The sequence below is a fragment of the Elgaria multicarinata genome, chromosome 2 (genome assembly GCF_023053635.1).
Source record: "Elgaria multicarinata webbii isolate HBS135686 ecotype San Diego chromosome 2, rElgMul1.1.pri, whole genome shotgun sequence".
Lineage (NCBI taxonomy): Eukaryota > Metazoa > Chordata > Lepidosauria > Squamata > Anguidae > Elgaria > Elgaria multicarinata.
The window spans coordinates 118,913,287-119,057,465 of record NC_086172.1 but is presented as its reverse complement, the minus strand read 5'-3'; the positions used below and the strand labels follow the sequence as shown (position 1 = coordinate 119,057,465).

Below are 144,179 nucleotides of genomic sequence, written 5' to 3'. Positions count from 1 at the left end.
CAGATCCTCACCTATAATTTTGTAGAGTGTTGGGAGGCATGTTATAGGTCTATAGTTAGCTGGGTTTGGGTGTCTGGAGTTTTTGGTTTAATGTAGGTTTTGTCTTTGGTAAGAAACATGGGGAATAGGTGTGGGTGTTCTGTGATGGCATTCATATGTTGAGCGAAGTATTCATGCATAGATGTAAACTGTTTGTACCAGAAATTTTGTATTTGGACCAGGACAGGTGCTTTCCAGCTGTGTGTCCTTCATATTGTTTCCCTCAATACCTCCAGGTTTATAGTATACTATGTTTGCTATGGAAATTGTCTCTTTCTTCTTGTTGTCTTATCCAGTTTGTGGTTTCTTCGTGTTGTACCTGTTCTGACCAAATATTTTCCCAAAATGTGGTTATTTCTTCTTTAATGGTGGTGGGGGGTGTAATGTTGATTTCTTTATTCTTGCTTATTCTTTGGTATAGTAATTACTCATTACTTTTAAAGAAAGCAATTTAGGCTTTTCTTTCATTTGATTCTTTGTAATTTGGGAGCCTGGTGGTCTAAACTGCAAATTTTTGTTTCAGTTTGTTGAGAGCTGCTATTGGTGTTTCTTCATGATGTTCCTTTATTTTTGAGGATATTTTTCAAATGATTTCCATTCATGTATTGTGTCATTCTTTCTATCTTCCGTAGCTTTTCAATTTTGTTTTCAATTCTGATTTGCCATTTTGTTTTGGTCATTATTATTATTATTATTATTATTATTATTATTATTATTATTATTACTATTATTATTATTTCATTTCTATATTGCCCAAAAGCTGAGGCTCTCTGTGTGGTTCACAACTCACAAAAAATAGAAACCATAACATTGTAAACAATACACAACATCACATAATGCAATATTATAATAAAAGATAGTCCAAAAATGGTTAACATACCATTTTTAAAACCCTTTAAATGGCTCAAATCAGTTTCAGGACACCATGGTTTCTGTTTATTTCCTATATGGAACCCCTTCAAGCTTCTGATTAAATTCAAAACAAGTACAGATGCCCATTTTTTCTGACTATGACGTATGTGTCATATATTTTATGTATGCTAAAATTACATTAGACATTGAGTTTTTCCTTAAGTTGTTTTACTTTAGTTGCCCAAGCATATCCGTGAAATACTAAGGCTGCTAATCAGGAAGTTTCTTTATGTCTTTAGTGATCTTGTATTGTCATGTGTGGCTGTGGTGGGGTTGTTGTTTTTTTGTTGTTTTTAATGTAGGGCAGGATCTTATAACTTCATTTCAAAACAAAAATCCACAGGAAGCACAACAGCAACTGGATGTCATATTCCTAAACCAATGTGTGGTGTCACTCGACTGTATATCAGCTAATCCAGGGAGACAGTTGGTGTAGAGTAGATTATATGAAGCACCTAGAGACTGAAGTAGCAATTTACAGTGTTTATTTTCATAACCTTCATCCGATAAAGTGATCGCCCAGGGGAAGGCATATTTGTAGAGGGAGGACTGCCAACTGCACAAGGAGCCGTTGGCGTTCTTCTGATAGAGGAAACTTATACGTTCAGGTTTATAAGACAGTGAAGAGTATCAATCTCAGCCAGAAGCCCACCCTCCTCCACCGCTCTGCCCCCTCCCAAAACAATGCATCCCTTGTGAATCTCTGTTTTAGGAAACATTCTCTGGCCAATCTGGCTGCTTTTCCTTAATCCTGACATGGAGAGGGGAAGAGAGTTGGAAGCAGAACTCTTTTGCACAGGAAACAGACCAACAGCTGCTGAGCCTGCAGGAAATGAAATCATATGACCGCACCAAGAAGCTTTGTGGGATCCTGCTGTCCATAAACAGGAGGCAGAGACCACCCAAAACCTGGCCATCAGTGACATTTTGGTGGGTCCTCTTCAAGTGACTTATGACTTAAAGGACGGGAGTTGTTTTGTATACCCTCCAAGCCCTACTCAACCAGCCAGGGGTGCTTGTTTATGTATTCAATTTATGAGTCGTCCTACAGCCAAAGTTCTCAGGGAGACATACATGATAAAAGCAAAACCAAGTAAACCAATGGTAAAACCCAATAATAAAACCCAATAAAAAGGATTATTTTAAAAGCAGCAACAAAAACTCAGCTTTTAAAAGATACCAGAGATGGCTCTCAATACTATTCTCCCACCCAAGCTCAGAAAACCAGCACCAGATGAGTTATGAATGGTTGTGGCTGCATAAGGGCGATGCTGATACTAAAATTCCAAGTTTGCATTATTTCGACCACCCGACCCAGCTTAGAAACTATTGTGGAAATTAACAATTGCTACAAGGGCTATGCACAGCCCCCACTTCAGAGGCCAATTCGGAGCTTCTGAATCAGCCCTGATCCACCTCAACCCAGATCCAACCAACTCCAGATCTGGATTGAGAATCGAATGTCCAAATTATTTGGACATCCACTTTCCTGGGCGCTTGCAGAACCCCCTGCCCTGCCATGTAAGCCCCCTACTCCTTACCTGGACCTGCCGTGAGCGCCTGCAACCATACAGGTCTCTTCGAGGGAGCAGGGGGCTCATGCAGCAGGGGATCTGAATCGGCCTGCTTCGGCTTGGAATTCAGATCTGAAGCCAAAGTGGTGCACAGCTCTAGCTGCGATTCTTCAATGTCGCAGGTCTCCAATTTTCTCCTTCCTCACCAGCAGCACTCAACAGTTGAATGACCTTTACTGTGTTAGACTGCAAGCACAGGACCAGTGTGATGATGCACCTTCGCTAGGGGTGACAGAGAAATCTGCAACAGAGCAAAATGAGTTCGGATTTTTATAAATCTTATCTGTGGATTCCACAGCAGACTGGTTTCCCTCCCTGTCAGGCAGAGTCTGCAGACTTGAGGACTGTTTTTCTAACCTTTGGGAATTTTGCACAAATTTCATCATAAAAAAATGTACAATATATATATAAAAAGCCAGAAATTTGCATTTCCTCATAGGCTAAAACATGAAAATACACATTTTGTAGGAATTTGCACATCCAAGGGTGGGTGTTTGCACAAATTCAGAAACTGAAAACAATCCATCGATGTATGTATGATGGAATCCACAAAACACAGAAAGAATGGATTTTGCACAATCCATACATCCCTAACTTTTGCCACTCTATTGCCCCTACGAAGACTTTGAGTGTGACCTTTGCAAACCAATGCACTGTCAGTATATTACTGGACATGTGTGCTCATTTTGCACCTGGTTCATCCCCCCCCCGTTTTATTTAATTTATTTATTTAAAACATTTGCATCCCACCCTATATCACAAAGATCCCTGTTGCTCCTCCAAACTCTAGTTCAGGGGCAGTATTCTAAGTCTAGAAGTGGGTAGGGCCCCACAGATTGTATGAGCCTGCAGCAAGCACATAACAAGAACTAGAAACATGGGAAGAGGCAATACATCCAGCTCATGATCTCATCCACAGACGATGGAAGTCACAAAACATTTAATGTACATTTGATGGCCTGTTACCCATTTGAAAAAGATGAGCTATACCATTGCATCCATTTTACCATTGGAATCCGCTAGTGAAATTTAATTTTCTAAATATTCCTACTGTCTTCTGTTAACCTAACTCAAGTTAAAGGTTAAATACTAAGAGCCCAAAATACTAATAACTATATAGGCTGGACTTACCTGTTAAAATGGCTGCAGAACCTCTTTCAGTCCAGTGGCCAAATCCCAATTTGGAGAAGCTTTCAGGTGCTGCATTCACATGGTGGGTGGAGCCAAAGGTAAAGAGGTGGGGCCAAAATACACAAAAAAACTATCTGCATAGTTTGGCTTAAAGCTCTTAATGCCAGTAATTAAGAGCTTTAATTTTGACCATTTTAACTAGTGCTGTGCTGAATCCTGCCCCCTGTTTTCAGGAAACTTTTTGCTCCCTGTGAAAGAGGCATTGTTTTTTCTGCCTCTTTCTCAGGGAGAAGAAGAATTTTGGAGAATTTTCTCCTTGCAGAGGACAGCATTTCCACATACCTTTTAAATGTGTAGCCGATTTTTGAGGGGTCTTCTTTCTATATATTTTTTAAACACCCCCAACACTTTTAAACACTTGGAGGAGTCTGGCAGTTCTTCCTGAATGCCTATTGGAGACCATGTGACCTCCCCCTCTCCAATAGGCATTCAGGAAGAACTCCTGAGCTCCTGCAAGTACCAGCAGTGTTTTTAAAAAATAAAAAAGAGAAAGACCACTCAAAATATCCTACACTTAAAAAGGTATGTAAAAAAGGAGAAGATTCTCCGAAATCTTCACATCTCCAAGCCTCTTTTACCAGAGTTTTCATTTTTTTTAACATCCTCCATGAAATGCCAAAAATGGAATAATTTGAATTTTTGGCACAGTACTAATTTTAACCCTTTAGAATGTGGGGAAACTGCGTAAAAGCCAGCTGACTATCAATCAGTGGTCAAGGGAAAGGGGCTGGCCACATAGAGAACCACAGAGGGCCAAATTAAGAAAAGGGGGAGCAGATTTGACCCCCATGCCTGAGGTTCTACAGCCTTGCTTTAAAATAACTCCTGAATCCCACCCCTGCTGGGCATTTTCAGTCACCAGAAAGAGAAGACACAAAGTAGCTCATATTACAATAATTGGGATACTGGATTGGAGAACATTCAGATATGATTTTTTTTTAATGAAATGGTGAGAGAAAAGTAAATGTTTCCTCCAGTTAATGTCTCTCTCTCTCTCTTTCCCAAGGGAAGTTCAGACCTTTTCCCACACTTTGTGAAATGGGAAAGAAAATCCTTTTGACTTTTCACTTCAAGTGCAAAAAGGGCTGCTACTAAGGCTGGCGTGCAGCCTTTGACCGGAGATGTGTAGCAGGATGCGTTCGATTCTTCAGGGAACAGCATGCATCTTTTTTTAAAATTAGAAAGGATATGTGATCCTTCGTTTGTTTCCATGATCACACAGGCACTTTGTTTAAATGGCTCGTGTGGACCTCTCTGTCTCAACCAGCACAGACTCCACTTGTGGTTTTGCACATTGGCTTTGAGGAACTCTCGTCAACAAGACCATTTTCCCCCAACCGCAAGTCTGTGGTTTTTGTTTGCTGATAGCACTTCTTCTTATGAACAGCACATCCCCCAGGGCAGAAACAGAGCCTCAAATGGATGCTGAACTAGAAATGTTATCCCCAAGTGGAACTAAGTTTACATTACACTTCAGCAGAATGGAAACCTGATGTCAGCACTGGCTGGGCCAGGGGCTTATTTTGCTGAGTTAATGCAACCCAGGACTACCTTTGGTGAAAGACACAGTTCAGCATACAAGGAAGGGCCTTCCTGCCAGCCCCCATCTGCCCCCCCCCCCCCCGCAATCCAGTTCCCATTATCTGCCGCATTTATTTGCGAGCTTATTTGTGAGGCTTTGCTTTCTTAGACACTTTTCAAACATCAAACATTTCACTTTTTTTGAACCAAGCTGCACAGCCATCTATCCTCATAGGCAACTTTCTGTCTGTTTCCTCTTCCAGTCATCTTTTCCAGTCTGTGAGATGGCCCTTCTTCTAAAACATTTCTTTATATAACAGAGGTGGGAAATCTCAGATCAGGATTCCAAATCTGGTCCTCTTGGTTTCCAAATCTGGTCCATTATTATTATTATTATTATTATTATTATTATTATTTCTTACCTGCCTCTCTCTGGATCGAGGTGGGAAACAATATTAAATACAAAAATACCATAAATGCATAAGACTGATTAAAAACATATAATACTGATATAATATTAAAATAACATTCAGAAATCGTCATCTGGGTAGGCCTGCTGGAAGAGACTAGTCTTTATGGCTGCCTTAAACCCAGAGAGAGTATTAAGTTGATGAATCTCTCCTGCCAGGCCATTCCAGAGTGTGGGAGCGGCAGAAGAGAAGATCCTCTGGGTAACAGTTGTCAGCGTAGTTTTGGCTACGCTAATTCTTCCCAGAGGACCTGAGTGTGCAGGGCAGATTGTACGGGAGAAGGCAATCCTGCAGGTATCCTGGACCCTAACCATGTAGGGCTTTAAAGGTAATAACCAACACTTTATACTTCAACCGGAAACTAATTGGCAGCCAGTGAAGAGATTTTAAAACTGGTGTATTGTGGTCACCTCTAGATGTACCAGTGACCAACCTGGCTGCTATATTTTGAACTAGTTGAAGTTTCCGGACTAGACACAAAGGTAGCCCTATGTAGAGTGCATTGCAGAAGTCAAGCCTCGAAGTTACCAGCATGTGCACTACCATCTTTAGGTCTTCCAACTCTCGGAAGGGGCTCAGCTGGCGTTCAGCCGAAGCTGATAGTAGGGCACTCTTGCCCCCAACCTTTGGAGATCTACTGGCTTTTGTGTATTTTCCTCCTAAAAGGTAGAAATACGTAGCCCAAGGCTTAGTTATTGGCAGCAAGAGCTTTAAGCTAAAATCTGCTGTTACTATTTATTTATTTATTTATTTATTTATTTATTTTTGTATTATGGCCCCATCTCTTTTGCTTTCAACCCCCATTGGAACGTGGCCACTGACAACTTCTCCAAAATTGGATTCAGTGGCTGAAAGAGTTTCCCCACCCCTGTTATATAGGGTGCAATACATCCCACTTTCCTGGCATGGTTCTTACTCCACTGACCTTGGACATTGGGAATCCATTGCCTGTCAAAGAAAACAGTATTGATCTAGGTAGATCAACGGCCTGTTCACTACAAGTCATTTTCATATGTTCATGGACAAGTTAAGGTCTCTTAAGGTGAGCATGTCTATTTACTAAAAGTGAACTCATTCGTCTAATGTGGATCCTTCCATAGACAAAATGGCACCATCCATGCACTAGAGAGAGGCATCAGTAGGCTTGGGTGAACCCCAAGGTTTGCAGGGCCAGATCTACACTACTGCTTTAAAGCACTTTAAAGCGCTTTATAACAGTTTTGTAAATGGTATATGGAGTGTGTCCTGGGCCCCAACAGTTGTCAAAACTGTTATAAAGCGCTTTAAAGCACTTTAAAGCAGTAGTGTAGATCCTGCCCAGAAGTACAAATAAATCTCTAGACATAAAAACAAACAAACGTAGACACAACGATAACAACATTTTCTGAAATGTATTGTCTTCATGCCAATGAATAGATCAGGGAGAAATAAACATAGGGCTAAAATGGAATGTACTAGAAAGGCACCATGTTCTGCTTAAAACAGATTTTAAAATGAGCTGGAATGCTTTTTCATTTAAGTGCTACTGCATGAATTGTTTACATTTTTTAAAAGGTAAAAAGGTTAGCAGATATTTAAAAATAGATTAAAAAGCAGCATGCTGATAAAATGGAAAATGGTGTGCTGGTGTAGTTGTGAGTGGAGAAGGAAGCATGGAATAAAGACACAGACACAAGAGCTTGGGATAAACAAGGGCCTCTTTATTAAACAATAAAGGAGATTCAACCCCTCCCTGGAACTGCATGTGAAAGTGCGGGAATCTATGTCCTTATCTCAGGCAACTTGCCTGTCTTTATGGGCGAGCCACTCTCCTAAGCAGGAGTCAGGTAAACCTGGCCCCTGTCTTATGCAACACTTTGAAAGTGTGGGGAGACCACCCCATGTCACCCCCACTCAGAGCTGTAAAACTCTGAGTAGATGAGGCAGGAGGATCTCCAAAGGCATACCATATCCTGACATGGGAGCTGTAAAACTCACAAGGAGCAGGACCTCCAGATATGCCAATCACCAATGTCCTTATTCTGCTATAGCAAATCCTGCATGTCCCTACAGCAAATCAACCTTTTATCCACTCTCCTCATATAACCTCCAGTATGGAGTAGGCAAAAACCTCTCCACCATTTATTGAGAGGAAAAATTCCCTACTCAGCCTTCCCTCCAAAGGGAGCAACTGGCTGAATCCCATACTAAATGAAGGCAGGGAGGGCGGGAGCCAGAAAGCCAGAGGCCGAGTTAAGGTGGGCCCAGCCTTTAATAGGCTCTGCCCCCCTCCCTTACCTCATGTGGCCCACGTGCATAGGACAGGCAAGGCCTTTATTCACCTCCTCCCCACACACAATGCCTGTTTTTCCCACCCAAGCCATGCCAGCTGCGTGGGAAATGGATATGTGTGGCAATTGTCATGACACATGGCACACATCAAAAGTATGCATCATATAACAGATGGAAGGTAAGTACTAAGGCAATCTACACACATGTAAATTGCATTAATTTTCCAATACTTATTTGCCTTTGTGCCACACATCTCACCCCATTCCAAGGAAGAGCAGATTGGCAGGTACCCCCTCAGATGTCATTCATGACCCTCCTGATTAGATAGCATAAATTAGGCAACCTCCAGATCTATTTACAAGGATATATTTCATATATAATGCCAGCAATAAAAGCTGATAAGAATAGGGTGACCATATGAAAAGGAGGACAGGGCTCCTGTATCTTTAACAGTTGCATAGAAAAGGGGATTTTAGCAGGTATCATTTGTATATATGGAGAACCTGATGAAATTCCCTCTTCATCACAGCAGTTAAAGCTGCAGGAGCTGTACTAGAGTGACCAGATTTAAAAGAGGGCAGGGCACCTGCAGCTTTAACTGTTGTGATGAAGAGGAAATTTCACCAGGTTCCCCATATATACAAATGACATCTGCTGAAATTCCCTTTTCAATACAACTGTTAAAGATACAGGAGCCCTGTCCTCCTTTTCATATGGTCACCCTAGATAAGAAGGGATCTGGGCCATCCCATTAGGCAGAGTGAGGCAGCTGATTTCGAGTGTTAAGAAAAGGCATCAACTTGTTCATTATTTAATTTATTATTGTACTAGTGTAAACCCCTTGTCACCATTGGCACTGGTAGTCCTATTCCTTTCCTGCTTTTTTGCCCCACAGTCCCCTCACCACAGAGGGGCTCATGAATAATGCAACTGTGGCTCATGGATAGTGAATTTCCCCCTCTGAAATTCCCATGTGGCATGGCGCCACCCCTCCGTCATGCCCTCCAATGGGCTGTTTCCACCCCCGTTCCCCTCCCTGCTGGCGGCGACAACATAACCATATGGCTGCACCTGGAGCCTGCCTTTACACCACACTGATTGGCCAAGCAGGGTTATCCGTTATCCTGCTGGGGGAGGGGCTGCCCTGCCTGTTTGGTGAAGAGGAACTTAACTGCTTTCAAATTACAGCTCTGAACTTCATTGAATTTTCAAAAATTTTCTGCATGTCTAGACTGCTCAAGCTTCATTTTAACCAAAAATGAGCAAAATTGGTCCGGTAGGTCTCGAGTAATAAGCCTTACGCTACTGTATTCTTATATAAGATTTGTTTATTAGCAGGGAGGAGAGACGTTGATGGGATTTTCTTCCCCTCAAGTACCAAAATAATTTGGCTGGCCTTGGCTACTATGCACCTTGACTTGGGAAGAGGGGAGCACCAGGTTCTGCTCCGTCTCAGGCAGTAAAATATATTTGGCCAACCCTGCTAGTTAGGAGCAACAACCGAAGGCTTAAAACGTAGTGAAAGTTCTTGTATACTAGCTTTTTTATTGGGGGAAGTATCCATCTTGCATAAACATTTATATACCATTTAGTGGTGCAAAAGAAAGACTATTTATTTAAGGTTTGGGAGAGCCTGGATGAGATAGCCAGTGCTTGACTTGGAGCTTCAGATTAGGAGTGGGTGGTGATAGTACAAAGGAAGTGGAGAACAGGTTGTCAGGGTTGGCGCTGGGACAGATGTTCCCCTTCGTGACAGTGTTATTTTCTGCAGTCTGAAAAAAAGGAAGATGGCAGGAACATGTGAGAAAAGATGGAAGGAGCACGTGGGGAAAGAATGGAAGGACAACAATTTGATGACAGTGTCATGTGGAGGTCTTATAAACAACCCGTACTGCGGAAGCACAGCAGCCACTGTTACTTCATGGACCACATCTGCTGAATTAAAGGCAAAAACAATCCCTACTGCCATGAAAAGTAAATACTGACAGTAAAGTAACAGTTGAACCAGAAGGTTTTATCAACTAAAGGCAGAGTGGCTAGATCAGTTTGAAACCAGATACTCTACTTGAAAAGATCTGTGGATTAGACTGCTAATGACAATTTCCTCCACCTCTTTAGGAATGCATAAATTCCTAAGAGTTGTTTTCTTCTTCTCTGGGTTCTCTAACTGTTGCTCAGAGGATAATAATAGCCAAGACTACTTCTCAGTTGCCTCCCTTTTCCTCCCAGTCCCCAAAGTGCATTTCCCATGCTTTGATTTGCTAATTAGCTACTTCCACCTCATGGTGCTCCCCTTTCTCTTGGCTGCTTATTTATATCCCAGATAAATGTGCCGAGAAGAAATGGCATCCTAGGGCATGTAGATGTCAGTGCTTGAGCTGGAAAAATGAAGAATTTTAACAGTATAGGAAGAGGTAGATAAAGGTCAGGTGATAGAGTTAGTTATCAGGTGACCTTTATTTGAAGACACTTCCTTTATTTTTAAATTCCTATTCTAGACTATCTTTTTTCCACAGAACATAGCTGTATTAAACAGTACTCCTGTCTGTATGTAGAATAATAGAAAGTATCCTTAGGACAGTGAAGCTAAAGCATATTTCCTAATATCAGAGACCACCACTTTTCTTTTTCTTGACAGGACTCTACTTTAAAAACAGCCTGACAGCCATAAATTTAGCTCTTGTACCTTTAATAGCAGCTTGTCAGGCAAAGGTTTAGCTGGTGAAACTTTTCTAGAATGCAAATGAAATGATTGGGAAAGGTTTATCTGCTAGATTGCTCTCTGTCAATTTATTAGGGCTGTGCACTGCCTCGGTCCAAATCCCAGAAACTGAGGCGGGCCTGTTTGCCCTGCCTTGACACTGATCCAAGTTGGTGCTGGGTCCACCCGAGGTACTCCAAGGCCAAAGCAGATTGGTACTGAAGCCTCGGGATGTCCCGGGCCAATTTGGAGCAATGCTGGTCCCTCCCCCCACCTGCCTGGGAAAGCCATGGGACTCACTTCCCTCTGCCCTCCCTCCCTGCTCACCTGCTGCTGTGCCACTGCCACCCTGCCGCGACTTACCTGGAAACACGTCCTAAGAGCCAGGCCATGATTTAAAGATATTGTGGGGGGCTCTCTGTTTTTAGTATATTTATGGCCGTAAACATAAAGCGGAAATGGTCCTTTGTGGCTGCCATAGTTTTGGCCATAGATATACTAAAAACAGAGAGCCCCTGCGATATCTTTAAATCTTGGCCTGGCTCTCAGAAGGATGACCTGTTTCCAGATAAGTCCTGGCAGCAGTTCTGTATGGTGGGGTGAGGGGGCAGAATGAGGGTGGCAAGAGGGAGTGGCGGAGCAGGGATTTGAGAGTCCAATGGACTCCTGGTTAGCCTTGCTCTTGGCTTTCCTGTGCAGCCGGCACCCAGGGACCCGCAAGGCCAATCCACCTCAGGGGAGCCGAATCTCACCTTGGCTTCAGTGCCAAGGTGAGGCAGGCCACCCTCTGAAGCATTCTGAGTCAAATTGGGGTCATTTCAGTGCCTCTGAAACAGCCTTCAAGGCAAATTGGGGGGCCTGTGCACAGCCCTACTGTGCCCTACTGTGCACAACCCTATTTATGTAGGAATCCTGGTAAAGGAATCATGGAAGGAAAACAAAACAAAACATATAGTGTATTAAGCTTTCAGAGATGTAATATTTCTTCAATTATCTATACTCAAATAATTGCCTACCAAAACGTTCCTGACTGTTTGAAGTGTTTTGCTACAGCGCTGTCTTCAATTAAGGCTTTAACCTAGTAAATTATGGAGTATTCAGCCATTTTAGTGGGCAGAACAACCAGAATATCAAGGGGCTTTATGGCATTAAATATAGTCTCAGGAACTGGACACATTGTTTCATTTTAATTATCACATACTGAGTTGGAAACATGTTAATGGCTATTAAAAACCCTTATTATCCTACACAACAATTTCAGTTTTTAGAGCAGGAATGATGAAAGAGACAAAGCACCATGTGTTGCTGTTTTTCAAAAAATAGTAATGCACTTACCCCAAAACATTTTTGAAACCAAGACGATAAGTGTGATGCAAATTTACTTTGTTCAGTTTTAATTTTGTGATACGATACATTTTGATTTAGAAAGGCAGAAGTGATCACTGTTGGTTCAGAAGCACAGTTCCGTCTTCACATAAAATATTGAAAACTCCATAATACTAGAATCTACATATTCAAGACACACAACTCAAAAAGTATGAATATTCTAGAAGACCCCACACTCAATCTTCAAATTTTGGGAAGAGAAGAGAATCATTCATCTATTATCTTGTTTGGTGGATTCATTTATATCCTGCTGCTTCCTCCAAGGAGTCCAAGGCAGTGTACATAGTCCCCTTTCTCTCTATGTTATCCTCTCAACAACATCCCTGTGAAGTAGGTTAGGCTAAGAGTCAGTGACTGGCCCAAAGACACCCAGTTGGTTTCATGGCTGAATCGGGATTAGAATCGAGATAACCCTAATCCCAGTCCAACACACTAACCTCTACATTGACTCTTAGCTGTATTCTCAGCTGTCTTGGTGTCTTTTCCCATTTTCTACTGAAGTGGCTTCTCAAAGCAGTGTCTTTGGCTGCTGTTTCCTCAGGCAGCAGAACAACCCTGGGCCTAGATATATCAGTAACTGGGGACAATTCTTGTGCTTGTTTCTTTTCCTGGAATACAAGTATTCTGCCCTGGGTTTTCCTAGCAAGTTGTAATAATCAATAACTGAGTTTTTTGGAAGACATCTCTGCATATTGTTGTTTTCACGTAAGCAATAGGAGCCCAAGTATTAAATTATTAAATCAGTATCAGAAGAATTTGCTGAGACATGTTCTCTCAAGAATCAGAAGGCTCAGAGTTTCTTAGTTCCTCCTGGCATTATTTGGTTGCTTATTTAGCTGATAACTGGAAAAGTGTGTGTGTGTGTGTGTGTGTGTGTGTGTGTGTGTGTGTGTGTGTGTGTGTGTAATGAAATTAGTATCATCATTTGCTGAGACAAGTGTGCCAAAGAACTACAAGTCCCAGAATTTCTTAGTTGCTACAGGCGTTTCCTGTGTACAGGCAAGAAAAGTCAACAGGATGTGGAATCCGAGTGGCAGCTGAGAAGGAGGACTAGCACCATAACAATTAGCGACACTGAGATCTCAGGGGCAGTGGGTCTAGTCCAAAGCAGATGGAAGAACTGACACTAGATCCCAGGGACAGGGAAGTAAATCCATAGAGTGTTTGTCAACGTGTAACATACATGGTTGTGATACTACCAAGTCTGACTATAAATATAAATCAGGCAGCCAGAAATGAAAGGAGTTAAACCATGGTGACTAAAAGAAGCTAAAGGACCTACATCTATCCTCTCTCTCTCTCTTTTCCCAAACAGACAAGGTCTTCCTATGCTAAAATGGTTAAAATCCCATATTAAAAGCATATACTTTGCCCAGAAAAACAAGTCTTGAGCACTGCAGCCACATAGGCACTCCTGACGCAAGTCGTTCTCCCCCTATGACCAAGGAAAGGATATCATAACATGAGACAGATGAAGAGAAGAGACTGGAATTGTTCATTTCTTTTCCGAGACCAGCCATGAAGCAGATGCTCCATCCAAGTGTGCTGTGACTAAGGCCTTAGCTAGACCTAAAATTTATCCCGGGGTCGTCCCTGCCTGCTCCCGGGATCCCCTGTGTGTCATTTACATGAACAGGGATGACCCCGGGACGGTCCCGGGATAAACCTTAGTTCTAGCTAAGGCCTCAGTCAAAGCTTACACTCCATATATGCGAGCCTGGGAATATTGTTTCTTTGGTTGTACAATTAGTTCTACATCCACAAAAAGCAAAGAGGGGGAGGGGTGATGAAATGCAGAAGGATGAAGACCTTGTTCATAGAGCTCAGGTCCCCAGAGAGATCCCCTTCTTTAACTGCTGTTTCTCACAAGTAAAGAGCAAAATATTGCAACAAAACTGTTCACTGTCATTTTAACATGAGCATCTGGTGTCCTTTGGCTCCCGCATACACAGCTGCGAATTCCCCCTGACCCCTTGATAAGGTCCTATCTCAACTTCCAGCTGTCCACATTCCACCCTCACCTTCCTATCATAACTAGAAACTTCTCCCCCATAGATTTCACACCACACCAAGAGAAATGGATGATGAACAAAGTTCTTCCTGGGTTATTGCTCTCCAAGCGCAAATCAAACTAGTACGTTCAGCTCTTGACAATTCGAGAAGGAGTAACTGTGCTGACATTCTTTTCTGGCCAGCAGGTCCCCCATGCGTCCAATGGTCACAGGAAAAACAGAAGTTCAATGGGCAAGGCTTTTCCCACTGTGGAGACAGGAACGAGAATCTGGCATCGGCCACTAGATTCCTGCTTCCCATGCAGCTGTTAAAGGCACAGGGACCCTTGTCAGAAAAGGAAGCTGGGACAGAGGAATTTCCTGTGACACAAAAGAAAGTTGCTATAAAAGGACAATAAAGTTACAAGCAGGTGAACAATACTTTCTAGCCCAGGAAGCATATTTATTTATTTATTGCATTTCTGTATTGCCCAATAGCCAAAGCTCCCTGGGCAGTTCACAAAAATTAAAACCATGAAGACAAATCAAAGTATAAAACAAACAACAGTATAAAAACACAGTCTAAACGTACAATATAACCAGGGTAAAACCAAGCAGCAATGTAGAAATTAATACAGATTTAAAATACAGATTTAAAACAGCAAAGTTAAAAAACAAAAACAAAGATGATGAACTGTTAAAATACTGGGAAAATAAAAAAGGTCTTCACCTGGCATAAAAAAGAGTATAATGTAGGTGCCAGGCAAACCTCTCTAGGGAGCTCATTCCTCAGCTAGAGTGAAACAGCATTGCAGGGGACAAAATCTCTCCAACCCCTTGTGCTGAAAACATGTAGCAACATATCTTAACCTCTAAACATTTAAGCAGGATGGGAAACCATTTTTAACCCAAGGGCCAGGTTGCCACCCAGGGAAGCTCTGGGGACTGAATGCATTTTCTGTAACAACTCTGGCTGGCATATGGGGAATGCTGGGAGTTGTAGGCCTTATTGTTGTCTAAACATGCATACAATTGCACGCCTATGCAGTGTAAATGAAGGATTCGAACTACCTGGAACACCCTGACCCATCCTCTGATTGGAAGCCTGTCCCAAATTCCAGATGGGTGAGAAAAAGTTACATTCGGTTCTACACACAGACATTATTTTCAGGTAGCATTAACTGGCGCCATATCAAGCCACAACCGGCACTTGGTGGTGGTTGAAGGAATACCATCCACCATCAAGGGCCAGTTAATGTGTCTTATGGGCAAATCAGAGCCAATCCACACAGCCATCAGGCTGTAGCGACCACATCTCTGAGCTCTTGTAGCTCTTGCCACATGTGGCTATTGCCACATCCATGGTCAGCCTTTTGGAGTGCTAGGCAAATGGCAGGATTTTTCTCTGCAGCAGCATTCAGAAAGCCTGGCCCTGCCTTAGCAACAGCTTGATACAACCAGCTGGCTGTGGGCAGCTATCCAACATGTGCAGCAGCAATTCCAGTGATCTCCATAGGCCTAAAGGTTTTCATAAATGAGCCCTCAGATACCAGAAGTCACTGCAGGATGGCTTTCAACCACTTAACAGATGTGTTCTGGTCCCAAAGCCAGACCACCCTGGCTGAAATTAAGAAATAATGCTGGTTTCTCTATTGTCATCTAGTCAGGTTCAGCTTTACTATCAGGCAATTATGTAGCAATTATATCATGCTTTTGACTATTTAAAATGTTTCATATTATCTTGATAATCCTTCCAAACAAACAAAATACCTGTGTGCTTTTTATGCCACCATTAAAATACATACATACATACACACATACACACACACAGAGAGAGAGAGAGAGAGAGAGAGAGAGAGAGAAAGAGAAAGAATCCACCTCTGCCTTTCCAAAGCTTTTAAAGAAAATAGGGTCTTTGCCAGTGTTGTAGTGAATTTGTCAAAGTCCCCATCACCTACCCATCAGGTAGTTTTCTCATCCATCCTCCCGGTTCTTGGAAGAGGATTAGAAAGGGAAAGAAAAATACTCCGGATGAACGACTGGCTTCGAAGGTGGTGCCGTCGTGAGAGTTTTGGATTCTGGGACCACGGGCTACGCTACTTGGAACATGGACTGCTGGCAAGAGATGGGTTGCACCTCACAAGGGCTGGAAAGAATGAGTTCGGCCACAGCATGAAGAACTTCATCAGGAGGGCTTTAAACTGAATCTTACGGGGGTGGGAGACGTAAATTTTGAGGCAACAATGGATGAAGGCCAATGCACCACAGTACAGAGAACAGCTCCAACAGTGTTCCAAAATAGTGTCTGCAACAAGGTAGGAACAAAGCCAGACTATAAAACACATGGTCTTCGATGTCTATATACTAATGCCCAGAGCATGGGAAACAAACAGAATGAACTTGAACTCTTATTACATGAAGGCAAATACGACTTGATAGGTATAACTGAAACTTGGTGGGATGACTCCCATGACTGGAATATAGCAATTGAAGGATATAACTTGTTCAAAAAGAACAGAAGAAATAGAAAGGGAGGTGGAGTTGCACTATATGTTAAAAATACCTATCCCTGCACAGAAATACAGGCGGATGAGATTGGGAGCCCCGTCGAGAGCGTCTGGATTAAAATAAATGGGGCTAGGAATAAAAAGAATATGATAATCGGAGTCTACTACCGACCACCCAATCAAGGAGAAGACGAGGACGAAACTTTTGAGAAACAAATTACCAGTGTTTCAAGGAAGTGTGATGTAGTAGTGATGGGGGACTTCAATTACCCTGATATCTGTTGGGAGACCATTACTGCCAAAAGCGGCCCTTCCAAGAAATTCCTGACATGTATGGGTGATAACTTTCTCCTACAGAAAGTGGTGGAAGGAACTAGAGGATCGGCAATCCTTGACTTGTTATTGACCAATAGGGATGACTTAGTGGATAAAGTGGCAGTTACGGGAACTCTGGGGGAAGTGACCACGTCATACTTGAATTCTTGATTATGAAGGAGACAAAAGTCGAGCGTAGCCATACACGTACTCTGGATTTTAGGAAAGCTGATTTTAATAAACTCAGAACTATAATAAGTAAGGTCCCGTGGCAAGGGAGCCTAAAGAGAAAAGGAGTGCAGGATGGGTGGGAGTATCTAAAAAATGAAATTTTAAAGGCACAGTTACAAACAATTCCAACAAGGAGAAAAGATAGAAGACAACAGAGGAAACCAATGTGGCTCCACAAAAAGCTTATTGATGAACTGAAAACAAAAAGGGATACATATAGGAAGTGGAAGGAAGGCCAGGCTACAAAAGAAGAGTACAGACAAGTGGCGCAGAAGTGCCGAAATGGCGTCAGGAAGGCTAAAGCTCAGAATGAGCTGAGATTAGCGAGGGATGCTAAAAGCAATAAAAAGGCTTTCTTCAGATACGTGAGTAGTAAAAGACAGAGGAAAGAAATGGTGGTTCAACTGCTTAATGAGGATGGCAAATTGATAACAGATGACAAAGAAAAGGCTGAAGTGCTCAATTCCTACTTTGCCTCGGTCTTCTCCCAAAAGCGGGTCTATGACCCCCCTGGAAAAAGTGAAGCAGAAGTTGAGGGGGCAGGATTGCAGTTTGAGATTGATAAACAAATGGTCAAAGAACACCTAATTTCCTTGAATGAGTTCAAATCTCCAGGGCCCGATGAACTGCATCCAAGAGTAATGAAGGAGCTAGCGGAAGAACTCTCAGAACCTTTGTCTATTATCTTTGCAAAATCATGGAAGACGGGTGAGGTGCCGGATGACTGGAGGAGGGCTAACGTTGTCCCTATCTTCAAAAAGGGCAAAAAGGAGGAACCTGGGAACTACAGACCAGTCAGTCTGACATCCATCCCTGGGAAAATTCTGGAGCAGATTATAAAGAAGTCAATCTGTAAACACCTTGAAATCAATGCAGTGATTACTAGAAGCCAACATGGATTTGTCAGGAACAAATCCTGTCAGACTAATTTGATCTCATTTTTTGATAGGATAACCTCCCTTGTGGACTATGGGAATGCTGTGGACGTCATATATCTTGACTTCAGCAAAGCTTTTGACAAAGTACCACATGACATTCTGATTAACAAACTAGCTAAAAGTGGGCTAGATGGAACAACTATTAGGTGGATCCACAGTTGGCTACAGAATCGGACTCAAAGAGTACTTATCAATGGAACCTTCTCAAACTGGGGAGAGGCAACGAGTGGGGTGCCGCAGGGCTCAGTCCTGGGCCCAGTGCTCTTCAACATTTTTATTAATGATTTGGACAAGGAGGTGCAGGGAACGCTGATCAAATTTGCAGATGACACAAAATTGGGTGGGATAGCTAATACCCTGGAAGACAGAAACAAACTTCAAAGTGATCTTGATAGGCTGGAGTGCTGGGCTGAAAACAACAGAATGAAATTGAATAGGGATAAATGCCAAGTTCTACATTTAGGGAATAGAAACCAAATGCACAGTTCCAAGATGGGGGACACTTGGCTCAGCAATACTACAAACGAGAAAGATCTTGGAATTGTTGTAGATCACAAGCTGAATATGAGCCAACAGTGCGATATGGCTGCAAGAAAGGCAAATGCTATTTTGGGCTGCATTAATAGAAGTATAGCTTCCAAATCACGTGAGGTACTGGTTCCTCTCTATTCGGCCCTGGTTAGGCCTCATCTAGAGTATTGCGTCCAGTTCTGGGCTCCACAATTCAAGAAGGACGCAGACAAGCTGGAGCGTGTTCAGAAGAGGGCAACCAGGATGATCAGAGGTCTAGAAACAAAGCCCTATGAAGAGAGACTGAAAGAACTGGGCATGTTTAGCCTGGAGAAGAGAAGATTGAGGGGAGACATGATAGCAGTCTTCAAATACTTAAAAGGTTGTCACACAGAGGAGGGCCAGGATCTCTTCTCGATCCTCCCAGAGTGCAGGACACGGAATAACGGGCTCAAGTTAAAGGAAGCCAGATTCCGGCTGGACATCAGGAAAAACTTCCTGACTGTTAGAGCAGTGCGACAATGGAATCAGCTACCTAGGGAGGTTGTGGGCTCTCCCACACTAGAGGCCTTCAAGAGGCAGCTGGACAACCATCTGTCAGGGATGCTTTAGGTGGATTCCTGCATTGAGCAGGGGGTTGGACTCGATGGCCTTGTAGGCCCCTTCCAACTCTGCTATTCTATGATTCTATGATTCTATGTTGCTCTCTAGATGGTCATTTGGGGCTCCTTGGGCACTGCCAGATCACTCCTGCTCCCACTAAGGAACAAGACTGGAATTTGGTTTTCAAGATGGTAAGCTATCACAAGACCTGTATAGACATGCCACAACTCACAAGACTTGTATAGTCACAGGTAGTTGGAGAAGTAGGATGTTATGACTGTTCTAGCCCAACTCTCTGCTGGCACTCTTAAGGGACATCATCATCATCATCATCATCATTTGTTACCCACCACTCCCTTTGGATCGAGGCGGGGTACAACACAAATAAAAACACCATAAAATAGATACAACTAATTTAACTAATTCAACACAAATATTCATTGCAAAGAAAGAAAGCAATCATGTAGTTATTAACATCTCACCTCAGTTGAGCCTATGAGATTTCACCACATACGGAGGCAAGAGAGCCCTTGGCCAAATTGTCATGCTTTGTGGAAAAAATTGCATTCATCGCACATCTTTGATCTCTGCGCCCGCTACCTGCTACCAATTTCCTAGGCCCTGAGCAACTTCAAATAACCTCTATTTCTTGTCCCAGTAAATTATATCGGCTTTACACCTCAAGAACTAACAGCATTGCTCCCATCCTGTGCTAGAAAGGTGCTTCATCCAAGCTCTAGCTGTGACCTACCATGGGTCAAATAAGAAAGAAAGCTAGGTATCACACTCTTCTCTGTCACATAGAAGTGTCTATTATTACAGGTCATGATATAGTAGAGTTTGATGTTGTGTATGTATCAAAACTGTTCTCATTGGGGTGTTTGCCTGTTCTGGATGGGGCTGCACTCTCGTTGAAGGAGCAAGTCCGTAGTTTGGGGGTGCTCCTGGATCCATATTTGTTACTGGAGACCCAGGTGGCCTTGGTGGCTTGGAGCACCCATTATCAACTTTGGTTGGTATGCCAGCTATGCCCGTTCTTGTATAGGGATAGCCTAGCCATGGTCATCCATGCACTGGTAACCTCACGCTTAGATTACTGTAACACTCTCTATGTGGAGCTACCCATGTGTGTGGTTCAGAAGCTGCAGCTTGTACAGAACGCAACAGCTAGGGTGCTCACGGGGACACCTAGTTCTGCCCACATAAAACCTGCACTAAAAGAACTGCACTGGCTGCCTGTTAGCTACCGAGTCATATACAAGGTTATGTTATTATTCTATAAAGCCCTAAACAACTTGGGACCAGGTTACCTAGCAGACCACCTTCCCTTATACACGCCAGTCGATATTTACAATCATCAGAGGAGGTCCTGCTCATTATTCCAAGATGAACAGGATGCCATCATGAAGAACCTCAATGGCGGGCCTTCTCTGTAATGGCACCTACCCTCTGGAAAACCCTCCCTTGTAGATTTTGGGAGGCAGAAAATATAACATCTTTCAAATGCCTCCTGAAAACACATCTTTTAAAACAAGCCTTCCTTGGATTATAACTTTTCATGGTTTTATGTGGCATTTTTTTTAAAAAAAAAAATTTAAAGGTTGAAATTCTGACTTTGTATATTGTCGTTTTAACTGTTTTAATTGTGAACTGCAGAGAGATCCTTGGCTGTTGGGCAGTATAAATATGTAATAATTAATAATAAATAAACTTTTCTACACAAGGCTGTGAATCCACTGTATCTTGTATTTTGGCACAAAACTGAGATCCGAGCAGCTTTGAGAAGTGCAAAGAGAAAGATGGCAACACCACCAGGAGCAGCTCCCAAATGAAGGTTCTTTAGGGTTGCAGAAAACTGAAATGCTACCTGCCCAAGCTACCCAAGTCTTGAGCTGCACAGTCCGTACAACTGAACTGCATTTTTTAAATTCATTTCACTTTGGTTTTAAAATAATCGGGGAAGCATTGAGAAATTGAGCCAGAAAAACAACCACCACCCTACTGTATTTATGGGCCAAGGTAAAGTTGTAATGATTTTGTCATAACAAGTTGCATCCTTTCTGTAAGAAATCACAGAAACTACAGAGCTCTAAATCAGTGTCCTAGCAGGGTGCCATGTTCCCTCCCAAAGCCTTGGAAATGATGCCCTGTCATCGTGACAAATAATTTCAGGACCATTGTGGAAGAGAAGAAGAAGAAGAAAAAGAAGAAGAAGAAGATGATGATGATTTGGCCCTTCCAGGGGCTGAACTTTTAAATAATTTCTCCAAGACCCAAAGAATTTCGCAAAAAAACAAACAAAAAAACACCTTCAATTCATGATCTGAAAAAATTGAGGTAGCATTGTTGTTGACACAGCTTTATTATAAAATGTGGGTGGGCAAATTCAGGAGGTATTGGGGGTCATTTCCCTCTTGGACACCCCCCCCCTCCACCGATGTGCTGTAAACAGGAAAATAAAGCTAAAATAAAAATGGCATCAAAGCATCAAAAGGCTTTTGGTGCTCTGTAGCAGTTCTAGAAGCCATTCTGTTTTTTTATTTATTTATTGAAAGAAGTTGGCATCTCCCACCATTTCAGTGGGTGGCTGGGGCTGCAAGGTTTACATAGTTCTCAGTGCTGCTCTAAATACATTTTAAACAGAGTCAGTTTGGTGCACTAGATAGAGTGTTGGACGTGGAACAAGGAGATCTGAGCTCAAAATTACAGCACGAGAAAACAAAAGCTGCCCCCAAGTTGCCTTGGGCAATTCACTATTTTCCAGCCTAACCTACTTCACAGGATTGTTGCAAGGATAACATAGGATAACCCTTTCTGTGCCCCCCTAGCCCTGCCCCCAGGACTAATCTCATATCTGCTAAGCCATATTTCCATCCCTTGTCCCTGCCCCCAAGACTTGTGTGTTAAAGTGAGGGTTTTCCACCATCTGTACTGTCTCTGCTTTCAATTGCAGCCTGACAGACATGAAACAGGGCAGGGAGACAAAATGATGGAGGAAATGTTTGTGTTTTTGTGTGTGTGTTCAGCTACTGTTAAAGCAGAAGGGGGCACCCTGTGGTGGTCCAGATGTTTCTGCCTACATCTCCCATCAGCCCTAGTCAGCATAGGCAGTGGTAGGGGATGATGGGAGTTGTAAGCCAAAAATATATATCTGGAGGGCCACAAGATCCTCATCCCTATGGTAAAAGCTAGTTAAAAAGTGTAAACCTCCTTACCCTCAACGTTGGTAAAGTAGAAGAAAGAATATTGATAAGGGATGCCCTTCATCTTAAAGGTCACTCAGACAGGTACGTTCCCCAGATGTGTCTCTGCTCCATTTTTTGTCCATGCCTGAGTGTTGTTCTTTTAGAAGGCTCACCTGCTTCTCCATCAGCACCTTGGTAAGTTGGCTCGCTTGCCAAGTTCCAACAAAGGCATCGTTTCAGACTGCTCGCCTGCAATTGCAATTCCCGCCACAGACCTGGAAAGGGGGAACTTTTGACTTGCAACATTAAGCCAGTGGTAAAGAGACCTCCTCAGAAGAAGGAAACATTGGGAGGATAATGAGCCCATGATTTCCGAAGCCAAGAGCTGCACGTGGAAAAGATGTTGCTCTAGCAAAGCTGTATGGTCTGGGGAGAACAATTGAATGCAGCTCTAGGGAAGGAAAAAACTCCAAAACCAATCAAGGAATGAGCAGAGACAGCCAAGTGCGAATTGCCATTGTCTGCCAGACCCAAGCTGAATTGCACACATCAGCAGAGTACTCCAGTTCAGAGGACAGCTGCCTGCCACTTGCAATTAGTAGTACTTACGTGGCTAGGCGAGCAAGCTGCCCACTAAAGAACTTCTCTTGTGTTCTGAAATCAGGCTTGCCAAGTTCCCTCCCCACTGTTGTCTGTGCCTTTAACACTTCTGTGGCAGGCAGAAGTTCAACATGTAAAGCTTTCTGTGGCATGGAGAGAAAGTATGAAAAGCTTGGCGTCTGGAATTTACATACCAAGTAATCTGGTTGCTAGTACATTTTTCAAAAGTTCTGATTGTTCCTTTTAAACCCTAATGAGCTTGGGACCAGGTTAGTTGAAGGACAGCCGACACCAGGGATGGGGGAACCTCTGCCTCATGGGGCGGATATCAGCAAATAACTGATGGAAGATAACAGGGTAGTTAAAGGCAATTGACCTTTAAAAGCTTTGCAAAGAATTGAGCTGTTGTAAGGATTTTGACCCTTGCATTATACAGGCAGGATAACTGCTGTGCAGAGCTAAGCTATGTGTTTTGCAAAGCCAGAAAAGTAGCTGTAGCAGTAGGCCATACACCTAGGGTGACCATATGAAAAGGAGGGCAGGGCTCCTGTATCTTTAACAGTAATGTAAAAAAGGGAATTTCAGCAGGTGTCAATTGAAGAGGGTGAAATTCCCGCTTCATCACAACAGTTAAAGCTGCAGAAGCCCTGCCCTCTTTTGTATCTGGCCACTCTACTATAGCTAGTGTAGCTTTAACTGTTGTGATGAAGAGGGCATTTCACCCACTTCAACTGACACCTGCTGAAATTCCCTTTTCAATACAACTGTTAAAGATACAGGAGCCCTGTCCTCCTTTTCATATGGTCACCCTACATACACCTACATAGGGTGGCTACTTGTAAATTGCCAAAAGTTGAGTGGGGAGTGGGGAGCTGGCGCTGGTAACGCAAACTGAAATGTATTGAAGTTGCACAATAGCACAGCTACTTCACATCACCTGGATTTTCCATTATAACCCAGTTTTTTAAAAATGACACAAATCTTAGAGAAAGTGGCAGATTTTCATCATTGGGAGCAATAAGTGGCTGGTGCAGAAGCAAGGAAAATGAAAGCCTTTTCATATTCTTTTGTTTGAAATCCAGAATTTAAAAATTTAAAAATGAACACCTGTTTTAAGAAGCACATTTCAAATGCATTAACTTTTGGAATTAAGTAAATACACACACATACACACACCTTGATCCCGTGAACCACAAAAGCAATACATGGAGGCATATCTAGTCATATTGTAAAGTCTACAAAAAGTGTGCCATAATAAAAGTGTTTGTCTCAAAGATGCCATAAGGCTCTTTGTTAGATATAGTCATGTATTTCAGCTCCCAGAAAGGCTGTCCTAAGAGTTAGAAGGCAGGCAGATGCATTCATTTTAAAAGTCGTATCTTAACAAAACAGTTATCTTTATTCCAAACACGATAGAGCCTAGAACAGGGGTACAGAACCACTTTCAGACTGAGGACCAAATTCTGATTTGGAGAAAAACTCAGGGGCCAAATTCCAGTGGTGGGTGGGGCTAAAGGAAAAAAGGGGGCAGGGCCAAAATACAAAGAAATGCCAACCTATGCCAGTTTTAAGATTTTACTGGCAAAAATTAAGCCTCAGGAGAGGCATTTCAACCTTATCAGGGAAAAAATGCAGAAAAGCAAGGAAACGACCAATCAATTTGTGGTTGGGGGAAAGTGGGTGGAGCCAGGGGAAGAGGGTGTGGCCTTCTGGGGAACCCCAAAGGGCCAGATTGGGGCATCTGATGCAGACAAACCTGCTTCCATGTATAGATTTCCCCTCCATAGATTAGGGTCATTGTTGGACAGATTTGCCATGTATGAGATATATCTGGAATGGCTTGAGAAACATCGAAAGGGAAGACATCGTGAGAAGCATGTCAGGAGGTACAAGGAAGGGAGTGTAATAGTGATGGATAAGGGTATTTAACGGGAACCTTGACTAACCATGCAACCAAATTAGGATTCTAGGGCTGCCGACACAGCAGAGTAAAGGCAAAAGGAACTGCATAAGTAGACAGAAAAACAAGTAAACTGTTGACGCTCAGTATCTCCGAATATTACAATAGGTGGAAGGGGGAGAGCAGGGATGGCCAAATCTCCCTGTGATGAGGAGGTCACAGGACAGCTTTGTCGAGGGGAAGCCCCTAAACAAGTGGAAACATTTGTTTCTGGAAAGAGGCGGGTGGGTGGAGCTTAGTCCGTTGACCTGCCTCCTTCTAGAAAGGAGCCTTTCCACTTGTTTTGGGTTGCCCTGAAATCACCATTGCACAAGCAGAGAGAACTGTTTGCACAATGGAATTGGCAGGACACACTGCTTGTGGAAAGGAATTGGCATGGGCATTGGATTCATTGGATTCTGCCAAGCTTTTTAAAAGAAGGAAGGGTGCTTTGGAGAGCAGCATCTGCCCCAACAGGTCCCAATATGCCCACGCCAGCCCGGATGCTGATGCCAGCCTCATTTCCTGCTGCCCTCATCACCTGCAGTGTAGAGACCCCTGGCTCTTATCATTTCAGGCCATGACTGCAGGATTCTGCTATGGATCAGAGCATCAGTATCCGGTATTAGAGGCAGTATGCCTTTCTACATGAGTTACTGTGGAACATGGGCCACAGGGTGCTGTTGCACTCATGTTCCTGTTTGTGAGTTTCCTGTGGATAGCTGGTTGCCCATTGTGTGAACAGATGCTGGACTAGATGGACCCTTGGTCTGATCCAGCACGGCTCTTCTTATGTTCTTATCAGATCTTGGTAGCAAGGGTCAGGTAAGGTATGGTCAGGAAGCAAGACAGAAAGAGATCAGCACCATGGAAAGCTCCAACTGGTGCTCGGGCTGCAAGCTAGATGGGCTCGTCTGTGTGTTGCTCAACAAGGAACTGAGCAAGACAGATTTAAATAGAAATGTCGCCACTTTTTGGCTGGGTGGCCCTGCATCCATACTGATGAAGGCTAGGTATCTTAAAGGGGCCTGGCCTGTTTGAGGCTGTAGCATCTTTGGAGTGGCTAGGATATGCTAGTGTCTTCATGGCCCACATCTTTGGACTCTGGACACAGGGACTCCTGAGATCTTTCTGGTGAACTGTGTCCTGAGGAAGTGGAAACCTCATGATGCCTTTCTATGGCTAAGTCATCTCCCTGAACCATTAACCTCTGGAGCCTCCTTGGAGAGTAAGAAGGGAGTTCAGAGTCCTGGTTTATGACATTGGCCTACAAGGCCATGGATTTTAGCCCCCAGGTCCTGCCCTAACTGCACCACTACATCAATGTGATCTTCTGCCTGTAATCTTGTGCCACAATGTGGTTTGCAGTTGTTTTGCTACCTATGTCAGGCAGGCTATGGTTTTAAAACTGGAATATACTAATACATTGGCTTTTACCAATTTGGACTTCCATGGACTCTTTTTCTTTTTTAAAAAAAAACTTTCTGGAAATTAAGCAAATTTAGTCATAGAAAAATAAGTAAAATTAAAAAAACACTGGCCGAAAAAGCGCATTTACCCCATAGGCTAAAGCGTGAAAATACACACGGTGGATTTGTGCATTGAGGGGGGATTTGGGTACTTTTGAAAAGTACCCAAATTTTGAATTTGTGCAAATTTGGGAGATTGGAAAAATGTGATTCTGCCAATGAGCCGACGATGGAATGAAAGGCACCTGACAATCCAAGAAATGCCAACGGCACAGATTTTATGGAGTTCGTACATCCCTACACAACATGTAGCAGGGCATTACACTGGCCTTCACCAACCTGGTACCCTCCAGATGTTTCGGATGAAACCTCCCAACGTTTTTGCTTCATTGGTCATGCTGGTTGGGGGTTCTGGGAGTTGAATTCCAAAATGTTCGGGGGGCACCAGATTGGGGAAGGCAGCATTACATGGACAAGTGAACGATGCAAAGATGTTAGCACTGGGAGACACTTTAAACATTTCCAGCTGCTACAAACACTACTGTAGGATCTAGGAATGTATGTGTGTATGTGATGGAGGGGGGATTTCTTATCTTTACAATTTAAGGAAAGAAATATGCATCTCCAAACTTACATGGTGGGTCTGTTTAGATGATGTGCTACACCATGGTTATGCCGCTAACCCTTTTGCAGCAAATGGTTAGTATGTTTAAACTGTGGTTATGTAGCCACCATGGTTATGAATGGTCCACATGGCATGCTAAGCCATAATGTTTAGCTCAAAGTGCTTAACCACCGCGGCTTAGTGTATCATCTGAACAGGATCGCTGTGTCTTCCAGCTCTCCCATGAAACCCTTCTGGATTTCCTCTTAAAGAGACAGAACACAACAGTTCCCATGTATGTAGCCACCATGGTTATGAATGGTCCACATGACATGCTAAGCCATAATGTTTAGCTCAAAATGCTTAACCACCGTGGCTTAATGTGTCATTTGAACAGGGTCTGTATTGTGTAAGATAGCAGTTCCTCAGTTCGTGCTGTGAAACCTGCCATTTCACACAGTGCTGGCTCCAGGTTTTGAAAGGCTCTTGGGCAAGAAACCCTAAATGGGCCCCTTTCCTTCACTGAATCTACCTTCTCAGCCCCCATTGTCACCAGCTGCTATTGCTCCTCACTTGCTTCCTCATCATTGCCAGCACTTGCTTGCTTGACAGGCAGAGAGCCCATGAGCTAAGAAGCAGTAGCATCTCCTGCTCCTTCTTTTCACTACCACCATGGTCTGGGCCAGAGCAAGAGGGAGGTTGCAATTCCAGGGGGCTCTTGTCGGGGGGTCCCTGCTGGGGTGTGGGCCCTAGGCAGTTGCTCAACCATGCCTATCCTTGATGTCGGCCCCGAGTTCACATATTACATTTCTTCAGGCTGCCCACAAGAATGGAGAGTGCTGAACGATGAGAGTAGAGCTGTCATGGGAAGAGACTGGGGGCACCTGCTGGTAAAAGCTGAGAAGTGCAATGGACAAACAGGAAGAGGAGAAGTTAAGAAGGAAGGAGCAAGGGCTGGAGAGGGCGTCAAGTAACGAAGCTGATGACTGAAGGCGACCTTCATTTGTTGTGGTCTTCAGCATTTCTCCCTTTCCTGTTTTGTCTGTCCTGTGGGCTTTGTTCAGCTGCTGTTTCCTTCCCCAGGATGCCTGTGGGTTTCTAACAGAGAATATTAGAGAATTGCTCCAGGATATCACCTCACTGTAGAGCTGCTGTTGTTGCCAAGAGCTGGCATATGGCTTGTTAATAATGTCGCCTTTGCTATTTGGGCTCACCCTAAATTGGTTGTCTAACAGGCAGTGGAGGCTGGTGGCCCCGATGACAGTGGGGCGGTGGATCTGCTCCGGGTTTCAGTCAGAACCAGTCAGAACTCTGACTGTTTCACACCTTGGAGAGCTCCTTTAGAGTTCTGACTCATCCTGACTAAAACACTGACATTGGAGCCACCAGCCTCAACCGCTAACAGGGATGACTCAAGGGCAGACTTCTTCAACCTGGTGCCCTCCAGATATGGCAGACTTCAGTTCCCATCAGCCCCAGCCAGTATAGCCAATAGTCAGAAAACTTGGGAGATATCGTCCAAAACAACTGGAGGGTGTCAGGTTGGGGAAAGCTGCTCCAGCGAGTAGCAACTGCTCCTCCAACACGTTTATAACTAACTACCCTGTTGGCTCTCCCTAGCGCTCAGTCACAGTACACTTATATTTGATATTAGCACTGTGGCAAATTTTTGATCTATTTATTTTCAACCATTAATTGGGAGGGGAGTGGGGGGGAGGAAATTGCTTCCAAAAATTGTGGGAAGGGGTGAACATTTTGGAGAAATTTCTCAGGGTGCAGTGCTTCAGAACATAGCCTAATGGAAGGAGGTGGCTGAGAGGCGTGGGGGCTCTTTTCTTTTACTATTTCCCCTCCCATTCTGTCCTTGCAGCTTCTCCAGCTGCTTGAGTTCTCTGAAAAGTCTCCTAGAGGTCTTAGACAGGATTTCCACACACTCCCTGGGGGCTTTCCAGTGCTTCTGCCTGCTGAATGCCTTAGAGCAGAGCAAGGTATTTTTTGGTTTTGCTTTGTAGTTATTAAAAGTCCTTTAAAGAGGACGACATAGAAGAAGAACTCCTCTCTCAGCTTTCAAGTGAAGAACAAGGAATTTGCTATCTATATTAAACAGTGCTGGGCCGAAACCCTACCGGCCCTTTCGCAACATCTTTGCTTTCGTGCAAAATAAGCAGTCGTTTTTCTCTTTCGCAAAGATGTTGAGAATTTCGGAGAAACCCTACTGGTAGGGATGCTGCACAATTTCGAGTCAGACTAAAATGAGTGCGTATTTCTAAGAAATAGAATCCAACCTGCGGAATCGGCTGCAGACTGGCCTCCCCACACCGCATGGAGTCTGTAGATTTCTGGATTTTTAAATTACTGTCATTTTCTTGAAATTTATACAAATTCATTTGTGGGGAAAGGCATATGGGAGGAATTGGGAAGGCAGCATGCCCCTTTAGCACTGGGAGCAAGCATGCCAGATGCTTGTGGGGTTGAACCCCAAAGCCCATCATCTAGTGCATCTCCGAGGCACCAGGAGGGCAGAGAGGCAGGCAGAGATGTACGACTATGCCATAGATCTATGGGGAAGTAAGACTCAGCAGGTACCCCACAACAACAGCATCCAGGTGGAGGCGGGAAGGCAGGCATGCAGCAGACATTTCTGGGGTCACAACAAAGTGAGCCAAGGATTGTTTCAAAGCCAGTAATGCAAACCGTTCCTGTGAGGCAGGAACAGCACAGAGAGATGCCTTTTCTTTTGCATCCCATAACTAGGGGACTAGGAGGATAAGAGTAAAGCTTTGTGATCCTTGCTTCAGAGCTGATTGACTGCACTGTAATTACAGCCATTATTAAACAACAACAACAATAAGAATAATGTTATTAATAGCAGTACTAATATTAATTAAATAACAATAACAACAACAACAACAACAACGTGTTGAACCACAATGAAAGCCTTCACTGAAGAGGGAAAGCCAGGAGAGCTTGGGCTATGGGGTGTATAATGTAATAAATAAATAAATAAACACAGTAGAGGTGGAATTAAAAGCAGCAGTGTTGCTGAATCACAACAAGAAGATTAAAAAAAAAAGAGGCTATGTCTGTCTTTTACCAGTAAGAGGAAAGTGGACGTGCCCAGGGAGAGGGGGAATTGTGCCAATTTCACTGGTCCTGTTTAGGTACCAGTCTTTCAGAAGCTACTGCACACTTCAACTCATGACAGGCATAGGTAGCTTCACTGGCTAACTTTTGGTGACCCTCCAAGGGCAAGAGTGTGCACTGGGCATGTCCACATGCCCTATGGACATCATCCCCTTGCACCACATCTATTCAATTGTTCACCAAGGTTAGGGTGGGTAGCAGTGCTGTGTTTTCTCTCTGTTATTTATTTGCTTAGTATATGATTTAAGGCTGTGTTTGTGCATTTGGTGTGGCTACTGTTTCAAAAAACACTGGGAAAAGTCCGTTCAGAGACTAAAAAAGAAAAGTTTCCCAGTATCCCAAGTTACTAAGTATCCAGTTTTGCTTATCCCCCCCCCTCCAACTTTGGCATTGGAGGATGGTTCATCAGGTGATCACGATTGGGAGTTGAATCTGCTTCTCATTGCTTCAAAAAAAGGTACCCCCTTCCACTTTTTTTACCCTATTTTTTAAAAAAAATTATAGCAAGCAAACTGCAGCACGAAAACTGCTGAAAATAGGCACAAATGACCCCCACCCATGACTCTCTAAGCACATTAAGTTTCAAGGATGTAGCTTGAAAAACAAAAAAGTTATATGCTAATCTTTTCCGCAATGCAATCCTATGTGTAAAATATCCAAAATGGCAGGCGGAGCGCTCCGTGTAAAAGCAAATTATTCGCTGTCACTTTTCTTCACCATGCTTTGCTAGCCACCTGATCCGCTTCTCCTCCGCCTGTAACAGAGGCAAATCAGGCCGCTCTGCTATCACGTCTAAGAACTGAAGAGAAGTGGAGCACAGCCCTAGTTCTCATCCCTACCAAGCAGTATAATTCCTCAAGAAGGCTTCTATGAATTATCTATATATAGGAGGTGCAATGTCTATTTTCTCAGACAGTTCTTCAGGAAGTTGTCTTCTACTAGGATTAATGGATGACTTAACAATGTCTGGCCCAAAGTGAGCTTGTGCAACTTTAATTAAGGAAGGGAAATGACAAGGAAGGGAAATAGATCAGCAGGTCCATTTCTCCTCTGTTTGAAGTCACCCCTATCAAAATTCTCCATGCCATGCATCTATTTGAATTAACCCCTCTTTAGTTTATGACAGGAGCTAGCAATGACATTATCTGACATTTTAGTCATGTGCTGAGGCCTAGACAACCATTTCCAGACCATTTCTTTGATTCTAAAATTCGGCTTTAGGAAGACCAATTTAGTGCGCTCTCACCATGCCTGGTGTGTGGATTTGCAGCACGGTACTCACATGACACCATGCCTGTCCTGCTGACACTCTGCCTCTTCGCCAGCTTTTTCCATCTTTTCCTAGAATGCCAAAAGTCTGGATTATTTACCCTAAGTGTGTTTTCCTTTGTTGGGGACATGTAATGTGACGGGAGCCTTGCTGTTGGCTTGAATGGGTTGCATCAGGTCCTGACAGGGAAAAGTGATCTGTCCCAGCAGCCAGCTCCAAGCCTCAGTATAAAACTCAAACCATGCAACCCAGGCTCAAAAATATTTTTTTTAAATTAGACAATGCCCAAATCTCTGCAGATACAGGATTGTACTCCATTGATGCCCTCAAAGAGCCAGACTAAAGGGTCATTCCATTTTTGCCTGGCAGAAAGGTGGTCTGGTTGAAGTACTCATCTGAGAGGACTTGTCTTGTTAAAGGGGGGGTGAAGGAGCAACCAATGAACTGGAGGGAGAAAGAGAAGGGGCAAGGTGGAGTGGAAGAGCAAATGAGCGAAAGAGCATAGGAGGTAAACAACACAAAGACAAAGCTGGGGGGGGAATTATGTGTGATGGAGCCCCAAGATAAAAGATGCACACCCATTCATCCACATGTCTACATTTGCTACAACTTGCAGAATGGTAGCTGTGCTAGTCGGATGCAGCAAAAGACACAGAGAGCCTTATGGCACCTTAAAGTTGACTGTAGTCCACAAAAGATTATGCTACAATAAATATATTCACCTTTAAGGTGCCACAAAACTCTGTTACCTTTAATTGTCTGACAACATAACAGGGCACTAAGAGGGGCCACTGTGGATACAAAGATACAATACTGGACTTAGAGACCCAAGAGGTCTAGGTTCGAATTCTGTGTCAAATTATCACGTTATTGGTCAAATTACCATTTCTTCGTTCCAACTGTAGGTCCTTCAATGTAAAGGGCTTCTAGTGCTACCAATTAGAAGGCAATGAGCATCATCACATGGTGGAAAATTGTGTTTCCTTATTGTCGCTTCTTCACCCATGCATTTGTCCCTCATTACTTCCTCATTCTCAAGGGAGAGGGAAGAGGAAGTAAGCAATGTGCACGTGGCCCATTCAGGGGGCCATTTTGATCACACTAGAGGCCTTCAAGAGGCAGCTGGACAACCATCTGTCAGGGGTACTTTAAGGTGGATTCCTGCATTGAGCAGGGGGTTGGACTCAATGCCCTTATAGGCCCCTTCCAAGTCTACTATTCTATGATTCTATGATCCTGCACTCAACAGGAGATAGCAGCAAGTTCTGTCTCAAAAAATAAGTCGGACTCACTGGGGTGTTTTTTGTTGTTGTTGTTGTGCAAAGAAGTCTAGAAAGGGCAGGAGGCATGCGGGACACAGACCATGTCGTGAATAGGACCCATGAAAATCTGTGAGTGCCCAGTAATGAGTGTGCAATAAAACGCTCATCTGATGATGCCCAATGTGCAGTTATTCCATCGTTTTTTTCCTTAAGGGGTTTTCTGTAGTAAGAAGGAAAAAAAGAAATGGTGGGAGAACACAGTAGGGTTATGGGTGGGAGATGAGGTTATCTCTCAACCCGTCATAAAATTCCATGAATGAAACACTCTGTAAAATAGGAACAATTATTTTCCTTGCTTACTGAAAAGAATTGTATAGCTTGGTAGAAGGGCTTTGTAACATCAGTGATATTAATCCTAGTCATTGAGAAATGAATAAGAGGGATGTGAACATAAACGTAAATACTTTACTTCATTTTTTTAATTTTATTTTACTTGCAAATGGAATTGTACCTCTGTCAGTTCATGCTATGCATGGGAAAGTCAGAGGAAGAGATGAGAGAGTGGGAGAGGGAGAGGGAGAGGGAGAGGGAGAGGGAGGGAGCAGCCAAGATCCCACTGGGTGCGGACAGCTAGAAAATTCCTATTTTCCTCAGCTTTTAAAAGAGATTGAGAGGGAAAGGTTGTAGCAAAGACAGTACTTGGACTTTTCCCAGCACAGAACTAATAATAATACTCATTGACAACAACAGATTTGGCAGTGGCTGAACTGGAATAATTTACTAATGCTGAGCGCCCTGGGAAACATGTCCTTTATGCCATAGAGTATTAATGTTGAACTGGAGATAGAACTATGTTGGGAAGAGATGGGATTTGGCACACACTCCTACTCCTAAATCAGTACTCATTACCCCGAAGTCCTTATTCTCAGCAAGTTGGAGGAATCTTTCCTAGAGCTCCATTTCTCACTGTAAACCATGTAAGGAATTGTCTTGATTTAAAGCAGCCAAAACATACATAAGCTTATCCGAGTGCTTTTGATGGGATTACACATCCAGAGGAGATTCTCGTGGAGGAGGAAGGGAGCCAAATTGCACGCTAGAGCTAAAACTCGGGGGATAAGTATATGCTACATGCAAATGTGTGTAACTAAGCTCCAATTCCTTTTCTTTTTCCTTTTTTAAAAAAAATAAAACCACTTTGGCAGAATGGGACATAGTTTCAAGCAGAAAACAGATGGGGTGGGGGAGGGGTACTTAACTCTGCAGGAAATGTTTTCCTCTCAATGCTAGGAGGACTGTATGGAAAGAAGGACAGGGCTACTGTATCTTTAACAGTTGTATTGAAAAGAGAATTTCAGCAGGTGTCATTTGTGTACATGCAGCACCTGGTGAAAATCCATTTTCATCACAACAGTTAAAGCTGCAGGAGCCCTGCCCTCTTTTGAATCTGGTCACTCTTGGATAGCTCCTGCAGCTTTAACTGTTGTGATGAAGAGGGAATTTCATCAGGACCTGCATGCATACAAATGACACCTGCTAAAATTCCCTTTTCTGTACAACTGTTAAAGATACAGGAGCCCTGTCCTTCTTTCCATACAGTCACCCTAGCATTGAGAGGAAAACATTTACTGCAGAGATATTGCGTAGAGAATGGGTTAAGTGCTCCTCTTAACCCTCTTGGTTAAGTAGCCAGTAGGAACTTTGGCTTGCAACTAGGAATGGACGGATCTGACTATTTCTCCCTCTTTCAGTTTCTCACTTTTCCAGTCTTAAGTTCGCTTTGTCCCAAACTTTGAGAATTTTCTTTTAAGTTCACTTGAAAATTTTACATATTTTTGTGCTCGGTTCTCCTAATAGATGTGTTTTTATACATATGCATTTTTGCCCAATACACACATCTTTGTAAGCAATTTTCTTAATGTAATGGGTTTTTAATCCTATTTTGTGAATATATGCCTTTTTGTTTGATTGGAGAACTCCATTGCAAAATTTGGAGATGCATGAATTTCGAAGGATAACTGAGTTTCGGTTCATGTACTGGTTCAAAAATGCAAAATCAGGTAAGTTTGCATTAACACAAGAATTCCTCCCCAATCATTACTTATATCCTTGGCGTAGTCATGTAGAAGTAGCTGGCTAGACATTTTCGGGGACAGGCTATGGCTTCTGAATAGCAAGGTTTGCTCATTTACATTGGCATTTATAGTGAAATTGTTGCAGGCACAGAGCAAAACACCTTCAGCCGATTCACATCCAAACCTCACTGTTAATGCATTTCAAAAATATGAAGAAGTAGAAGATGACAGGTTTCTGAAGGAATGATCCCACCCACGTTGAATCTCATCACCCTAGCAGAGGTTTAGCTGCTTCGGAGACTGTGCAGTACACAGCAAGGTCATGGCCAATTTAGTTACACACAGACAGCAGAGCCAAAGCTAGGAACAGCTTTTGTTTTTAAAATGATCATACCTTAAAATATATATTTTAAAAAAAAAAACCGAGGAAAAAGTTCTAGTCTTCGTGCGTGGTTTTTTTTTTAAAACACCCTGAATTTTATTGAGTGCAGAACCCAGCCCTCCCCCCTCTTCTTACTCTGGAGACATAATGGGATATTATGTCATCTCTAGACATGGTGACCAAAGCTGAACCCACTCAATCATCTGGATGCATTTATTCTACACGATTAGGTGCACAGCCTGCTCTGACATAAATCAGGGATTTGAAATCACAGTGCATTTCATAATGACTCAGGCCATTAAAGAACAATTTATCATACAGATCTAGAAATGTGAGGGAATGCAGCCATACTGGAGAATGAGAAGGTTACCATCTGGTTGTGGTTCAAAAACTCCCACACTAGACCACTGCCCTTGATTTGACATGTTTTAGTGCAAAGAAAATTCACCGGACACATACCAGCCAAATAGGAAGCTGTGGAGTGCAATCATGGGCATTATGGAAATCTGGTGGAATGGAGAGAACCAGTATGATACAGTTATCTCTGGATATAAACTCTATCGGAAAGACAGAAGGCATGTCTACACCAGCCATTTATCCTGGGATCATCCCGGGATCAACCCTGTGCATCCGAATGACACACAAGGGATCCCAGGAGCAAGCAGGGACGATCCCTCCATTTGCCTGGGATAATCCTTAGGTGTAGAAAGGGCCAGAGAAGGATATACTGGAAGAAGAGTTGCTCCGTATGTCAAAGAGGCCATAGTGTGGAACAGACTAAAAGGGGAAGACTCTTCTGTGGATGGTAACACCAGGCTCCAAAACTAATTTAATACTGGGGACATGCTATTATCTCCCAGACCAGAATGGTCAGTGACCTTGAAATGGAAAACAAAATCAGGAAGACCTCTAAACTAGGAAGTGTTGTAATAATGGGTGACTTCAATTATGCCCATATTGACTGGATAAAAATGCATATTCCAGTCACCACAAAGAGGTTCAATTTCTCAGTGCCCTAGAACAGTTGGTCATGGAGCCAACCAGAGGGGAGGTGACCCCGAGTTTAATCCTGAAAGGTGTCAATCAGGACCTAGTATGATATGTAAATGTTGTAGAACCAATTGGAAACAGTGACCATAGTGATACCAGATTTAATATATATTTAAATGGGATTTAAATGGGAATTGTCAAGGAAGTCCCACACAGTCACATTTGACTTCAGAAGAGGAAACTTCTCTAAAATGAGGGAACTGGTGAAAAGGAAGTTAAAAAAGGGAATAAAAAAAAGTTAGATCCCTTCAAAGTGTTAGAGGTTACTCAAAACCAAAATAACAGAAGTTCAGCTAGAATAAAGAATTCTTTAAATATATCAGAAGCAGGGAACAACTAGGGAGGTAGTTGGATTGTTGCATAATAATAGATTTAAAGGAATACTAAAGGAGGATAAGAAGATTGCTGCAAAACTGAATGAATTCTTTTCACCCATCTTCACTGCAGAAGATATAAGACAGATAGCTGTTCCACAAGGAAGGAAGTTGAGACAAATGGTGGCAAAAGATGAAGCTCACAATCTTATTGACAAATTGAAAGTGAAGAAATCACCGGGCCCAGATGATATCCATCCTAGAGTTCTTAAAGAACTCAAATATGAGATTGCTGATCTTCTAACAAAAATATGTAACATGTCTCTAAGACCAGTGTCAGTATTGGAAGACAGGAGAAAAAAGGGATCTAGGGGAGATCTGGGAAATTATAGGCTGGTTAGCTTATCAAAAGCCTTTAGTAGTCCAAGTAAACAATGTCCACTGGATCACCCCTTGTTTACATGGTTGACACTCTCAAAGAATTCTAGAAGATTAGTGAGACAGGACTTGCCTTTGCGGAAGCTGTGTTGATTCTTCTTCAGCAGGACAAACCCTGATGAAAAAGAACCAACATGGCTTTTGCAAAGGTAAGTCCTGTCTCACTAAACTTTAAGAGTTCTTTGAGAACATCAATAGACATATATTTTATTTTATTTATTTATTTTATTTATTACATTTTTATACCGCCCAATAGCCGAAGCTCTCTGGGCAGCTGACAAAAATTAAAACCATAATAAAACTACCAACAGGTTAAAAACACAAATACAAAATACAGTTTCAAAAGCACAGCCAGGATAAAACCATGCAGCAAAATTGATATAAGATTAAAATACAGAGTTAGAACAGTAAAATTTAAATTTAAGTTAAAATTAAGTGTTAAAATACTGAGAGAATAAAAAGGTCTTCAGCTGGTGATGAAAAGAGTACAGTGTAGGCGCCAGACGGACCTCTCTGGGGAGCTCATTCCACAGCCGGGGTGCCACAGCGGAGAAAGCCCTCCACCTACTAGCCACCTGCCTCACTTCCTTTGGCAGGGGCTCACGGAGAAGGGCCCCTGTAGATAAACTTAAGGTCTGGGCAGGTACATATGGGAGGAGGCGTTCCTTCAAATAACCTGGCCCCAAACCGTTTAGGGCTTTGAATGTCAATACCAGCACTTTGAATTGGGCCCGGACCTGGACTGGCAGCCAATGAAGTTGTAAAACGACTGGCGTTATGTGATCTCGCCGGCCAGTCTCTGTTAATAAACGGGCTGCCCTGTTTTGTACCAGCTGAAGCTTCCGGACCGTTTTCAAAGGCAGCCCCATGTATAACGCATTGCAGTAATCCAAACAAGAGGTTATCAGAGCATGGATCACTGTAGCTAGGCTATCTCTGTCCAGATAAGGGCGTAGTTGGTATATCAACCTAAGCTGAGAAAAGGTGCTCTTTGCCACTGAGTTCACCTGTGCCTCAAGTGACAGTTCTGGATCCAAGAGCACCCCCAAACTACGGACCTGATCTTTTAGGGAGAGTGCAACCCCATCCAGGACAGGGCAAACATCACCTCGCCAGACAGATGAACCACCCGCTAACAGTACCTTCGTCTTGTCTGGATTGAGTCTTAGTTTATTAGCCCTCATCCAGTCCATTACTGTGCCCAGGCACTGGTTCAGAACAGCCACTGCCTCACCTGGGCAGGGGAGATGCAGTGGACATTGTTTACTTGAACTACCAAAAGGCTTTTGATAAAGTCTCTCACCAAAGACTCATGGGCAAACTTAACAGTCATGAACCGCCCAGGGAGCTTCGGCTATTGGGCAGTATAAAAATGCAATAAATAATAATAATAATAATAATAACAATAGGAGAAGTCCACTTATGGATCAGTAACTGGTTAAAGAACAGAAAGTAGAGAGTAGGAATAAATGGTAAATTCTCCCAATGGAGGGAAGTAAATAGGGAGGTCCCACAGGATCTGTATTGGAAACAATGTTTTCAGCTTCTTCAGAAATGATCTGGAATTAGGAGTAAGCAATGAAGTGGCCATGTTTGCCAACAATACCAAATTATTTAGGGTGGCTAAAATAAAACGGGATTGCAAGGAGCTCCAAAAGGAGCTCCCCAAACAAGGTGAACGGGCCTCAAAATGGCAAATATGATTCAATCTAAGCAAGTGTAAAGAGATGCACCTTGGGGCAAAATATCCCAACTATAAGTATAACCTGATGAGATCTGAACAAGCGGTGACTGACCAAGAAAGAGATCTTGTGGTTGTAGTGGACAGCTCAATGAAAACATCAACCCAGTGTGTGGTGGATGTGAAAAGGCAAATTCCATGTTAGATATAATTAGAAAAGGAATTGGGGGGAAATTGGAAAAAGTATAGAAAAGACTAACTAAAAATATCAAGGAGGTGGAGCAACACCTCTATGAGTGAAGGTAACAGCAACTGGGATAGTTTAGCTTAGAAAAAAGGCACACAAGGGTGGGCATGATAGAAGTGTACAAAATGGTGTGGAGAAAGTGGGCAGGGAGACATTTTTCTCCCTCTCTCATAGAAGTCATCCAATGAAGCTGATTGGTGGGAGATTCAGAACAGATAAAAGGAAGTACTTCTTCACAGAGTGCATAATTAAACTATAGGATTTATTATCCCAAGATGTAGTGATGAACGCCTGCTTGGGTGGCTTTAAAAGGGGATGGCTATACGATACCTCCGGTATCACTAGCAGTATGCCTATGTACACCACTTGCTGGGGAACATGGGTGTGAGGATGCTGTTGCACTCATGTCCTTCTTGTGGCTTTCCTGCAGGCAGCTGATTGGCCATTGTGTGAAAGGAATGCTGGACTAGATGGACCTTGGTCTGATCCAGCACATCTCTTCTTATGTACTTAAGCCAATTGTCCTCCCTCAAGCTTAATGGTCTTCATTAAGGATCGAGGCCACATGTTTGACAACATGCACACAAAAAGATAGTGCTTAGGTCTGAGGTGATGGCATTAGTTGAATGGGCTGCACTGCCTGCTGCTGCCACTCCCCTTTACTGCCAGCTGCTCGATTGGAAAGGTTATAGGTTATTGCAGTCACAAGCAATTTTGTATAACGGATTGGAGAGAATGGCTAAATTGGCTGTGAAACAGCTAGAGAGATACAAAATTGGGAACACCAGGAGTCTGGATTGCACATCATGTTCTGGAAATATAGTGCTTTCACAATAATTAAGAGTTATGTTGATGAGCTTTCACTTTGAGCACTCTTGTACAAGACTTTTTTGGGTGGTGATGGGGAAGACATTCTTGGATTACTCTTTAGGTGACACTGTCATTATAGTATCAACTAAAGACCTGTTTCTGTAGTAAGGGGGAATTGAGGTTCATTTGAGAGTGGCTGACAAGCCACCATAGTGAAGAGACAGATCTTCAAGACCCAAGCAGGAACATGTATATCCCCCCAAATTCCTGTATGCAGCATTTGCTTCTAGAAAAGGGGGTGCATCATAGCAAATCTTTTATAGAATAGCCATAGGCCTAATATTTTTCTTACAATTACCTACCTGTAAATATGCCATTGCTTTAAGTCTGCATTTTCATTACTTCCCTAATTATTTTAGGAAAGAACGCAACAAGAATCCGTGAAACAAACAGGATGGAATTAACAAAAACTGGACATCCTTAGCAATGTCCCTAAGGTGAGTCCAAAAACGAATGCCGCTGTCCTGTTCCATGTCAATAAACCAGTTCTAGCAGTTTCCATCTTCACCAGGAATAGCTCTTTTGCGAAGCGAATGGGTAATTGCCCACTGAACACCAAGCCACCCCACAATGCTTTGCATTACAGAAGGGAATAATATATTATTGTTGGGAAAATCCATTTCCCCCCAGTTACTGTGAGGATTGAAGCTAAACGAAGAGGGAAGAGGGCATTCAGAGAGGGTGGCAGACAATGCCTGTGTCCCTGCCAATAAGAAGGTGCTGGCATTGCATCCCTGTGGGCCCTGGCTTCACTATATCACTGACTGCACCATCCTTGACAGATGGGTGTCCAGAGTCTTCTTAAATACCTGCAGTGAAGGGGAACCCTGCACATCCTTAACAGAACTTCCCAACTTCGTTGCCATAGACCTTTATGCATCATTAGAACTTTTCAAATTTATATACTGTATGCAGTTATAGAATTCCAATGTTACTCCTTGTATTTCTAAACCAGTACTGTTTAGAATCTAAATTTTAGATAATTCATTACCTCTGAAGTCTAGGCCTCTAAAAATTGTTGGGGCATTAAAACAAAAGGTGCACAAACTGGGGTGTGGGGAAGACTCTTATTTCCTGACCTTCGATATCTGGGAGAAGCAACTATAGTGGTTAAGTTAAGCAGACAGTATGTGAACACACCAGCAATTCTTATGGAAATATGTAGAATTCACACAAATGATAATCCAGACCAAGCGCTGTGTACATTGCCCCCAATCAGCATAAGTCTGCAAATGGATGCATTCCACTTGCAGAAACGCCATCCTGCCATGACCGGCATAGCCTGGGCATGGGGGGGGGGGCTGTTGCGGGCGGGGACAAGAGGAGATGCTGGAGCCAGCCATGGACTGGCAACCGGACTGGGTCACGTGGCCGGGAGGGGAGGAGAAACAAAACTGTTCCCCCTCCCGACTGCCTCTTTCGTCACGTGGCTCCCTCCCTCCCTCCCACCCACCCTGTAGACAGTATGAGCTTGCTGGTTGCCATTAGGGGGCCGAGTAGGAATTTTTGCTCTTGCCCTAATTGGGTCATGAGTTTTTCGCCTACTCCATACTGTAGGACAGCTTGGGAGTATTAAATAGGTTAATTGGTTCATGTTCATAATTGGGTCACATTTGATTTTGGCCGGTAGGTAAGGGCATCCTGAGAGGGGTTATGGGGCGGTGAGCATTCGCAGGCACTGTTGAGGTGAGGGGTAACACCTCAGGCTCTTTGTTTTGAGCCTAGTGGCTTGGCAGGAGAGATAAGGGTTACCTCTGAGGCTGACCCTCCTCTTTCACGCAGAGCCTAGGTGGCCTGTACTGGAGCGACACCGGAAGGTCTCCCTACCCCATAAGGGGAAGCCCGTGGGATGGCGAAGTCCCAGGCGCCAACCCACAGGTGGCGAATGGCTCGCCCAAATGAGGAACAGGCCTGTCAAGAGGCCTGATTAACAATGCCCTTAGGGTAGGAATTTCCCACCCCCTGCAGATCACTTAATAAAATGTGGTCCAGTTTAATTCCAATACTTGGTGTCGTCTCTTTATTTCTTGCCTCCACTCACCGCAACAAGATTACTGTCCTTTACTGTAAGGATTTTCATATGACATCAGCACCCTCTAGTGGGCTAGTATCGTAGAAGCAGCTAAAGACTGCTAGAATTTAATTTAATAAGGTGACCAGAAGCCTCTCTTTCCTCTTTATTATCCAAACTTTTTGGTAACAGGTCTTCTCTGACACTCTCATTCTTTTATTGACCGTGAGTCTATATAAACAGCCCAGATCATGTGCTAGTCATTTGAAAAATCAGTGTATTACACACCCCTTGCACGCATACCCTGTTCAGGTGTGTTATGATGCATGAACAGGAATCAGCAAAGCACATACAGGCCATGGGACACTGCACAGTGTGTCTGCCCTGAACATCCACATATGAGCCACCTGTGACCTTCTTACATTGAGTGGGAAGGTATGAAGGGGTGTTTGCCTGAATGCATGTAGGAGCCTCTGTATAATTGGGTACCCTGCTTTATCAGATTTCTTGATTGTGTCGAGGCTTTGATGCGCAATCAACTAAACATGTGTAGAAGCTCCTTCAGATATTCCTGATCAATGTTGGCGGAGATGGTGAAACTTACGTCAATAATTAGGGAAAAAGTTGACATTTAGGTTTACAACCGAATGGAAACCTCTTATAGACTTTTTGCGGGATCTAGGAAAAAATGACCTGTTTGTCTGTGGATTCAAAGAATCAGAAGAAAATTTTAAGAGAACAAAAAGAGGGGAATTCCTCAAAAAAAAAAAATTGTGATTAAAGTATAATAGAACTTATTGTTACTTATTTTTGCTGTGGAGAAAATCGGAAGGCCATTTTAAATGTATATGTATTGTTTTTGTGATGTTTGTTTAATTGTCTGTTTTTTTATGTTTGGAAATAACAATAACAATAATAATGGGGAAAAAAAAGATATTCCTGCTCCATGTGGGAAGGACAGAGGTGGAGAAGGGGCCAACGCGTGCAGGGACAGAGGTAGATTTCTTTTCAGGCATAATGCCTGAACAAGGGTACACACACACACACACAGAGAGAGAGAGAGAGAGAGAGAGAGAGAGAGAGCTGACCCCATTCTTTTCTGTTTGTCAAACAAAAGCTCATCATAATGCTGGCAAATAGCAATTTGACTAGATCTTCTATTACATCCTAAAAACAAACTCACTCCAAGGTCAGACACTGAATGTACAAGAATTTGGTATTTTTTTAAGCAAATATTTTTATTACTGAAATACCCACCCATTATTTGTTTAAATCTGTACATGCATTTCTTCCATTCGGAAGAGGTTTCTAAAAACAAAGGAGAAATCCAGAATGGGCTCAGCCATTATTATTTTTTCTGCTCAGAGCTGAATTCAAGAGAACAAGAGCCATCGCATAAACAGCTTATCAGTGAAGCGGCTTATCAATTGAAGCACAAGAGGTGAATATAAAACCTAGCTTTACAATCAATTCAAAAAGGAAACACCAGGCTGGAGGGGGAAAAAGCAAACTTGAAACAATCACTCCCAGGAAAAATCCCTTTTATGAACTTTGTTGTTTGCCAGAAACTTAACGGGAAAGGATCCTAATGATGACTCAGAGAACATCCTCTAGAAGTTATCTATCCCTGTCTTACTGCACTGAGCTGTAGCCTTATAAACAAAAAATAAGTCATAACAGTCAAGCCTCTTCTTGTATTTATCACCAATAGTCATCACTTAAGAAATAGTAGCATTTGTATTGTGGGTTCCATGGTGATACAAGATGCTCTCCGCAGGTTTGGAAGATGGTCCCTAGACTAAATATCTCAAGCCCATTGAATTCTCCCTGCAGGGCAGAATTTTAAATTTTAAGTCTTCTATTTGTCGATAGTCCTTCCATGCTGTTTGGGAAACACAGCAGCAGTGCAGAGAACTACTGTCCTGTACATTCAAGGAGGTTAGGACTCTCAACGTAGGAAAGGATTCAGAGATCTTATATCGAAACTTCAATGTTTCCATGACTGCCTTATTAGGTTTCGTTGATACAGTTAGCGTCACGTGGCTCAAGAAACTGCTAATCCAAACTAAACCTAAGTCTCTTTTTCAAAGGGCTTATGTAGGACAAGTCTTCACCTCTCCCCAAAATTAGGGATTTTACCCTATGGGTTGGCATTGCCCTTCCATGCAATCACCCCTAGAACCTAGTATGGTTGTTGAGTGCAGAAACTTCTCCCAGTGAAAAACCAATACAGAAGTCCTCATAGTGACTTTCAGCTACATCTGTCCCTGGTTTCTGACGGCAATCGTAGCAATTCCAAGGCCATCCAGAGATGCTGGTTAACAGGAAGGAGTCGCTTTTCTAAATCGATGTCACCTAATGGCCAGAACAAGTGCTCCCCACCACCACGGGTATGAAGAGCCATCAGTTCTACATATTCCATTCAACATAACAAAGACAACACATAATTACAGAAGAATCATACTCAAGGGGGAAAAAATATAATCTCAATCATCACCTCTACAAAAGTTGGCAACCCAAGAACATATTCCAGTGAGTTTGCACACACTCACTCATGCTATACATGCAGTCTCTAAAGTGTCTCCAAGCTAACAGGATCCAGAGAGGACGACGACTGTGGTAGAGTTTAGATCAAAATTTCCCTAGCCACATGCCCCTGTCCAAACAGGAACTGGTGAAATCATAAGCTTGTGCCTGGGCCAATCCTTGATTTGATTGGTGTCAAAGATTGAGCAGTAAGTGAAAAGGGATCTTCTTCTTTTTCTGGAGGGGAGGAAGAAGACAAATATAGCAAACTATGTAAAACAACAGTTTCAAGAGACAATTCAGTAGATTTGAGGAAGTGAAGTCCTAAAAAGACAGAGGTGTCAAATCAGTGGAAGGACACTGCTTTCTACAGTATGAATGTTTAAAAGAGAGACCCAACCACCAACAGCAGCTAAAGCCCCAAAGATTCTTCCTAGTTGAATAGAATAGGGGTTATGTACACCTAGCAGTGGTAGCGGAAAGTTGCAAAAAAGAGGGGAGGAGAGGAGAAGTATTCTAAGCCTAGTCACAATGGGTCAGAAGTGAATAAAAATAAGGAAGAGGCTGTCTAGCGTGGTGCTGGCAGTAAAGGTGCAGGGCATCACACGCGCAGAGGAAGACTTTAAAAATGGCCCGCTTTGTAGAAGAACAGTCAAGAGATAGGAGGGGGCTGCCCAAGCCCCTGATCCCTCAAAGGATTCGTAGCTGCCATGCAGCCTCATTGATCCGCAGCAATGCTGGAGGTCACAGGAGAAGTGGTAAGTGATGAAGACAGTCTGGATAGGAGGGAAGGAAGCTTTCCATTTGCTCTGGGGCAGCTCCCAAAGCCAGCAGTCCCTCAGTACTTGGGCACTTTGGTGTAGTCTTCAGTGTGTATGTTCTTGCAGAGGCAGATGGAGAGCACCATTCCCAGTAGCTGCAAGAGAATGAGAAGGAAGGTGAGAAGGACGGCCTATTTCAAGCATTCAAGGGGTGGGGAATCCCTGTGCAAAACACAGCTTCTCAGTGGATCCTTAGCCTTAATCCCTTAGCCCTCACCCCAAACTGTGATGAAGCCCAAGTCTGAGTTCAAGCGCATTTGCCGTATTTGCCCCTTTGCCTATCAGTCCCCTCTCTCTTTCTCCTAACATTAAGATTACAAGCTTCGCTGGGCAGGGATTTATATTTTGCTGAAGTTGCTGTGAAAAGCACTATGTTCATTGACAATACTATAACTTTTGGATACATTCTGAGCTTCTCTACGTAAAAAATATTCAAGTGGCTCATGAATCCCACCCAACAAGATGTAACAAATACAAAAATAGAAGTGTTAAGACAATCATATTAAAAGTATGTCAGACAAAATGAAACAGCAGCAACAGCAGATCCAAATTCATACTTAACATAATCAGAAACCAGAAGGCTGCTGAAATGATGTAAATCTTGACTGACCATTGAAAGAGACTGTAAATACTTGATCCCGGTGTTCCTACAGAAAAGGCCCTGCCTCTCATGCCTGCATGTCTTACATCTCAACAGTGAAGCGACATACAGCAGGTTTGTTGCTGTTAGACAACAATATAAATAAATATTTCAGTGTCTGAGAGGTTCTGAAGAAGGAGTGGAGAATTGCCTCAATTAAGAGATGAAAATTGAATCCAGGTCCAACATTCATTGGCTTTTATTGCACCCTTGGGAAGATGGTTCTATCTTGGTTCTTCCATCTGAAATTGTTCCCCTTTATTCATAAAAAGTATTTCTAATAGTGTGAAGTTTCTATGAAAATACAGCATTGCAACAAAGTGAAATTGGGCAGAAAGGCCTCTTAGCCAAAATTGCCTTTTTAAAAAGAATACATAGCAGGCTCCTTTTACGTAGCACAGGTAGGTTTTTGCATCCAATTATAGCTGCCATATGTTTTGGCAAAACCCAACAAAGAGCAGAAGGTAAAGCCTGGAAAAGGAAATCCATGCTCTTTAGCAAGTGTTAATAACTTATTAACTTCCACCACATGTTTGCGCAACCATTCATGAGTTCAGAAATACAGTTTTATCCCAGGCCAATTCATGAAATTAGGGAACAGATTTTGGGCACACTTGCATGGATCACTGTTCAAGGGTTGTATCCATCCCTCACTACCTACCACTGCAAGTATGGAGTAACTGTAAGGCAATGTTGGAGTGGGGTGGCTTCACACCTCATTGCCTTTGCTTATAAGTACATGAAGGAGCAGCCTAGGATTCTTTCTATAAAACAGAAGGAAATAGAAAGGTTACCTCAATGACAGCAACCCCTGTGCAGACTCCAAGGATAATGCCAAGGTTCTCCTGTAACCAGTTCTGTACACCTTTCATACACCCCTGAGGGGGAAAATAGATATTAAAAAGTTGACTTATCATGTATTTAAGATTATGGATACAAATCCCCAATGGAGGAAACGGCTAGAGAGCTGAATATTAGAACCAAGAACTGAAATCCTCTTATGAATATTGCTAATTTCAGATAGGACCACCGGAACCTGCCTTCTGCTATTGGTCTGTCTACCCCAAAAGGAGGGGCACATCAAGGTTTCAGGCAGAGTTCTTTCCCCATCCTTTTAAAACAGGAGATGCTGGGGATTGAACCTGAGACCTTCTGCATGGCAAGCATGCACACTAGGCTGTGGAAACTGTACAAGTCAGGACTAGAGCCATTTTCCCACACTAAACTCATTATTCCACATTGGGGACAAGATAATACCCTGTGGCCCCCCAGACTACAAATGCCAGAGGGCCAACATATAGTCACCTAATGCAATTCTGTGACATCAGCCCTGCAGGTAGGAGTGGAACCACTGCAATATAGTGCCCACACAACCCAACCTGCAGAGCAGGTCCAGGAGGATACCATGGTCGATAGTATCAAAAGCCACTGAGAGATCAAGGAGAATCAACAGGGTTGCACTGCCCCATCTCTCTCCCAATTCTCCTCCAGGGAAGCAAAGGCTAACTCTGTTGCCAAACCAGGCCTGAAAACAGACTGGAATGGGTCTAGATTCCTCCAAGAGTGCCTGGAGCTTGATTTTCTTAAAAAGGAAACTCTCTTGATCCAGTGTTAAGTTAAGCTTCCTTATAGAAAAAGAGAAGCTGTATCAAAGTAGAACAAGGGACGTGTGACTTGGGCAGGATCTACACTACTGCTTTAAAACAGTTTATAATGGTCGTGACAATCATTGGGTCCCAGGACACACTCCTCTTTTTGAGGTAAGGAAACCTCCAGCAGCTATTTTTGAATGAGACTTTAGAATGCTGGATACACTCACCTGCTTTCTAACTGGCCAGTCCTCAATTGTTGTGGTGTTGGAAGCAATATCTAAAGGGCAGAAGCCCACCTCTGCCTGGGAGTCAGTTGACTCATTGCTGCAAGAGCAAGGATAGGACGTCTGATTTCTCTCCTGGAGGAAGGTGTTATTTTTCCAAGTTTCTGGTCCAGTCCAGCCACAGCAAGACAGCTACATTTAAAGAAATAAGTCATCTTATGAATTCCTCTTCAATAATATCATAATTTCATTTGCTCCTAGGTTTATCTCATCTGCTCAATACCCTATTTTTCTTATTGTAGGTATTGAGACACCTTCCTTGAAGTTTTAGAATTCAATTTTTAAAAAAATACAATTGAACTAAAAATTCACTATAAAATCTAAGGCAATAAAATTCAAGCAGCAGAAATCAGTAATGAGACACTGATGGAATATGCAAGATTACCCTATCTACTTTGTGTTGCAAACAGGAAGACACGACACCAAAACAATAGTGGCTCTTAGAAACAACATAGGCCTGCTTCTCACTGAGGTGGTAAATTGAGGTAATCTGGGCTATACCACTTCAAACTCGCTGACGAGGGCAGACATGATTTGAGTGCTCCTCCATTATAAGAAGAGCCATACTGGCTCAAGGTCCACACCGTTCATACAGTGGCCAACCAGCTGTTGACTGGAAGTCACAAGCAGGACACAAGTGCAACAGCACCCTCCCACCCATGTTACTCAGCAACTGGTATACATAGGCATGCTACATCTGATACTGAAGTTAGCACATAGCCATCAGGATTATGTATAGCTCTATCATGTCTCCCCTTATTTGCCTTCCCCCCCCCCTTAAACAATCCCAGCTGTTGTATTCTTCCCTCCTAGGGAAGATGCTCCAGCCCCTTAAACATTTTAGTTGCCCTTTTCTGCACTTTTTCCAGCCCTGCAATATATTTTTTTAGGTGTGGTGACCAGAACTGTACACAGTATTCTAAGTGTGGTCACACCATCGATTTGTATAAAGGCCGTACAATAGTGGCAGTTTTATTCTCAATTCCTTTTCTAGCTGTGCCTAAGATGGAGTTGGCCTCGAAATGCCAAGTGTTAATAACAGCAAGTCACCAAAAGATGGAGCTCTTCTACTATACTCTCTGCACGACAACTGGCTAAGACAGACCTAGCTGTGGCGAAAGAAAGGATAGAATAGCTTTTTGTTTGTGAAGAAAGGGGAAAGACCAATAGCCTTGGTTATTTGTCCATAAAGTACCGTATGCAACTAACAGCTAGCTGTCCATTGGCAACAGCATTTAAATACAAACCTTCAGGAAACCACAACAGTAAGCCCTAAACTGTAGGCATCTAGTGGCAAGAAACAAGTACTGCCTGGGCAATCAACGGCAAGCCCACTCCTACAAGCCAATGCATAGTTTGGCTGTTGTAAATGAGCTGCATACATGCTAACTCAGCTGTCTTGCTCTGATTTCCTCTCAGGCTTGCACAAACTACAACGGGCTTCCAATTCCAATTTGGAGGCAGCCTTTGGTTTATGCAGACTAGGGGTAGGACAACTGTTCAAGAAGGCTGGTGGTGGGATGAGCCTGAGATGTGAACCCAGTCATCCTCCCCTTTGAATAAGGCAGCCTCAATTAGAACTGGACAAAGAGCTCTTCAAAGTGAATTGGGGCTGAGATCTGCCCACCATTTGCAACTGGAGACCATGATGCCTGAACGCATGGAGCCCTGTTGTGGCTGAGTTGAGTGTTCCAACATACAGTCAAAACAAAAAAAAACAAAAGAGACCTTGAGATTTTCTGAGGATTTGGTTACAGCATTTGAATCACCCAGCTTTGTTGCAGGTGGGGCAGCAGGAGTGGGAAAGACGCATTTCTGGTGCAACCCATAACCAGGAAACAAATACCAGCATGTGAAGGAAGGGGAAAGTACATGGAGCAAAACACAGTCCCAGTGTCCAAACCATGGTTTGACGCCTATGATTGAGCCCGGATGTAACCCACACAGCTAGATGGGACTACTTTGAAGACCGTTTAGTTGTAGATATTTTTGTGACGTATATGGACATTATAGCAAACTGCCAAGGACATAGTTATACTGCGGAATAACTGTGACTGTGTATCAGCTATCAGAGGAAGAAACTGCATGTATACTACCCACATACCCTAACCTCAAATGATATTGTGAAGATAGACTGAAAGTTTCCAAAAGAGACATCCATCTAAAAAGAGGGTGTTGTGTTTTGTTTTTTAAATAGCACTTTTCCAGGGCTATGGGTTGCTGCCTCGGAGCTAAACCTTTTTGTAAGATTGGTAAGGTATTGGAGAGGTTGAAGGACGGATTTGGGAAGCAGCTACCCCTGACTGTATTGTTGTTTGGGCTGAATCCAAACCACTGCTCTGCCTATCCTTTCTCTCTCCAGCACCCTTCCTGAGAATATCCATCGGGAGAGACAGCAGGCCCAGGGGATATCAATCACTGCAGAAGAACAAGTTATATCCTGCCAAAGCAGTGCTATCAACTTGAAGGTTACCCCAGATGCAGGATGCAACTTCATTCAGGAGAACTATGAATAGAACCTAGATGCAAATTTTCAGTTTGACACACACACACAAAAACTTTCCAAACAAGCTTTACATTGGTTTGGGGGGTTACTGTTCCTCTCTTCGTATTTGATTAGGGGTGTGTGTGTGTGCATGTGCACATTCTCAGCTAAAGTAGTGGGAAAACATTTACCCAGACATAAAAAAATGGAGCCCCAGGTTCTCTGGTAGAAGCTGGAGGCAGTAGGATTAGCAGAAAGAAGGTAACCCCTAGGTGAACCTGGTCTGTAGTTCCAATTCAAGGGTTACATAAATCATTAAGAACTTTAGCCTACTGACTCATCTTCCACAAAGATCTAAGCCAGGCTAACACAATTTGCCACCTACCAGGTCTGCCTATGGATGTCAGCCCATAGGCAGACCTGTTTTTGCTGCCTCCCTGCCAGGGATTGAAAACTCCCACCCACACCCACAGAGGCACTGTTACCACTGTCCTGGGGGCAGATGCCTGGGACCCTGTCATCCTCAGCATAGTGATTTGGGGGGGGGCATGAGCCATTTGATTTGCTCCTCACAATGCTTTCTGCTGTTTTCTCTTGCCTGCTTCCTTCCCTCCTCCCTCAGTGTCAAAGTCTTGCCTGTTCTCTTGATGGCAGTTAAGACACTGACAGGAGAAAGAGGAAAACGGTATCGAGCAAGGAGGGGCCGAGGAAGGCCAGCAGGGGCAATGCCTCCCACCCTGGTGTGTCAGTGTATGTGCATGTGTAAAACATTAGAAAAAGTATGACAGAAAACATGTGTGTGCTTTAACTGCGTTGGGAGAAAAGTGTGTGTCCCAGTTGCCAGTGTGCAGATATTCATACTCAGGTAGTTTGAATCTAGCTGTCCATGAGTCAGCACTTTCCTTCTCCTCTGGGAGAAATGGTTGGCAGTACAGGCCTGAGCACCCCGCCTTCCCTCCACCATCTGGCTAAAATTCTTCTTCTATCTCCTACCCCTGACTTTGTAAGAGGAAAGAAGAGGTGGGCTTCAGAGGGGCTGTAGAGAGCCTTGGCAGAGAAGGAAGCGTAATAGCGGAGGTGCCTCCTGACTGCTGAGTCTGGGGACAGGATGGAAACTGAGTCCCTCAAAGAAAAAAGAGGCATGGATGGGTGGATGGATGGGTGGATGGAGGAGAGGAAATTGGCTGTGCTTCTTCAGCAGCGGTCCTAGATTGGTAAGGTTCAAGACGGGTAAGCATCCAAGGTGAACTCGGAAACAGAGAACAACTTTCATCAATAAAGTCATTTACAGCATCCTGAGATGATTCTCTCTCTTTGTGTTTTCCTAGAGTGGTAAGGCAAACACACACATTTGGTCCCCCCCACCCCGTTCTTCCCTCACTTTATGGGTGAAGCGGCTCTTGCTTGGGCCTGCAGAGGTAATAGCGGTACAAGAGGCTAAGCAAAAGACTGTTCACGGTGGTAGCAGGCTGCTTGATGCGAAGGTCTGGAAGACACTTTACACCAATATTTTGTCTGTCACTTTAAGGAGCTCAGTCTGGCACATTGCGTGAAACAAGCTGGAAGAGCTTGCAGAACAGGCTGAGAGACGAGAAGAGGTAAAACGCAAGCAATTGTACCAAGCGGCCATTAGCATTCAGTCACATACTCAGGACAGAAATTCAGCAATATTATTCAATCATCCGTGCTAGTTGAAGTGTCTCATGATTAGATTAGGCACAGTAATCAGAACTAGGCATGACTACAACCCCCAGGCAAAAAAAAAATGCATAACTCTAAGGTGTTGTATAATTAGTGCTAAGTATAGTGGTTGGGGAGAGGCTCCCCACCCTCCAGCACTGCAACCTCAGAGAAGTACTGTCTCGATTAGATTAGATCTAGCAAAGCTTGGGAAATGGAGTCCACCCTATTGAGACCATTGTTTTCTCTGCCCAACATCAACTTCTCCTCTTTTGTCTGTTTTATCTAAGGTTGGGTCCAAAGTCTTTGTCCCTTTGTATTCTTTGTCAAAAAACTATAAGAACTCAGGGTTCTGACACTCGGTGCCGTTGGCCTACTCCAAGGTCTCGCTTTTGGTGTGCTTAGTACAGATACCCCATTTGTCCAGCTTGGCACTCTTGCCATGGTGACTTTATCCATGGCCCACCGCTCATGGCCTAGTCTTAGAAACGAACTGGATATCTCCATACCCTTGTTGCCTTTCATTCCTTCATCTTTCCCTTAATTCTCTCCCTCTCCAAGAAAGCTCTAGAACCCAGATTTGCCAAGTCATCAACTTCTGCGACTCCCTTGGAACCACACCTAACCCTATTCAAACCAGGAACCATCACATGCCTGTGGCCTAGTCGCCTGTGCGCAGCAGCGGTCTGTTTAAATGCCAAGTAGGCCTTTGATTTGCCTACATTCAAATTCTGTCCGTGGATGATTAAAGTATCACTTTGTTTTCTACTCTGTATGCTTAAAATGTCTAGGCCTGTTAGTCTTATCTGAACTGACTGAATCCATATTAGAATTCATTTAAGTCCCTTATTATTGCAACTTGTTAAATCCCCATGATTGATTGATTGTACACCTTAATTCTTGCATAATTAAAATCCCCTTTTGAATATATGCACATATGTGTGGAGAGGACGTTCAGTAACAATAGGCAAGAGCCTGCTTTACCAACTGAGAAATGTTCTACTTGGTTTCAAGTAGAATTGGGAAGAGGGAATTCTGTGAGGCACATCAAAGGAACATGTTAATAGCCTCCCTCCACCCCCAAAACCTGCTATCATTCTCCAAAGAGCACCATTAATTTATGAATTAATTCATGTCAGGATCACTGGTGGCACGACAACACCACCATGATCATTAAAGCAAAGACTAAAAAATATTTGATTCATTGTTGACAAGCCCGGCCCTCTTCTCTCACTAACTTTTGCATGACAACTTACCTGTGTCTGCACATAGTCCCATGCAGTCTCAAGGGTCCTATTATTGTCATCATATGGGTTGTAATTCTGGATGAGGTCACCGACAATCCCAGACATTTCTGCTTTGAGCTGGTGAAGTGAACACACACACATAAAAAAAAACCCTCTCAATGTTCATCTTTTAGTTTTTGAAAATATAACCCATTATATAAAAATATAATGAACACATACAAGTTATTTATGTTATTTCAGCCATACACCATTACCCAAAACAGATCATAGTATTGTGTTTAAATACACAATAAAAAGTGGTGTATGCAATGCAGAATTTTATAAAAAGCAGGGGTCTAAAATTTTTGCTGAGCCTTGCTGCATTAGCTGCCTTCCAGGCAAGTTCCCATGGGAAGGGTTGATGTGGTGTGCTGCATTAGGCCCAACTTCTTGAAGGAATTTTCAAGCAATGTCTAAACCCCTCACAGATTTTCCCAAGAGAAGGGGGAGAGTGGCCATTTTGCTGCTGCTGCTTGGAAGCATCTTGGCCACATAGCTACCAAACAGCCTTCCAACTCTGGAGCTGGGAAGGTGGCAGAGATCCACACTGCTGGGATGATCTGCGCCCACCTTTGCATTTTGAAAGTCAACATGCTCAACATGGTGCAACACTCACCCTGGCGATCATAATGGTTGAAGCTGGATAGGAAAAAGGACTATAAAACTCACATGGATCCCAACAACAATTGAGCATGTGGGTGTCAAACTTCTGACATTTTAGAGAGAACTAAAAGCAAAGGTTGCAGCCTTACGTGTGACACTGTCTTCACCAGTGTGCATTCCTGTACTGGTCTATGTATTAGTATGTAGATGCTTGGATACGGCATGTAAAGAGTTTACACTTATGCCATCAGACAAATAATAATAATAATAATAATAATAATAATAATAATAATAATAATACCACCACCACTGGCTATGGAAGTTAAAGAAGTATGGCAACAGGGGAAAAAAACCAATTATACCGTTAGTCACATAAGTCACCAATATCACATAAAAAAAACTATACAGAAAACTTTCACAAACTGGGCCTAGCAAAATACATTCACACCAACATCCAGAAAGCAGTCATACTTTTTGTGAACCACCCAGAGAGCTTTGGCTATTGGGCATTATAAAAATGTAATAAATAAATAAAAAATACTTAAAACATGCTCAATAGTCAGGAAATTCTTGAATCAGTAAAAGACAGCATGTCTTAGCAAAGCCCATCACATCTGTCTAGAAAAAATGCCACAAGCGAGAAAAAGTGATGATGATGATGATGATGGTGATGATGATGATAATGATGTTTAAAAGTTTGGCTTTTTCAGCTGTGGTAAACAAGTTCCAAGCTGCCACAGAAGGAAAAACCTACTGTTTGGCAAAGCACTCCCTTTACGCATGGGTATCCTAAGGCTATAAGAGTTCAGCTCAGGTCATGATCTTACAGGTGTTCTCTACATTTTAGGATTGGCCTTTTACTCCAAGACTAGTGTATGAACCTGGCAATGCAACTGGGTCACATGTTTCACAGATGTGCCTATTTATGCCAGTAAACAGATCTCTTTCACCGCAGCTTATGCCAGTTCCTGAGTTCATTAAGTGGGATGGCCTAGTAATTGCTCTTAGCTACCCAGCTGGTCTTGTCCTTTCCAGATTATTTAAAGAAAGCTCATCTTCCAATTCTTACAAAACAAAGCAAAGCAGACCATCAAGCTATCAAAGGCAAGGACACAGAGCTGGAGTTATCAGAACGTCAGGCTGGGAACAGACTGGGCTCCTGAAGCATATGCAGTGGGCTTTCACACAACCAGAACAGATTTCCATAGTTGATGTGAGTCAGTCACACACACCCAGCGTCTAGCATATGGTGCTCTGCTCAGCCCTGATGAGGTTTGCACTTCGCTCAGACATACAACTGAGCAACGCTGTTGTCTGTGGTGGTTGGAGACAGCTTGTCTCAGAGTCAAGTTGCTCTGGGGGAGGCTACATCATCTGCTCATAAATTCCTATTGGCTATGCAGTCAGATGGAAGGAAATCTTGCAATCACTCCCCCTCCTCCAGCTGATGTCTAGCCCTCCATTACTCACTTTACATGGCCAGCCTCCAACCCCTGCCTGCCCAATGGGGGTTGGGGGGGGGGTTGGAGGGATGAGAAGCAAAGCAACTTGACCTGGTTCCTATAGCTAATGTGATTGCTCTTGGCTGCCTTTGCCATAAACCATAGAAGGCCATGCGCCCAAGGGCTTTTGTTCTTCCTCCCATGGGCGGGGGGGGGGGGAGAAAACTGCTTTTACATGTTTGACTCAAACCTGGCAAACTCAAAAGTGACATTTTCAAGACTATCTATGGAGACTGATGCTCCCCACCCAAATTAAACCCTGATGCTCAGTATTGTTGCCTAGGTTTGGACCAGCAAATAATTTGTGCTAGGGCTCCCCAGAATGTAGCCCCACAATCTGCTTTTTAATGTCAAAGCTCTGCCTTAGAACAGTGTACTCAAGTATAAGTAGAGTAACTGTTCCTCACCATGTAACTACAGCCTCTTCTCTTCCCCCCACCACTGCCCACCTCCCTCAGACACAGAAGCCTTTCCTGCTTAGACAAGTGACCTGACTTCTAAATGGGTTGAGCCCTATCACCTCTCATTAAGTACTGCCATAGATAAGACTTACTGCCTTTCTCAAATACATAACAATCCACCAACCACATCCTTTATGGACTAGCTGCTACTGTGCATGGAGGATTAAATGATCTTTAGTTGTTAGTTTTTAAAAAAATCTAACACCATAAGGATCTTTAAAAAAAGCTGGTTAAAATGAAATCTGAATATAAAGTATGTTATACAAACAGTCTTCTTAAAAAAAAGAAGTGTTTCTGCAGCCCTCTATCAAACACAATGAAATGCCACTGTTTAATGTTACATGTATGAGCACTGTGACTGCGTGTTCCCTCCATGCGTTCAGGGCTAATCCCACATATTAACAATTTCCCAACACTTCACGTAGGATCTGAACTGTGTTCTAGTTTTCTGCCAGTGAAACTGGGACAAGAGGTCACAGCAACAAATATACACAGTGCCTGAGGTTTTGGAGATATTATGTAATGGGCAGCTTTGAAGTAGGGAAGTACTGGTAGCATAGGTCTGTAGGAAGTGGAGCAAAGAAATTAGACCTGAGGTAACAAGGAAGCAGAAAATAGCAGAAACTTAATACTAAGAGGGGAGCAGTAACTTCAGACTGTTCTAATGGCATATCAAAGACAAGGAAGAATAGAGGCATGTTAATGTTAGAGCACCTAACCTTAAGGGTACATAATAAAATTGCAGAGACAAGACTGAGCCGGAAGGGTTAGCAACAGCGAGCAAGTCCTTCCTGCAATACAGAGTTTTTGGGCCGGATCTACACTACTGCTTTAAAGCGTTTTATAACAGTTTTGACAACTGTATACGGAGTGTGTTCTGGGCCCCAACAGTTGTCAAAACTGTTAGAAAGCGCTTTAAAGCAGTAGTGTAGATCCTGCCCGGGATACTGCCAACAGCTAAAGGTATCAGAAGAAGTTAGCCAACGTCCCTTTTCCCAGTCCACATTACCGAGTAAAAGGCAGAGGACTGCAAAATGCAAACTCGCTTCCCAAGCTATATACGATACAGGTGTTGGGTTACTGTCTGGCAGCCCGAATTATGAGGTCAGACAAATGTTTCACAATTCCACTTCTTGACGAGGGTTTGTGCACCATGAAAGTCAAAAGTTTCCATTTAAAACTACCTCACTCCAAGTCAAACTTGAGAAAATCCAGTTTCTCCCTTTCTATTTCTGCTTCATTTACTAATGGAAGACAGAGGATCCACAGAGGGCAAAACAGTGAAAAGGGATTATTAGAACAAACACTAAAGAATTTACATGCAAACATAAAAAGAAACAAAGTACACAATGTGTTCCTGCGTTCTCTTACACAGAACATCACATTCAACCCCTAGATGAAAAACAAAAACAAACAAACATAATAGCACGGGTTTGAGGGAGGAGTGGAGCTAAGCATTATCAGGGAATACCAGTACCCAAGGCAGTAAGCCTGTGTGCACCAGTTGCTGGGGAACATGGGTGGGAGGGTGCTGTTGCGCCATGTCCTGCCTTGTTGGTCCCTGGCTGATGGCTGGTTGGCCACTGTGTGAACAGAGTGCTGGACTAGATGGACTCTTGGTCTGATCCAGCATGGCTATTCTTATGTTCTTACATTCTTAGGGTTGGTGGGAATTTAACCCTTCTTTTCCCTTCTGGGGTCCCGAGGAATACCCCTCCTCTGAAGCTGGAATGTGTATTGGGAGGACATGCCGCATCCACCCCTCCAGACCTGCTGTGGTCCTGAAAATGGTTAGCCCCACCTCCCCAAGCTGGTGCCATTTGCTTTAAGAAACATACACACCTGCATATTAAAAGCAAAGACACATTTAGCATCACGTGTAGTTTGGCCTAAAGTATGAGAGAGTTTCAGAAGCATGGCCTCTGAGAAAGCTAAAGATAGGGCGATATAGAGGGATACAGAAGTGGAGGTAGTGTTTCTCCCATAAATGCTGACCCTAAGAAAATGCACCAGGAGAGTTCACAGCATCTTCAAACTATATTTTACAGGGCATGGTGGTACCAAAGGCCTTTCCAACAGGCTACTTCAGCTAATGGAAATATTCAACACAAATTGAACTTAAGTGAGGCGCTATGATAGAAGTGTTGGGCTTTGACTGGAGTGACGTGGGTTCAAATGCCATCTTAACCAAAAGATTAGTTGGTGGAATAATCCCCATGTATGTGGCTTTATCGGAGAGGTGGGCAATTTGTGGCGCTCCAGATGTTTGGGCCTACAACTCCCACCAGCCTAGTCAGCTCAGCTAATGGTGAGGGATGAAGGGAGTTGTATTTATTTACTACATTTCTATACTGCCCAAGAGCCGAAGTTCTCAGGGCAGTTTGCAACAGCTAAAACCACAAAATATAACAACATGATGAAACAGAGTAAAAAACTTTTAAAACTTAAACTCAAGAAGAGTTAAAGGTTTACAGGCAGGGCCGGTGCCAGACTATTTTGCGCCCTAGGCAAGGTGAGCTACTTTCACACACACACACCCAAAAAATGCCAACTTTGATTTTTAAGAACATATGTTTCCTGGAAAAAATAAGAAGCACAAAACTTGAAACTGCTAAATTTATTTTAAAGTGCAAGAAATATGTCATGCCAATTATAGCAAACAAATTGGAAAGGAATATCTATGGGTCTAAAATGCATTATTTAATAGGAATATCACCTCCAAATCATCCCCCCAACTCACACGCACGCATGCACATACACTCAGCATCACTCACTCCAAACAAACACACGCATTCACTCAAAGACCCCATGCACCCCATTCACCCATACATTCTCTCTCTCTCTCTCTCTCTCTCTCTCTCTCTCTCTCTCTCTCTCTTCCGGGCGTGTTCCGGAAGTCCGAACATGGAGCCGCCCCACCCCAGTGTCCCTGGCTTCGCTTCAGCTGGGCGGGCGCAGGGTGCCATCTCGCCAGCCTAGGTCCAGCTGAATCCTCGGGCCGGCCCAGCTCACAGCCAACGCACATGAGTGCTGCGCTGTGCCCGGCGCCCCTCTTACCTTGGCGCTCTAGGCGGCTGCCTGAGTGGCCTCTATGGTAGCACCAGCCCTGTTTACAGGAATCCAGTAGAGGACCCTGAACTATATTAAGTCTGTCTACTGATTCAACATTGTTGGATGGTATGCTGCTTTAGTCTGTAGGTGTTAAACCCCCCCCCCCACAAAACCAAATGCCAGATATGACCCTCAGAAAGAGAGCTTATGTAAGAAAGCTAGAATTTAATTATGACACAAACCAATGGGAAGTTCTATTTCCCCCATACTATAGAATAGTATGATGCACTATAGAATATTGTGAGTCAGACCAGTGGAAAAGAGGAGGAAAGGCTGGGGGTGGGGGCTCTGCTTTCCTTCCCAACAGCCAGATTTTAGCTGGAAGTGGGCCCACCCTCATCATCCAGAAACATGTGGGGAGAACAGATTGGTGTGCCAGACCCTTCCTGCCAAGAGGAGCTCTGTGATATTTCCAAAGATGCTTCCCCACTATATGCAGCAGAAGAAAAACAAGGCTTCATGATTGACCTCTGTTGCTAGAGCAACCCTACAGCAACAGCTCCACACATAAGCTTCCATCTTTACCACATGGAGGAAAATATGACACGGTAAAGACAAAACCTTTACAGAAACAAAGGGAAGGAGAGAAGAGCTATAGGAGTGATTAAAGTGTTCTGTGCCCCAGAAATCCAAAGAGTTTGAAAGGACAGAACATCTCTCTCAAAGATAAATAGCAGTAAAGGAGTTATTTATACTGAGGAAAATTCATTGCTGCTTCAGAGAATAACATGCCTTAAATAGAAAGGAGGCTTACAGAGCTACTCAAGCCCCTTCAGAATTGGGTGGAGGGTTGGATCGGGGAAGAGGTGCCTTTCTTATAGCAGGGAGGGGGGGTTTCATGCTGGAAGTCCCGCATACACCCATGGAAAGGCCCAAGGGCATCATTTGACCACTTGTGGTCAGCCCCAGAATGGAGCATTCTGGGGCCAGAATAGAACCACTTTGTTCATCACAGCCTGGAGGAAGACAAACAAAGTACTGCATGGGGCAAACAAGCAAAGTCCCTCCCCTCTCACACCTCTTGACCTGGCCCAAGGTGAGTTGGTAGAGCTTTGGAAAGGGCATAGTTATCTGCCCTCCCCAATCTCACTCAGTATTGCTTTGTTTATTTCAAAGGCAGGAGTTGCTTCCCCTTAGCATTGAGGAAAAATTTCTGGCAGATTTGCCCTGATTGATAGATGGCTTAGCACAACTGCCTAAGCCGTTCACAATAAAGTGTCTAACCTGGAGAAGAAAACAAATCCAAATATACATACAATATAAAGCAGTCAGTTAAAGCCGCATAATAAGTTCAACCACTGCAAGAGATCAGAAAAAAGTCACAGAAGATTATTATTATTAAACACTCAAGCAAATGAAAGAATTTACTCAACCACCAATCCTTCCCTGACATGACTGCAGGGAGAGGCTCTGGTATGTCAATTTGGCAATTACATAAAGCCAGGATCACTACATAAAAGCCCTCCCATCTTTCACAGATGGAGTGCCCCAGCTCTCACACCAACAACTGCTGCTTGACCCCGCTCTCCTCTGTCCATCCAACCCCCATTATTACATACTAAGCAAAACTCTACTCCATGTGTGGTGTGATGAATCCATTTGCCTTGTGTTGGCCTCTTCTGCATTGATTTGAAAGACAAAAGGATGTTGGCTCTTTTAAACATAAAAGACATATTTATCTCAAAATACGCTAACGTTTTGAAAGATAACTTTGTAGAAGCAGGTGTGAATTAGCAGCCCGTGGTATACACAGCACTCTTACTGTCCATGTGACATGCACAAGCATTTCAGGCAACCCAATCAAGAGACAAAATCAGAAACAAGATATAGATTATCCGAGGGACAGCGGGGACCAGAAAGTAAGGACTTTCCCTGGCAAATACTATGGTGCACATTATGAGATAGGGAAGTGGTTAGAATGCCTTCTTCACAAGTTTCCAACTGCAGCGGTTAACCCAGTGACAAACCACGGTTAACCCTGGCTTGTTTAGTCCCTAAACATTTCAGAGCTTTGGGTTTGGATGACACACTGAGCAGCCTACAAAAAGAGCCACTTGTGGGTTGCTGATTAAAAGTAGAAGTGGCAGGCATGCAGAAGGCAGCACGCCTGCTCTCTCCTGCTCATTGCTGACAGCTCATGGGCTGTTGCATTATGGGAACTGGTCCACTGTGGCCACTTCTGGGGCAGAGGGCCACTAATCACCAAGTCTGTGCAGTGTGACATATCAATTATCAGGAATACACAGCTCATTAAAATATCTGCTGAAAGAGAGAACACCTCAATTTCCATAATTTCTAGACTCTTGGGAGGTTAACAAAAATTGGCTATTGAAAAGAAAATCTAACACACCTGAAATACTTAGAAAATACTCTGTGCTAATTGATGTGCACCATCTACCTTTGTTTCTGTATCTATCACTTTCTGTGTTATTTGTGTTTTAAGACTGGTTGTGAGCAGCTTTAAAAATAGGGGAGGGGGAAAGCTACTAAATAATAAAATAAAATACTCTCTCCACCTTCCCCATTTTTTACCTCTCTCCAATGCTCATGAATTGCTGCTGTTTTTATCTGGTTGAGCTTTTATATTGTATTTTATACTATGGTTTTATACGGTTGTTTTATACTTTGAATGTTTTTAATTTTTATGAACCGCCCAGAGAGCTCCGGCTATTGGGCGGTATAGAAATGTAATAAATAAATAAATAAATAAATAAAAAATGAAGAAATTCTAAATGGTTGAAAAGAAACTCCTTCACTCTTAAGCCACCCTTGCTTAGCTTGTGACTAATATTTGTTTGCAGTTCTGAAATTTCTGCTACTACAACTTAGGAGACACTATCAGTGTATCAGCTAATGGCTTAACTAGAAAGCACTGTTTCCACTCACCATGGGTGGAACTGCAGGCTAAATTGAAGTACTATTTTTTCCTATTTTGTAAAACCAAATAGTAGTCTTTTACATCCCTAACCTAAAGCAGCCTTCTCTAATCTGATGCTTTCCAGGTGTGCTAGACTACATCCCCCAGTAGCTCTGGCTGGGGGATTCTGGGAGTTGTAGTCCAACACAGCTGAACGGCATTAGGTTGGAAAGGGCTGCCTAGAGGCTCCATGGAAGATTTCAGAAATCACAGTTACTACTCCAGCGCCGTTATGAGGAAGTATAGGACAGAATGACTGGGTTTGGACGACACAATAACCAACAGTGGGTTAAATAATCAACGGTGGGTTAAGTAGTCAGCAGTTGGTTATTGTGCCATCTGTCAGGCCTTTTTCATACCACAGTTGGTTATTTGGCTGAAATAACCAACTCAAATAGCCAACACTGTGCAGAGTTGATTATTTGAACAACTGTTGGATATTGTGTCATGTGCTGGGCATCATTTACTATTTCGTTGCACACAGTTGGTTATTTTCTGTGACTACAGAGTCCCCTGGCAAGAAGCAGCTAGACCAGGTGACAGAACGCACAAAGGCTGATGGGATATCACGGGATGTGTCAATCAAACACACTGCTGACTAATAGTCAACTTGATGCTGGCCTTAATCCACACTACAGTTGATTATAATCATGTTGTGTGGGGAGTACCCCCTCGATAATCAACTGTGGAGTTGACTATTAACCCACCATTGACTTTTGTGTTGTCTGAACATAGCCAATGATATAGATTCTGTATGATAGATTTAAGACCACTAAAACACAAGTAGCAGAAAGTGGGCAAAGAAACTTCGGCATGAATAGCATATCAAGGTCTACATGCCACGTTGGAACCAAACTCATGACAAAACGAATGACTTTGAAAAGGTTTACACCATTCCGAGTAAACCATTGTTTATTCATTCTTAAATTTATAACACTGCACGGTGATGTTACATACAATATTTAATTCACCTACTGAAAAACCTAATATTGCATGGCTTGGTGAATATATCTTCAAGTCATGATCCTTGTGATGGAGGTATTATCTCTCTTTTCTCGCTCATGGCGGTTTTTCAAAGTGGACATGATGGGTTTTGCCAAGTCATACTGACTTTTACTGATTCAGGAATTTCCTGCCTATTGAACATGTTTTAAGTATGACTGCTTTCTGGATGTTGAGTGGTAGGCCCAGTTTCTGAAGGTTTTCTGTACAAAAATTTGATGTGATGCCAGTGACTGATGTGACTAACAGAATAACTGTGACCTTTTCCTGTTGCCATAGTTCTTTAACTTCAATAGCCAGTGGTGTATATTTTTCTATCATCATCACCATCACCATCATCATCATCATTTCATTATTGTCATTATCATCATTAACATTTCTTAGATATCTTTCTAAAAAAAGACTCAAAGTATTGTACAACAAAATTTAAAGCATAAAGTGGACCTCACTGTGGAGACTATTCCTCAGTTGGGGGGCCACCACCAAAAATACTCTCGCCCTTGTTGCCATCCTCTGATCCTCCCATATATAAATGGAACTGTGACCTCATAGTGGCATTTACTTAAATACTGCATATATAGAACTTGTTTAAGAATTTGCTCAGAGAAGCATCCAAGTTCTGCATCAGGACACACAGAAAGCCTTTTACAAGTGCCATTTCAACAGAAATAAGGGGCGGAGAGAAAGAGAGAAAGGAGTTACTTACTGCATTCCGTTGGAAGTAGATGAGGAGGCCGGCAGCAATTTGCGCTATGAGAATCAGCAACAGGCAAGTGAAGTACTAAAAAAGAAATAAAGGGCATAACTAACATTTCACACTGTGGATAGCACCTCACAACTAAAGACATTCAAGAAGTGAAGGGTGTTATATGGAATGGAATAAGCAGTAAGCAACAGCTTTGACACTGCTTTGCTTTCTCTTCGGGAGCACAGAACACCTTTGCCAATGTATCAAAACGAGATTGATTTCCAGTTATTGCATGCTCAGCAAGTGCAATGAGATCACAGGGTCTGCTAAACTGGCTTCGATCAGGTGTTTCACAACAGGACCTCAGCACAGATTTACACAGGATAGCTGAATAGGCTGGAAGTAGTGCAAGAGTATCTCTCCTTCCTGACCCATATTAAATTGCAGCACACCTCAAAACAGGGATACCCAACGTAGTGCCCTCAGGTGCAATAGTATATATGTCTTGGTCTGTAGTCCAACTACAGCCAGGAAGAACCCTCAGACTGGACTAGTAAGAAGGTGGTGGTGGGGAGCTGCTTAATACAGCATTGATCTGTATCACTTACCAGGCCCAGGAGACATCGGATCTCGTTGACTGCTCCAACACAGCCCAGGAACCCCATCAGCATTGTGACAGCCCCAACTCCAATGAGAATGTATGCCCCAACTTTTAATGAAGACGACGAGGCCTCTGTGGGAACCAGGAGAGAAATACACAAAGTTAAAAGAGAGACAGCCCTTCTCTTCATTTACACATGCACTAAGGGCACAATCCTATGCATGCTGAGCTTGGCTGGGGAATGCTGGGAATTGTGGGACTTTTTTCCTATCTAATCATGCATAGGGTTGAATCCAAAGACCCAGAAAAGGAAGACAACTGCCCAGGGCTGGAAGTATTCTGTTTTAAGAGAGGAGTGAGAGATTCTGTGCCACAATGATCCCAGTTCAGTGCCAAGGACATCCTGTTACATGTGTAAGGTATGATGGAAGTTGAGGGCATATATATGTATGATATTTCACAGTCAATATCAATATGACTCTTCAGCTGTTTCAGGTTCAAAATAAAGGCCCAGTGAGAGAGCAGGAATGTCGTACTGCAGATGGCCAAGATGGGACGGGCATCCTAGGTATTCAGGGACATGATAGCATCCCACGCACCAGGGAATAGTACACACTCAGAGAGAACTGAGACTAGCCGCTTGCATAGCCTCAGCCAGCCCTTGTTCCACAGAGCTGCCAGGCAAAACGTGTCATTGCTAGGCAGCACTAACCCAAGCTCCGGGGGATGTGGCTGCTACCCGAGTCCTCTTACTCACCAGCTCCATGGAGCTGCTGGGTAAGAGAGAAGAGTCTGCAAGAAGACAGAGGCCTCTGGAACAAGAAGAGGGGGGGGGGAAGGGTTGAGCTGAAGAGAAAGAGCTGCCCGAGACAAGAGGTAAACGAGCAAGGAGAGCGGCCAAATAAAGACTTCTCGCTCAATCTTGCAGCACATCCATCTTCTTCAGAGCCACGTTTCCTATTCCCAACAGGATCCTTTATCTAGCAACATTTTCCTCCTCTCCCATAATACTAGAACCCAGAGTCATCCAATGAAACATATCGCTGGGAGATTCAGGACAGATGAAAGGAAATAATTTCTTCACAAGCAGTGCATAGTTAAGCTATGGAATCCACTACCACAGGATGTAGGTGATGAGTACCAATTTGGGTGGCTTTAAAAGGGGCCGGGGGTGGGGTGGGGTAGACAAATTCCTGGAGAAAGCTATCAATGGCTACTAGTTCTGATGTCTATATGCTACCTCCAGTATCAGAGGCAGTATGCCTATGTACATCAGTTGCTGGGGAACATGGACAGAAGGGTGCTATTGCATTCATGTCCTACGTGTGGGTTTCCTGTGGGCAACTGGTTGGCCATTGTGTGAACAGAATGCTGGACTAGATAGACCCTTGGTCTGATCCAGCAGGGCTCTTCTTACATTCTTAAGGCAGTCTGCCCCCCTCAGAGCTTGAAAGAATGCAAACGGGTGGGTGAGGATTGTATATCTTTGAGGATGTACAGCTTCTGCTTTGCAACCTCTGAGTCCAATTATCCTCCCCCACATATAAGGTGCCACATATGAGAACATAAGAAGATCAGTTCAAAGGCCTGTCTACACCAGCATTGTGCTCCCACAGTGGCCAACCAGATGCCCATGGGAAATCCACAAGGTGGACACGGATGCAACAGCACTCACCCACCCCTGCTTGAGTTCCCCAGCAACTTGAAAGGCATACTGCCTCCAATACTGGAGGCAATACATGGCAATCATGACTAGTAGCCACTGAAAGCCATATCTTCCATGAAAGAGTCTGCCCCTTTACTGCCCCCATGCCCAAGGGAAGCTGCAAGAGCTTAAAATAACCCCAGAGTGTCCAATAAGTATCTACTTTTAAGACAATTACAAGGGCAAAGCTAGGCATTTACATGGGCATCAGGCTTATAGGAATGTCAGCTGCTAAACCGACAATGACAGCAGCTTCAACAACTTTAGCATTATACCCAGTGTTTGCTAGAGCCAGTTCGAAGTTTGGCTGCCTTTCCAACTGCACAAGCAAAGACAGTAGAGGAAAGACAAGTCCTTAACTCGGCCTATGGTCTGCAGCATTTTCTTGGTTTTTCAAGGAAAGCTCTGCAGACCCTATCAACAAAAAGCCTTCCAGTTTCTACTCTCTCTTGCGCCATCTTTTCCTCCCCCCTCTCTAGGAAAAAAGCCAGATAGACACAAGAGAACGAGGGAGGGAGGCCTCTCTGGCAGAAAACTGGAATGCCCTGCTGTGTAAAGTTCCTTCCCAGACTCTGCTGTTAAGGTTACCAATGCAAAAAAAAAAAGGGGGGGGACAGGGAGGAGGAAATAAGATAGTTGAAGAAAGGTTCCATCTGGAAATCTCAAGGAAGGAAGCAGAAACCTTTGCACGCACAGTCAGATTATAAGGGAGAAGAACGGGGCTAAAAGGGAGTCCATAGACGGAAGACTCCAAGTCCTTGGCAGCAGAACAGCTAGCAGAAGCAGTGGTTCTGTGGGTAAAAGGGGCAAAATTGGTGCTTTTGAGTGATTCAGCACATGGAGATATCAAGTTTAGTTCCAGACCACAGGGGGGAAACCAGGTCACAAGTCAAGGCCTCAACTGTTTCTGCAGTCTAAAATTGGCTTCAAGCATTAAAAATGGGGAAATAGCTTGGTTTAACACCCCTTTTAGGAGAGACTTTTCTTGCTACTTTTGTGGGTAACACTGCAGCATTGACCCAGATAAGAAAACAGTTAACTATGCAAAGATGGAAAGTGGAAATTGCACACACTGTGCGACTGGAAAGTTCTTTTCTTTTCTTTTCTTTTAATACATTAGCTCGCCAGCTTCTGTTCCCCAATTCTGTCCTCAGACATTTGCTGAAGTGAACCAAAGTTACCATGCAGCAGAGACTGCTTCAAGGCTAATGCTCACAGTCTGACCTGACATAGCCTCACAAGTAAAAAAGCTGATTAGCTATAGAAGGCTCTTCTAAATCTAGCAGGAAGCCACCTCTGCTTTTGGACTAAGACTTGAAGATGGACTGCTTTTCCACTTCCCGTTGCAAGTTAGTAAAGCATAATATGGCATTTTCTTTTACAGGGAAAGCTACAAAGGGGGGAAATAGAAACTAGTAAGAAAATAAGAAAAGTTGACTTACGCAGAACTGAAATGAAGCTACTTTTGTCAACCAAAATCCATATTCCGAAGCCCAAGATCACAGCACCCAAGATCTAGAAAACATGTTTTGGTTACTTCAAATGTTCATACAAGTGTGCATTCCATTTCATGTATGTTTATGACAATTTTACACTAGAAGAATCTCCAAAGCAGTTCACAATGAAAAACACAATGTTTTAATCTATCTAATTCCCTTTCCCCTTTTTTATTAAATAATGTAGGCAAAAGGTGAAGGCCTAAAGTAAGGGTGATGAATTGCAACATGTCTCCTTTGGTTTTCTTTCATCTGAAGTATTTCTACACCTACCCAGTCCCATGCTGGAGAGAGTTTCCTGGAGTAATAGATATTTGGCGGCACACATGTCTTGTGTTACTTTGCAGTGAGGGAGCAAACCTATCTAGCCCTTCCAATACATGACATACCAGACATAATTGTATCTTGAATACACGAAGAAACACAGTTATAATTTGCAGGTACAAACAAGCTAACTGAAAGGGGAAAAAAGAGGTGGCCAAGTTGCAGATTAGCCCAAAAACATGAAAAGTACAAGTTTCCTTGTCAGATCAGGCCCAAAATTCTCTCTAGAACAGAACTGTTTCTAACAGGGTCAGAAAGATGCTTCTGGAAGATGGAGATAACAACCATCCCTGCTTGTCACCAGCATTTCCTATTCACGGAGTAGGCTGCTTCTGTACACTGCAGTTTGGATTAGTCCTTACAGCTAAGAAATGTTATCTGCTCCCATTTTAAAGGGAAATTTCCTCCCAATCTTGAAATGTTATCTATCTACTAAATGTTATCTATCTATATATATTTTATATATACTAGCACCTTTTATACGTATCAGTTTTATCCTCTGCCTCCCTGACAAGGCCAGCATCCAAAGGTTGAGCCTGCTACTCAAACGTGACACACTTTGGACACTAGCTCAGCAAGCCTTGGACTGTGTGAAACTGTAGATCAAGCTAGAGATTTTGCAAGGCCTCCATTCCTAAACAGTCTAACAGTTTTGACAGCACCCATTCGCTTAGCTCATAGCATAAGAGTTATGCAGGGTCACCTAGAATGGAACTTAATCTACTTAAAACATGGCAGCACCAAGCATCTTAGTTTGCTTAGAACCAGGGTGGATAAAACTCAATGATTTTTTTAAAAAAATATATTTAAAAAATCGGATTTTTTATAATTTAAATTGGATTTTTTTAAAAATAAAATGCTTTTTGAGGAGAAATCTATCTAACGATAGTTTTCTATTTAAGATACATTATAGTCCAAAGGTTATTCATCATGAAATAAGGATTAGTTTTTAATTATGTAGCATGAGGCTGCATATTCATGCAATGTTTAAATTTTTTGATAAATGAATTCCATTAATCCGTTCACAATGTCATGCTCTTCCAGAGATTTCTGTAAGATTATTGGTCATTTTTTCTATCTTGAAGATATTATCACAGATGCTTGGTTTTACAGTTCTCAAAACTGTGAATTTGTGTCTGCAGAGATCACAATCCCATTGTTACTTTGCAAATCTATGTACACAGAATCATCCCCTTACCTCTTAAGTGCTACGTTTCAAAAAAATCAAAGAATAGAGTGCACTTTGGGGGGGGGGAAGTCACATGATTAAATCGAGTCTTTTGGAGTAGTAATTTAAATTGTGATTTAAATCAAATCCACCCTGCTTAGGACATTTGGTTAAGAATGCAGAATAAGATGCAAATATCAGTTTTATGTACCCTGTTTTGGGGTTTTTTTCTGCTTTGTCACCAGGGGTCAAGGAAAGTAGATCTAACACAGCTACCCCTCAGGGGCTTAAATGGAGCATTTTCCCAAATCAGATCACACTGAATTCAGTGAGACAACTAAATATGCGGGGATCAGGCCAGTACTTACCCACTTTTAAGAAGGGAGGCTATAAGAATGGTATTTGTTGTGGAGAAAACCTACCTAAAAAGGATGGTTCAAATGTTAAGACACATGGCTGTAGCTCTTAATGAAGCAGTACACCTGCACAAATCATTCCACTTCAAAGCAAATATGGGGTCCAACATGATGAAATGTTCTTCCATACAAAAATTAAAAGTCTCTCCAAGTAGAAAATGATGGGCCAGTTCAGATGACATGCTAAGTCACGGCTAAGCAGCTAACCCTTTTGCAGCAAATGGTTAGTGAATGTATCAAACCATGGTTATGTAACCACCACGGTTAGAAATAGTTCACATGACATGCTAAGTCATAGCTCACACAACACACTAAGCCATAATGTTTAGCTCAAAATGCTTTACCACTCTAGCTTAGCATGTAACAGGGTCTATATGTCAGAGGGAGGCATCCCACCACAGCATTCTCCCTGCCATCTAGTTTTCTAGGTGGAAGAACAATGAATCATGCAGTGGAGGCTTGTGGCTCCGATGTCAGTGGGGCAGTGAATCAGCTCCGGCTTTTAGTGACAACCATTCTGAACTCTAAATGAACTATCCAAGGTGCAAAGCTCCTTTAGAGTTCTGACTGGTCCTGAGTGAAACCCGGAGCGGATTCACCACCCCACTGACATCAGAGCCACCAGCCTCTACATGCAGTTATGAAGTATTATAGACCAGTCACAGATTTATTGTCTCAGTGGGAACTAGGTCTCAGACTCTCACTTGCCACAGACCTCTGCTTTTAAGTCAGAAGAACAGAAAGGTAGCTTTGGACATGGATCTGCCAGTCCACAGGTTTGCAAGGGAGCATGATGTTCACCACTGTGCATGCATTTTAGGGTGGGGGAGGGATGTGTATTAGACCACCTATTTTTCCTGCCAACATCACCAAAACCCAAACCAATTAGTATGTTTGTAGCAGACAGAACAATGAGACTAGACCCTGTCAGAATAATAAAGAATACTTGGAAACAGCTCAACAGGGGCTTGTATGATCATCACATTCATGTGTGATCACATTCTAGTAAAGAAACAGGAAGTTTCTGCTCTGCAACCTCCTGTGATCAACACGCAGGCTAAACATTTGCCTACAAATAGAATCAAATGAAGCTACGACTCACACAACATTCCTACAGCAGAGAAGCTCTTGGCACTGAGCCATTACTTGGCAAGCCGACTGCAAACACATTGGAGTTCAAGAGTATTCTGCGAACGGGTGCCAGCTGGCAATCTTCATCTGTCATGAGGAGACTGCACAGATGAGAACGGGGCAATTCTTGTGGAACTATAATCCATCTTTGCTCCAGCTCATCCCCAAACTGGTGTCCTCCACATGTTTGGGACTTCAAGTCCCATCAGCCACAACCAGCATGGCCAGAAATGCTGGGGGTTGTAGTCCAAAACTCCTGAAAGGCAACAGGTTGGGGAAGGCTGTCCAGAACGGTCAGGAACCTGGACTACCTGTCTCTCTCCATCCCTGCTGTTCTCAAGGAAAAGACAGTACGAAGTCCCAGGCTTGTAGAAATTCAAGGAAGTGCTAGTCTAGTTCAATCACCCATCTGAAAGTCCAAGCATAAGGCAAGCAGGACCTTGCTGCTATTGACATTTGAGCAATGACCTTGGGGCATCAGCTACATTGGCTGTTGCTGACCAAAGGCAGAACTCCTGAAGAGTTGCATTCCTGCAAGGCTGTTTGTTTGCCAAGCAAGAGAGCCAAAGGCAGTCATTGAAGTGGGAACTGCAACAAAATGTTGGAGCATGGATTGCTCTTGTTCTGGGTTCCAGCCTCTCCTTTCAACAGGCTCCCCTCCCTGTTTTCTTCCTTCCCTTCCAACTGTCAGCCAGCATTCCATGCCCAATGCTCACATGGAGTCCTCATTGGGCTGTTTCTATACATATACACATGCATGCACACCCACACACACCTAATTAATTTTATCCTTCCAGAAACTTTGGGGCACCTACAAGCATGCAAACACCTCTCTCCTGTATGTAAATAGTGCTGCTTGGGCTACATAAAGACCAGCGCGCACAGGCTAAACATCAGAAATAGAGGAAATGATGATTTGCCACAAAGAAAATAAACAGCTAGCTAAATTACAGCAATGGACTAGATTTTGATTGGAGCTGGGTGAGAGAGACTTTCCTTTCTGGCCGGAGCAGCAAGGTTTCTTCTAAGCAGAAATTCAACAGAGGAATCAGCAGCAGCTTTAAGTCAGTCTCCCAAACTGTACAGCTGGTTTGTGCAGTTGCATCTATATATTCAAGTCACTCCAATATATTTGATGCAGTGTACTAAAAGTCCCGGGTGGAAGGCAGAACATCAGCCAGGAGTAGATTACAGTGAACAAATGCAATGGGGGAAAATTAATTACTAAAAGAAAAACAACCAAGCCCCCAATCAATTGGGAGGACAAGTGGAACAATAGCCCCAATTTTGGCATCACCCAAAACTGCAGTGATAGTTACACATTTAATGGAATACAAGCTTGTGCCTGGGAATAACCCAGAAACCTAGAGCACAACAATAGGAGGTTAAATTCTTTTTAAAAAATGACACACACTGTGGTACAGTGCAGAATATACCACCTTGTCATATGCCAAAATTTGCTGATTTATTTGCACCTGAACGGCACTGTCCTTCTCAGGTGGTGCGGCAGCAGGAGGGGGGGAAAGCCATACACATATTCAGTGATCAGTGTTCTTTGGTTTGGCAGACAAGCCAATGTAACATCCATTGTTAAGAGGCAGCGGAGTAGTTTCAAGTAGGCTTTTGTCTCCTTCCAAGCCATGGTGAGAGAATCCAGTTCAGTGCTACCTTAAGATGGATGTTTCAAACCCATGAGGAACGAAGCACTGAATTTTAGAGACTTGCTTTAAAAGCAGCCGTGTGCCAGCAGCACTTTAAAGGCAAGGCCCAGAATCCTTCAGGACTTGGCTCTGAAGCAGCCTTTCACTATTAGTGAAAGAAAATGTAAAAGCCCTGCAAAAGGGGGGGGGAGAGATGGAGGGGGTCCATCAAGTTCAAGTCCAGAAAATATGAAGTGTGCTTGTACAGAATGCTTTATACTTACAACCCAATGGGCCTTGAACCCTTTGTTTTAGAAGTCAAAACACCAAGTGCCATTCATTATAGGGGGCTTTTAAAACAACAACAACCATCTAATAGTTCATAGCTCACAAACGTATTTGTCAGGAAGACGCCAGGGCAAATCAAAACCTTCTCCAGAGCTTTTAATATTTTGAGAATAATCTGGAACAGGGAATGTTCATTTTGCCAGTTTATGTGAAACAGGGCCTCAGAGAGGGCTCTTTATGTTGTCAGTAGAAGTGCAGAGTTTCTTCCTACTGGCGCAGGGTTGGTGGTGCAAAAATCTTTAACACAAAGTACAGAAATCCAGACAAACTTGAAAAGTGATGAGCCATTTAAAAGGATAGTCAATGTAGAGCTTATCACACCTACTTTCCCCCCCCCTGGTATGCACCCATGATTTTGACTTCAGCACCTTAAGCGTGACAAGCGCTGGTCCCTTTCACGATCGTTGCTATACCGGGGGACTCTCTTTTCACTTATTTGCTCTCCCATTATTTCACCCACCCCCACTTCATTGGTCCCATTATTTCACCCACCCCCTTCGCCTTCCCCCTCCACTTCATTGGTTCGTCTTGGGTGACAGGCGTGGGAGCCTCTCTTCCCTGCCCCTCGCTCTGGCTTTGTTGTCTAGCATTTTACTGATTCAACATTTAATTGGCTGGGTGCTGTTTCTGAAGGCAAGGAGGGTGGGGTGGAGCAGCAAAAGCCTGTTCGACCAGCTCAGTTTGTTCAACACAGTGTGCTGGAGCAGGAGAACAGCCCTGTGCTCATCTTTCGTCAGCAAGCACATGTTCAAAGCACACGCCCCCAACAAAAGAAAAAAAACATGAGGACAGCAATACTCGGAAGTGGAAGGGTGCTTTAATCCCGCATGGAGGAAATACACCAGTCTTTCCCCACTCCCAAATAAGACGGAAAAAGGAGAAGAGGTGAGATGAGTGAAGGACAGTGACAACATCATGTGAGTTCCAAAACCACAAACCAGGCATGATGAGAGTGCAATAAAATGCTGGTGTGATAGAGCTAGTAGTTCACCCGTTTCTCAGAGACCTGTAGACCAAGGTGTGGTCACTGCCAAGTTGATACTGGAGCTCAGCAGCAATGAGATGGCCTAGTAAGTGGGCTTTTCTTGCTCTGACACAGACATTGGCCATGCCAGTTGTGGATGATGGGAGATGTAGTCCAACATCTGGAAGGCACTGGGTCAGGGAAGGCTGTTCTAGTAGTTGCAATTGCAAGTCTGAGGATTAAAAGCATTTTTCCTTGTTTATAGATTTATTTTCCTACCTTCAGGACAGCCTTGTCAAATACGGCATTGTGGATATGGAACAATAGCCCTGTATCTTTTTAATACAATATCTAACAGCATCTTAGTAGGATGGCTGCCCTCTATATCTTAGACCTAGTGGATGCGTGACACCTCCCAGGAAGCAGATGTTTACATAGCGAGTAGTTGATGCGGAGCAGCTTGCCACATATCATTTCACGAGAGCACTTATTACATTCATATCCTGCCCTTTTTCTTTCTTAAGGAGCCCAAGGCAACATACATAATCCTCCCCCTTTCCATTTTATGAGGTAGCTTGGGCTGCGAGTCTGTGACTGGCCGAAAGTCACCCAGGAAGCTTCCATGGCCGAGTTGGAACTAGAACCAGAACTCTGGACTCCCAGTCCAACACTCTAGCCACTACACCACACTGGCTCTTATGTCTGAAGAGTTGGGGGGGGGGGGGGTTGTGCCAGCACCAACAAAAGCTGCTTCATATAAACACCACAACAAGAGATAAGTGAACCCTCCCTTGAACATCCTACTATAATAATCACTAAGGCTATCATCCTACACATAATTCCCATTGAGCTCAGTGAGGCTTACTTCAGAGAAGATATGGATAGGATAGCACTGTAAGTTTCATACCAAGGGAAATGAATTAGCCTAGTTTAGCCTGTCTCAGGATTTCGCTCCAGGTTCCCACAGGGTGAGATGCCCTGGAGCAGTTCCCCCCCCCCCCCGAGGCAAGATGGAAGCCAGCTGAAAAAAAGGAGTCTAAAGAACAGCTGCTTCCTGTCACCTGTGGCCTAGCCAGAGGAAGTCCAGCAAAGTCGACTGGGAGAGTGTTCCAACTGTCTTTCCCCCTAAGCTGCCCCTCCTCCCGCGGCCATTTGCTTCCCTCTTCAGCCAACCCTCGAGAGACTTCCCACTTCTTTCTGTGCAATATGTGGGAAAATAGTTTGTCGCTCAGATCTGGATTGATTCAGCCAAGCTGATTCAATCCGCCTCCTGTCAGCTCAGAGCCATCCCACCAGGGCTCCAAGAACATACTTGGCTTTGCTAGCTGGAGAGGGGAAAGGGGAGGGCATCTGTGGAAGGACTGGAATCAGACCAAGACTGAAAACATTCACTTCACTGCAGAGCTGTGGCAATAAGACGAACCGGGGTTACCAGGGGGCGAAGCTTTTCTGCGGGCCATTGTGGATGCATAGCTTCTTCCCTTGCCTCACTCAGATTAAGTTTCCTTAAGTGCCTTTCACCTTTTGTCGTCTCCTGTGAAAAAGTTGCTATAGAGACCGCTACCCGCACTTGGGACAGAGCCAGATCAATTCACCCGAAACCTCCAGTCAAAGCCTATTCACACTTTATGCAGCAAGTATGTTTGCTCCACACATGCAGACGCTGAAGACATTGTAGGCTGCCTGGTTCCCTTCAAAGGTTTAAGACTACAAGTTCCATCAATTCCAGCAGCATAAGCAATGGTCAGAGTTGCAGTCCAACACCTCTGAAAGGCACTGGGCTACCTACCCTCTGTTGTAGAGAATGGAGGAGCGATGCATAAATATGCCATGTGAAGTGTGAATTACCTCCTCTTCTGCTTCCCAAAGTAGTACACTGGGAGTAAGCCCCACCCCCCTCAACTACACACAGGGCTCACTACACATGATGGAGGACACATGGATGCTGCCAGCCTTCAGGTCCTGCCTCACCATCCTGGTGACGTTGAACTTAAGATAGACCCTTGACATGAATCATGATGCACAGCATTTTTTTCCACCAGTGGATGCCAATGAAGCACTGCAGGAAAGGGGGAAAATTGATGTTGCATTCAGCATTGTAGAGGTTGAAGTAGTCATTTCTGAAGGAGCAGTGGAAGTGGCAAAGAGGGAGCTGCTTTGGCAGGCTATATTTAATTCACTGTTACCTCTATATCCATGGTCCTCCTCTTCTCCATGTTGTCCTTGCAACAACCCTGTGAGGTAGATTAGTCTGAGAGGCAGTGACTGGCCCAAACTCACCCAGTGAACTTCATGGCCAAGTAGGGACTAGAAACCGGTTCTCCTGAGTCCCAGTCCAGCACTCTAACCACTACACCACACAGTATAGCAGTCTGTAAACTACTCCACATATATGGGGGCCATAATGAAATGAACAAGCCTCACACATTGATTCTTCCAATTTTAGCCACATCATGGCCCTCATATGTGCTCTCAACTACTAGCACCACCTCACTGCACTTCACTGCAGAGCACTTCAATACCAGCTACATGTACTCAAGTGATGCTAGAAGACTTCAAGCACCCAAGAGGGCAGATTAAAGTTACATATGCTCACATCCCCAAAGGAGGAGAAGCTGTCCAAAAAAGGGGGCTCAGTATCTACAACTATTCTCCAAGCCAGACACTCTCCCTTCCCCACTCCAACCCAGTCATAAAGAAGCAGAACACTGTTCCACAGCCACTACAAAGCAATGGTAGCTGGAGGTGATGAGAATTGTAGTCCAACACATCTGGAAGGCACCACCTTTGGGAAAGCTCCAGAACATACCAAAATGAGTTATGCTGTCCAGCTCTTCTCCCGTAAGCTTGAAGATGAGACCAGATGGGTATTCGGGGAGTTCTGCATCTCTAGCCTTAGCCCTGCCCCCTCGTAGCAGTGGCTCTTTAAAGAGTCTTCCTTTGTATGCTAAAACCATACACAACCTTTGGTCTCTGGCAGCCTTAACTGGAATGCTGATTGCTCAGGAGATGGAAACAACAAAGCAGACAGCAAAGAGGGGGGGGGGGGGGCTTAGTGGAGAAAGCAAATTGAAAACCAGTTCCAGATGTGTCCCAGATGCACCATCTGGGCAAGCGTTTCTGCATGCAGAGTCTACATGGCACATGGTGAGAAAGTGGCAGTGGGAGGGGAAAAAACATATATTCATAACTTGAGAAAGCAAATCTCTCATTTTATTTAGTGATTTACAATCGTTTGCAGTGGGGCGGAGAAGAGAAGACCCGAGCTTGTGGAAGGGAGTTGCAGTTGACTTCACTGATGCTGCTTTGCAAGTTACAAATGGTGACCCAAGGTAGTTGCGGAAGCAATATTCAAACACCAGGGGAAAGGCTGCACATCTCTCCTGTGAACAAGTGCCACAGGCAGTTGGAAAGTGCATGATGCTGTGGCGTCCCCTGCATCATCATATGGGTCACTTTTTAGCAGCTTCTGGAGCACTCCCAGACAAGGCTTCTATACCACCATCACCCTGCTCCATTCACAAGAACTTTATGGGGGCTCGACATGTTGTCTCTCACTTGTAACCCTCCCACGTTTTCCCACTGCTTCTGTCTCTTTTATTGCTGAAAATCCATAAAGGAAAGAAGAAGAAAAGGTGGATTCCTGCATTGAGCAGGGGGTTGGACTCGATGGCCTTATAGGTCCCTTCCAACTCTAATATTCTATGATTCCATGAAAAGACAGGATGGCAGTACAATTCCTTCCGATTGGTAGTGCTAGGAGTCCTGAAAGCACCCTTCATTAATATGTGAAGCCATCCTAAAAGCATCAAAGAAGTATGCATCTTCACCTTCCAGAGAAACACAATGGGAGAGACATTGTCAAGACTTGGTCAGGGAACTCTCCCAGAATATATGGCAACTGCTTGAGTTCTTGCAAGTGTGTCATAGAAAGGTATTTTGTCTCAGTTTGCTGTTAATTCATAACTTTAAAGAAACAATATCAAGAATGAAAAGAGCCCATGACTGCAACTCCACCCCACCGTCATACTTTTGGATGTATGACAAATTTGTCTTGTTTTTTAAAATCAGAGGTTACTCACTTCATACCTCTAGTAAACGAATAAGGACACAATCTGTGGTTGAAATCTGCACATTTCCAAGCTTGGGATGCGATTTGGGCTTTCAAAACTTCATTCAAAATGTATATCTGAAAGATGTGCATGACAAAATGTGTAGCTTGGAAAAATGCACCTCAACACACTGTAATTAACAGGAGAAAAATGCATAATTTCAAAAATGTGCCCATTTGGAAAACTACACTTGAAAATATGCATAATTTTTCATGTGAAAAGAAAATAAGAAAGCTTGCAATCTGATAGGAGACAAATTGGAATAGTCTTCAAGGTAGAATTTGGAGAACAGTGACAAGCTGGAGTTTTGCTGATTCACACATCCCTAATTCCACAGCACCCTCCAATACAAGAGATGGACCATGTACATGTGACGACCTTTCTTCAGTTTGGTGGGACCACTACCAATGAGAGAGAAAAGAAAATGAAAGAAGGGCTTTGGCAGAAGTGATCTAGGCCAGAAGGAGCCAAGCCAGGCATAAGCCCCTCACTCCAAGCCATCACTGAACAAGAGATCTTTAGAGACGCTCTGGCCATCCCTGCCAAACAAGTCTGGAGCAGATGCCTTCAAGATTTAGTGACTTGGCTTGAGTTCAAAGAATCATTTTACATGAGACTGGTCAATTTCGAAGACTGTGGAAGATTCTGGCTAGCATCTAAGTTTGTGGCTTCACCAACCTAGAATACAACTTGGCAGTTCCTTCCACAAAAGCGAGGCGGAAACAAAAGGAGTTTCCCAAAGAGCCAGTTGAACTTTGTTACCAAAGAGTTGAAGCTGGATAATATGAAGTTCATCTGCTCAAGAGGAAGAGTAGTTTGAGTTCACAGTCTCAGTCCACTCTTACGTAGCAGTTCCTCAAACTGGAGTATTCTTTCCAAATACAACATATGACTCATTAGTCATTCACAAATACAACCAAATCACAAATAGAGTTCCGCAGAGGAAGTGGTTGAGAGGCAAAGTATGAGAGTTTACTGTCAGCCTTGAATTTCCCCAAATGGGAGTGTATGTCCCTTGAATATATTGGCCAATATTTAATGATTTCTCCTTCTGAAGCATCTCACTTTTGGAGTCCTTTGAATGTCAAATCCACAAAATATCCCACAACACATGGGAAACAGGGGAGGCGATAAAGAGTGGGGTACTTGCATCTAATAGTGGCCAATTCATTTGCTACAACTTGGCAATCATGTCTTAATGGAGCATAATAAACAGATCACTCTATTTCTGGTCTGTGTCAATTTCACGTGTGTCTGCTATTAAGTCTGTTCCATCCTGTTTCTGTATTTATCTGATGGTTTTTTTTTTTTAAAAAAAAGAAGAATTCACATAAAAAACTGCATTCAGAAATACCTGTTTAAATACATATTTAAATACACATTTTCTCTCAAAAACAATTTTTATAGACATTTTCCTATGGTTTAAGCCAAGACCTGCGCGGAAACATTTGGGAACTGTGGAAGCTGGAGAATAACTAAGTTCTGATCTGCACATTAGTCTGGGAGATGTGGACCCACTCAATTTGCATTGGAATTTATGTATACCGAATTCCCAACTTCCAAGTGGCAGCCTTTACAAGCGATATTGGGATCCAGTGGACCAACACCTACTACCATCATCATCATTTCTAGAGTGCTTGCAAAGACCAGATGCTTTATATATATAAAAAACTAAAATACGATACAGGCCCTGCCTTCAGGCTTACAATTTAAGTTAAAGGAGATAATTTAAGTTATTTAAGCCCTGATGAGTCACAGCACATGCCGGCCCCCATTTTGAATATGCAATTCCTGACTGGGTGACTGCAGTGTCGTCCAAACCCGGCCATTGAGAGTTGCGTGAGGGTTAAACACAGCCATCAGCTTGTTCTAGGTTTATGCAAGGGTTGCTTAATATAACTTCATATGGATGGGAAGAATATTATTACTTGTTGAAATGAAGGACTTGGCAAAGTTTATTTACTTGGCTTGGCTCATGACTATTCCTCAAAAGGTATTGGATATTCAATCAATTCACTTAGGAAAGAAAACCCTGAATCATTGGGCAGCAAACAATGCAGCCACTGAGATCAAAAGGTGGTCTAGTGGCCTCAAACATAACATTATCATGCAGTTGCCTTAACAGCATTATGCTGTTGGTGAGAGATAGGAAATCAAGCTAGGAGATAGGAAGGGAAGTCAAACAATTAGACGTTAACATCCCCTTGAGAGAATGGCTCTTACGGGGAAAAGATGAAAGGATGTCTATGTTTGTAGAAAAGAAGAAGTTAAGATCAGGTTTTGTTGAAGTGTGGGGAAATGTACAAAAAACATGCTAGCACCACGGATATCCCCCATTTCATCTGTGATATATGAAGAAAGGGTTTACAGTGGCTAGAACTATTAGGGATTTTTCAGGTTAGATTTAAGTAGATATTAAGGCTCATTTCATGAATAAAGCTTATCTTCCAATACAAGAAGAATTAGGTTACAAGGACAAATTCCTGCTCCCCATCCCCAATCTACAAAATCAGGAAAATGATTTATACAAGACTACCGGATAAGAAGACTGCCTGCTTTTAAACATATTAATCAAACCACAATTGAGTTAAGATCCGCTTTCTAAGTTACGTGCAGAGTGTTCTGTAGAAAAAATATAGATTAAATTGGAAGGGTGACCTACAATTGGAACTTTTTTTGGGGGGGTGGGTGGAAGTCTGCAGAATATCTGTACCCATAGTTACATTTCAGTATTATGTATAACACACCTCAGCAGATTATGAGAATATGGTTTAAGTAGTACTGTGTCAGTGGTGTAAATTGAAGTCCATGGATTTTATGTATATTTAGAGGTCAAGTAGTAGAATTAAGCAGTTTGGGACCTCAGCAGGAACAGCAATTCAATGGGTAATGCCCAATGAGACACTACTGCTAACAAATTACATTGCACTAGCTTAACAACCTCTAGCACAATGCCAATGCCGCTTGCTGGTGCACTGGGTTTTCCTGGGAAACCTTTCAGGCCAGCAACTCTTATTGGCTAGAGGTAATTTACACAAGTGCAATGCCATTTATGTTAGTGGTAGCATTGCTAACTGCCCGATATATACTGGGGGTAGGGCGGGGTGGAAGGGAGGAGAGGAATCTTTTATTACCTTTTAAATCATGTAATTTCTCTAGAAATTTCAAACATTGTAATTACGTAGCAGCTGGAAGAACCCTTCTAGCACAAAAATAAATTCTACAAAAATTCCAGCTATGAGTAATCGGTTCAAAATATTTTGATACATTATTATGAACATGATTACAGCAGTGGTATGTATTCAGTGGGGAAGATCAGATAATTTCAATCATTCATGGATGATTGGGATGTTATTTGCTTGTTGAAGAAAATTGATTTGTATAGGTTCATGCTTTAAGGACAGCAAACTTATATGATGGGGCTCTGTTTCAGATGCTACATTTGGTTTTTCATTTGTTAGTTTGGGTAAATGAAAAAAATATGGATTTTTAGTTCATTTTTAATTAAGACTTCTTGATGTTTGTATTTTGTACTTCTATCATGTATAAACAAAATGGGGAAAAAATGAAAACTCTGTTGGTCCTAACAACTAGTAGCATTGGTATGGCGCAAAACCAGCAACAGACCATAAATTATATCCCTTCCATAACTTAACTTTCCACATTGGAAGCAAACATTGATCTGGGAAACTGGATTGCCACTTATCCACTGAAAAGGTGCGGGAAGGCATCATAATGTGCAAGGGAAAAGCTGTTTTTCCTCCATCTGAGGTTTCATTGTAGGCTTTCCATATGAAGTGATGTCGAGTTACTGTTTAGTTTGTAGAAGAAATCAGTGGATGGGGTAAAAAAATTATGCAGCCCAGTACCTGCTGCTCCCCTTTCAAATTCTCCCATAGCCACTTTGCAGCAGAGAAGTAGCAGGAGATTCCCAGGCCAATCTCTGCTGCCAAATGCCTAATTTAATTGCTGTTTCCATTGCCAGCTTCCGATTTCTCACAGGGGCTATAAAACAAATGCTTTTCTTTTAAGGCAAGGGTAGGGCAGCCTATTGCTCTCCAGATGTTTTGGACTACACTGTCCATAAGCCCTAGCCAGGGAGTGCACCAGGTTGCCTACCCTTGACTTAGGTGTTTCTGACTATTTTTCCTTGATGTTCTTCCTATAGGCAGGGAAGATCAAAATATTCCCCACTGTGTTATTCTTGATCATTCAAGTCATTGGATACTACTTGGCATATTATGAACTCTTATGAAAGTAATATACACCAAGGGAGTGCTGAAGTTAGACCATGGTCCACACGTAAGCCATAGTTTCTCCTACAGTAGATTACCTAGTGCTGGGCTTCTTGCAAAGGAGGCACGCTTTGATCTGATCCTGTAAGGTACTTATGTTCTTCAGGATGCGTACACAGGATCAATGAATAAAGGCAAAACTGATCTGTGTGATCATGACAATGAATTCCTGCTTCGTAAATGCAATATGCCTGTAGAGCAGCCTTCCCCAACCTGGTGTCCTTGAGATGTCTTGGATTTCAACTCCCAACATCCCTAGACAGCATGGCCAATTGTCAGGAATGCTGGAGATTGTAGTCCAAACTTCTGGAGGGCACCAAGTTGGGGAAGGCTGCTGTAGAACATAGTAGTAATAAAAAACAGTAACTCAGCCCCCATTTAACTTGAAATACTGTTTCTACAGTCTTTTAAAATGAGAGAGGAAGTCAGCCGTTTGCTAATTCATCAGGAGGGGGGGATTTTATCTTGCTTTAGGAGATCACTGCTCCCCAGATTTACCTCATGATCATCTCAACAGTACTAAGATTAGAGATAATGTAATGGAAAAAAAAGATTTTAACACAGGACAAGTTAAAACCAGCAGATAAGGAGAAAACAGGGCTTAATTCTCTATTAAACTATTGAAAAGGTTGTAGAATTGATGGTAATTTTGCCTTAGAAACCCAACTGATACTAGAGATACATACTTCGCAGAACAGAAAGGGAAGTAGTCAATATATTTAATCAGATAACTGTAACATGTCCCTCTAACGTCCCTGCAACAGGGTAGCGACTGAAACAACTTTGACACACATTGGTTGAGCCTACTTGTTCATCAAGTCTGTTCTTGTTTTGCTAGAAGTAGACTTTTTGCTCATCTTTGTACCAATTTATGGCCTTCTGCAAATAGCGACACTAACCCACAGAAAAATCCATTCAGCGGTGCACTGATTAGAACCATATATGTTGTGGCTGGATGTTTCCATAAAGCAACAAATCATTGCAGAGAACAGCCAAGGCCTTGATTAAAATTGGATGGCCAGTAATTCAGCTTGTCTGGTCTCAAAAAAAGGGAGCACACAATACCCAAAGCACTTAAAAGTTAATCACAACATACAATCTGCTTCAATGTCATCAGTCTTCCACTATTTTCCCTCTGAGTATTTGGTGCTACTAAACTACTTATATGTAGGAGACAGACTTTATTACACCTGTCTAAGGAAGAGTGAAATAAGTAGTTTCATAAAACAAGCACAAGATTCAGATTATTTTAATAAAGCCAAGAACTCCTGCAGGGCAATTATCAACTCACTGAAACTTAGTTAACCACCATGCATCTTGCCAATCACCTAGTTTCCAAAATATATTTCTGTAGAGTTATTTCGGAATAGGGTTGCAGTGGGGAAAATAGCATTGCTATGATCATATACTATTTGACCAGAAACAAGTAGTTTACGTTTTAAGTGTGTCATTGTAACACAAAACTGCAAGCAGATGCCTAGGGTGAACAAGACCTAAGTAAGCTTAAACGATGGCTTGCTGAAAGACAGGCTTGGGTTAAGCAAGTCTTTTTGTATTCTGCCCAGAGAATGTCTATTATGGGTGAATTAAAATATAATAAATAAATTTAAGGAATGGACTTACCGACTCTGATGTTTAGGTTCTTCCCTACCATCTTCATCATCTCTGATCATTCTCTGACTACTATCTATTGATAGATTCTCCCCTTAATTTGTTCGTAAAACATTTGTTCATATGATCACTGCAGTGCTATTTTCTCCACTGCATCCCTAAACACAAATAACTCCATTCATTTTGTGTCTTTCCTTGGCTATTATCCCATTGCATTGAGGTTGTGAGATCTTCAGAAAAAGGACGAAACATCTCTAGAAGAGTTCTTCTTATATCCTCTTCCCTGTTCTACAGTTTACTCCTGCTATTAGGCTAGAGTCTGTTCCACCTATGCTTAACTCAGAAACAGCCCACCACCACCACCACTAGATTCCACATCCAAATACTTACAAAGAAAAGGAGGTTGAAGAGGAAAAGGAAGTACTTTGTGACTTTCAGGCAGCCAGACCCCATCTTCTCGGTTTACAAAACCTGGGTAGAAAACAGACAAGCACATGAGCGTATATCCTTTATACAGTCACCAATTGAATGAGGAACTCTGAAGAGCCTCTTTCACAAGGATCTTCACTGCACTGACAGAAAGATCTCCTCCTTCCTCCCATACTACTTCCTCAGAAAGTAAAGCACTTCAATAGATTACTTGCTTAACAGACCGTTTCCTTAGTGTGGGAGGAAACGGTTATTTATCTTTGTCTTATTAAAAAAGTTTTACCCTCTTACAAAGAATCACTTCAATCTGGCAAGTGCAGTGTAGCACCACCAACTCCAAGCTTCCTTAACCTGGGGGCTGTCTATACATGGGGAAAGACCTGCAGTGGCTGCAGATCTGCGCTGCATCAGTTATATGATGCAGACGCAGTTTTGCAGCCACCATGGGTTTTTCCCCTGAAGCTGCAGATTGAAAAAAGGCTTACCCCACTTTTTCAATTGGAGTGACAGCAGTACGGCTCTTCTGCTGTCTAACATCACTTCAGGGACAATCAAGGGTGGTCCCTGGTGGAAGGCAACCAGTGATTGGTTGCCTTCCACCAGGAAGGGGCAGGGGGGTTGCTCTGGTACCCAGATGGCAGCTGGAAAACATTCTCTTTCTCTCTCTCTCTCTCTCCTTGGCATTGGGATTACCCACCGCCACCCTGGGAGAGGAAAACCGTGGGGTTTCAGAGGGAGACGGTGCCAACCTGACACCATGAAGACAGCCCACTGGATACTTCCAGGCAAGAGTTTTATTGTGCAATTGGCTTGTCACACTTATGCAGTTTTACAAGGGGTCCAGGTGATGTCTTCTATTTGTAACTCTCCCATATCATCCCATCACTTTTTTTTCTTCTCAGAAAAAAACATTAAGGAGGGAAAGACAGAAGAGCTGCACAATGCCTTCTCATTAGTAGCCCAAAGGTGCTTCCACCCGAGGTGTCCAGTGAACAACACATAGTTATTCCAAGGTAGGGTTTGTTGTTGTTGTTGTTGTTGTTTTTGCAGTATCTGCCTGGTATCACTTTGAATTGTACATCTCCCATGATCTCCCCATTTACCTTCTATTTCTTTTCAGAACTCAAAAAGCCTTTAACCCTTGTATGGTGTTTCAAGATGGAAGGATTATAGTGCTAACTATCAGAAGGCATTGTGCACCTAATCTTTTTATATTTGATGTTGTTCCCCACCTTGATCCAGAAGGAGAGGATGGTAAGAAATTTTGATGATGATGATGATAACCACAACAACAATCTAATTTTACTTAATGGATTTTCTGTAATAAGGGGGGGGGAGGAAGACGTGGTGGGAAAACAGAGGAGGCTTACAAGTGGATCATGTTGTCATCTAGAAGCAGCCCCTAGAAAGCATTTCCTTTCAATCAGTCTCTTCCCACCCTCAATCTGCTGCCACAGGCAGGGGCCTCAGTCCAGCTTGGAACTGCACTGAGAGGGAGAAAAGGTCTCAGACCTGCTTGACTTTATGAACTGGGGAAAGCAGGACTGCCCATCTGGGTACAAGGAGAGAGGCTATTCCACTTGCAGCAGAAAAACAATGCTTGAGTGCTGCTAAATCACATCTGGAAGCACTCCGTATAGGATCGCATACATCGGGGGCCTGTAGTCGTATATATATAGGTACAGACCACTGTAGTGCACATCCTACTGATTATGTAAGCTTGGGCGAGGGGCGTGTGGGGAGAATCAGCAGCAGCTTCTAGAAACTACATCTGATGAGAGGTAATAAGGTGGTTAGCTTTGTGCTCATTGTTTATAACTTCATATCATTTTGTTCACCTAACTTGGGTTCATAATTTTGTAGTCTAACAGCTTTTGAATGATGATCACCTAAGATCCTTTTATAGAGACGTTCATATTGAGCAGAGGCAACTAGGAGATCTTAACCAGATGTAGAGGCCATTGACTACTACAGCACCTGGAGCCCATTCTAATCATACATATACTGTGTGTGAACATAAAAAAGGCACAAGAGGCATGTAAACACTAGAAGTGCAATCCAAAAGAATGTTGAGCGTGCTTTACTGTCTCTCCAAGAAGAGACAGTAAAGGGTTGGGAAGGTTACATTTGGGACAGACGTCCCAGAAGACACTCTTATTCAAATTTTGTTTATTTATTTAATTAATTTGTATACCACCCAATAGCCGAAGCTCTCTGGGCGGTTCACAAAAACTAAAACCATAATGTACAGCTTAAAGTATAAAATATGGAAACTTACACCACATATAAAACCAGAATATAAAAGTACAACCAGAATAAAACTGAGCAGCAGTGCACAGATTTTGCAGATTTAATATACAGGTTTAAAACAGCAGAGTTAAAAGACTAGGATAATAAAATGCTAGAATACTGGGGAAATCAAAAGGAAACGGTAAATATAGGTGCCAGGTGAACCTCTCTAGGGAGCTTATTCCACAGCTGAGGTGCCACAGCAGAAAAGGCCCTCCTCCTGGTAGCCATCCAACTCACTTTCTTTGGCAGGGGCTCAAGGAGTAGAACCCCTAAAGATGGTCTTAGGGTCTGGGTAGGTGCTCATGGGAGGAGGCGATCCTTCAAATAACCCGGCCCCAAGCCGTTTAGGGTTTTCAATATAAATACCAGCACTTTGAATCACTCCCAAGCATGGGCTGTTTTCCCACTGTTTTGGCCGGCAAAGCTTACAGTAAATCTACTACTATAATCTGATATGTCTGGCAGCTTAAGAGAAAGCAGCAGCATTAATGGCCTATAAACATACCGAGGTATCTATGTTGATACTTCAAGAGCAGGGTGGGGGGAAGCAAAAGCACAGGGAAGACTGTGTCCAAAGCTCACCAAGGCTACTCTCAGAGACTTTCACTTTCTTCAATGAGTTGTTGTCACTAGCACAGGAAGTAAGGTGGCAATTTTCATGAACTATGTTGTGCGACTAGCATTTGACAACATCCTTAATGGTCCTGAGTGACAATGCAACAGGAAACAAAGCATGAGGCAGACTAATAGCAGCCAACCCACCAACCTGGAGCAGTTCTGCTCAGAGAGCTTCCTTGCACAAAGGGCAATGGAACAAAGCAAGTTATTCTGTTCCAGTCTAAAAACTGCTTCTAATCCTATTAGGATATTTAGGTCAGTACTGAGATCACGATGGAATTGGAGCATCATTCTAATTGGATAGCGCTCTCTCTCTCTCTCTCTCTCTCTCTCTCTCTCTCTCTCTCTCTCTCAAACACACACACATCAGCAGCAGTTTTCAAAAATATATATCAAAAATATATCAGCTTTGTTGGGCGGGAGCAAGATGCCACTTCAGACTTCCCAGAGGACGTTAGAGAACTAGTATTTAGTTCTGAAAGAGTAAATACTGTCTGGGAAATGCTGGGAGTAGTAGGACTCTTTTCTGTCTAACATGCATAGGATTCTGCCTTTAAGGAACCAAGTGACATGAATTCCAATTTGTGTCTGCCTGAGGTACACACCTTCTCTTGCTAGCAGCTGTTCCTGTAAAAATTAGGGAAATGCCTGTATTGTGGGAAAAGGAAAAAAGGTAGGGCTATTTGCTTACTGACTGAATTCACATACCACAAACTTAATCTCATGTATGCCTGTGTTGGATCAAGCACCCTGGGGTGATCCCTTGCTGGAACACATTCAATTCCTAGACTTGATGTATATTCATCTTGCCCATTACACATCCATGAGAGTGCAACTATGTTACAATTTCCATCAAATTATTGAAATATAAAATACTCCACATGACAGTCATCCACAGAGCCACTTTGGCGAGACGATCTAGTTTAACAGACATATTTATTTGTTCAAGCTAAATACGGTTGCCTTAATTGGCTTACAATTCTTACTGCTAGGAGAAATGTCAAAGGTGTTTCACCTGCAAACTAGCTAGCTTTGGTTACTAAGTGGAAGAGGAATCCATCTATGGTTCCCCCACCCACCCGCCCCCATCAAACCTGGCAGATAGAGGAAGGAGCCGTCGTGTCTGGGCAGTTGACTTGGCAAATCTCATCCCCAATAATTAAAAGCAATGGAAACGTTTTAATCAGTATTTGAATAATGCTTTGATCATGGATCAGTTCAGTTTTAAGGCCTAGCAACTACAGATAGGGTTCTGGAGTCAGCCCACTTCGCCACTACAGGCATTTTGTAACTTAAGCATTTCAGAAAACAAGTTTTCTTCCACCCAGGACAAATAAAGGGGGAGGGAGAGAACAGAAGCACTTATGTGTTGTTTTAAACCTTTGCACCTACTTACCTACGTACTGCAACCAAGAGTGCTATTTATACAAGCGGGATTAAAGCTGGGTGGGGGTGGAGGATGGGAATGGAAGAGGAGCAGTGCTTAAAGGGAACTTCAGAGAACTCGACTGAGCCTGAATAAACATTGTATTGATATTCCCACCTTCTGTTCCCAGTGTTAATGCTCAGCCCCCACATATTTCAACACAGACACATACAACTAGAAAAGGCCAGCTTTTGGGTTCATATACACACCCTTTCACTAGCCCCACAACACCAGCAACATGACAACTGGGGATGTGTGGAAACAGAGGGCAGAAACGAATGGAGCGTTTCTGCCCCCACAGATTCCCTTCCGTCGAGCCAAATCCCTTCTGCAATCCCTAGATTCCACTCCTCACCACCGCCATAAAAGCAGAAGGGGTGGAAGAGAGAATGTAACAGGTTACTTTACCCAGAGCAGGACTATCTGCAAGGATGACTGAATGCAGTGAATCCAGTCCTTGGAAATTCACACAATCAAGCAAGTTTACGTCTTTATTCTCCCTTTCAGAACAGAGGCCTTCTTGTTATGGACTTGAGGAGCCAGACCTGCAACTCATTCAAGTTCAGTCCTGTAATGTGAACCCACCTGGCCTTTCCTTTAGCAGAAGAATACCTGAATAAGACCATCACACCATGTTTCCCCACACACACACACCGCTTCTCTCCCCATCCCACTTTGCCCCCAAGCTGCCTAGCAAAGAACTGTAAAGAGATACTGTGGGAAAGAAAGAGAAGGGTGATGAAAGCAGGGTTTGCAGCTTCACTTTTCACTGGAAAGAGATTTTCAAAAGGCTGCGCTGAATTTTTCTCAAAAGCCTTGGGTTGGGAAACCCATTAAACAAAGCCACAGTGAGCCTGAATAAGCATTGTACTGGTATCCCCACCTTCTGTTTCCAATGTTCGTGCCCAGCCCCCACACATTTCAACACACACACGCAACTAGAAAAGGCCAGCTTTTTGGTTCATATACACACCCTTTTATAAGCACCACCACACCACTGGGAATTTGTAGGAACAGAGGGCAGAATCCGATGGGATGCTTTTGCCCCCAGTGACTCCGCACAGATTTCATGCACAAGTGGGATTCACCGCTTACACAAGGGAGATTTATCATATCCTGGAGGAAGACCCCAAATGAGTGGAAACACTCATTTCTGGAAGGAGGGATGTTGGCCAAGCTTATGTGAGCTTGGCCAACCTGCCTCTTTCCAGAAACAAGCTTTTCCACTCATTTTGGGTTGCCCTGAAAGAGATACATCCATCCCAAAGGCTGCAGTCCCCTGATCATCAGTGGCATGCAGTCGCATATGCACAGAGGGGATGCAATGAACTAGGCAAAAGCACGGGACAATAGAGGCAGGGGCCCACTGGGTAATGTTTGTTATAAGGTGACCCTCTGGCCCACAGGAATAACAATATTCCTGGTCATTATATGCTTTACTGTAAAAATAAATAAATTGTGATATTGAGAGAGAAATACGATCCTGTCAGTTAATTTCTTGCCAACTAAGTGTATGGAAACCATTAATTGCAAGAATGTGCATATGTATCAATACTGTTTTTTCCCCATTTAAAGAAGTTTTGCTGTCTGTATCCTGGTAAACCTGAATCGATAGTCAAATTCTCAAGTCTGCAATGACCTTGTTGGTGAAACTTATTACTAAAACTGCATTCCTAATAAATACTGTTCCTATCCATAATGAGTTCCTGACAAACTTAAGGACTTGTGTTCATCCTTATACACCAAAACTGGAGCATCGAGTCTCTTTCAGCCCGTGAAGCTCTAGAGAGCCACATTCCAATGGTGGGCAAGGCTGAAGGCAAAAGGGGGCGGAGCCAAAAATACTACCATAGTTTAGCTTAGAGTTGTTACTGCCAGTAACTAAGTGTGAGGAGAGGCACTGCAGCCTTTTAGAATGGGGAGGAACACACAAAATTTGGGAAACCACCAAACGATTGGTAGTAAGGAGAAATGGAGTGGGGCCAGGGAAAGAGGATATGACCTTCAGGGAATATGGCTAGAGGACTTGGTCTGAGTATGTGGCCCTGTGGGCTACACTGGAAGCCCAAAAGGGCCAGATTTGGACCGCAGGCTTGAGGTTTGACACCCTTATACTAAATGATTGTTCTATTTACTTATTATTCTATTTACTTATATGCTCAAGTTCCTATTGCCCTTAGCACCAATACCCTTGGCCTAACCCCTATGTCTGTGTAATATGCAAGCATGAGGAAACATCTTGTATGTTCTGCAGTGCTAGAGGGAAAAAGTACACTGTACATGGGTCCGGGGCCTAACCCAGACCTTGGTAGCTTGTGATCACCAAATCAGAAGTAGCCCACAACCTGTGCCTACTGAGTCTACAGCTGGGCCTAGTCTTGTAAAAAGTTTTTTTCTCCAGAAAGCCAACACAAAGATGACAACAACATCATGCAGTGTGATGTAGCATGTGAAATTATTCCCAAATGAAAGTCTAACCACAGTCCTGCATGCCTGTTGTCACTCCTCAGTGGCTTCGATGGCTCGAGCTATTTTGACCTTAGAGCAGCTGAAATTCTGATACATGCCCACAGTCAAACACTATTACTCAGGATTTCCTCACCTTGTGGTACTGCTATGCTTGTACTGGGATCAGACAGTGATAGAATGAGTCAGAGAGCAGCTCATCACTCCATAGGCAGTCTTGGCTTGTTACTAAATTCCGGGATCACAAATAGTATCTGGAGGTTTAAAAACCTTTCATGACCCAACTACTGGCCTTTCTTTGCCAAAGCAGAGAACTAAGACTTCAAATTGGATCAGAGACATTACTGGAGAATTGTCTCTGCCAACGTAAGTTTACTCTGTTGTTATGACTAACTTGTCAGTACCAGTGCTCGGGGCAGGGAGAGGGGGATGATCACCATGACTGTTTCCTTCTCTTTCTTCCCCTGTTACCCCTGACTTCCACATGCAGTTGCAGGACTTCTATCTAAGCAAGGGAAGACGAGCCTGGCCCCAACAGGATAATAATGCCTGTTCACAACCCATCACTTTGATCAAGCACTCTCAAACCTATCATTGTCCGCTACCTTTCCCTCCACTCTGTTCCTTTGTAAGCCTGAGATCAGGGTACCAGCTATTGGGCGGTATAGAAATGTAATAAATAAATAAATAAATATCTGTCTGTCTATCTTTTAATTGATGTGAGCCACTTTGGGAGACGATTTTTGTCTGAACAGCAGGATAAAATATACTCAAACACATAAATACACTTCTTTTTACACGGACGTTCCACTGAGTTCAGTGCAGCTTATTCCCATGTAACCCCGCAGGCACAGGCTTCCTGGTTCACCTTCACCAATGCCTCATGTTCTGTCAAGCAGCAAATAAGGGAAGACAAAATGGGCTGCACCCTCCGCCTGCCCCAGCGTTCAGGAGTTGCTGCTGTCTTTGCCAAGAAGCTATTTGTCTTCTGTTGGGCAACAGCGGCTCTCAGAAGGTGACTGCTGTGGGGGGAGCGAAGGGAAGAGCTCCAAAGTGACTTCTCATTTTCACTACCGGAGATCACCTGTCTGAGATGAACTCAGTGGAGCTTCTTGCCAAGTAAGCATGTGTGGGATGCTGCTGCAAGCATCTCATTCTTTTGTCTTCCTCCTTCCAGGCTGACGGAGATGCTGTTGTGGCAATACTTTGCCACAAGCGCAATGAGAACCTGCGTGTTTAAAATGGTGTTGATTGGCACAGAGGCGTCAACGACAGGCGTGGGGGAGTCTGGTAAAGAACGGAATTTCCCTTGGGACCTCGGCCTCACAATCCATCGCCATGAAACATAGAAAGCCCATTTCATTCTGATAAAACAAAATTCAATTGATTTTAAGAAATGGAATGATCCCCAATGACAGATATACATTTAAAGAACTGAAGATAGTATGCAGTTCACCTAGTAGGGCGAAAGCGGAAACATCATTGTTCCAGGGCTGCAATGTTTCATCAAATCCATAGGCTAGAGCAGCCTTTCCCCCACCTGATGTTCTCCAGATGTGTTTGACCATATACGCTGCCTTATGATCCTTGGAGGACAAGGTGGGTTATCAATGCAGCCAACCAACAAAGTCATCTGGAGGGCACATGGTTGGGGAAGGCTGGGTTAGACAGACGAAGATCTCCTTTATTAAATGAGGCGGGGGTTGGTTGGTTGGTTTTTTGGTTTAAAATTTTAGCATGTTTATTTTTTTAAAAAATGGAAGGATGTGCAATTTTAGAAGATGCATTTCCCGTTCTTTCTTACACAAAGGAGGGAATACCTTTAAAACATCTGCCTGCAACACAAGCATGCTTCATCTTAAGAGCAAAGAAACAATTATTTTCTCTCTAAGAATTATTACTTTTTCTCTTTTGCAAATTTAACCAATTTGTTTGTTACATGAGTTGATTGCTAAGCTCCAATGGATATAGCAGGACTTCCGTAAGTTCCTATTTGGAAGCCTCAATCTATTTCTAGTCCATGTCACTTTTGCATGTGTTCACTGATAACTCAGTTCTGTCCCATTTCCACATTAAACTGAACTTCAAATATGTATGAACGTTCTTATTTCAACACTATTTTTAATGCATTTTTCTTAAAATGCATGTTATCTTAAAATACACATTTTCTCAAAATATGTATTTTGATATGTTTTCTGAGCCAAGAATTGTGTAGCAACATCCAGGGAAGTACGAAACCCAACAGATAGCTATGTTCTAAGCAAAACTTAATCAGGGAGGTCTGGAACAGGTCAGTTTGCCTTGGAGTCTAAAGAGATCAAATTCTCAAGCCATCCCTACTGGTAAGTAGACACAGGGGGCATGTCTAGATGAGGGGTTATCCCAGGGATCGCCCTGGGATCATTCCTGTGTGTCCACATGATGCACAGGGGATCCCGGGGGCAGGGAGGGATGATCCCTCCCTTTCCCCAGGATAACTGGGACAGCTTTAATCCTGACTTTTCCCGTGGTCTCGGGATCGTTCCAAGACCACAGGATGTGTTGGCAGCCATCCCGGTTTTATCCCAGCTCCTCGCAAGTAAATGTGAGGAGCCGGGAACTGGGCATGGGGCATGGTACCGTACCCATCGGGGGTGGGAGGGAGAGAGCGAGATCATTTAAAAAAAAAAAAAAAACCTTTTCGATGGAACGCTTGTGCACCCATCTTCAATAATAATAAAAAAACAAAATAGCGGGTGTGACGTCCTCCTTCTCCCAGGATGCCGCATGTGGACTGAGAGGGAGGATCTCGCGATCACCATATTGCAAGATCCTCCCCCTCCCCTCCCCTCCCTAGGTCTAGACATGCCCTGGACTGCAGTGGAATTGGGCAATGGTCCTACACTATGGAACTGTTTAATTGGAATGAATGAGAGAAATAAAGTTGAGGGCTACAACTTATTAAATGCCTCGACACAGAGATTTTACCTTAAAAAAAAAAAAAGCAAATTAAATATCAACATAATACAGAAACCAAGCTCTACAACACGAAGTCATTTTTAAGCTTTGGAAGAAAGAGTACTAAAGGAAGAGACATGCTCTACTGTACAAGCATGTTATACCTTCCTATTACCTGCAGTGAGCTAATGAGCAGTGGCAGAATTAATGACCCTTTTGTTTACTAACAGCAGTCAGCACATTCCCTAGAGGCAGTGAAGACTGAAGACTTCAGCTACCAATCAAACCACCTCTCTCTACCCAACTGGGTATGTATAGTCAAAATTAATTATCCAAGGGCAGTGGATTTCTACACAGCCCCAGCACATCACCATTTTGTAATTAAAAGCACACCCTGCCAGTGCTATTTCGTCATCTACCAACCAACACAGAACACAGGAAAAAACTAGCTGTGAAGTCAGCTGCGAAAGCCTATGGCTCCAAATTTTATTGAGACAGCCTGGGGTGGGTGGGTGAGAGAGAAGGGTGGACCTAGGGAGTTCTCTGGCTAAACTTCCATCCTTTGGGGAGAGTGAACCTGCTTTAACACATCTGGGAACAAGAGTTTTCCATGTCTAAACACAGAATTGCCTGCCAGCATAACCATGACCACTGGAGGAAAAAAGTAAAGACCATCACATCCTACAGTTACTTCAGACTGCAGCTGTTGCAGAGTGCCTTTATTCTTCCTCTTTATCCAATAGCCCTACACAGAATGGACTTGATCATCTCACTGCATCATTCACTTCCCACCCAGACCACCACCTCAACGTCAACATCTTGGCAATATAATTTTGATCCTGCTCTGTCATGGCAATGGTGTGAACTTCTCCTTCAACACCTGTGCTTTGTGCAGCCCGAGGGTGCATAAATCTGAGGTGAACCAGCTCTTCGTATGCCGCAAGTGGGAGTTCCGACAAGGACGAGGGGCTCACATGACTCCCTTTGCACGTTCAATGAATGCGCAACAGCTTTGCAGGTGGCGTGGGGTAGCCCCAACCACTGCTGGAGCTGCGCACTGCCTTCCCCTTCCGCTGATGAATGCCCAACAGATGTTTGTAAGCATGATTTTGCACATACATCTGTATGTGTGGAGAACCCCTACACTCAAGGAGCCACCTGACACTCATCAAGGGTGGGAGGAGCAGCTTGCAATTCCAGCAGTGAATGAGGCTGGCCTAGGTAGCCCCGATAATCACAGTAAGCACCCGCAGGAGCGAGTTTGAATCCTCTTAAGATGCTGGAGTGTGAAATGCTCCTGTTTAGGGTACTCTTTTCCCTTCCCCCTCCCACCTGGTTTCCCCAGCATTCCCACCACACAATAGTTAGCATTCTTTGGGCACTGGGCATCACTGGGGTCTGTGTGAGTGAGAGAGAGAGAGAGAGAGAGAGAGAGAGAGAGAGAGAGAGAGAGAGAGAGAGAGAAGGAAAGGAACCTCTCGTGCAAGCACTGAGTCATTACTGACTCTTGGAGGGACGCCAGCTTTCGCTGACATTTTCTTGGCAGGGCTTATAGCGGGGTGGTTTGCCGTTGCCTTCCCCAGCCGTTATTACCTTTCCCCCAGCTAACTGAGTACTCATTTTACCGACCTCGGGAGGATGGAAGGCTGAGTCGACCTGAGCTGGCTGCCTGAAACCAGCTTCCGCTGGGATCGAACTCAGGCCATGGGGAGAGTTTCAGCTGCAGAAACTGCTGCTTTACTGCTCTGCGCCACATGAGGCTCTGTGCAAGAGAGAAGTGGGGGTGATTTCCAGAGATCAGTTACACTTCCGCCAACTGTAGGGTTCCCCCAAGCCTGCCATCATTTCCCACTTGTGCACAGGTAGTGCCGTTTGGCTAAACAAGCAGTGGTAGTTACAGCCGTCAGAAATGGATGGAATACAGCACATTACAAATACTTTTATGTATTTTATACTGATTGTTGTTCCCCACCTCGATCCAAACAGAATGGCGCGTAAGAAATAACAACAACAACAACAGGCTGGTTTCACCCCTAGTAAAACTGATTGCGGTTTTGTTTTAACAGGCCTTTACAAACTGCCACTCACGTCAACCTAACAGTCCAATCTGCAACCTTCCAATACACTTAGCGAAGTCAGGCTTGAGATGCTTTGAAGCCATCACACAAGTGGTTCACCGTATAGGCAATTTTGCTGAAACCTCATTTTACTTTGACATTTAATTAAAACAAACAAACAAAAAGGATGTGAAAATGTCAGAACTGTAACATACATCAAGAATATAACCTTGCCTAGCAAGAATAGTGTTGGCAGCTACTCAAGAGTAACATTTGCTTACTAGTTTAGTGTGATGAGGGTATTCAAGAGGAGGGACTACTTATACTTCTCAAATGTCACTCGTTTTGGAAGTGCAAGTGAGCTTCCAAACAGACATTCAAGATCTAGCCTTGGTACAGCCACACTGGCTGGGGCATGCTGGAGGGCAGAGACATGCAGGGCTTTAGCTGTGCATCTGGTGCCTCCACACAAGGGGAACCTCTGCATGAAATTCTGTCCCATTCTTGCCAACTTCCAAGGGTTTAGAGACCCCACTCTTTTTGGTGTGAAAAATCACAGAATAGTAGAGTTGGAAGGGGCCTACAAGGCCATCGAGTCCAACCCCCTGCTCAATGCAGGAATCCACCTTAAAGCATCCCCGACAGATGGTTGTCCAGCTGCCTCTTGAAGGCCTCTAGTGTGGGAGAGCCCACAACCTCCCTAGGTAACTGGTTCCATCGTCGTAGTGCTCTAACAGTCAGGGAGTTTTTCCTGATGTCCAGCCAGAATCTGGCTTCCTGTAACTTGAGCCCATTATTCCATGTCCTGCACTCTGGGTTTCAGCTGTGCTTTGGGTGAAATTTCTTCCCATTCTTGGAAACCTTTGAGGCATTACAGCCTCCATCCCCTTTTTGGTGCACATGGCTGAGGGGCAGGGGTCAAAGGAAGGGCTTGGAAATCCAGGCCTGAAAAGGCTTGATTTTTTAAACTCAAGGTACTCCAAACATCCATCTCCCAAACAGGAGTGGGAGTGGGAAGGAAGGCTTTGAGAATCGGAGAGACGCAGGGTGGATGGGTTGGTGGGTGGGTGGGGATTGACACCACATCGAGAACAGCAGGGAGCTGGAAGAGACGACAGACCAAACAGGATGACCCTAGAGTGAAGCAGGCCAATCGGAGACCAGCAAGTGACATACTGGTGGTACGAGGGATGGTGGGATACCGTTTCCACTGCAAATGAAGCTGGGATACCTGCCCACATATGAGGGAGGACTTCAGAGGGAAGAGAGGCAAGGGGGGGAACCTGTGGACAGTAGCTTATTTATCTAATTGTGCGACACACAGTGGGCTATTTTCAAAATAAGCTACCATGAATAGCTTAAAAACCACCATGGCTTATAGTGATGTGTGAACCCATCCTGCGTGTGATTTTTTTCACAGTTTAAAATTCTAAGTTTTAGAAAGGCAAGCCAATCACATTATTAAAAACAAAATAAAAATGACAGTGCCATACAGAGTAGTTTCTATCAGATCTGACTTTTTGCACTGCAGTTTAGGTTTCTCAATGTTGCTTTAATGGGTTATTAGGAAGTTGTCTGTTCAGTTTGGAAGGCAAACTGGACAAGTATCAAAGCCTGCACAGTTCAGCAGTAATTGCTCTACAGAGTCTCAAGTGATTAGCACCTATGTGAACTTGGTGGAAATAGCTTCAATAGAGAACTACTAAATAGAGAATCAGAGTGTTTCAGCTACTGGGTGGTATGGAAATAAAATAAAATCAGAAACACAAAACTTCTCCCTTTACATCAGGCAAGACACAAAAAGTGTCAGCTCATATGAATGTTTATCCCAAATTACATTTCAGTCTTGATCGACTGCAGCAAGAAGACACTCTAGGCCGGGACATCCATTTTAGCCCTTGGAGAGGTCAAAGCAGCTTCAGCTAGCAGTGCATCTCCAACCACAAGGAAAATGACTATCGCCATGGACTGCCATCCAAGGATAGTCTCCCTGACACTTCAGGAAACAAGGTTGTAAATTCTTCTCTAGAATATCAGATAGGGAAGAATGCCAGTTCTAGAATTGTTCCCAAAGGAAGGAGTTCCCCTTCTGAAAAAAACAGCAGGGTCTTGTAGTACCTTCAAGGTTAACAAATCTATTCCGCCATAAACATTTGTGGACCCTGAACATTTGTGGACTCTGAAAACTTCATTACACACACATCTTTTGAAAAAAAGTTAATTCACAAGACTAATCCAATAAAAGCAATTGTATGCATTCAAGAAGAACGAAAGGGAAGGGGAAAAAAGCATTATGTACAGGAAGTGGTGTTCGATTTTTCTTGCGCAAAAGTTGCTTATATGACTAGTCATCACACATGCAAAAAGAAAGACATTTAATGAAAGAAGTTTGATACTAATTTCTGACGTGGTGAATATTTGTTCCTAGGAAAATGTGTGTCACTCTTCAGCACCCACGCACCCATCAGGTGAACAGGCATCCAGCAGTCAAGTCAGAGCCACCCATTGCACAATGTAATGCTGGTATGTTTTATTGGGCACTTCAGCCCCAACCACACTATGAGGTATGTTAGATTGAGAGATCTTACTTTCTCTAAGGCCACCCAGTGAGTTTCCAGGCTAGTGGGGATTTCAACCTGGGCTTCTACACACACACACACACACACACACACACACACACACACACCCCAAGCAAGTATTTTAACCTACGCAATGGGCAGCACAGAACTCAGAATCCTAAGTTTGTCACAGTATTCAGCAGGGAGCTCACAGCAAGCAGAGGTTTGTTGCTGTATAGCAGTATCTGCCATCAATCACAGAATCCAAAACCAATCTACAACAGAGAGAGGGAAGCTGCAGACACGCAGCGATAGAGATGTCTTCCCTTCACAAGGGACAGGATGGGGTTGGGCAGGTAGCTGTGTACAAGCATTGCAAAGGTTCAAAGTTGGGGTATTTTGAACTAAAACACACCCAAAACTGGGAAAATGTAATATCTCCACCCACCTTCAAAAGGATGTTAATAACACCCTGGTTACCCAATGTGCAGATTAGGGTTTGTTACTTTAACAAAAATAGTATTAAAAACAAACACACGGATGGCTATTCCTACCTTGTCCACAAGGTAGGAATAGCCAATTGGTACTGATCCTGAAGCCATTCTCCCCACCCCACCCCATGCACCCCGGGCATCCATACCACTTAAAACGTGTTGCTCCATTTCACTTGTAAGAGAAGGCATGACTCTCCGTGTATATGCATGGAGATTCCTGCAATGAGTAGGGGGTTGGACTCGAAGGCCTTGTAGGCCCCTACCAACTCTACTATTCTATGATTCTATGATCCTTATATGGTTACTTCATGCTCCTCTCTCTCTCTCTCTCTCTCTCTCTCTCTCTCTCTCTCAATATATACACACACTAACTATAGTTAAGAATACAGCAGTCACCCAGGAGTACAGAGGCTAGAATAAAAATACCAGAATAGAAAGGCAACTTTTAAATAGAGATTCTCAAAACACCTATTCCTCCTGTTAATGGGTGGGGCATTCCTTACCGGACCGGGCAGGGACCCGGACCGGCTAGCCGAGGCCAACCGAGGCTCCTCAGTGCTCCGGTATCGTTCCATTTAGGGGGGATTCTGACTTAGAGGCGTTCAGTCATAATCCCACAGATCCTTCAAGAGTTTGATCTGAGGCCACACTCAGCTGACGCTGATCATTTTTCCTAGTGGCAGACATACAAGCCAGGCAGAACAGAGTGGTAGAAATGCAATTTTTCCCCTTTTACACAGAACTTCAGAGCACAGCACAAACCCACATAGATGTCTACACTCTACTAACTAGGGAATTTTATTTGTTCACTTCAATACACATAAGAGCCTAAATCAGAGAGGCATTTTCTCTGCCCTCCTCCCAGATTTGTTCCCGCTTCCTCAAGTACCCTGCTTTAAAACTCAAAGGCACATCTGGCAACCCTAACTGTGCACAACGTGCTCCAGCCGCCAATTCAGTGTTCTCAAGGCTCCAGAGTGTCTCAACATGACACAAATCCCACTGTAAAGTTTAGAACTGCACATTAAATGCTAGCTCTGTGAGTTGCTCAGTGTGGTTGTTGAATATTTACATGCACTCTGGGATCCCATCACTGAAATAGCCAAGGTATGGCACTGGTAGGCCAAACCTCTACTGCAAAAGTCACAGGCTTAAATCCAGCACAGTTTAGAGCCACAAGAGGCTATCTATGCAAAGTTTCCCCAACCTGGCACCTTCCAGATATGTTGGACTAGAGCTCACAGCATATCCCAGCCAACATCTGGTGAGCACCAGGTTGGGGAAGGCTGATCTATACTGATACACCATATGGATCACTACCTGAATCAAAACTGGACATCATCATATATATAATTCAAGCCCTCATGGTTTGATGGGGGACAAGACCGATGTAGGACTTATTACAATATAACATCTGTTCAAGTCTTAAATTTGGCCAAACCATTGGATTTCTAGAGGAACACATTTGCTCTTCCTCATGGCTTCATGTTCCTATCTAACTCCCCCAATCCTAACCTCCACAATCCTAACCTCCACACTGCTTCACTGTTACAGCTGAAAGAGTCCAATTTCTGACATCAGTACTTGGGTTCCAACAATTTGCACAAGCCACATCTAGCATGGCTATTTTAAGCACAAAAATGTTATCTTGGTGCAAGTTATGACCAGATCTGGTTTATGGCGACTTCCAGGTCTTTGACCAACAAAGGACATTATGAATCAAAACTATTAGGAAAGTCTTAGGAGCAGAAGCAGTTTCCAAGAAAGACTTTGATTAGGAGCAGAACATTGCATTTCACCAGGTAGGTGGGTGATCCTAATGGAATTAACTGGAGGAACCTGAGAACATTAGTCGTTTTCAGACCTGCCACTCACAATCTGCATCATTCCAACACAACACCCACCCCCCATTCTCCATATTGTGATCAAACAGCCATGAGAAAGCCGATTCAGCATTTTGACCAGAAGAGTCCGTGCAGAAGGAGTTCTGGCAAGGCTGCAACCCGCCAAGTTGGGGGCTGGGAGGAGAACATACATATGGGATCAGTTCCACAGGAATTTGGCAACTGAAGAAGAGGCAGAGATGACTGGCTTTGTTTCAGGAGCGGGGTGGGATTCCAAGGTCTCCAGACTTACATATGTGGTGTTCTGTTTCAGCAGCTGATAGTTTGGAAATGGGTTCACCAGAAACAAAGGCAGGCTGGGTGGCCTCTTCCAGTTGCTGAGTTGTCTCACATTCTTATGTTCCTGGAGAACATTGTAGTCCCAAAGCCTGAGCAGACTTGGGCTTGCCAGACCCCAGCTCAAAGCTGGCCTATTTAAGAGATATGAGGATGCTAGATGTTTTTCAAGGATTAGCTTGAAATGTTACAGCTAGAGTCCTCACCCTGAACTGACCCCTGGATCAATAAGTTAGGAAGACAGCTCTGTGGGGATCTAGGATTCTCATCTCCATTTGCTGTCTTTCAACCAAGCAAGCAAACATGGTCACACAGTGACATGTCAAAGTCTCCATTGGGATGGACAAGAGAGCATACATTGCAGAGATGTTCCACAGCCCAAAATTTGTTTTCTTTTGCCCCTTGCATTTACAATTCACTGGGATAGAGATGCCTCTAAATTATCTGGAACTCCAAATTATGGAGTAAGAGGAACACTTGAGTCTTGTAGCTGAAGGTGAGGTGGGGTAAGAGAAGAGGGCTGCCACCCAGGACTGGCAAAGGGCAACATGGAATATCTGGAGAGATCCTGCAGAAACAGGAAAGGAGGGTCCCATCCCCTCGAACTCAAGATATGAAAGGGATTATCTGAAGCATTTTCATCCTGCTTTCAGCCAAAAAAGGCTCACAAAAATGATTAATGAGACATCAGGCTTTCAAATGTAACAACAATAATAACAACAACAACAACAACAACACAAAAGGGAATGGGAGGGAGGAGAAAAGGCAAACTCAGGCACTAGCTCTTAGGTTATCTAGCACTTATCAACAGACACAGATGATATTGATGGCAAAGTGAACAAGAATCTTTAATGCAAGCTTAGCTATCTGTAACCAGACCAAGTAGATGGTTGCATATGTAACCTTAGATATGCCTTCTCAGAAACAGTAAGCACACACACAGTTTTATTTCATATCTAGTTAACTATTCCAACTCTGTACTCACAAAGAGAATCTTGACCCCTCACAAAAACTGCAGCCGCTCTGAACATAAAAGGAGGACTGGTGCGTATTAAAGGCAAGGAGTCCACATTAAGTAGCACACAGCTAAACACATGCAAGTGATTCAACAGTGCAGGTGTGTGCAACTGACTCCAGACTCCAGTCTTTTAACAGAGGAATTTATCAGCAAGGGATAAAGATGTCCTTCTACAAGGCAACTCCACTCTTCTACAGACAAGCTTAAAAGAACTAGAGATAAAGAAAGAAGACACAGCAAGAACTTCGAAGGATCTTTGGATCGCTTATTACCTGCTTTGCAGGTAACGCATCACAAGTACTTAGTGACCCAAGAGACAAAGCAAGATTGATTTGTTCCACTGCAATGCGCTTTATGGGAGGCTGCATTTAAAGGCAGCTTGGAAGCTTCAGTTGGTATGGAATGCAGCAGCTCAGTTACGTGGGGCCAAGAGTTCAGAGTGTATCACACCAATTTTATATCAGCAGCACTGCTTAGCAATTCACATCTAGGCTCAATTTAAAGTTCTTGTTAGTGACTTTTAAAACCCTCAGCAGTTTGGGAAGAGGTTACAAGAAATACTGCCTACACCCACATGAAGTTGTCAGGGCCTTGAGGTCAACCACAGAGGTCCTGCTTGCAGGCTCCCCATTAAGGTCAATTAGGTTGGCAGATGCAAGAGTTAGGGCCTTTTCAGTGGTGGACCCCAATCTATGGAGTTGTTTCCTACAGGATGGCTCCCTCTGTTTGCTTTTAGTGGGTTTCCCTCCCCCCAAATGTTTCAAAGTGCTTGTGTTGAAATGATGAGTTGATCTTTAAACTGTTACTGCTCCTCTTTGAACTGTAATATGTTTTTCAGCAGTCTGATTAGAAATTCGTTTTCCCTACTGTTGCTTCTCCTCCTCCTCCTCACCGGTTTTAGATATTGGTTTTAAATGTTTTTACAATATTAGTGGTAAGCCACCTTAATAACACTTTTGTTTTGAAAGGCAGCTTATACATTTCTAAAGAAAATAAAAATAAATGCACCGTAACTACTTTGGGATTTCTTAGGGCAGCCTCAAAATGTGCAATCGTGTAACCATAGTTTAGAATCAGCTATCTTTGTAGCCTCTTGCAAGCAAACACTACGTGCAGGACCTGTACAGGAACAGGGGCAGAGGAAGAAAGGGCTTTGAGATCCAGAGGGCCCCTGTGCAGGCTACAACCCCATCACAAGGGGGGGAAATAAGGCTAAATTATAGATAATGCTTGAGGATATTTATGGAAACTTATTTCCCTGCATCCAAATACCCACCAGTTCATGGAGAAAAATCAAATCTAATGAAAGCTTTAACTAAACTTTGACTGAGTTACTTTTAACTGTAGATTTATAAAGGTGTACAGAGACTTTTTTGTGTCTGTATTTCATTTTGCTCTGATTTGCAATTATGTTTGTTTAATTATATTTGACATTTTTTGAAACTGAAAATAAAACTTTATAATGCATTGTTATAGAAGATAGCCTAATTCTTAAAAAAAAAAAAGCTTTATGGATATAAATAAAATCCTGACTTTGCATTATAATGAACCCTGTTGTTGTTCATGGAATCTGCATGTCAGTAAATTTCCAGTGAAGTGCATTTCATGTGAATTGGTCAACAGGAAGGCAGTAAAAAAGGATGACCAGGTAATTCCCAACTTAGAATTTTATATATAAGATTGTCCAGATTTTGCTGGATCTAATCAGAAGAGTTAGAACAGAACAAGCTACATTCTGAATAGTGAGTCACTCACCCAGATCGTTCTCTAGAACACAGTGTGGGTTCAGAGATCTGTGTGTGTATGAAGCCATGTGGCTTCTCCTCCTACCCGTGTGTGCTGCGTGTGCACCCATTGTTTACATGAAGCCACCCCTACTATGATGGATTCAAATGATGTGCCAAACTGTCCTGCAGCATCAGGCATGCGCTTGGCATGCACAGGGGGAGGGGGAGAAGCCACCATGGCTTCCCCCCCACCATGCTCATCTGAAATCTAGCAGTGTTTGCACAGTTAAACTGGGATTTCTAGTTTGCAAGGCAGAGATCTTTCTCAAGAACTGCCAGTCCCAGAGTGCCTTGTGCAGCTGATGGAGGACCAAATCACCATAATAATTAGGAATGGTGATCCCAAGAATACTGGGGCTGCTGTAAGAATTTATCGCCTGCACTCATTAAAATCTGCTTACATTCTACTATGGGACAAGAAAGGTTAAGCCATCTAGCTATTTTGTCTATTGAGAGTGAACTTGCAAGCAAAATAGTTTTTTAGGGAAATAATGATTTTTCAATTGAAAAAGGCCAGGGGGGAAAAGGTACAAGGGTCTATTTTGCTGCAGAAAAAGGAGCAGAAGGAGCGTGAGGTGCACAGGAGGCAGATGACGTCGTCTAAAGGCCATGCACACATCCATTATTGGGCAGTAGCAAACGAGCGATAAAACGCTCGTCTGATGAACCTCATAGTCAGAAATCGCAGTGGGGGGCACGGTGCAATATAAAAAATGTAGAAAATGTAATTTCAGAATTAAAATACCGTATTTCTTCAATTCTAAGATGCACTTTTTCCCCCATATAAACATCTCTAAAAATGAGGTGTGTCTTAGGGTTGTTTTTTTTCTGTTGGTGGTACTGAAATGAGTGTGTGTGTTACAATCGATGGCGTCTTACAATCGAAGAAATACGGTAGTAACTTTTCTTTCATGACTCATGAGATTGTACGTATGGGATCATTGTATGTGTGGGACAAGATTCCTTTTATAAGTTCAATAGAAGTGTTGGCCTACAAAGTCCTAAACAAATTATGACCCAAGTATCTGAAGAAATGTCTTTTCCTCTACCAGCCTGTCCATGTTCTTACATCTATAGGGCACTAGGGCAGGCTCATCTTATTGTCCCACCACTGGTGATTGAACATCAAGTGGTGGTGATGCAAGATAGGGCCTTTTCCGAGAAGGCACCCCAACTTTGAAATGCCCTCCCTTAAAAGGTACACCTGGCACCAACAATTTGGCACTAGGCTAAGATATAAACAGAGTAATAAATGTCCACTCCCAAATATGCTCAGGCTGAACTAATTGATTTCCTACTCCTGCTTAACCAAGGAGTATATATTTACAGGAAGCACTGGGCCGCAAGTTTGTGAGGAGCAAAATGTCTTTCCCAAAAACCCACAACATTTTCTAAGAGTTTTGAAACTTTCTTGGCATGGGTTATTCTCTCAAAATCAAGCACTGAATTTGTAGTGCACAAGGTTGTTTGGCATAGAGGGTTTTTGCAGGAAGTACTGAGAAGATCTAGATGTTACACAGATATGCCGTAAACCCCAAAATAATATAAAAAGAGTCAACTGCATTTATGGGATGAATCTGAACGGTAGGTTAAGAGTGTCTTCATTGTTCAGAATGTTTATGACTGCTGAAACCTCTGCACAAGCCTGAATTCCATCAGAGGCAAGTTACTGCAGCAGCACTGAAAGTACTTCACTTCACATTATGCTGAATACAATCCTGGTCTTGGAAAGTGTGTCTGACTTTTTTTGCTTTCACTTACTTCTATTCCAAACAGAAGTCATGCTTTGAAGTATTCAATTAAATTATATTTTAGGTAGCACAGCTTTGCAATTTTAGTAATTTCGCACTCACCCCAGGGGTGAATAAGAACTGCCCCCAAGCAATCTATTGAAGCAACAGGGGCTACCAGCAATGGGGGAAAGAGTTACATGCTTAGCCTCCATAGCATCAGCCTCAAGGATAAAAGCTCTACAAGTTCCTCTGTCTTCCTTTTAGCCTTAATTGCACCTCTTTAGAGCTAAGCGGGAGAATAGTGTCCTTTCCATTCTTTTTTTTTAAGAGTTCGTCAAAAACTGTTTTTCCTTTCTGCAAGTATAAAACACAGTCCATTTGAACTCACACTAATGGATTTTCCTTGTTATCATAATTCTAAGAAGTGCACTTACAAAAAGTAGAAGAGGCTAGAATCTCTTTTAAAAAGAAAAAAGAAAAGAAAGAAAAGAAAAGAAACAAATAAAAAGAACCTGCAAGTTTGATTCTTCAGTCCAGAGAACTACAGGCCTTGCAGGCACAGGCTGAGCTTTTCAGCCTATTTTCTGCACACACAAACACACATGCACCTGGGAATTCTCTTTTCTCTCCCTAAGCTACTAGTGTTTTAAGACTCAAAGGCAGACAAAGTACGTAGGCTCCATAGGATTGTCCTGCAAGCAGCGCTATGACGCTTTGTCCCTACAATAGCTTTAGGGGCAATATCCAATCCTGCCACTCCACTTATGCCACAGATGTAGCAGCAGCGTAAGTGACCTCTAGCACAACGCCAATAGCATATACTGGCATGATGGGTTCACCCAGAATACTGCCCCAGAACACTAACAACACAGCAGCACCAGAGCTTAGAAAGGGGATAGAACAAATGAAGCAGCTTAGGATAGTGGAGTAGGGAGTTGTTCACCACCTTTAAGGAATTGATGTTAAATTATTTGTCAACAAAATGGTGGGAAGATCAAAATGTGGGTCTACTTTAAAGCCAACTGGATCTGAATCAACGGTAGGAAAAGATTACTGAAAGAAAATGGAGAGATTGAAGAGAAGCTCAGTTAATTATTTGCAACGTCTTGGAGAAATACCCACACCTGAACAATCTTATTCAGGAAGAGAATCTGAGGAACTAAACTAAATTTTTCTCAGAAGAATTTGACTGGCCACTACTTGAAACACAATGCTGTTCTAGAATGTGAACCTTAGTTTGACCAGGTAGGGCTGTTATGCTAGACTGCTTAGATATGAGATTCCTTAGAACCTTATATAAAGAGGAAGTGTATTGCTATAATAAGTAATCCATTTGGCTTACTTTGAAGGTAAAAATACACATGAGAGAGTTTTAGGCTAAAAGCACCATATTTGAATTTTGTGCTGTCTTATCATCCTTCGGATTTTACCCAAAACTAAAAATACTACTCCCACTGTCCCTAGCATAGACAGAGACAGAGGAAGGGCTGTGCTCCACAATGCTCGAATGACTGCTGTCAACCTTAAAGTCTCTGTGGTGCCTTTAGCCTTTGCCAACGTTTGCTCTAGGACACAGTCCTCAATGGTTTATCCAGTTCTGGCTATTTAACTCACCATAAAGGGATTGCCGTCTTGGAAAACACCAGGCACACAAATTAAAAGGCCCTGTGAGGTAGTACATAAACAGAAAGACTACAAACTTTCACAGTAGGAATGCAAAGAATGTGGCAGATTTCTCATCAGTTCACTTTTTAAAATTCTAGCATGTATTAAAATCCAAAAGAAATGAAAGATGAGAAAATAAACACACTTAAAAACACAAAACGAAGAGGTGGGATGTAGTTGGACAGGAGGTAAAATGAGGCTTCCTATGTAAAACAGATTATATCTATGGGTGCTTCCAGACGGACTGCTCCTAGCACTCCAAATCAAAAGACATTGTGCTCCTATTCAGGCTTTTCCTTCTCAATGTATGGGCAGGCGGAAAGTAGATCTCTAGATGCTTTGGACCTCAGCTCCCTCCATTTCTGACAATTGACCATGCTTGCAGGAGCTTTTGGGAGTTGAAGTCCAAAACATCTGGAGACCTACCTTCCACACAACCTTGTCTGAATGGACATTTTCTGGTAAGGAAAAAAAAAAAAGACAGAAGTGGTGGGAAAACATAGGGTTACAAAACAAAGACAACAGTGTCAGGCACCCTGTAAAATTTGGTGTGATTACAAGATAAAGGCTTTATCTGAAAGCATCCCACACCTTCGACTCTTTAGTGGATAGTGAGGCTTGATCTGGACATCAAGTTGTGTTCAATAATGGAATGCGCAATCTCCGGTTACTGCTAAAATATGACACGGTACAGACTGCTCCTTTTCCACCTCACAGAATTTCCCCACAGCATCTGGTCAAGTTAGAGAGAGAGAAATCTCTTTATAGGTTACAAATAAAGCCCTGTATGACTTTCAGAGTACCTGAAAGACTGCCTTCTCCCATACAAGCCTGCCTGGTAAGAAGAACTTCAGAGGCAGCTCTTCTTTCAGTCCTGCCACCAGCCAGCAGGGATGCAGCAAAAGAAGGCCTTTGTAGGCTCTGAAACGCTACGTCTAGGTCGGTCCTCTCTCTGTTGCCTTTCTGCCAGCAGGCAAAGAAGTTTGATTCTGGCAGGCCATGGGCATGTAAACTGGTCTGTTGCGGAACCAGGTTTTTTAAAAATTGGATGCTGCTGCTTATTTCTTTTATTGGTGTGTGTGTTTTTAACTGTCTCTATGTTATGTTTTAACTAAGATTTTGTTTTCAATCAGTATCTCATTTTTGATAGCCATCTGTTCTTAGCCATTATTGGCAGAAAGTCAGGGCATAAAACAATCTCAAATATTTGAGATTTAAACTCCTTCCAGTTCTAGCTATATTTCAGCCTCGTTCTTTGTTCTCCCTAGTTCTCAATTTATAGTAATAAGAAAGTAGTGTCTTGGCAAGTGAATGGCTGGGCCTGCTTCACCTATTATTATTATTATTATTATTATTATTATTATTATTATTATTGGAGAGGAGCTTCTTGTAGTCACTATGTCACTAATATTATGCAGGTAGAAGAAGATGCTTTGTGATCCTAAAACAGCCTCGCTTTCAGAAGGTTGCATCGGCCCCTACTAGGTCTTAGCGTTTCCTTCTTGCCGCCCCTGCGGTTCCTTTGTCCTCACCCGCTTGGCGAGAACAATTGTGGTTTGAGGCCATGTCATTCACAGACTCCAATTATTGCCCGCTCCTCAGATTCACATTAGAATTTCTCATTCGAGACTTAATTCTCAGGCTCTGACAGCAATAGCGGAACCAGGAAGCGAGAAGGAGCTGCAGAAACACACTGCATGTTAAGCAAGGGGCTCTTTTGTAGCGTGCCATCAAACCAGGCAAGCTGTGCTTCCAGGAATGCCCTGGAAAAAGAACAAGAGAAAAATGCAACCCAAGCTACCGGCCAAGACCAACATTACTGCGATTACAAAGATTGCCCATCTAGTACTGCACATTTATTTGTTAGATGCTCCTAGAAAAAAAGGAAGGCTTTCTTATAAGGTTTGAATGCAATTGTTTGCAATAGACTATTCACAGAGGGAAATTCTCTGAAGTGGAAGTACAGTCCTTTGCAAAGCTGATTATCACTCTGCCATACTCACCTAAGGTACCCTTCCCCAACCATTGACCTTGCTGTCTGGAGATGACTGGAGTTGGACTCCAAGACAAGGCTGATTTAGGATATTTGCTAGAAGAACAGAGGAAGTAGAACTTCTTAAAGCAGAGGTGGGCAACTTGTGGTCCTCCAGATGTTTTGTCCTACAGCTCTCATCAGCCCTAGCCTGGTGCAAGGTATTCCACCATTAAATCGTGCAGCCCTCAAGGAAAATCATGCAGCTGCTATTTCCGGCCGCATGGGACAAGGGGAGACAAGCGTGAGCAGGTGGCTGCTCTAGAGAGTCCTGTTGGCCACTCTCGCACTACAGCAAATACCAAAGCAGGGGGGGATCTACACTAGTCAAGTTAGAACGTGTCTTATCATTTTTAAGTTTGCATTTGGTAGTATTTCGCCACATGACGTTCAGTTTGTGACGTTTTATTGTTGTCTGTTCTCCGGTTATTTTGAACTTCTTTGAAATAAGTTGTTCTATTTGGTATGATGCGGCCAATTTCATTGTATTAAATGGGTTTCCTGTAGTTCTTAATTAGCCAATCGCATTCCTGGGGGCATGTTTATGTAATTTTCGCGCCCAAAGTTGGAGCGGTTTTTTCTTTCACGCCTCTTCTTTCAAGCCACTTCCAGTTTCACTTTTGGGGGGCTGGTGGCTGGTGGAGGATTGTCTCTGAGAGAAGAGGAAGTGGAGGGGAAATTACAAACGGATTTATTTTCTTAGTGTGGCCAAAAGGAATGCAGAAAAGTAAACGTTTTTAAAACGGCTACATTTTAAATCGTTGAAAAACAAAACGTTCAATGATTATAAAAACGTTTCATATACTAGTGTAGATCCCCTCCAGGAGAGTGGCTAGAGAGGCTCTCCAGAGCACTCCGCTGAAGGCTGCCATGGCAGGCCCTCCTGGTTGGGCTGGGGGAGCAGAGGAGCACAGTTCACTGCTCCACCATCTAATGGGGGCACCTCACCCAGCTTCCTGGGTGGGCAAGCCCAGCTAGACACCATAGCCAATGGTGAGGGATTATAGGAGTTGTAGGCCAAAACATCTGGAGGGCCACAGGTTGCCCACCCCAGACTTAAAGGCTCAAGCTGTAGCTTTTAGTACAAATACAATGCCTTCCCCCTTTTAATGAAAGCTGTTGTCTTCATTTTGTGAAAGGGAAGCTGGGCAGCTTAGCAAGGATTAACTTGTATTTCCAGACATGCAGCAGAAGCTTCTTTACCCATTTCCATCACTATACAGTAAGGGAAAAGGAAAAGGCCCACTTGAGCAATTTGATTTAGCCAAGTGAAAAAGGCAGCCAAGGAGTTATTTACAAAGAACATACCTCTTTGACAGGCTTCAAGATAGATTACACATGTGCCACTTTAAAGTCTTGCGTTGCATGGGTGGAGAGACAGAAATGCGGTTTTAAATGTACTTGCATCCTTTCCCCTCCCAATCTATTTGCAGGAAGGTAGATTTATAACTAAGTTTGAGGCTCACTCCTTTTGCAACAGCCGTGAAGATCTGCATTGTCTATCTGAAGCGCATTTTCAGCCCTCCAACTCATTTTTACTTCGCCTCCCTGTATGGAAGTATATCAGGGAAGAGGGGGAAGAAGCCTAGTCAATGTCAACAATGTTGGGGAAACTATGGTTTACCCCCTTTAAAAGGGGTACATAACCTCATCAGTGCTGATGTGCACAATAATGCTTTTAAGTAATCTAATAGGGCAGTGAAACTGGCAAGGTCTTACACAGATCCTATCCACCAGGGAGATGGTGGAAGAAATTGTGGTGGAGTGAACTAGCGGGATATATGCGGGATTGCATACACGACAATATGGTCCAGCATCTGGGATAGGGAGCGGGGTAAAAAAGGGAGAGAACCTGGAGGGAGCGTGAAGCCTTTTAAAGTGGGAAAGCATAAGCTTCCTGCATAATCATGAAGTGCTTTAAAATGTATGTGTTAGTTCAGCCTAAGTCTTCCAGTTTTAGTTTTGAGTGTAGGTAAACTGAGCACAGATTCTAGTGGCAAGCCAATTGTGTTCAAATCTTCCAAAAGTATGTTGTTAGCTGCTAACTAGGCCCAATGCAATGTCTAGAAAAGGAGCAGCGTCCACATGCATCAAATGGGGCTTCTGGCAAGTACTAAGCCCACCAGCTACGAATGCTAGGCTCACATCCCCTCCCATCCCAATCAAAGCAGACAGCCGCCTGAAACAGACAGCTCAGCAGGTGTTAGAGAGAAAATGCATTGAACTCCAGGGCAGGAGTAGAGAATCATCAACAAGCTCTGAAGAAGATAGTCAGTGCACAAATACAATGGGAAGTTTAAGGGTTGGGTTCATTGCTTCGCCCACACCTAGAGAATTTCATATCAGATCTATTTATAATTAGCATGTTGAAGGAATCACATACTGCAATGAAGAGGGAGGTAATTTGTTAAACTCCAGGAGTCCATGTTAGATGAATAAATGAGGACGTCTAGAGAATTTGCTCCGTTTATGCACAAAACCTAAACACAATTATTTATAACTCTGCTGACAGTCTAGATCAACAGTTCCCAAACTGGTACCCTCCAAATGTTTTGCACTATAATCACCAGCATTTCTGACCACTAGCCATGCTGGCTGGAGCTGATGGCAACTGAAGTCCAAAACATCTGGAAGGTACCAAGCTGGGGAAAGCTGGTCTAGATTCTAAATGTTCTACTCTAAACTAGAGGACATCCAATAACCAAATGAAAAGCAAGCCTCTTCAGGTACCATATACAGAAAGGTAGCTTTGTCATGAACAACCCCAATGTCATTAGTCTTGGAATGTCTGTGGCCCATTGACAGGCAATTTGCCTTCTACTCTGAGATAACCAGACCAGGTATGGGTCAGATTAGGAGTATTCTAACTCTGGATTAATTATGTTCTTTCATCTAAGAAGTACTTTTCTTTATGTTGTATCCAACATAACGCTAATGGAAAAAGCACCAGAGATGGCATTATTCCACTATGTTTTGCAGGTACTAAAGGAACAGCTAGTGTAACGAAGTCATAATAACTTGTGAAAATGCTTGTGCAATGGCTTATGCAAACAGAATCAAAGTACTGGATTTGACACTTCTGCAAGGATAAATATGGGGATACTACAAGTGGAACTCATGGAATAACACCATTGACTACAACTCCAAATGAATTCTTTCCCCTTGAACTTGATTACAACCATGTAATTTTTACAACGAAGTTACAATCAAATCTCATCATAAACATGCTAAACCTGCACTTCTCACAAAAATGAAGTTACCCAGCATTTGAACATGGGCATTAATTCCAGTTTTTCATCTCCTGAAAATGAATCTGTCCAGAGTAACTAACAGCTCTTGCTTCTTCAAAGTTCTGCACTTACAGTCTAGAGAAGGCTGTTCTGTGCTTATAGGTTGCTAGAGTTGGGCCAAGAAAGGAAGAGGACAGAAAGACAATATATGAGGGTGGATAAAAATAGATGCTTAAAAGAAATCCAAACAAATGGATGATGATGATGATGATGATGATAATGATTTTAAAATGGATTTTTTTCAGCCTTGCTTGACCTATCAGTCATGGGCATTTTGTTGTTTGCTATGATGTTTTTGCAAAGGCAAGTCTAGCTCAAGCCAGAGTGAAGCAGAAAGGAGCATCACTGGGAAGGGGGAGGGCAAAATTGTGCACTGTACATGATTCTGTATTCTGTTACTAAGGCTGTAATGGTATATACCCACTTACCTGGAGTAAGCCCCATTGAACTCAGTGGAATATTCCTGATGAGAAATACACAGGATTGTGCTGTTAACCTCAAACTGCCATTGGTTCTAGTCATAAGAAAGTCCCTATACAGGACTACTTTAAAGACATTCCCTCTATAGGTAAAAAGGAAAGCATGCATAGATAGATAGATAGATAGATAGATAGATACATACATACATACATACATACATACATATACATACACATACACACACACACACACACACGAGACAAAAAAATGCAAAGCATTCTTATGAGAACAAAGCAACGTAAATAATATTCTACTTAGTTGTAAATTAACATTTGCACTATTGTTCAGGAAATATGTGAAAAACTTTCAGTAGGAAACTTGATTTAAATCACTGATTTAAATTGTCTTGATTTAAATACATCCAAACAGCAGCTTAGGGTAGCATGTTAATATGGCCAGGTGAGAAGATAAGAGAGCATTAGTTACAGTTGAGGAGCTGGTTGCGTGAGCTCTCTGACCTGGGCTTCTCTTCTTCTGCCTCCCCTCAGGGAAAGCCGGTGGAAGAAAAACAGCTAGGATAGCTTGAAGAACCTGATCCTGTTGAAGGATACAGTGAAAGCCTCAGTAGTCAGCAGTCTCCCTCACAATCATGGCAAGTGGGGCAGCCAGATTGGTCACCGGTACACCTAGGGGTGACTGTATTACACCAACATTAGAATCACTCCACTGGCTGCCAGTTAGCTTCTGGGCGAAGTATAAAGTGTTGCTTATTACTTTTAAAGCCCTACACGGTTTGGGTCCAGGTTACCTGCGGGATCGCCTTCTCCCGTACTATCTGCCCCACACACTCAGGTCCTCTGGGAAGGGTTTACTCCAGTCAGCCACAACTAGGCTGGCAACTGTTACCCAGAGGACCTTTTCTTCTGCTGTCCCCAGACCGTGGAATGGCCTGCCGGAGGAGATTCGTCAGCTTAATGCTCTCTCTGAGCTTAAGACAGCCGTAAAGACTAGTCTCTTTCGGCAGGCCTACCCAGATGAATTTTAAACCTAAGAATTTTAAGATGCTGTGATAGTTATTTTAATATTGTATTGGTTTTAAATGCTTTTTAAACTAACTTTATGTATTATATTGTATTTAGTGTTGTTCCCCACCTTGATCCAGAGGGAGAGGCGGGTAATATATTATTATTATTATTATTATTATTATTATTATTATTATTATTATTATCAGTGCAGATAGTGCCATAATGGAGTTTGGTTTGGTACAGATATCTGAACCCAGGCTTTTTAAAGTGACTACATTCCGTTCAGTCCACTGGTTCAGAAGTGGAGATCAGATCCGGATATGTGATTTGGGCAGGTTTGCATTCGTTATGCCAGGTGGAATTGAAGCATATTGACGGCAGCAAGCTACCACCTCACCAGCCAATCTGATGTGACACTTTTAGACAACCCCAAGTCTGGAATTTAATGTCAACACAGGCTCTCTTGAACTGCAGTTGCATAAGAGTATTGTGCAAGCAAGAGGCATGCTGCACCAAATTTTTCACCCATGCGATTTCCCCCCCCCCCGAGGGAGGGGGGGATTTTGTGAATACAGAACACCTGCTCCATGTATTAGCAGTGCATCTTAAATGGCTGCTGACAACAAGAGTTGCCCTTTCAGCTGCTTTCCCTTGCTCTTGTTTTGAGATTGGATACGAAGCACTGTGACATTCGATCAGATTTGGTTATATGATATCGCCAAGAGTGAGCAAAGCCTTCTCATTGCCTTTACTATGAATGTCATGGGGCGGGGGAGACACCTTGGCATTCAGGCCAATGCTCTCTACCTTGTCGCACTGGTTATTTCAATGCCAGTACAGAAAGGCAGGGAATATTCACGCAGTTTCCTTAGCAAAGGACCAATGCGTTATCCCACCTCCCTACCTAGTAAACATTTGGCATCCTTCCATGCTCCAGCCTGCCCCCTGCAAATTGCGAGAAGGGGAGCTTTTCAGGAGCCAGACATCTCATGATAATCCCCCAATCCCCCCTCCTCAGTTCAGCTCTATTATTACTTGTGAAATGTCTATCAGTGAGCAGCCAAGCTGGGCAACTGGAGATAGGGAAGTATTTCGGTAAGTCTACATTTTAAAGCAAAGCAAGCTAATTCATACTTTCAAGTCTAATATGCAGATCAGAGTGCAGTTCTCCTTCAGATTACACACTCAGCCAAATTTTGCAATGTGTTAAAAATGTACATGGGGGAGGGGAACTGCATTTGTGTTGTACACAAATAATAATAATAAAATTATTAATAATAATTTTAAATAATAAAATTATTATTATTATTTTAAAAATAAAATTAATAATAATAATATAAATGAATGTAAATATACGTGAGAATTTTTTTAAGCTACAGATTGATGTGAAAACAGGACAGAACAGACATGATGGAAAACATGAGAAAGCGGAAATAGACAGATTCACCCATCTCTATGGTTATGGCTGGCTGGGGAATGCTAGGATTTGTAGGACTTCTCTCTGTCTAAACATGTAGAGGACTGCACCTGTAAGCTCGGTTTGAAAGGTCCATCGTCAATGGAGCATTGGACTCCCCCTAACCCTATACTTGGCCTAGAGAGCAGCAGCACACCTCCGGCCCACAGCTGACTTGCACTGTAAGGTCATGTGCACTGCAATTTGTCAGAGCGTTTAACCTCAAAAGCACTTATCACCCTTGAAAGGGATGAGACTGGAACAAGCCTCTAGCAGAACCTTTTGCGCTCAGACTATGCTTCTGTACAAGGTTGAAGAGTGCATAATGCTGACATCCTGCCTGTGCATTCCCCACCATGTAATTTTTGACATCTGGTAACTTCCCCAATGATAAAAAAGGGAAACCAGAGTTAAGAAGCAGCTGACCAAACAGTGTTTAAATTTGAAAAAGAAGTTCTATAAATAGTGTGTGATTATTTTTAATGGTATGAGTCTTCAGAGGCAACACTTAGATCTTCCCCTTCCCTGGGATTGAAGAAAGGAACATGGAGACAGGGGATTATGTAGCACCGCCTGCCCCTCTGCTAACAATCTCCACATCTCAGTCTAGGCAGTTGGCTGTTGCTGGTGTTGGCCCCTCTCCCTCTCCTCCCCACTCCCAGCTATTCTCAGCCATAACTTCCTCTCCGGCAACCCACCTTCTGCGTCCTCTCACTGGCTTGGGAGAGGGAGGTTGTGGAATCTGGATTAAGTTTTAAAGGCTAGCAACCCTACCAACCCATCCTTTGAGCATTCAGACTCTCAAATCAGGCTCTCCATGTTAACTCACCCTTTGCGATATAGCTTGCTACAGCTACTCACTGAGTATCTTCAGTGCTCATTTGGAGATATATATATACACATACACACACATATTTACAAGCTAGCCAAAGATCTGGAAGTTATTAAAAAATTAGCAGAGACAAAAAAAAATTGTTTCATACTGTTCTGCTGCAGAGAAAGAGGGAAGCTTTGCACAGCCGACTGTCTTTCACACATGCATCTTTTAATTATTGCCATGTGGAGTCCCTCTCCCCGCATGTTCTGTGCGTTAAAGCCTTCAAGAACACAATTCTAACACTAGTGTTTTTTTCCCCCTCCCCAATCAGCCCCAGTGATCCTAGTGCCAACAATGGGCTAAGATGCAATCTGAGAGTCCATTGATCTGTGTAAATCCTTCAACCTGCCAAAGCATCCATTGGCCCTTGCGATCACTCTCCTTCCTCCTAAAGCTTGCTATGTACAGCCATAAGAATTGAGGTGATTAGACTGCCAAATTAAATATGTCCCTCAGATCAACTGTTTATGACAGAGGCTTGAAATACTTGTATTTTGATGTATGTTCCACAGCCAAAAACCCTAATACCTGTTTAGGCTTTGAGGGGAGGAGGCAATCTTCCAGATGGATCCCACCCACCCACCCGGTCCCACATGACTGATTAGGGGAATATTTAAAAACAGAACACAAAAAAATCCTATAAAAGAAAAAAAACATTACATGTATAGGGATATCATCATTTTTTTGCATCAGGTATGCCATTTGCGCGGACCACGTGTTAACGTCCAAGAAGCCGGTAAGTACTTTAGGAGGACATGCACATCGTTCCATATTATAGATTATTCCAGTATAAAGTTTATCCTTATTATAACCTCATCCCTAAAGGGGGGCAACTACTGGGCATTGCCTGATTAGGGGAGAAGGGTTAGAACAGAGGAGGAGCTTGGAGGAATTGCAATGAATATAGCCAGCCTAGAATAACATAGCACAATATAACGGTCAGCTAAAACAACGCATATTCTTTTATATCAATGTGGTAACAGGAGATTTCTGAAGTTCAACATCTTTCCCCAGAGCCTTGTCTCACTGCATGTCCCATTCCTATTTACCTACATCTCCTCATCTTCCTTGCTTTTCGTGCTTTGTACATAAGCCTTAGACTCTGCAAAGGCCAATACAAATTCAAGTATTTCAGTACATTTAGTTTTGCATGTTATTTAAGTACAGGGTTGTGTTTTCCTGGTGTGTACTGTAAGAATATTATTTGCATCTCTTCTTTATTGAGCCTGCACTCAAAAATCACTCAGAGGTGGGGAAAACCCACTGACAGCAAGCAGCTCTATTTAAAAAATAGCCATGATATGAAGCAATCATGCAGCATCTTATTGCAATGAGCCAGTGTGGGAAAGATACCTCAGATTAAGCTGGAGCTTTTGCTGAAAGGGCATCATCTTCCACTTCAGAGAACAGTTTTAGGAAGTTTAGACCTTGGACATCCTAATAGTTCAAAGTTATGCCAGTACAATATACCAGTGGAGGTGACATCAGAGCCACCAGCCTCCCCTGCAATATGCAGCCATACATTCCACACTCAGCATTAACAACACAGCGCATGTATTCGGCTAAGAATTCAGCAATGACTTTCCTATGAGTGTATAACAGCAGAAGGAAGACCCATCAGGTCTGCTCAATGTTCTACAATTACACTTCATGTAGGACTAACTTGTAAAGGAGGTTTAGATGAGAGGGTAGAGTTATGCCATTTTATAGCAGCAGGTCCTGCCAAGTTCATTTCCTTTTATTCAATAGGCTTGTTATTGGCACAGCGGCATCAGCGTACATAATGGTTTACAGAATAATGTAACCAAGATGATGGCTCCCTGCTCTCAAGGAACTCACAATTTCAGTTTTAACAGGGCAAAGGGGATGGGAAAGGAAGGAAGGAAGGGGCAAGGACAAATATGCACAAGTGCAGTTATGTCATGTATTTAGACACAATTCTGGTGCAGGATGAGCCCCAAGGAGTTAAGTTAAAACATCTTTAGTGTCTACACAACCACTACTTTGCTGCTGAAAATGGATGGGTCTTGTTTAAGCCAATACTCTTAAGTTGCTGAATTTAAGTCAGACGACTGCATTCACAGGAAATGTTTATGGATTTTATTAGGCCTGGCCTTGGCTGGTCTTCAGAGGACACAACACACAATAGTCATGGGTGCAGCCAAATTCAGCTGGAGTTCTGACCCTAAAAGGGCTGGGATGATCTCTTGTTTCACTCCCAGGGTGATTTATTTATTTATTTTAAACGCAGTGGAAGTTAGATATGCCATCCTTGAAAACACAGGAACAGGAAAGGAAAAGAACACACAGTTTGAGGAAATATGTAACTAGTGTTCTATGGGAAATTGCTGATACAGGCGGCAACTATTTTCATTAGCAAGGTTCAGCGGAGTATAATAATCTAAGGCTAAAACTACAGTTCACATGTCAGCTTCTGCCTCACCTCATCTATAATACAAATTGCGCGTGTGTGTGTGCGCGCGCGCATTGCCCAAGCAGATAAAGACAAGAGTGAATTCCAAGTAGGAAAAGAACTCAGACTCTGTATCACCTTTCTTGAATTCTTTTCCAAGGTCTCAGTTACGATTGATGCTTCCTTGTGATCTCTGCATGGTTGTGACACAAAACAGTAGGCCTCATTGCTTCAGGTACCACTATTTGTATTGGGAAGGTCAGCTTGACATTAAGATGAGATCACTTGAGGCCCATATAAAGTCTTCCGCATAAGAAGCCTATGGTTGATAAGTGTATGGGTTATAAATTCCAGTGAGCTTAACATGCATCTGAAGCCAGGTGAGGGAACGAGGAAACACAGCTGGTGGTAGGATAGAAGATGTCACAAAAACGTAAGAAGAGCCCTGCTGGATCAGACCAAGGGTTCATTTAGTCCAGCACTCTGTTCACACAGTGGCCAACCAGCTGTCGACCAGGCACCCACAAGCAGGACACTGGTGCATCCTCCTCCTCCTACCTATGCATTCAAGAGGCAGCTGGACAACCATCTGTCAGGGGTGCTTTAGGGTGGATTCCTACATTGAGCAGGGGGTTGGACTCGATGGCCTTGTAGGCCCCTTCCAACTCTGCTATTCTATGATTCTATTCCCAGCAACGAGTCTATATAGGCTTACTGCCTCCCATACTGATGATCTCCTTTCCCATCCCATTTCGCATGTCGCTGAGGGACGCTTAATCTGCACACTCTACACAGGCAATGTGGGAAATCAATAAAGAATAATCTTCATCCTGAGACGTAATGCTAAACAGGTTACAAGGACAGTTATCACATAGTCTCAGATAAATGAATGCCAACGAATGAAGCCAACTTTGGTCTTGTGTTCAAGCATGCCTTAGTTTTTATATCCCCAGTCACTGTCCACCAAAACCATTTATAGAGAAGTGGGGAGCTTTCAGATGTAGCTGGACTCCAACTTACATCAGTCCCAGCCAGCATGCACAGTGGTCAGGGCTGATGGAAGTTTGAGCCCAGCTACATCTGGACGGGCACAGGTTCTGGAAAGGTTTTACGCTGATATATCCTGTACTCTGATATACCTCACCTTTTTAAGGTCAAGTATAACTAATCCTATGTGAGGGTATGTGTACATCATAAGGGATATATACCCCATGACATTGCTTATGAACCATGGTGACTTAAGGGGAAATGAAGTTCCTATATGGGGGGGGGGGGGAGTGTGAGCAAGTCTTGAGTGAACTTGGCACATGTCCTAATCACAAAGGCTATTTGGGCCTTGCATAGCTTCTAAGTCCCATTAAGCACCTGACATCCTACTTATTGAGCAATTGGCTTGTACCTGGTGCCTTTAAAGGTTGGGAATAGCAACCAGTATTCAAGGAGGCACCGGAGCACAGCAATAGAACACACGTTTTGCATGAGAAGGTCCCAGGTTCAATCACTAGTATCTCCAGGTAGAGCCAGGAAAGAAGCCTGCCTGAAACCCTGCAGAGCTGGTCAGTGTTGGCATTACTGGGTTAGATGGATCAACAGTTTGATTCAGTGTAAATTTAACATGGACTAATCTGTGTACAAGCAGCACTGGAAAAAGTAACTCATGTTCCATTTAATGCCACATCCCACTGCAGACATATTAGGGACCACTTTTCTCAATTTAGGCACAGGCAGTGCCTTGAATAAACTGCAAATAAAATCACCCTGGAGCTCTCTCTAGCTTTGGATATTAGATTAGCCTGAGCCAGCATTTAATATTAACATAGGCATTGCAGTGTTATTTTTCATTCGTACACTACTTGCATTTTTTTTAATGCAGCTGCTGTTGAGTTTTCAAAATGCTGCAGAGTGTGAGTCCAACTTAAGTAACATGTCTGGTAATGTGTATTTAGATGACTATTCTTACAAGTGTATTGTACTGACTCTAACCTATTATCTCACTGTATTTAATGCAGATGTCTGGGGTCACTCAATAAGATTACAATAGATATTATAACTTTTATAGTAACAGGATATATATTTCAATTTATTTCAGCACAAACTGCAAATATTTATACTGGTAAAGGGAGCACTATGTGTTTATACAATAACCAGGCATGTAATATTCCCCTTCCTGTTGGAGTCCTAGGTAACCGACCTGTCAAAACTAGGGGAACAAGCAGGCTATTAGAAGCTGCAGATTAACCAGAAAACATCTAATCCAAATTACAACCTGGTTTTGAACTACAACTCTCATCAGTACCAGTCAGCATGGCCAATGGCCAGGTATTATAGGAGTTGTAGTCCAAAACATCTGGACGGCACCATGTTGCTTACCCCTGCTGCTTTGTGTTTATACAGTACATTTTTGAATGCACAATATCAGGACGTTCCTTTGCTTTTCAGTAACTTTCCTCTGAAGCATCCAGCACTGGCCAGTGCCCAATTCTGCTATAAAACAGTACAGCCAGCCATTTGTTCTTGAAATTTCCACTTCAACTTGTTGCTTCTGTGGCACACCGGAATTCTCAGCCAAGAAACATTCGAGGCTACAATAATAACATACAGGAGGCAGAGAGCGCAGTTCATCCAATCCAGCACTTCGCCCATAAAATGCAATTCAGTACAAGATATCAAGTTAGAAGCATACAAAAAAAGATTTAATACTCCTATAAAAAGGTAATCTTTGACCATGAAAGCATGGTAAAAGATTACCTGGACGAGACAAACAACAGCCAGATATGTACAACAGTCAGATAACTGAAGAACACACACACTCACATATTAGGAGGTGTAACCTAGCAAGGAAGTAAGGCCATGTTTATTGGAATATGTAGAATAGTAGGCTTCAAAGGACCTAGAAATCATAGAGATGTTTTCCCACATTCAAGCCACAATCCTCTATGTCAAAGTACTCTGAACACATTAACACACATTATCCAGATTGTTGGGTGTTACAACCAGAGTGCAGGAAAAGGCATACATTAGAAAGGCCAGTGTCAAAGATTAAATTTAGGAAGGCGCACCCTAAGGAATTTGTTTATTTGTTACTTTCTTATAGCATTATCAAACAATAAAAGCACTGGTTTGCTCAACAGAAAGTTTCTTTTCTATTCCGAATTCTAATCATGAAAGAACCCCTCTCTGTTAAGCATGCAGGAGAATGTCCCCAACAATATCTGTACCAGTACACCATTCACCAGGCTATGACACAACATAGTACTACAGTCCCAGAAGGAACTGAAGGGCAACATTTTCAAGCAAGGTTAATAGTACCCAGTAGATACTTCAGGTAGACAGCTGGGAGCAAAACAAGACCCACACACCCCAGTATTTTTGACTCTCCGCCATATTAGGTGGTATGATTCTTTATCCAGATTAAGCCATGCCACTGCCACTCAGCATCCTTTAGTGCCACTCTGAGCAAGGCAACTGGAGCACAAAGCGAGAAGCTGAAGTTTCTGTGATAGTGACACAACAGACCTTGCATGCTCATAACAGGGCTCCATGCTAGCACGTGGCAGCTGTTGCATTCCAGTCAGCCCAAGAAAGCCCTCATAACCAGGTACAGAGTTTTTCTCTTTTCACGATACACATTTTCCATTACAATCCTAACAATCTCAAGTTTCTTTTCTATGTGTGACACACAAGCACACACATACCCTCAAAAACACAAATGGCACACAAATTCAAGACAAATGCTACTACCACAGGGGCTCAGTCTCATTGGAGCCACTTAATCACCAAGATACTGTTCAATCACTGGGCCAGTACACACTGTCACCTACGTCTACCTTGGGGCCATGCACCTTCTGGACTTCCCATCAGACAGAATACTACAAGTTGGCAGGAGTATATGGAAGAATAGCTCGGGCAGCTTCTACGCTTCTGAGAAAGTGTCTATTTTATCCATCCTTCCTCTTAAACTGACACAAAGAGTCCATAAAATGAATACTTTGGGGGACAGTTCCCCAAACAGCTTCCGTGAAGCCAGCAGTCACACTGTTTATGTTGCATGAGCAAATTCTCCCCTCCATGTCCAGTGCTAGTTCCTCCATGCTGCAGTTACTAACCCTCCACCCCCACCCCCTGCAGCGCCACCTCCTCAGAGTTCTGTTGCTTTAGGGGAAGGAACACAAAAGTATGCAAGCCAGAGAAGCCAGTGGGTACTCTTACCTCTTCTCACTTGTTCACCCTTTCTGGGCACCAGGACAGGGTGGCCTGGACCCGAGAGATGGAGGATCCATGCCCACTCACTCACCCTATGTCTCTGGGCAGTGCATCAAGCAGGATTGGACATGGAAAAAGTAGCCACCTTTCACTTCCTTACCTGTATTCTCCCTCTGGGCACCTCAGGGGCAGGAATTCTGCCCAGTGAACCCAAGCAGCTTCTCATAGAAGCAGCTGCTGCCACCAAAACTCATTTTGGCAGCAAGGCCTGGGCAATGGATGGACGGATGCCACTGTCTCTCACTGCTCAACCTCACCTGCACTCTCCCTCTGCAATACCTGCTCACACATTCTTTCTCTTTGGGCAATGCAGCAGGAGCTTAGCGGTGGGTGGCATCCAGACAGAGGGAAGGAGGAGTACTTTGTGGATTATTTCCCCAAAAAAGCTGCTATGAAGCCAGCCATCACGCTGTTTATACATCACGAGCGGAATTTTCCCTCCATGTCCAGTGGTAGTGGCCTGCTCATTCACCTCTCTGCTGTCACCTCTGCCTGCTCACCTTTCTTCTCTTGCCAAGTGGCGTTGAGGAGTGTATTAGTTTGTCCAATCCCACACCACCCAGAGAGTATGCACAAGTTAGCGAGTCAGAGTCTGAGCTGGTGGCTCTCTCAATGTCCCAAACAGAGAGTAAGAGAGAGGGCAAGCAGGTGGGCAGAAGTGGCTGATTGCCCTCTCTCTCTAGACAGCATTATAAGTCAAGCCCCCCTGCCATGGTGCCCAGAGATGGTGAGTGAGAGAGCAGAGGCAGCGCTGCCTTCTCTTGCTTACTCACTCGTCTGCCCAACCCCAGAAGTGGAAATGTTCTGAGGAGGAGAAGCCAAGGGAAATTCAGGGGCTTCCTGACTAAAAAAAACCCCTTCTCCCCTGTTCTTTCCCAAGATCTGCTGAAGGGGCAGTGGAGAAGACACAAGACTGCTATTTGCCATTAATGGTTTCATTTTATTTATTTATTACATTTATATCCCACCTTTTTTCCTCCAAGGAACCCAAGGTGGAACCCTCTTCTCCACTTTATCCTTGCCTTTACTCCATTTTATCCTTACCTTTAACTCTAAAATAAAAAGTGGCAGCATTAAGCACCCTTTTTCCAAATACCAGTTTAATGCCCTGTAGCCTGATGTCTTTTCATTCATCTTTGGAGTAATGCAGTAAGCTCACGCTTTGGCATCAGAATGCAGGAGTCTGGCCACATGCTGGACTTCAGCCTTCTGGCTAAAACTCCGCATTTGGAGTGTGCGTCATTCTGTCCGACAGCAATAGGTGCCATTACAACAGTTGAACACACTACATTCCCACAAGCAAGAAAAACAGACAGGCAGCTTCCGAATGCTATACTGCACAAAAATTCACCCTCCTTTTATGCCAACAGTCTCCACCTTGGAAAGTCCCTTTCACTCCCAAAGGGAAGTATTCCCCAACACTGGCCCTCTATGCCGGGAAAATCTTCACCTATTGAACTTCTGCCTGTGACACACTTATTAAAAGGAACCTAAACTGTGCCAGAAATAAGTGGCAACCCCCTCCCCTTTATTCCTTCCTTCCTTGAAGAAGCGTGTCACAGGGCACTCACTCGTTGCCAATATCAAACAACTAAATAAACCACTCTGTCGAGTCCTAGGGCTGGAAGGACGAAATGCAATAGAGAATGAAAAAATAATAATAATGATGACGATGATGATGATGATGATGATGAGCGAAAGACGATGACAAACCCCCCCCCCCGGTTTTATTACTTACCAACCTAGTTCTCCGAAGTGTAGACGTGGCCCTTCTTAACTGTCTCCCCCGCCCTGATTTCCACCCCATGGGCATAAAGACCCCTTCCCCATTACCTCCAGCTGCCTGCAGAAAGGGGTCGAGCCGTTGCCAGAACCTCGTCTCGGAAGGAAACCCCCGTCACGTGGGGAACCTCAGGGGGCTGATCAAGCAACCCACCCTGCCAGCAAGTGGGACTGCCGCGTCGAAAGCACTATTTCTATTTCTCTCTCTTTCTAGTACAAGATCCAAGAAGGTGTTAAATTGGAAGAGAGGGCGAAGCGATGTGAAGAGCAGGGAAAAAGAGATCGACCCAACGGGGAGAAAGAAAATTCCTTAAGAGCGAAAGACAACACCGGCTGCAAATCAGCCCCCTATGGAAAGAAGGGCCAAGGGTTGCCAGCCCCTCCTTAGAGAAACTCCTTCCTTAATCTCCTAGCAGATCTTCACCACCACCCCCTCCCGCCGCGGACTCCCGCAATCTCGGGGGAAAGAATCGCCCCGGCCGCGGCGCAGAGACGAACCTTGATTACCTGCTGCAGCCGGAAGCCTACGACCGACCGTCGCAGCGCCTGACTAGTCTCGAGTGCCGCGCAAAGCGAGACAAGCCGATGTGGCTTCGGCTCCGCTTGGCTTCGCTTCTCAGCCCCAGCTGCTTTCAGTCCTGCTCAGGAGGAGGCAGCGAGAGCCAACCCCCTGGGGCTGCCCAGAGACGCCTCGCATGCTTAACTCTTGCTTGCCCGAGGGCGGCCGCGGCAGCACCGCAGAGCAAATGTCCTGGAGGCGGGGAAGAAGAAGAAGAAACACGAGCATTTCGCCGTATGCTTCCACGTCTGCTTTAAATGTGGCAGCTCCGGAGTTAGCAAACAAACCAGGAACCTCCTCCCCACCCCGCTTTATAAATCAGATTTAGGGCGCAATCCTATGCACGTTTAGACTGCGGATAAAGTCCTACAACTCCCAGCATTCCTGGCTGGGGAATGCTGGGAGTTGTAGGACTTTATCTCCCTGTCTAAACGTGCATAGGATTGCGCCCTTACTGTGTTTAAGGTACCCGTAAAACTTATCTCTCTTCCTCATCCCCACCCCAATCCGTTGGATATTTTCTTGGAAACGAGTCTGGGTTCAAACTAAGTGAGCATATAGGGCACGGATGGAGAACTTAGGGCCCTGATCCCCACCGTTCCGCAAAGGACCGTGCTGCTTCCACTACCCCTGCCCGACCAAACATTTGATGCTTCGGCATGGCTTTTTCCCTATTCTAAAAAGTTGAAATGCTTAGTTACTGGTAGGGTATCCATATGAAAAGGAGGACAGGGCGTCTGTATCTTTAACAATTGTAGAGAAAAGGGAATTCCCGAAGGTGTCCCTTGCATACATGCAGGACCTGGTGGAATTCCCGCTTCATCACAACAACTGTTAAAGGTACAGGAGCCCTTTCCTCCTTTCCATATGGACACCCTTGTTACTGGCAGCAAGAGGTTTCAGCTAAATTATGCTGGTGTTATTGGAATTTTGCCTTGGGGCACCACCTACCACTGCAATGTAGCCCCCAAAAGCGTATCTGAAATGGGATTTGGCCCTGAGGCTGAAAGTAGTTTAACACCCTTGATTGATATTAGGAGTGTAGCCCAACTGTATGCACAATTAAGTGCGGCAATAAAGAATCCCATTGATATCCTGCTCTACATAACACAGTATAGGTCAGCATTCACTTAACGCATGGGACAGCGTAAAAGCCAGCATGGAATAGAACGGGCCAGAACAACCCTTTTATATATATTTTTTAAAAGGCCGAAAACAGTGGCATGTGTTAGAAACACTTGAGAACAATATTTTAGGACTAAAACCCTTGCAATGTTATATCACTATTAACCCCATAACGCCCAGAACAAGATCCAGAATAGAATGGATGGCCTGGAACAGCCACTTCTGAATGACTGAAATCAACCAAACCCACCAGTCACATGTAACTGGTAAGTTTGGCTCACTTGGAAGTTACTGTTCCGGCCTGTTTTGTGCAATATGGACTATGGCCCGGAACGAGTATCGGAACATGGTTTTCATGGAAGTTTTGGTGCTTATTGCATCCCTGCCAAGGAGTTATGTGTGACAGGTGGGTTTGGTTGATTTCAGTCACTTGGAAATGGCTGTTCCGGGCCATCCATTCTGTTCAGGATGTTGTTTAGACATAAAATATTGTTCTCAAGTGTTTCTAACACATGCCACTGTTTTTGGCATTTTTTTAAAAATATAACATTTACATTTTACATTTATTGCATTTTTACCCCCATATAAAGGGGTAGTTCCAGCCCGTTCTGTTCCGGCTTTTACACAGTCCTTTAACGCACTGTGTAAAACAATCCCCCTTTTTAGGCAGCTGGTGATTATGAATGCGAGGAGGAGACAGAGGGGATCTAGGTGCATAGAGCTACACAAGATTCCCAGTCACGCGGAAGGACCCCAGACATGTACAGCCCTGCAGTCAGAGAGTCCCTTCCACCCCTTCTCCTGTCCATGCGGAGCTTGGAAGTGGGAAAAGTGAGTCCTGCTCCTGTTCCACACATTCAGTATATGCATTTAGAGCTTTTCATGTATTCCAGGGGTGCTCCAGCTGTTCAATTAACAGGCATTTTAAATCTTTGCATTGCTGCTATGTGTTACTTTGGGTTTTACTTCTATTTTATACTGTTGTTTTAAACTTTTAAATTTTATATTGTGTCTTATGTTGCATTTTATAGTTTTAATTGTGCTGAACCACCCAGAGAGTTTCTTCAGCTATTGGGCGGTATAGAAATGTAATAAATCATTAAATAGGGCAGTACAGCCATGTGGAAAGAACCAATGGTCTTTCCGAATGGCCATGTTTCACATCTGCAGTGTCCCTATGCAGGGTCTGCAGCTGTCTACTTAAACAGGAAGCGGAATTGCATAGGGCAGGTGGGGGCCCACTTCTGGCCCTCCAGACTATTGTTGGCCTGCAACTCCCATCATCCCTCACAATTGGCTATGCTGGCTAGGGCTGATGGACAGGGCTGCCGCTGCCGTAGAGGCAGCTCAGGCAGCAGCCTAGAGCACCAAGCAAAGGAGGGCGCTGAACGGTGCATCCAGAAGCTGCTCTCCTAGAGCAGCTTCCGGGTGCGCTGTTCGAAAGCCGCCGCCCCGGCCGCCCCCCAACCCCAGCGTCCTGGCTTTGAAGCCAGCGCCCGACTGGAAGCCGCTCCTGGCTTCAATGCCAGGACGCTGGGGTTGGGGGGGGGCCCTTCAGAACGGCATGCCCGGAAGCCACTTCTGGGCGCGACACTTCGAAGCCTCCGCCCCGCCCCCCAACCCCAGCGTCCTGGCTTTGAAGCCAGGAGCGGGCGCGGGGGGGCAGCTTCAGTACAGCGCGCCCGGGCACGCCATTCTGAAGCCACCGCCCTGCCCCTCAACCCCAGCATCCTGGCTTCAAAGCCAGGAGCAGGAGCGGGCACGGGGGTGGTGGTGGTTGGCTTCAGTATGGTGCGCCCGGGCACGCTGTTCTGAAGCCACTGCCCTGCCCCCCCAACCCCAGCATCCTGGCTTTGAAGCCAAGAGCGGGCACGGGAGGCGGCTTCAGTACGGCGCACCTGTCTAGGGCGCAAAATAGTCTGGTGCCGGCCCTGCTGATGGAAGCTGCAGTCTGGCAACATTCAGGGTGCAATACATGTGCCTGATCTATGCGTACAGCTTGTAGAATGTTCTCTCCCGTGACTGCTTAAGTTGTGGGGGGGAAGGCATCTGCTGCTATGATGCCAGACCTTCCCCCCTCCCCATACATTTTCATTTTACCTCTAAATTAATTCACTACGAGGCTTCTTACTAGACTAAGTAAACACTGTAAGGTGGACCTTACAGAGGTGGACCTTGCCAGAGTAAATATGTACATATTTTATAACCGTATGGCCCATTTCAACCTTCAAATGAACACACACAGGTCAGAGTAGAGCATGTGACTGCAAACCCATCTACTCCCGTTTGCCAAAATGTCCCCAGCTGCCGTCTGAAAAGAGTTCGGGATATGCATCATTCGGGGGGCAAGCCTTCCCGGTATGTTCCTGCTTGCGTCCCACACACATTTAAGTGTGTGTTATGGGACATCTGAACTGCAGCAAGATCCATTCTCTCCAGATAGGTTTGCAGTTGGTGTACCAGCGAAAGAGTACTGTTGCCCACCACGGCCACCACCTGAGCTTCCCCAGTTAGTGCTGAGTGTGAGTCCAGGAGAACTCTCAAACTGTACTTGGACCCTCAAGGGAAGTGCAACCCCATCTATGACCAGTTGCAAGCCTCCATCCAGAGCAGGGGTTTCCCTACCCACAGTTCTTCCATCTTGTCTGGATTAAGTTACAGCGTGTTAGCTCAGTTCCTTAAGCTGCTTCCAGACACCATTTCAAGAATTCCACAGCCTCGCTGGAATGAGTAGATGGAAATGAAAGATAGAACGGAATATCATCTGCATATTGATGACACCCTCAGACCACTCCTCCAGATGACTTCCCCCAGGTATTGAAAAGCATAGGGGACAAGATGGAACCTTGCGGCATCATATCAGCCAATGGCTAACGGGCAAAACAACAGTTTCCCAGCACCACCTTCTGAGACTAAACCTCCAGGAAGGATTAAAAGCACCATAAAACTCTGCCTCCCAAGCCCAGCCTGCAGTGGTGGTTGGTGCCCATTGAGGGTGATGTGGATGGTGGAGGACAGTAGAAGATCATGTGTGGCACTCGTTGGAGCAAATTTACAGCTTTGTTGGGGGATCTGTCTGCCGCAAATGAGCGGGGGACAGCTGGGGAGGGGTTCGCTGCCCCATTCACCCCAAATACAGAGCTTCCTTTGCCGGCCTGGATAGATGGGCCAGAGTGATACCATGGTTGATGGTATCAAAAGCTGCCAAGAGGTCCAGGTAAACCAACAAGGTTGTATTCCCTGCATCGATTTTCAGCTGTAAATCATCCACCAGAATGATCAAGTCTGTTTTCTATTCCAGAGCCAGGTCTATAGCATTTCCTTCTGGGTAGACTTTATTAGCTGATCCTCCTTTGGAATAAATAATATAACCAAACAGACACTGGGTACAAATCCAGCAGTGGTTAAGTGCTTTTACATCCCATTCAGTGGAAACTTGAGTGTGTGCTTAACTTTCCCCTTTGATATAAATGGGGCTATTATTAGGACGTCTATTGCTTAATAAAAATTATAAAATAAATATTAATAATGCATCTCAAGGATCTCTCATAGAAAACAGGAGAGGAAATAGTTGAGTTAAACGTTATTTGGAGAGGACATAAAGCCAAGCTTAATGTTTTTGCCAAGTTCAAGTACCAATCTTTATTTTCCATTTTTCCTCCCTATTTGGCTGCAGTACTTATATTCCATTTCCTGCTTTTTAAGGCCATTGTTAAGTGTTACTTCTTGGTGTTCTCTCATCCCTGAGGTGTTTAATATTAGTGATGCTAAGGCATCAGCTCTTGAATTTCCTATTCTGACTTATTTACTTGAATGAGCATGCTGTAGAAAAAATGATAAATTTCTGTCTTCTATCCTCCAGAGATTTGCGGATTATCTATACAGAGAAACGATAAGGATGCAATTCTGTATACACTTTTTTTTCACTGAGTAAACACAAGCAGGATAGGGATGCATGTTGATATACTTTCCAAACACCACAAATACTTCACCATAGATAAGTGTCATGAAGACACAAGAGATTGGGTACCACATGCCTGGCTTGTTATGCTGCCTGTTTAAACTAGAGCGGCAAACTTTTTTTCTAGCAGCCTCCCATGTTTTTAACAGCTCTGTGAGCAGCAAGCATTGAACGGGCAAAGCTTTTCCCATCACCCCATCTTCGTATCATAAAAGGCTTCACCTGGTGGATTTCTGCCTGTCAGCCAGTTATAAAAGTCAAAAGAGCCTTTCCAAAAAAATAAGGAGATTTGCAACATTATATGGTGCAAACAATGTAGGCAGGGTCAGCTCGAGGCATTTTGCCGCCTGAGATGAAGGACAAGATCCACCCACCCACCTGTCCAATTCCATGTACAGAATCTTGTTGAGTAGCAGCTGAATCTTACTTCAACAGTGGTGACAGGGCAGTATCCTCCATTGCACCTGCGAGTGTCAGACTAGCTTAGGGGGTGAAGGTCAGATTAGCTTATGGAGAGCAGCAGGTCCCAGCAACCATCATCTGAGGTGGCCAGTGCACTCTGGCAAATGTTAGGGACATAGCTAGGTTGAACATTGATTTACAAACCAGGCTGTTATATGTACTGCAGGTCACTGGATGGAAGTTCTGAGTGATGGTGGATCTCATCACCCTTTTATGCCCTGAGAACGACCTTAAGGGATGTAGCTTCCCCTAAGGTCCATTCCCTCGGTGAGTGATCCCCTTAGAGTAAAAGACTACACCAGTGCTCAAAGTATGGGGGAAAGGTAGGGGATCCACAAGCCCCCATTTCCTGACTCCACCTAACTTTAGCTAAATTGTAACCCCTTCCTTCTAAAAATCAGTAGAGAAGGAGCTGACACAAAAGGAAAGGGAGACAGTCCCTCTCTGGCCCCATCCCACCCTGTCTTTCAAGCATTGTGCCATGCCACTAGGCACAAGGTGTAACACTGTGAGGTATGGTGGGCTATAGTCTACAAAACAAAACAAAAAAACTGATCCTCTTAAAATAAGTGAATATTTAAGGTCTTTAAAAGACCATAAATCCTCTTTGCCCAGGCATATGGCGGCACATCCTAATTACCCACATGTTTAGTTTTTAATCGGTTTTTAATGCTTTATGTGTGTATGTTCTGTGTTTTAGAGTTTTAAATTTTGTATACTTGTTTTTACCTCAATTTTAGAATTTCTGTAAACCGCCCAGAGAGCCCTGGCTATGGGAGCGGTATATAAGTGAAATAAATAAATAAATAAATAAATAAATTCTTTAAAACAACAACAACAAATGTTGGACTCCAAGTCCCATCAATTCCAGCCAGTAGGGATGATGGAAGTTGGAGGGCCACATGTTCCCCGCCTCTGCTTTAGATGATGCAAGCGCCTTCCTGCAGTCTGAATGGTACAATTGATCAGCAGGTTTACATACTTGCCTGCTCTTTGTGAGAATGCCCTTAGTTGATAGTTCAACCTGGGTTGAGATGACTAATAATTATACCTCTAGCATGAAACAGTAAACCTTCAGGAGATGGAAACCTTCCACTTGTAAACCTACATGCTTAGCATTGGCATGGTAGCAGTAAAACTGTTTGGCACGTATACAGCTGTGGGACTTGTTCCTTGCTGGAGCTTGCAGCTAAATAGTTGCAGAAGTTCTTTCAAGTCTTATAAATAGATTTCATATCTAATTTCCACCACACTATTTGCATTAAATATCCAGAGCCAACTGGATGTGCAATAAAAGCTTGTTTATATATTCATACTTACCACTGAACTTTTAAAAGCCTGAGGCCTTATTTGCAGATACTTTCGGTTTAATATGCTCCCCGCACTCTCCTTTTTTTTTTGCACAAAGATACCCAGTGAAGATACTTTGCTGTCATAACTTCCTCTTCTGTTCTTTCCACTAGCGAACATCTATTTATTATCATAAACTGACTAGATAGTGCCTCCCCATAAAAGGCCAAGTTGAAAAGTTGGCCACTGTAGCTGTGAAGCTTGCAGAAATCATACACTCTGGATCAGCATGTGTGTCAGGATCTGGCCTGTTCTCCCTAGTGTGGGGGAAGAGGGTTTGGGGGCTGAATTGGGCTCAGCGTCTGAAGAAGAAAGCGAGCAGGACAAGAAGTATGCCAGCGAAGACAGGAAGCGGGGGAGGGGATTCTCTAAGACTTTTTAGGAGTCAAGGAAGAATCTTCCTAAGAGCTTATCAGACAAGATGCTGAAGGCTCAGAGACCATTCTCCTCCCCCCCGCCGCCTGGGAACTCAGCCACTGTCAGAGGGGGAGGGGACATCACAGTTGACAGATCCCAAAGTCAAGCAGGCGAAGGGTCAAGCAGGAGGTGGGAGGTGGTCCTTTAGGGTAGCCACTCACCAGAGGCTTCTCCTCAAAGACCCTCCCTGAAGGCACTGTGGGGAAACTGTCCATTTTAGTGGAAAGGCAACTGCCTTGCCTTTGTTAGGGCAATTAAACTTAGAGGACAGCGCCTTCACACCCATCAGGTGTGAAGAGATGTTTAGTTGCTGAATACAGCTTTGTGGCTTAAATAGCAGGCCTCTTTATTGTCTCACTTCTCAGCAGAAGGTCTTGGAAACATTACAGTTTGGGAGCCGAACACAGACATCTATCAATGTAGGGAAAGCCTGAAAGTGCTGAAGTGAGGTATCAGGACCTGCCTGGGTAGGTAGGAGCCGTCAGCTCTGGGTGTGACTGCCCTGTTTAGTGAAATAATAATAAAAAATAATAATTTCTTACCCGCCTCTCCATTTTGATCGAGGCGGGGAACAATAGTAAATATAAAATACATAAAACTGAATTAAGAACATAATATACATTGTTAAAACATCCTAAAAACATTCCTAACAACTGGAGATTGAAAAATTGTTTGGCAGTGAAGACTTCTCTGGTTCTGGAGTGGCTCCAGCTGCCCAGAAAGGCAGGAAGGGCTGTAAAAATCTTTGAGCTAGGACAACCTTCCTCAACCTGCTGCCCTTCAGAAGTTTTGGATTACAATTCTCGTCACCCCTGACCATGGGCATGGTGTCTGAGGCTCATGGGAACTGTACTATATAAAACAACTGGAGGGTGCAAGGCTGAGGAAGGATAGGCAAGGGCCTTGCCTTGAGGAACAAGGTCTTCCTAGCTCAGTGTTGACCCTCATAGGATGGCCCTCTGTAAAAGAGGACACATGGCCATCCTATGTTTGAAAGAGTGCCAGAGGACTGCAGAGGACTGGCCCTTCTTTTGAAGGTGTTCTCTGTTTGAAGGGCCACCCAGTCAAGGTCTGTTATAAAGATAAAGAACGATCAACAACAGCTGGAGACCAGACTGAGTAGGTAGAGTGGCCACCCTCACCCTGGCTGCTTGGCTCCTGCTCTCTTTGCTCCTCGCTTCCCTCTGAGAGTTGCTTGCAACCTGCCTTGATGAGTTTCAGAAATGCAAAGATGAACGCAAATTCAATGGCTGTCTCTGTCTCGATTAAAACAAAACAGGAAGCATAATCATTTACTACTGGTGGAATGTGATTGCCCTGTGTTGTCATTCCGTGTGGGACTTTACTACTGTTTACCAATGTCTTTTCACTCGCAGTGCAACAGATCTATTGCGTGCAAACAATTCCAGCTTCTGGAGGCACTTCTGTTGCTGACTTTAAGAACAAAAAGTTTGGTGATGAAAATTAAGCAGGAAGGTGATAGGCATCCCTATTTGTAGAGATCACTGGATATTATATATAAGTGAGACATGCAAGTGCATTAAAAATGATTCAATATGGCACTGAGTTTGCTGCGATGAAGTGGATATATTGTAAAGGGAGTGCTGCCCTGTTCTGGTGATCTGTTCCATGTGAACGGGGAGGCGCGTGCTTGTTTCGCCCACCCGTTGTCATCATCTTTATCACCCCACACATCCTGGGTTACGTGTCACCCAGGCCTACGCAAATGAATTTTAAACCTAAGAATTTTAAGGTGCTGTGATTGTTTTTTAATATTGTATTGGTTTTATGTGCTCCTTTAACTAATTTTATGTATTATATTTTATTTAGTGTTGTTCCCCGCCTCGATCTAGAGGGAGAGGTGGGCAATAAATAAATATTTTTAAAAAATTATTATTATTATTATTATTATTATTATTATTATTATTATTATTATTATTATTGCGTTGTCTGGCAGTCAGTGTGGGTTATTTTGGCTGGCTACAGAGCTGTGCAGGAAGAGCAGTCAAAACCTCTGCCACTCTGCTCTTCACTGAGTAACTGATTAGGAACACGTTAAAGAGACCAAGCCAGCAGTGTAGAGGAGGAAGGCTATGAGATTTAGTCCTGATCCTGCAGCTGCCAAAGGTGTTATAGACATCTCTTGCTTTTTGGTGCACCTAGGATTTTTGCTGCTTTCAGAGTTAGCCGGGTTTTCATGGTGCCTTCGGTTCCTCCTTAGTAGAGGATTCTAGCTAGGGTCCCAATCCTGCAAACCCCCAAGGTTTTCTAGCCACTTCCCCCTTTGGGGGGCACTTGAATTTTTGCTCCTCTGGAGTAAATGCACAAAGATTTGATGGTGGATTGATGATGCCTTCCAACTAGGAGAGGCTTGTGTGGAGTTTGGTCACAATCCTGGGAACCCCAAATGTTTTCTAGCCTCTTCCCCCCTTTTGGTGGCATTTGGGATTTTTGTTCCTCTGGAGTAAATGTGCAAGGGTTTGATGGTGGATTAGGTGCCATCCAACTAGGAGAGGCTTTGTGTGGATTTTGGACCTGATCCTGCAAAACCCCAAGGTGAACCGCCCAGAGAGCTTCGGCTATTGGGCGGTATAGAAATGTACTAAATAAATAAATAATAAATAAAGGTTTCCCACCCACTTTGCCCTATTGGGGGCACTTGGAATTTTTGCTCCTCTGGAGTAAATGTGCAGGTTCTTGATGGTGGATCAGGTGCCTTCCAACTAGAAAAGGCTGAGCATGGAGTTTGGTCCCAATCCTGCAAAGCTCCGGCACTTCAGAGGTGAAACAGCGCCACTGCTCAGGCAGGAGTATCAGCTAATTCACATAATATTTTGTTGGTACTCTTGAAAAGGATCAGATCTCTTGGTCAGTGGTAAAATGTAGAGGAAATAGAAGAGGATATCTGGGGAATGACAGTGGAAAATGGACAATAGAGTTCTGAGCTACTAAGGACATGAGAGAGAGAGAGAGAGAGAGAGAGAGAGAGAGAGAGAGAGAGAGAGAGAGAGAGAGAGAGAGAGAGAGAGAAAGAATAGCAGCCTGTGAAAGCCAGTTGAGGAATTTGTGACTGGTGAAATTTGGACTGGGGCTTCCTAGTTCATAGGTAACTCTGCATGCCACCACCTCTCTATGCCATTCTGTTGGTAGTGAACGGAGCTGAGGCCATTGATTTGTCTGAATCTATAAATCCATAAACAAAGTGGTTTGTTACTTTTGTAGACAACAGCTTACTTTGCCTAAGGCATGAAGCAAAAAGGTGAAAGCTCAGAGCTTTGTTGTTCTTTGAAGTCAGTAAACATCTGCCACCTTCTGGTCAAATATAGACTTGCACACATGTTAAACTATGTTATTGCACAATTTAGAATCAAACTAAAGAAAATAGGGAAGACCCACAGATCAGTTAGATATGAGCTCACTAATATTCCTAATGAATATGCAGTGGAAGTGAAGAATAGGTTTAAGGGACTAGATTTAGTAGAAAGGGTCCCGGAAGAACTATGGACAGAAGTTCACAACATTGTCCAAGAGGTGGCAACAAAAAACGTCCCAAAGAAAAAGAAAACCAAGAAGGCAAGATGGCTGTCTGCTGAGACACTGGAAGTAGCCCAAGGAAGAAGGAAAGCAAAAGGCAACAGTGATAGGGGGAGATATGCCCAATTAAATGCAAAATTCCAGAGGTTAGCCAGAAGAGATAAGGAATTATTTTTAAACAAGCAATGCGCGGAAGTGGAAGAAGACAATAGAATAGGAAGGACAAGAGACCTCTTCCAGAAAATTAGAAACATCGGAGGTAAATTCCAGCCAAAAATGGGTATGATCAAAAACAAAGATGGCAAGGACCTAACAGAAACAGAAGAGATGAAGAAAAGGTGGCAAGAATATATGGAAGATCTGTATAGGAAGGATAATAATATTGGGGATAGGTCAGACAGTGTGGTCAGTGAGTTAGAGCCAGACATCCTGAAGAGTGAGGTTGAATGGGCCTTAAGAAGCATTGCTAATAACAAGGCAGCAGGAGACGACGGTATCCCAGCTGAACTGTTTAAAATATTGCAAGATGATGCTGTCAAGGTGATGCATGCCATATGCCAGCAAATTTGGAAAACACAAGAATGGCCATCAGACTGGAAAAAAATCAACTTATATCCCCATACCAAAAAAGGGAAACACTAAAGAATGTTCAAACTATCAGACAGTGGTGCTTATTTCACATGCCAGTAAGGTAATGCTCAAGATCTTGCAAGGTAGACTCCAGCAATTCATGGAGCGAGAATTGCCGGATGTACAAGCTAGGTTTAGAAAAGGCAGAGGAACTAGAGACCAAATTGCCAATATCCGCTGGATAATGAAGAAAGCCAGGGAGTTCCAGAAAAACATCTATTTCTGTTTTATTGACTATTCTAAAGCCTTTGACTGTGTGGATCATAACAAACTGTGGCAAGTTCTTGATGGTATGGGGATACCAAGTAATCTTGTCTGCCTCCTGAGGAATCTGTATAACGAACAAGTAGCAACGGTAAGAACAGACCATGGAACAACGGACTGGTTTAAGATTGGGAAAGGAGTACGGCAGGGTTGATTACTCTCACTTTTACCTATTCAACTTGTATGCAGAACACATCATGCAACGTGCTGGGCTTGATGAATCTAAGGTTGGAGTTAAAATCGCAGGAAGAAACATTAACAATCTCAGATCATAGAATCATAGAATCATAGAATAGCAGAGTTGGAAGGGGCCTACAAGACCATCGAGTCCAACCCCCGCTCAATGCAGGAATCCACCCTAAAGCATCCCTGACAGATGCTTGTCCAGCTGCCTCTTGAAGGCCTCTAGTGTGGGAGAGCCCACAACCTCCCTAGGTAACTGATTCCATTGTCGCACTGCTCTAACAGTCAGGAAGTTTTTCCTGATGTCCAGCTGGAATCTGGCTTCCTTTAACTTGAGCCCATTATTCCGTGTCCTGCACTCTGGGAGGACTGAGAAGAGATCCTGGCCCTCCTCTGTGTGACAACCTTTTAAGTATTTGAAGAGTGCTATCGTGTCTCCCCTCAGTCTTCTCTTCTCCAGGCTAAACATGCCCAGTTCTTTCAGTCTCTCTTCATAGGGCTTTGTTTCCAGACCCCTGATCATCCTGGTTGCCCTCCTCTGAACACGCTCCAGCTTGTCTGCGTCCTTCTTGAATTGTGGAGCCCAGAACTGGACGCAATACTCTAGATGAGGCCTAACCAGGGCCGAATAGAGAGGAACCAGTACTTCACGTGATTTGGAAGCTATACTTCTATTAATGCAGCCCAAAATAGTATTTGCCTTTCTTGCAGCCATATCGCACTGTTGGCTCATATTCAGCTTGCGATCTACAACAATTCCAAGATCCTTCTCATTCGTAGTGTTGCTGAGCAAAGTATCCCCCATCTTGTAACTGTGCCTTTGGTTTCTATTTCCTAAATGTAGAACTTGGCATTTATCCCTATTAAATTTCATCCTGTTGTTTTCAGCCCAGCACTCCAGCCTATCAAGATCACTTTGAAGTTTGTTTCTGTCTTCCAGGGTATTAGCTATCCCACCCAATTTGGTGTCATCTGCAAATTTGATCAGCATTCCCTGCACCTCCTCGTCCAAATCATTAATAAAAATGTTGAAGAGCACTGGGCCCAGGACTGAGCCCTGCGGTACCCCACTCGTTGCCTCTCCCCAGTTTGAGAAGGTTCCATTGATAAGTACTCTTTGAGTCCGATTCTGTAGCCAACTGTGAATCCACCTAATAGTTGTTCCATCTAGCCCACTTTTAGCTAGTTTGTTAATCAGAACGTCATGTGGTACTTTGTCAAAAGCTTTGCTGAAGTCAAGATATATGACATCCACAGCGTTCCCACAGTCCACAAGGGAGGTTACCTTATCAAAAAATGAGATCAAATTTGTCTGACAGGACTTGTTCTTGACAAATCCATGTTGGCTTCTAGTGATCACCGCATTGATTTCAAGGTGTTTACAGATTGACTTCTTTATAATCTGCTCCAGAATTTTCCCAGGGATGGATGTCAGACTGACTGGTCTGTAGTTCCCAGGTTCCTCCTTTTTGCCCTTTTTGAAGATAGGGACAACGTTAGCCCTCCTCCAGTCGTCCGGCACCTCACCCGTCTTCCATGATTTTGCAAAGATAATAGACAAAGGTTCTGAGAGTTCTTCCGCTAGCTCCTTCATTACTCTAGGATGCAGTTCATCGGGCCCTGGAGATTTGAACTCATTCAAGGAAATTAGGTGTTCTTTGACCATTTGTTTATCAATCTCAAACTGTAATCCTGCCCCCTCAACTTCTGCTTCACTTTTTCCAGGGGGGTCATAGACCCGCTTTTGGGAGGAGACTGAGGCAAAGTAGGAATTGAGCACTTCAGCCTTTTCTTTGTCTTCTGTTATCAATTTGCCATCCTCATTAAGCAGTTGAACCACCATTTCTTTCCTCTGTCTTTTACTACTCACGTATCTGAAGAAAGCCTTTTTATTGCTTTTAGCATCCCTTGCTAATCTCAGCTCATTCTGAGCTTTAGCCTTCCTGACGCCATTTCGGCACTTCTGCGCCACTTGTCTGTACTCTTCTTTTGTAGCCTGGCCTTCCTTCCACTTCCTATATGTATCCCTTTTTGTTTTCAGTTCATCTCTAAGCTTTTTGTGGAGCCACATTGGTTTCCTCTGTTGTCTTCTATCTTTTCTCCTTGTTGGAACTGTTTGTAACTGTGCCTTTAAAATTTCCTTTTTTAAATACTCCCACCCATCCTGCACTCCTTTTCTCATTAGGCTCATTTGCCATGGGACCTTACTTATCATAGTTCTGAGTTTATTAAAATCAGCTTTGCTAAAATCCAGAGTTCATGTATGGCTACACTCAACTTTTGTCTCCTTCATAATCAAGAATTCAAGTATGACGTGGTCACTTTCCCCCAGAGTTCCCGTAACTGCCACTTTATCCACTAAATCATCCCTATTGGTCAATATCAAGTCAAGGATTGCCGATCCTCTAGTTCCTTCCTCCACTTTCTGTAGGAGAAAGTCATCACCCACACATGTCAGGAATTTCTTGGAAGGGCCGCTTTTGGCAGTATTGGTCTCCCAACAGATAGCAGGGTAATTGAAGTCCCCCATCACCACTTTGATGGCTGAAAGCGAGGAGGAGCTGAGGAGCCTTATGACGAAGGTAAAAGAAGAAAGTGCAAAAGCTGGGTTGCAGTTAAACCTCCAAAAAAAAAAAAAAAAAGATTATGGCAACCAGCTTGATTGATAACTGGCAAATAGAGGGAGAAAACGTGGAGGCAGTGACAGACTTTGTATTTCTGGGCGCAAAGATTACTGCAGACGCTGACTGCAGCCAGGAAATCAGAAGACGTTTACTTCTTGGGAGGAGAGCAATGACAAATCTTGATAAAATAGTTAAGAGCAGAGACACCACACTGACAACAAAGGTCCGCATAGTTAAAGCAATGGTATTGCCCGTAGTAACCTATGGCTGCGAGAACTGGACCATAAGGAAGGCTGAGCGAAGGAAGATAGATGCTTTTGAACTGTGGTGTTGGAGGAAAATTCTGAGAGTGCCTTGGACTGCAAGAAGATCAAACCAGTCCATACTCCAGGAAATAAAGCCAGACTGCTCACTTGAGGGAATGATACTAAAGGCAAAACTGAAGTACTTTGGCCACATAATGAGAAGACAGGACACCCTAGAGAAGATGCTGATGCTAGGGAAAGTGGAAGGCAAAAGGAAAAGGGGCCGACCAAGGGCAAGATGGATGGATGATATTCTGGAGGTGACAGACTTGACCTTGGGGGAGCTAGGGGTGGCAACGGCCGACAGAAAGCTCTGGCATGGGCTGGTCCATGAAGTCACGAAGAGTCGGAAGCGACTGAACAAATGAACAACAAAAATACTGACTGAGATTAAACAAGGAGAAAGCAATAATTGCTATCAGTTGGATCCAAACATAGTCATACTTAGAGTTATCTATTGCAATCTATCTATTGCTATCTATCTATCTATCTATCTATCTGTCTATCTATCAATCTTTATAAAAATGGCACTTAAAGTTGGCTAACAATAACATCCTAATTAAAATATAGCATAAAACAAATAAATTAAAAACAAACAGCACCAACCAATGGAAAACTCCTTCAGCAACAGACCAGTTGATATGTCTGTTCTCAGAAACAGACTGGTAGCCAGTGAAGCTGTTGTAAGAAGGGAGTCATTTCCTCCCTGTAACCGGCCCAGGTCAAAAGTCTTGTTGCAGCATTCTCGACCAGCTGATGTGTCCAGTTGTCAAAGGCAGCCCCACATAGAATGTGTTTTAGTAGTCCAAATGCAATGTAACTAAGGCATCAGTGGGACCTAGCCTGCCATCACACTAGGCTTTTTATCCTGCAACTTACCAGGGCTTTTGCTTTCAGATTCTTTGCAGGATTAAGATAGAGTTCTTTACACGGGCAGGCATGTGCTTTGATTCCAGGACTTAATTTGTATGCAAGTTCTGTAATTTCATTTTTCAGCCACTAGATGGTGCTGCCATATAGCACAACTCTATCATTACACACAGCTGATATATCACATTAACCCTTGCAGAGTTATTTCCAATCTGTTTAAAAGTGCAATAAAAGTCAAAATTTGCGGGAGATGCCCTGGAAGTTGACAATGTTGTGTAAGGGACCTGCAAATATCAATGAATGACCAACCACAAGTGTGCAATAAAATAGATTATTCATGAGTAACTTAAACTCCAATTATTTCAATGGGTCTATTCTAAATATGACTCGTGCTGGATCCAATCCCATATTTCTTAAGTCAGTAGCCACATAACTAACTATAAAAGGCCATTGTAGTCCCATATTGAGAATTCTATTCTCTCTCTCTCTCTCTCTCTCTCTCACACACACACACACACACAGAGAGAGAGAGAGAGAGAGAGAGAGAAAGAGAGAGAGAGAGTATTCCCTCTTAGCCAGGATTAAAAGAATATTTAAGTATTGTACGTACTCCTAGCACCATGAGCCAAATTGCCTAGTGCAAAGCCTGAATTTTCACTACAAGTTCCATTGCATAGCTATGTTCTTTTTAATGGTGTAAGCAGGGGGGATTCTACACGTCGTACTGAGGGCGCTTCCATGTGCCCCCAGTGCGACCCCAAAGCGATGGTGTAGCTTGCCTGGAGAAGAGACGAGGAAGAGGCGTCCTTGCCGCCGCATATTAAAAACTGGCAAATGTAAGAAAAGTATAGTTGTAATCTACCAAATGTCCACTGGGTGTCACTGTTTAGTCTCAAATTGCATTTCTCCACTGCTGGATCAATCATCAAGGAAGAAGACAGTGTGGCGGGATGAACATTAAATGATTTGTTGCAGCTTTGTTACTTAATGCCTACATTTACAAGCTCTGGGCCTAAACCATCACAAAGTACATAAGAACATAAGAAGACCCATCCTAGATCAGACCAAAAGTCCATCTAGTCCTAGGGTGACCATATGGAAAGGAGGGCAGGGCTCCTGTCTGTCCGGCATTCTGTTCACACAGTGGCCAGCCAACTGTTGACGGGAAACCCACAATCAGGACCTGAGTGCAACAGCACCTTCCTTCCCATGTTCCCCTATTGCCTCTGATAATAGCGATAGCAGAGGATTGCTGTAGCAGTAGTAGTGGTAGTAGTTAATAGTTTAATGCAGGGGTGCTTGATACATAACTTGTGAGCTGCATGCACCCGCGGCCTTTTCTGTGCTCCCCTACCACTGCCAAATTTGCCAAGAAGAGGCCTGTATCCCCTTATTTGCAATAAAACAACCTGCAGCTGAAATGCTGCCATGTAGCTGTGCAGCAGCAAAAAAAGGGCCAATTCAAAAGAAAAATCAGCCCTTTTTTTACTTCTGTGCTGTCAAATTTCATTGATGGTGGGGCAGGGGTACAGCCCTGGGGGGTTTCTGGGGGAGGGAATTGGCCACCAGACCCCTGGAGGTTGCCCACCTCTCATTTAAAAGAATAGGAGGCAGTTTAGGGGACTAGAGTCAGAGGAGCAAAGGTCATAGGAAGAGATATATTGGATTGAGGTGTGTATTCATTTCTGAACTAATGGAAAATCAAGCCGAATGGGGCCCATTTAGTTCAATTTCCGTTAATTTCTCAACGAATGCAGAAAGGAATGTGTGGGATTGAATGGGAGTAGCATGTGAGAGTTCCATCCATTCAATTGGGAATGAGAAGGCTTACCAGTAGGAGTGGGAAGAGCCTTCAGTGTGGTGGCCCCCCCTCCTATGGAATTCCTTGCCTTTGGAGGTCAGGCGGGCACCAACTTTGTATTCCTTCTGGCACCTCCTGAAAATGTCATCATTCCAGGAAGCCTTCCCTTAATGACCAGCCATGGTTTATTTTGCACTTTGTTTCTTTTTTAAAAAAACCATTTTAATGTATTTTTATTCTGCTTTATTCTATTGTATCTGTTCACAGCTCTGAAATTTTGAATGGGGAGTGGTATATAAATATTGTAAATAAATAAATAAATAAATTTGGTAGCTGCTCCTGTTGGGTGCCATTTTGTTTGTTCCAGAATGCTGTGAATGTTGCATAGTTCTGGGGTATTCTGGAGGAAAAATGGCAATTACTAGTGTGTGGGGGGGTGTCATTTATTGTGCCAGTCCTTACTTTGTTTTTCCTGCATGGATCCAGAACAATGCAACATCAGGGGCATCCTTGGGGTGGGGGGGGGAAATGGTCACCATCAGAATGGACCACATACTGTTAACTGCTGCTGCTGCTACGCAGTCGCCATAACTTGCTGGGAAAAAGGAAGAGAAAAGGAAAAGGAAATACTAAGAAAAAAATAAACTCAACTAAACCAAAAACAAGTGAGTACAGAAACAAATGAAATCCCAACAAGTAAAACATGCAGCAAATGGGATGTTGACAAATGAAACACAATATCAACGAGGCTTCGCGAAACAAAATGAAAATCTTGCTGAACTTTACTAGAGGGCTTTGAAAATAAAGAGAAGGAGCTTTTCCTGAATACATGATGGACAACTGATGTAGGCATTTAAAGAAGGTCATCATGCTGAATAGATGGGTGAGGCAAGCAATGGGGTGTGATAACAGAAGACCAGATTAAAGAAGAGGCAGGCAATGATGGGAGTCTATACTAGGGATGGGGAAGAAATTTGTTCATTTTGCATTTGAATGCAGAATTCCTTAATTTTTCTCTTTTGGAATGTGAATATATGGACTTATGTTAAAGATACTGACCGAGTAGCAAATAAGGACGTACAAACAAACAGAATTAATAAATACCATCAAAAGAAGAAAATTACAATATCTTGACCATATTATCCAAGGAGGAAAATACACCACACCCCAACTTATTATACAAGGGAAAATTGAAGGAAAAAGATCAGTTGGAAGAAGATGAATATCATGACTAAAGAACCTGAGGGAATGGTATCGCTGTAGTTCTACAGATCTATTTAGAGCAGCAATGTCAAAAACAAAAATAGCTGTAATGATAGCTAACTTCCGATCGGAGAAGGCACCTTAAGAAGAAGAACCAATACAAAAACTGAAACTTAGTTATCCTTCGACATTCACACATCCCTGAATTTTGCAGTGGCATTTGCCAATCCAAAAAGGCATCTATTAGGGGAAAGTGAACACAAAAATGTGCATATTAGAGAAAATAATATTAAATATGTGTTATATTAGGAAAATTGCTTGTAAAAATGTGTATATTAGGCAATTTGTAAAAATAGTTTTATTGTTTACCGCATGGATATGTTGTTGGATGTAGGGATGTATATAAATCTTGCAAATGAATTTTTTTTTAAAAAAAATGTATACAAATATGCATGTTTTCTAAAAAAAAATGTGCACAAATTTGCACATGAATTTTCATGTGAATTCGTTAAAAAGGTTTGGGAGGAACTGAACTTAAGAATGGAGAAAAGGAGAGAAAGTGA

General features: G+C 43.4%; 1 protein-coding gene across 2 annotated transcripts; it reads right to left on the bottom strand.

The window, feature by feature from the left end:
• Nucleotides 1–44,456: 44,456 nt before the first annotated feature.
• On the bottom strand, nucleotides 44,457–124,965 carry CD82 (CD82 molecule). 2 transcript variants are annotated; one of them, XM_063117447.1, is made up of 9 exons: nucleotides 124,827–124,965; nucleotides 83,501–83,581; nucleotides 67,048–67,120; nucleotides 63,908–64,032; nucleotides 63,318–63,392; nucleotides 52,986–53,093; nucleotides 47,508–47,696; nucleotides 46,483–46,566; nucleotides 44,457–45,143 (listed from the first exon to the last, which is right to left on the bottom strand). In XM_063117447.1, exons 2-9 carry the CDS (start codon nucleotides 83,561–83,563, stop codon nucleotides 45,066–45,068), a joined length of 795 nt encoding a protein of 264 aa, XP_062973517.1. In that variant the 5' UTR covers nucleotides 83,564–83,581; nucleotides 124,827–124,965; the 3' UTR covers nucleotides 44,457–45,065. The 2 variants fall into 2 exon arrangements, with proteins under 2 accessions (XP_062973517.1, XP_062973516.1); XM_063117446.1 differs by having other exon boundaries at nucleotides 124,836–124,965.
• Between the last annotated feature and the right edge of the window lie 19,214 nt (nucleotides 124,966–144,179).

Coding starts and splice junctions, on each gene's coding strand:
- CD82 (XM_063117447.1), bottom strand. CDS start 83,563: ATGGGGTCTGGCTGCCTGAAAGTCACAAAGTACTTCCTTTTCCTCTTC. Junction 63,393..63,907: donor TCCGATGTCTCCTGGGCCTG/GTAAGTGATACA, acceptor TTTCTTTTTTAG/TACTTCACTTGCCTGTTGCT. Junction 45,144..46,482: donor CAGGGGTTGCTGTCATTGAG/GTAACCTTTCTA, acceptor ATTCTCTTGCAG/CTACTGGGAATGGTGCTCTC.